This window comes from Heterodontus francisci, chromosome 11 (assembly GCF_036365525.1).
Source record: "Heterodontus francisci isolate sHetFra1 chromosome 11, sHetFra1.hap1, whole genome shotgun sequence".
In the NCBI taxonomy this organism is placed as follows: domain Eukaryota; kingdom Metazoa; phylum Chordata; class Chondrichthyes; order Heterodontiformes; family Heterodontidae; genus Heterodontus; species Heterodontus francisci.
In genome coordinates this window covers 86,892,037-87,036,215 of record NC_090381.1, presented here as the reverse complement: position 1 = coordinate 87,036,215, position 144,179 = coordinate 86,892,037, and the positions used below count along the sequence as shown (strand labels likewise).

Genomic DNA, 144,179 nt, shown 5'->3' with positions numbered 1-144,179 from the left:
TCCTCCTTAAGTTTACTCAATGTCCCAGCATCCACCACACTCTGAGGTAGTGAATTCCACAGACTCATGACCCTTTGAGAGAAGTAATTTCTCCTCATCTCTGTTTTAAATCTGCTACCCCTTATCCTAAAACTATGACCTCTTGTTCTAAATTTCCCCACAAGAGGAAATATCCTCTCTACATCTACTTTGTCAATCCCCTTAATCATCTTATATACCTCAATTAGATCTCCTTTCATTCTTCTAAACTCTAGAGAGTAAAGGCCTAAGCTGCTCAATCTCTCTTCATAAGACAAACGCCTCATCCCTGGAATCAATCTAGTGAACCTCCTCTGAACTGCCTCCAATGCAACTACATCCCTCCTCAAGTCAGGGGACCAAAACTGTGCGCAATACTCCAGGTGTGGTCTCACTAATGCCTTGTACAGTTGTAGCAACACTTCCCTACTTTTATATTCTATTCCTTTAGCAACAAATGCAAAAATTCCATTTGCTTTCCTTATTACCTGCTGTACCTGCATACTAGTTTTCTGCGATTCCTGCACAAGGACACCCAGATCCCTCTGCACTGAAACACTCTGAAGTTTCTCTCCATTTAAAGAATAATTTGCCTTTCTATTCTTCCGACGAAAGTGGATAACCTCACACATATCCACATTAAACTCCATCTGCTAAATTTTGGCCCATTCACCTAATCTATCTATATCCATTTGTAAATTTCTTATTTCTTTATTGCAACTTACTATCCCACCTATTTTAGTGTCATCTCCAGGCAGATAGTCACAGACATCTGTGCCCTCATCACTGAAAACCTCACACCTCGCCGCATTGGTCGCCATGTCCTGCCAGTAATGTCAACGTCACCGAGGCCTTGAACATCTTCACTTCTGGCTCATTCCGAGGGCCATCTGTGACCTTGATGACATCTTGCAAGCGGCTGCACACCACTGCATCTCGCAGGTCACTGATGCCCTCATTGCCAGGGCTGGACAGCACATTAATTTCACGATAGACACGGCCTCGCAGGGACAGAGGGCAGTGGGTTTTCCCCCCTCATCACTGGATTTTCCCAGGTGCAGGGCATCATTGATTGCACCCATATGGCCATCACTACACCCAGTGACCATCCAGTCAGATTCAATGTTCAACTGGTCTGTGACCACAACAAGAGCTTCCTCCATGTGTGCACTCACTTTCCTGGCAGCTGCCATGACTCCTTCATCCTCCGCCAGTCCAGGCTTCCTTTACACCTTCACTCCAACTCCCAAAGTGCATGGATGGATCCTAGGAGACAAGGGAAATCCCTTGAAGACATGGCTACTCACTCCTCTGTGGGAGCCCCAGACAAAGGCACAGAGGCAATACAAATAATGCCACCTGCTTAGTAGGACAACCATTAATCAGGCCATCCAGCTTCTGAAGATGCGATTCCAGTGATTGGACGGGTCAGGTGGCACCCTCCTGCAAGTGTCTCGGTCATTTTGGTGGTCTGCTGTACTTTCCATAACATGGCCGTCCAGAGAGGTGTGGACCTTGAGGATGCTGAGGCCCAGGAAGGAGACCGGTTCCACGAGGGAGAAGCAGGAGACGGAGGTAAGACAGGAGGTGGAAATGGAGGCAGAGGGAGATGACGCTGAACAGAGTTGTTCCCCTGTTACACGTCGAGGTGGCCGGGCACAGGTCAGGGTGTGAACAGTTCATGAGGATGCCATGAATGACAGGGATCTTGTGATTCAGGCAAGATTCAACTGAGCCCCTCTGACCCAGGTTGAGGGGCATGACATGGAAGGGAATCTGAGATTCCTGTGCTAATACATGCATGGAAGATACAGCCTGGAACATCTAATCATTTACTGTCAATGAAGGAAGCACATCTGCCCAAAGGCTTTTCCCTCAACATGGAGGATCCCGTTATCTCTTTCACCACCTCACACCACTTCTCCTGTCACGGCAGCAATAAAAGGAGTCCCAGACATGTGGTTTAGAGTGTCATCATTTGTACAGTGCAAAGAGAGGAAAACAGTGGACAGAGACAGTAAGAAGACACCCCATTGACCCACTTAGTGCTTTGCATGATGCGGTGGCCTCCTGCTACCACCTTCCAAGGAAAGAACCTCCCTTTTCTCCCTCATGGCCTCCAACATCAGATTCAGGTCAACATCAAAGAAGTGAGGGCAGCGCTGCCCTGGGTGCCAGACCTCCAGCTCTCCTGCGACATCTCGCTTGCCTCTGGTACTGTGGAAGGCTTTGTCAAAATCAGCAGATTTCTCTCTTGTGACAACCAGCAGCCTCAGTGATGGCTGCTGTGGGGAGTCTAAATCAATCCCACATTTCATGCCTCCATTCCTGTCCCCATTGGCTTTAATTGGACAGAAAACCAATCTCCATATCTATTAAGGGCTCACCCCTGTGTAAATCTTCACTTTAATCAGTTTCCCACTGCAAGCGGGTTTCTGACCTGAAAACATACACGGCTCCTGTTTCCTGCTTCTGTGGCGAAAATTCAGCCCTCTCTTTCCTGCACCCGGAGGGAAAATCCTGCGCCTCCCATGTCAGTATAATGCAGGTTAGATGCAAAATAAAACTCCATTACACTTTCAACAATGTGCCTTAACTTTAACCTCAGTGCAATTCACTGTATGGGTGTGATACTTTCATATCCCACACATGAAGCATCTTTACTTTGTTCCAGGGTGAGATTGCCAACTGTGACTTAATTACGATCAGATTTTGTGCTATGACTCTTGTTCTTTCAGACATAATACTCCCATCCCATTGGTCCAGCTTAGATTTGATTTCTTTTTGCAGAGCCAGCAGGATGATGTCCTAACTGCTCCAGTCTGTCTTCCTTTTTCCAAAATAAACTTTTTTTTAGAAAGAGTGGATTGTTTTAGATCTTCAGGAAAAGGATTATTGTTCATAGTCTGCTTTGTCATATCTGTTGGCATGTCTTTGCGGTGACAGTGTTGAGATTGGAATACTGAGGGCTGATACATTGCAGCCGTGGCCTAATCATCAAAAATCCAGCGAACTGTTTGCTCTTTCAGGTACCAGCACTTTATGTGTACTGACAAATACTCACTTTAATGATAACTGACTCCATCATTTCCATGAATATCGGTAGAGTGGAATTATCCTTTCGGCTACTGAGTATGTTGGAACTTAAATTCTCTCTAGGTTTGGGATCACTCCCCGGCCTCATATAGTCTAGGGATAAATAATACAAGACAAAATTTGAAAAAGCTAGGGATGATATATTGCAGGAAATGGTAACTCCCCATGATGGGCGGGAGAGGGTTTGGGTTGTTAAAATTGTAAAAATCTGAAATCTGGAACTAACCCACCTCAAATATGCCCACTTGGTTTTAATGGAGGTGGGCTGGGCAGGACGGACAACTAACCTGCCTTCGAGAGATGGTTGAGTTTTTTAAATGTCTTAATATCGACCCCCCAACCCACAATGTCCCCCTGACCCATGATCTCGCACCCCAGCCCATGATCACTTTCCAGCAATCTCTTCTCCCCTGTTCCTATCTCTCCTTCCCTCGCTCCCTCCTCTCCACTCCCATCTGTGGCCTTCCAGTGCAGGCATTCTTGCCCAGCAGCCGGTCAACCTCTCAATCTGGCTGGCTGCCAGTCAGGAAATGGTGAAAAAAAGTCCAAATGAGGTACTGCTCTTAAATTCAGCATGACCTCTGTATTCCCTACATTTCCAGGTTTCCCAGCCACTACAACTTGTACTATAAGGGCCTGGAAGGGTTAATGGTTGAAACAGTAAGAGTAACCCCTCCCACTGTAGTGATGACGTGGTAATAGTCACAAGAGCAATAGGCTTGAAAGGAGCTGGAAACACCATTAAAAGTGCTAGCTAATGATCCTCATGGAGAGTGTAAATAGAATGTAATGTAAATAAAGAGTTGTTGTTTACCCAGCCAGAGACTTTGAGACCTTTGTGAAGAATCTCATAATTATGCTACCAACGACATACAATATCATGCCCCCCGATGATCAGTGGCGGGTGCTGTAAAACTTGGTAAATGGTGAACACACCTAGAAGAGAAGCCTAACCTGATAAGAGAAGCGCCAAATGACTGCAGATCTCGGGAGAGGCTGCGAAGAGCTCCAGAACTGCTCCATAGATGACGACAGGCACAGAGGGTCAGTGAGTCAGCTGCACTGGCATTCAGGCTGCACCACAGAAGTGTGGTGGTCTGTGTGAACAAACCAGGTCCAGTGATCGGGCTGCGAGTCACAGAACGAAGCAACAGTCGGGGAAGGTGGGAGAAACCTTGTAGAAAGGTACATTATTTAAAACGGCACACTGAGCAGGCAAGAAGCGAAGACGTGAAAATGAGAAACAGTCAATCCCTGATTAGGCTGAGTCCAGAGTCGGCAGCCGTTACTCGAGTGCACCGAGGAGGGAAAGCGTGGGAAAAACCTGCAGAGCGTGGGAAACCTCGGAAAGTATGGGAACATCTAGAAAAGAGCAGGAAACCTCCAAATACTGCAAGTACATCTCCAGTAAGGAAAAGATAAAATAAAATAAGAAGGGAATACCCAAAAGAGTTTAACAGGATGGATTCAAACTATAAAATGCCAGAAAACTTCCAAAATGCAAAAGGGCCCAACCAGATTCAAAACTGGACAATCTGGAGAAAAAGATTTTTACGATTCAGAACAGTTTCACAATGACATACTAAATCTGAAGTGGAGCAAGTAAGTACTTTATTGTACTCCCTAGGTGAAATAGCTGATGATCTGATCATGAGACAAGGCTTCAATGAAGCTTTGGATAAATTTGAGGATGTGTTGCAAGCTTTTGATAATTATTTTCAATTAAGAAGCAATAAGATCCTAGAAAGGGCGAAGTTTAATAAAAGGATTCCGAAGTTAGATGAAGCTTTCATTAATGATTTGTATAGATTGTCTGAAGGATGTGAGTATGGAGCACTAAAGTCCAAATTGATTAGGAATCGTATAATAGTTGGAAAAGCTGACAAGTCTTAATCAGATCTCTTAACAGTCAAAGGAGGACCTCACGCTGGAGAAAGCGATTCAGATTGTGCAACAGGCAGAAGTCAGAAGACAAAATAGAACCATCCTGAGAGCTGAAGAGAAGCCTTGGAATGGAAAGACTCTGATCACGGTACGGTTCCTCAAGCCCAAGAAGGGAAAAAACACTGCAGAGAAGATGGTGCACTCAAGTGAGAGGGTACAAGACACCGGGAAACCCTGTCAGTGCTGTGGAGTCAGAAAGACCCACAGACGTGATCAGTGCCTTGCTGGTAAAGCAGAATGCAGGAAGTCAGGCCATTATGGGAAAATGTGCCAGAGCAAGACCTCTTCTCATGAAAGTGCCAAACAAAATGTTTTCACACATAGAGTTGTGAATGAGTTGCACCAATTGAAGAAAAATAGAAGACTTCCAAGGGGAAATTAATGACCCCATTCAGGTGTACTGGACAGCAGTACTATGTCAATGGGCATATTACGAATTTTAAATTGGACACAGGTGCAAATGTCACAGTTCTGTTAGACCAAAAGCCATGATTGACAAGACATTCCTTACAGCCAACAGGTACTCAGTAGCAAGGTCCTGGAGGGATACAATTGAAGGCCAAAGGAAAGCTGCCAGCCACACTTCAATATAAAGGAAGGCAGATTAAGGAAACCCTGTATGTTTGGACAAATCAAGAGTTTTCATTATTAAGCAGAAGACCATGCTTAGACCTACATCTACTTAAAAGAGTAGAAGAAATTAAATGGCCAGAGTTCAACAGTCGCTTTCAAGCAAACATTCCAAAACTGTTCTCGGGCCTAGGAAGACTGAAGACCGAGTATAGTATAATGCTGAAAGAAGATGCCAGACCGGTATGTAACTTTACGCCAAGGAAGGTACCACACCCATTAATGAATCAAGTTCAGCATCAGCTGGAAGAGATGAACAGGATGGGAGTCATTTCTCCAGTCACAAAGCCAACAGAGTGACGTTTGGCTATAGTTACAGTCCCAAAACCAAATGTTACTCTTTGTATCTGTGTGGACTTAACACAGCTTAACAAAGCTGTGGCGAGAGAAATTCATCCTATATCTTCGATGGATGAAAGCCTGGCAAAACTATCAAAAAGCATAATGTTCACAAAACTTGACACAAACAGTGGCTTTTGGCAACTTCCATTAGGCGAGAAGTCAAGATTGCTTACAGCATTCATCACGCCATTTAGAAGATTTTACCTCAATTGTTTACCATTCTGTATGACATCGGCATCAGAAATCTTCCAAAGGACCATATCCAATATTCTTCAAGGTTTAAAAGGGACGATTTGTCACATGGACGACATCCCGATCCATGGAGAATCAGTCAAAGAATATGACCAGAGAGTAAAAGCAGTCCTATATCAACTTCAAGAAGAATGGCTGACACTTACTGATTAAGTGTGAATTCTCAAAAATGTCTATTTGATTCTTAGGCCAACTTGTGAGAAGTATGCGCTTAATGGCAGATCCGCAAAAGATGAGAGCCATTAGTGAGTTCCCAATGCCAACTACAGTCCAACATCTCCAACGATTCCCAGGAATGGTGGATCAGTCGGCAAAATTTTTACCCAATTTGGCGCAGGTAACAGAATCATTAAGGCAACTTTTGAAGAAAGATCAAGTCTGGTGTTGGAACATGTATCAAGAGCAGGATTTTTGAAAAATTAAGGAGATGCTAGTTTCAACAGAGATATTAGCATGCTACAACCCTTTATTTTTGACTATAATTGCAGCAGATGTCTGATCTTCAGGGTTGGGGGCAGTCCTCTTTCAAGAACAGCCAGATGGATGTTGAAGACCAATCTATTATGCATCTAGAGCTTTGTCCACGACAGAGGTAAGGTATGCGATTGTTGAAAAAGAAGCACCTGCAGTCACAGACTATTGGCCTGAAAGTGATTATTGAGACAGACGACAAACCTTTGGTTTCCTTACTGGAGCTGAAGGAAATTGCAAGGATCTGTCTGAGAATTCAGAGAATCCAATTGAGGTTGATGAGATATACCGCCGAGAATGGTATATGTACAAGGGAAGATTAAAACTTCTGCAGATACACTGTCAAGAGCAACTGTTGACCATCTGACACAACAGGATGTTAATTATGTCGAAGAGATAGAATCATATTCACAATACACAGTGTCACAATGGCCGGCAAGTACACAGAAACTTCAGGAAATTCGTCACGCTCAAAAGCAAGATGAGGAATGTATACAAATATATTATTGATATATTATGAAAAAAGTTGGCCACAGGAACATCTTAGTGGGAAAGTAATGGAAATTTTCTCCTAATTCAGGAGACACTTCACAATCATCAATGATTTGTTGGTGTATAATGACAGACTCAAGTTCACTTTGATCAGATATCTTGGCAAGAATTCATCAAGGCCACATGGAAATTACAAAATGTACAGCATGTGCTCAATCATCGGTTTGGTGGCCAGGAATATCAAAAGAGATCGAGAGTATGATCTTGAATTGTCAGACATGTGCGGTACACAGACCAGAACACAGAGAACCTCTGATAACTACACAATTTCCAATCAGACCATGGGAACGTCGAGGAATGGATTTGTTTATGTACAAATGAAAATCTTATATGATAGTGATCGATTATTTTTCACGGTGGATAGAAATGAAAAAAATGCACTAAACAACAACAGAATCTGTTATTAGAGCTTCTCAGGAGATCTTTGCAATGCATGGTTTCCCTGACGATGTTCTGTCAGACAACAGACCACAGTTTGTAAATGAATACTTCACAAAATTTGCAAGGAAGTGGGCATTCGAACATCTCACAAGTTCCCCTCGATACCTTGAAGCAAACGGTGAAGCTGAGAGAGGAGTGCGAACTATTAAATTGTTGTTGAAAAAGAACAATGATCTTCAAACTGCATTATCGAATTATCAGTCTATTCCATTGTTATGGGGACTTTCACCTTCAGAGTTGTTGATGCACAGGAAGCTCAAAACTCAACTTCCCATGCTTCCCAAAAAATTACTTCCCGGAATTGAAGTACAAGACTAGAAACAGTCAAAGACAAACAGAAGTCTTATAGGAACCAACAAGCTCGCAATTATAACAAGCGATTTAGGACTAAAAACCTGCCAAGGTTAAAACATGGTGAGAAGATATGGATACGAGATCTAGAATGTGAAAGTAGAGTTGTCCAGAGAGATGAAATACATCCAAGATACAATGGGCAGCACAGTGGCGCAGCGGTTAGCACCGCAGCCTCACAGCTCCAGCGACCCGGGTTCAGTTCTGGGTACTGCCTGTGCGGAGTTTGCAAGTTCTCCCTGTGTCTGCGTGGGTTTTCACCAGGTGCTCCGGTTTCCTTCCACCTCCAAAGACTTGCAGGTTGATAAGTAAATTGGCCATTGTAAATTGCCCCTAGTGTAAGTAGGTCGTATGTGAATGGTGGGGATGTGGTAGAGAATATGGGGTTAATGTAGGATTAGTATAAATGGGTGGTTGTTGGTCGGCACAGACTCGGTGGGCTGAAGAGCCTGTTTCAGTGCTGTATCTATCAATAAATAAATAAAGATTGTAAGTCTCAAGCAAGACTTACAAGAAAGACTACTGATCTTCTGAAGCCGACAAGAACACAATCAGGAAGAGTTGTGAAGCCCCCTGACCACTTGAATTTGTGATGTCAGAGACTGGGGGGGAGATGGGGTAGTATGTAAAGGCAAAATGAATGTGTGTATACATATAAAAATGTATAAGGACAAAGACTTGGGGGAGATTTAGTATAAGGGTCTGAAAGGGTTAATGGTTGAAACAGTGAGAGTAACCCCTCCTACTGTGTTGATGATGTGGTAATAATCACATGAGCAGTTGGCTTGGAAGGAGCTGGAAGCACCAAATGAAGTGCTAGTTAGTGATCCTCATGGAGAGTGTAAATATAATTTATGTAAATAAAGAGTTGATGTTTAGCCAGGCAGAGACTCTGAGAACTTTGTGAAGAACCCTATAACCAAGTTACCAATAACATACAATATCATGCCCCGATATAAGAACATAGGAAATAGGAGCAGGAGTAGGCCATTCAGCCCCTCAAGCCTGTCCCGCCATTCAATAAGATCATGGCTGATCTGTCCCAGGCCTCAACTCCTCTATCGGGTTTGCTCCGCCTAACCCTCGACTCCCCGAGATTTCAAAAATCTATCTACCTCGTCCTTAAATACATTTAGTGAACTAGCCTCCACAACTCTCTGAGGCAGAGAATTCCAGAGATTCACCACCTTCTGAGAGAAGAAATTAGTTTGCATCTCAGTTTTAAATGTGTGCCCTCTTATTCTGTAACTATGTCCCCTAGTTTGAGATCCCCCACTGGTGGAAGCATCTTCTCAACATCTACCCTGTCAAGCCCCCTTAAAATCTTATATGTTTCTATAAGATCACCTCTCATTCTTCTAAACTCCAATGAATAAAGGCCTAACCTGTTTAGCCATTCTTGACTCCAGCTCCTCGAGAACCGCGTTAGGGAACTGGAGCTGGAGCTGGATGAACTTCGGATCATTCGGGAGGCGGAGGGGGTTATTGAGAGGAGTTATGGGGAGGTAGTCACACCTCAGGTAAAAGAAGTAGGTAGATGGGTTACCGTCAGGGGAAGGAGAGGGAACCAGCAGGCAGTGCAGGGATCCCCTGTGGCCGTTTCCCTCAACAACAGGTATACCGTTTTGGATACTGTTGCGGGGGACGACTTACCAGGGGTAAGCAATGGGGTACAGGTATCTGGCACAGAGTCTGTCCCTGTTGCTCAGAAGGGAAGGGGGAAGAGGAGCAGAGCATTAGTCATTGGGGACTCCATAGTTAGGGGAACAGATAGGAGGTTCTGTGGGAACGAGAGAGACTCACGGTTGGTATGTTGCCTCCCAGGTGCCAGGGTTCGTGATGTCTCGGATCGTGTTTTTGGGATCCTTAAGGGGGAGGGGGAGCAGCCCCAAGTCGTGGTCCACATAGGCACCAACGACATAGGTAGGAAGAGAGATGGGGATTTAAGACAGAAATTCAGGGAGCTAGGGTGGAAGCTTAGAGCGAGAACAAACAGAGTTGTTATCTCTGGGTTGTTGCCCGTGCCACGTGATAGCGAAGCGAGGAAGAGGGAGAGAGAGGAGTTGAACACGTGGCTGCAGGGATGGTGCAGGAGGGAGGGTTTTGGTTTCCTGGATAATTGGGGCTCTTTCTGGGGTAGGTGGGACCTCTACAAACAGGATGGTCTTCACCTGAACCAGAGGGGTACCAATATCCTGGGTGGGAGATTTGCTAGTGCTCTTTGGGGAGGTTTAAACTAATTCAGCAGGGGAATGGGAACCTAAATTGTAGTGCCAGTGTACAGGATGTTGAGAGTAGTGAGGTCAGGGATAAGGTTACAAGGACGCAAGAGGGCACTGGCAAGCAAGAACCTGGTTTAAAGTGTGTCTACTTCAACGCCAGGAGCATCCGGAATAAGGTGGGTGAGCTTGCAGCATGGGTTGGTACCTGGGATCTCGATGTAGTGGCCATTTCGGAGACATGGGTAGAGCAGGGGCAGGAATGGATGTTGCAGGTTCCGGGATTTAGATGTTTCAGTAAGAACAGAGAAGATGGTAAAAGAGGGGGGGGTGTGGCATTGTTAATCAAGGAGAATATTACAGCGACAGAAAGGACATTTGAGGACTCGTCTACTGAGGTAGTATGGGCCGAGGTTAGAAACAGGAGAGGTGAGGTCACCCTGTTGGGAGTCTTTTATAGACCTCCAAATAGTTCCAGAGATGCAGAGGAAAGGATAGCGAAGATGATTCTCGACAGGGGCGAGAGTAACAGGGTAATTGTTATGGGGGACTTTAACTTTCCAAATATCGACTGGAAATACTATAGTTCGAGTACTTTAGATGGGTCAGTTTTTGTCCAGTGTGTGCAGGAGGGTTTTCTGACACAGTATGTAGACAGGCCAACCAGGGGCGATGCCACATTGGATTTGGTACTGGGTAATGAACCCGGCCAGGTGTTAGATTTAGATGTAGGTGAGCACTTTGGTGATAGTGACCACAATTCGGTTAGGTTTACCTTAGCGATGGGCAGGGACAGGTATATACCGCAGGGCAAAGATTATAGCTGGGGGAAAGGAAATTATGATGCGATTAGGCAAGATTTAGGATGGGGAAGGAAACTGCAGGGGATGGGAACAATCGAAATGTGGAGCTTATTCAAGAAGCAGCTACTGCGTGTCCTTGATAAGTATGTACCTGTGAGGCAGGGAGGAAGTTGTCGAGCGAGGGAGCCGTGGTTTACTAAAGAAGTTGAAGCGCTTGTCAAGAGGAAGAAGAAGGCTTATGTTAGGATGAGACGTGAAGGCTCAGTTAGGGCGCTTGAGAGTTACAAGCTAGCCAGGAAGGATCTAAAGTGAGAGCTAAGAAGAGCAAGGAGAGGACACGAGAAGTCATTGGCGGATAGGATCAGGGAAAACCCTAAGGCTTTCTATAGGTATATCAGGAATAAAAGAATGACTAGAGTTAGATTAGGGCCAATCAAGGATAGTAGTGGGAAGTTGTGTGTGGAATCAGAGGAGGTAGGGGAAGTGTTAAATGAATATTTTGCGTCAGTATTTACAGTAGAGAAAGAAAATGTTGTCAAGGAGAATACTGAGATTCAGGCTACTAGGCTAGATGGGATTGAGGTTCACAAGGAGGAGGTGTTATCAATTTTGGAAAGTGTGAAAATAGATAAGTCCCCTGGGCCAGATGGGATTTATCCTAGGATTCTCTGGGAAGCGAGGGAGGAGATTGCAGAGCCTTTGTCCTTGATCTTTATGTCGTCATTGTCGACAGGAATAGTGCCGAAAGACTGGAGGATAGCAAATGTTGTCCCCTTGTTCAAGAAGGGGAGTAGAGACAGCCCTGGTAATTATAGACCTGTGAGCCTTACTTCGGTTGTGGGTAAAATGTTGGAAAAGGTTATAAGAGACAGGATTTATAATCATCTTGAAAAGAATAAGTTCATTAGCGATAGTCAGCACGGTTTTGTGACGGTAGGTCGTGCCTCACAAACCTTATTGAGTTTTTCGAGAAGGTGACCAAACAGGTGGATGAGGGTAAAGCAGTGGATGTGGTGTATATGGATTTCAGTAAGGCGTTTGATAAGGTTCCCCATGGTAGGCTATTGCAGAAAATACGGAAGTATGGGGTTGAAGGTGATTTAGAGCTTTGGATCAGAAATTGGCTAGCTGAAAGAAGACAGAGGGTGGTGGTTGATGGCAAATGTTCATCCTGGAGTTTAGTTACTAGTGGTGTACCGCAAGGATCTGTTTTGGGGCCACTGCTGTTTGTCATTTTTATAAATGACCTGGAAGAGGGTGTAGAAGGGTGGGTTAGTAAATTTGCGGATGACACTAAGGTCGGTGGAGTTGTGGATAGTGCCGAAGGATGTTGTAGGGTACAGAGGGACATAGATAGGCTGCAGAGCTGGGCTGAGAGTTGGCAAATGGAGTTTAATGCGGAAAAGTGCGAGGTGATTCACTTTGGAAGGAGTAACAGGAATGCAGAGTACTGGACTAATGGGAAGATTCTTGGTAGTGTAGATGAACAGAGAGATCTTGGTGTCCAGGTGCATAAATCCCTGAAGGTTGCTACCCAGGTTAATAGGGCTGTTAAGAAGGCATATGGTGTGTTAGCTTTTATTAGTAGGGGGATCGAGTTTCGGAGCCACGAGGTCATGCTGCAGCTGTACAAAACTCTGGTGAGACCGCACCTGGAGTATTGCGTGCAGTTCTGGTCACCGCATTATAGGAAGGATGTGGAAGCTATGGAAAGGGTGCAGAGGAGGTTTACTAGGATGTTGCCTGGTATGGAGGGAAGGTCTTACGAGGAAAGGCTGAGGGACTTGAGGTTGTTTTCATTGGAGAGAAGGAGGAGGAGAGGTGACTTAATAGAGACATATAAGATAATCAGAGGGTTGGATAGGGTGAATAGTGAGAGTCTTTTTCCTCGGATGGTGATGGCAAACACGAGGGGACATAGCTTTAAGTTGAGGGGTGATAGATATAGGACAGATGTCAGAGGTAGTTTCTTTACTCAGAGAGTAGTAGGGGCGTGGAACGCCCTGCCTGCAACAGTAGTAGACTCGCCAACTTTAAGGGCATTTAAGTGGTCATTGGATAGACATATGGATGGAAATGGAATAGTGTAGGTCAGATGGTTTCACAGGTCGGCGCAACATTGAGGGCCGAAGGGCCTGTACTGCGCTGTAAAGTTCTAATTCTAATTCTAATTCTTGATAAGACAACCCCTTCATCCCAGGAATCAGCCTAGTGAACCTTTTCTGAACTGCCTCCAATGCTAGTATATCTTTCTTTAAATACGGGGACCAAAATTGCACGCAGTACTCCAGGTGTGGTCTCACCAACACCCTGTACAGTTGTAACAAGACTTACCTATTTTTAAACTCTAACCCCCTAGCAATAAAGGCCAAAATTCCATTTGCCTTCCTAATTACTTGCTGCACCTGCATGCTAACCTTTTGTGTTTCATGTACAAGAACACACAGATCCCTCTGTACTGCAGTATTTTGTAGTCTTTCTCCATCTAAATAATAATCTGTCTTTTTATTCTTCCTACCAAAGTGGATTACCTCACACTTTCCCACATTGAACATCATCTGCCAAGTTTTTGCCCACTCACTTAACCTATCTATATCCCTTTGCAGATTCTTTGTGTCCTCATCACAACATGCCTTCCCACCTATTTTTGTGTCATCAGCAAATTTGGATACACTACACTCTGTCCCTTCCTCTAAGTCATTAATATAGATAGCAGATAGCTGAGGCCCTAGGACTGATCCTTGTGGCACCCCACTAGTTATGGCTTTCCAACCTGAAAAAGAGCCATTGATCCCGACTCTCTGCCTTCTGTGTGGTTAGCCAGTTCTCAATCCATGCCAACACATTACCCCCAATACCCTAAGCTCTTATTTTGTGCAATAACATTTTATGTGGCACCTTATCAAACGCATGCAACACAACCCTCCCAACCCACTCCTTCCCTGCCTTGCCGTAAATATCAGGGCCGTTATATTTGTATTTTCAATTTTGGTTAAGCAACTGGAATTTTTTTTGTAATCTTTCATGGTGTGGTTATCTAAAATATCGAAATCTCTGTTTCTTCAAATATCTCTTTTCAGTTTGTGCTCCTTCCTGAAGCTCTCAGATAGTAGAATAATTGAATAAAATGAAAAGGAACTTTTTGGGGATAGTGCTTTTCCTTTAAAATGCTCCTCTCCCTGAGAGACTTGAGAACAAAGTCATTGAAAATGATTCCTCCCTGTTAAGAGTTTCATTGGTTTCAAAGCAGCCTTGTGGAATACTGCCATTTTAGGTGTCCAGGCCAGAGACATAAGCATGTATGATAAGTATTAATACTCTTAAATACAATAGAGCACAAACCAATGTGTAATGTGTAACCATGCTAATTTTGAAGCTATCCTGCATTTGCTGAAACGTACTTGCATTTGATAGTGACCCTGAATCTGTGGCATTTTAATGTGGGGCTTGGATTTAAAGCGATCAAGTAGATATTTAGTTATGAAGTTAGTATTTGAATAACCTTTTACAGAGCTGTCTTTTTTGTTAATGGCAAATTCTGACTTTTACTTTTCATTGTTTTGATTTAGACTGTTTGAGTTTCCATAGCAACAATCAGTTGCTCTTCTCACTGTAAAAGAAGAGATAATAATTTACAAAGAGCTGCTAATCCACATATAAAGGAACAAATGTTCAGAGAAAGTCTAAGTGAAGCACATGTTTGAAAAAGGTTTTGAACTTTTATATTCTGGTACCAAAAATTAATTTCACACTCCTATAGTTGAAGCAAGTGGTTCTGGAAATTATATAGAGCCACTACTCTACCAATTAGTTCTTATTTGTAACTATTTGAAAGGATAATTCCATCTCAGTTAGTACTGTGACTGAGGAGAAGGTCATGTCCTGATTGTATTTGTTGTTGGCTGTGTGCTTGTGAACAAGCACTTGGTGTTTCTAAGTGATAAGTACTTCCCCCAGCCTATCAAATAATAAAGTGAAGATATTTCCCTTCTCATTTTCAGAGCTATACCTTTCAGTAACTCTTTTCTCCACTTACTTTCTCCTTCATATCCTTTGTGTTCCTGTTACGACCAGGTGAGAAAGGTGTCTAGGGATCCCTCTCAGCCTTCACCTGATCTTACTGTAACAGGGTTTAATTTTAAACATTCAGTGTTTTTAGCTCCCCCATGATGAATCCTTGTTCACCACTTTCCAATTATAAGGCAAAGAAAGCAGCACAAACAGGCTTCCTTAGGTTTAAAGAAGAAAAGTTGAAATTTAATAAACTTAAACTCTAATTCAGTTCATGCCTACGGATACACGACGCACCCACACTAGCCTGCATATGTGATACACACATGCAAGTAGAGACAGAAAAGAGCAGAAGAAAAATAAAGTGGAAAGGTTTGAGGCAATATCTGAAAAGTAGTTGTTACGGTTCTTTGAGCTCACTGTAGAATCCTTGATTGTAGGTAGATCTTGCTTTTCATTGGGGTCCAGTATTCTTCTTAAACCTCGTTCGCTGTAGGAGACTTTTCTCTGTTGGGGTTCATGTGTCTTCAGTGGATTCAAAGGTTTGTAAGAAACAGATGGGAGCAGACAGGAGAGAGATCTTCTCAGTCCAGGATCAAACAGAGTTTCTGCCCAAAAAACTCAGGTTGCTCAGAAGGCTAGTCATGTGACTAGCTGGTTTGACCATTTGTGTATTCAGCCATTTTAGCAGTCAACCTGAAATGCGAACTCCCCCACCTTCAATGTCTGGTGATCAAAAGTCCATTGTGGGTTAAATGTGTCAGGGAATGGCTGCTTTGTCCTTCCAAACACTGTCTGTTAATATGCAAATATCTTTCCAGCCACGGCTGATCCATTTAACTGGTTCTTTCTTCACTCCAGTAACAGTTTAAAATCAATGTTCATGACAAAATTCATGTGCCTCATTCTTTGCAGGTGGGGCCCTAGCATGACATTTCCCCACAACTGCTGTCTCCAATCATATTGTCTACATATTTTAAGAAGAGTAGATATTGTGGTGATACTTTGCATGCCCAAAAGACTGCTCTGCAGTCACCATCAGTGATGCTCCAAGATGATATGGCAGGAATGAGCTCCTGTTGTCTGGGACATCTGCCCATGTTTCATACTGTTCCATTACTCCCTCTGCCAGGGCCATGCCAGCCACCTGCATTTCCATATAGCAGGCAGTGGCTGATCGTCTTAGTGCGGTAGGAAAATCTCATTTCTTGCCCCCCATGTTCTGTCACAATCCTGCCAAATTCCAGGTGGGATCACAAAGGAAAATCCTGGCCTATATGTCTAATACAGGGAGATGTCCAGCCTCTTTGGGCAAAATTTTAATGCAGTTTATTTATTTGGTGCACAATACAGTAATCTCTGAGCTGAGATTAATTATGGGGGGATTTTTATGGAGGCAACAGGGGTCTCAGCTGCCAGCTAGAGAGCCAGCAAGAGTCATAGAGTCATAGAGTCATAGTCATAGAGAGATACAGCACCGAAACAGGCCCTTCGGCCCACCGAGTCTGCTCCGACCATCAACCACCCATTTATACTAATCCGACATTAACCCTATTTTTTTTCCCTCTCACATCCCCATCTTCCCTCAATTCTCCTACCACCTACCTACACTAGGGGCAATTTTTACAATGGCCAATTTACCTATCAACCCACAAGTCTTTGGCAAGAGCCCTGTGTTGCCTCCTTTGAGGAAGACCCGCCGTATGACAAGCCATTCACACACCTGAGAGGCCACCGGCGGGCCTTTCCCAGGATCACCCCAGCGGCGGGAAGTCCCGCCTGCCGAGACCTGCCGGTCAATCAAACCCCCTTCTCCGAGACCACAAACAACCCTGCACAGGTTTGCATGTCGTTCTCCCCATGTGGCGACAGGCCAGCCCACCACTGGGTTAATCGGGGTGGAGGCAGGAAGATGGCAGAGTCCCCACCTGCCACCATCCTGCCCAACTAAATGCCCTCCCCTCCTCCAAACTCACTCTGGGGGAGAGAATAAAATACCATCCTATATTCCAGTCCTCATTTATCGCAAGATAAATACATAACTCTCTCCAACTACAGTCATCATTTGAAGTGCATAGCTACTTTTGTTCTAATATATTTGTGATTAACGCAACAAAAGCATTGAACATGCTAGAATCAGGAAAGCATTAAACTCGATTATACAGCATAAATATTTTACTGGAATTAATTACCTCAGGTAATTATGTTCATAAACAATCTACTATTTTTGATTTAAAAAATAGTTGTGTGTTCAAATCATGGCTGAAGAGATGGTGTGAGGGGGAGGGTTTTAGATTCCTGGGACATTGGGACCGGTTCTGGGGGAGGTGGGACCAGTACAAACTGTACGGGTTACACCTGGGCAGGACCGGGACTGATGTCCTAGGGGGAGTATGTGCGTGAGTGGTTGGGGAGGGTTTAAACTAAAATGGCAGGGGGATGGGAAACTTGGCAAGGAGTCAGAGGAAGGGAGGATCAAAGACAAGAACAAACGACAGTAAGGCGAATAAGAAAAGTGATAGGCAGAGATATCAAGGGCTAGAATCCAACAGGGCCACAGTGAAAAATAGTGGGAAGGGGACAAGTAATGTTAAAAGGACAAGCCTTAAGGCTTTGTGCCTTAACACGTGGAGCATTCGCAATAAAGTGGATGAATTAATGGCGCAAATAGATGTAAACAGGTATGATATCATCAGAGACGTGGCTGCAAGGGGACCAGAGATGGGAAATGAACATCCAGGGGTATTTAGTATTTAAGAAGGACAGACAGAAAGCAAAAGGTGGTGGAGTTGCATTGCTGGTTAAAGAGGAAATTAACGCAATACTGAGAAAAGCTATTAGCTTTGACGATGTGGAATTTGTATGGGTAGAGCTGAGTAACACTAAGGGGCAAAAAACATCAGTGGGGGTTGTATACAGACCCCCAAACTGTAGTGGTGATGTTGGGAATGGCATTAAACAGGTAATTAGAGACGCATGCGATAAAGGAACATCTGTAATTATGGGTGACGTTCATCTGCATATAGATTGGGCAAATCAAATGAGTCACAATACCGTAGAGGAGGAATTCTTGGAGTGTATACGGGATGGTTTTCTGGAACAATACGTTGAGGAAGCAACTAGAGAACAGGCCATCCTAGACTGGGTATTGTGTAATGAGAGAAGAATAATTGACAATCTCATGGTGCGAGACTCCTTGGGGATGAGCGACCATAATATGATAGAATTCTTCATCAAGATGGAGAGTGATGTAGTTGATTCTGAGACTAGGGTCCTGAATCTTAGTAAAGGAAACTATGAAGGTATGAGGCGCGAGTTGGCCATGATGGATTGGGAAATATTACTTAAAGGGATGACGGTGGATAGGCAATGGCAGACATTTAAAGAGCGCATGGATGAACTGCAACAATTGTTTATTCCTGTCTGGCGCAAAGGTAAAATGGGAAAGGTAGCTAAACCATGGCTGACAAGGGAAATTAGAGATAGCATTAGATCCAAGGAAGAGGCATATAAATTTGCCAGAAAAAACAACAAACCTGAGGATTGGGAGCAGTTTAGAATTCAGTAAAGGAGGATCAAGGGATTGATTAAGAACGGGAAAATAGAATACAAGAGTAAGCTTGCGGGGAAGATAAAAACTGACTGTAAAAGTTTCCATAGGTATGTGAAGAGAAACAGATTGGTGAAGACAAATGTAGGTCCCTTACAGTCAGAAACAGGGGAATTTATTACGGGGAACAAAGATATGGCTGACCAACTAAATGCATACTTTGGTTCTGTCTTCACAAAGGAGGACACAAATATCATACCAGCAATGTTGGGGAACACAGGGCTTAGTGAGAGAGAGGAACTGAAGAAAATCAGTATTAGTAGAGAAATGGTGTTGGGGAAATTGATGGGATTGGAGGCCGATAAATCCCCAGGGCCTGATGTTATGCATCCCAGAGTACTTAAGGAAGTGGCCCGAGAAATAGTGGATGCATTGGTGGTCATCTTCCAAGATTCTATATTCTCTGGAACAGTTCCTACAGATTAGAGGGTAGCTAATGTAACCCCACTATTTAAAAAGGGAGGTAGAGAGAAAGCAGGGAATTATAGACCGGTCAGCCTGACGCCGGTAGTGGGGAAAATTCTCGAGTTCATTATCAAAGATTTTATATCCGAGCACTTCGAGAATAGTGGTAGAATCGGGCAGAGTCAGCATGGATGTACGAAAGGGAAATCATGCTTGACAAATCTAATAGAATTCTTTGAGGATGTAACTAGTAGAGTTGATGAGGCGGAGCAGTGGATATGGTTTATTTGGACTTTCAGATGGCTTTTGACAAAGTCCCATATAACAGATTAGCGTGTAAAATTAAAGCGCATGGGATTGGGGGTAGTGTATTGCGATGGATAGAAAATTGGTTGGCGGACAGGAAACAAAGAGTCGGGATAAATGGGTCTTTTTCCGAATGGCAGGCAGTGACTAGTGGGGTACCGCAGGGATCGGTGCCAGGACCCCAGCTATTCACAGTATATATTAATGATTTAGATGAGGGAACTAAATGTAATATCTCCAAATTTGCAGATGTCACAAAACTGGATGGGAGGGTGAATTGTGAGGAGGATGCAGAGAGGCTTCAGGGTGATTTGGACAAGTTGAGTGAGTGGGCTAATGCATGGCAGATGCAGTATAATGTGGATAAATGTGGAGGTTATCCACTTTGGTAGCAAAAACAGGAAGGCAGATTATCTGAATGGCTATATACAGAGAGGGGAATATGCAGCGAGACCTGGGTGTTCTCGTACACCAGTCGCTGAAGGTAAGCATGCAGGTCCAACAGGCAGTGAAAAAGGCAAATAGTATGTTGGCCTTCATAGCGAGAGGATTCGAGAACAGGAGCAGGGATGTCTTGCTGCAATTATACAGGGCCTTGGTGAGGCCACACCTGGAATACTGTGTGCAGTTCTGGTCTTCTTATCTGAGGAAGGATGTTCTTGCTATAGAGGGAGTGCAGCGAAGGTTTACCAGACTGATTCCTGGGATGGTGGGACTGACGTACGAGGAGAGATTGAGTCGGTTAGGATTATATTCGCTGGAGTTCAGAAGAGTGAGGGGGGATCTCATAGAAACCTATAAAATTCTAACAGGACAAAGAACAAAGAACAAAGAACAAAGAAAATTACAGCACAGGAACAGGCCCTTCGGCCCTCCAAGCCTGCGCCGATCTAGATCCTCTATCTAAACATGTCGCCTATTTTCTAAGGGTCTGTATCTCTTTGCTTCCTGCCCATTCATGTATCTGTCTAGATACATCTTAAAAGACGCTATCGTGCCCGCGTCTACCACCTCCGCTGGCAACGCATTCCAGGCACCCACCACCCTCTGCGTAAAGAACTTTCCACGCATATCCCCCCTAAACTTTTCCCCTCTCACTTTGAACTCGTGACCCCTAGTAATTGAATCCCCCACTCTGGGAAAAAGCTTCTTGCTATCCACGCTGTCTATACCTCTCATGATTTTGTACACCTCAATCAGGTCCCCCCTCAACCTCTGTCTTTCTAATGAAAATAATCCTAATTTACTCAACCTCTCTTCATAGCTAGCGCCCTCCATACCAGGCAACATCCTGGTGAACCTCCTCTGCACCCTCTCCAAAGCATCTACATCCTTTTGGTAATGTGGCGACCAGAACTGCACGCAGTATTCCAAATGTGGCCGAACCAAAGTCTTATACAACTGTAACATGACCTGCCAACCCTTGTACTCAATACCCCGTCCGATGAAGGAAAGCATGCCGTATGCCTTCTTGACCACTCTATTGACCTGCGTTGCCACCTTCAGGGAACAATGGATCTGAACACCCAAATCTCTCTGTACATCAATTTTCCCCAGGACTTTTCTATTTACTGTATAGTTCACTCTTGAATTGGATCTTCCAAAATGCATCACCTCGCATTTGCCCTGATTGAACTCCATCTGCCATTTCTCTGCCCAACTCTCCAATCTATCTATATTCTGCTGTATTCTCTGACAGTCCCCTTCACTATCTGCTACTCCACCAATCTTAGTGTCATCTGCAAACTTGCTAATCAGACCACCTATACTTTCCTCCAAATCATTTATGTATATCACAAACAACAGTGGTCCCAGCACGGATCCCTGTGGAACACCACTGGTCACACGTCTCCATTTTGAGAAACTCCCTTCCACTGCTACTCTCTGTCTCCTGTTGCCCAGCCAGTTCTTTATCCATCTAGCTAGTACACCCTGAACCCCATGCGACTTCACTTTCTCCATCAGCCTACCATGGGAAACCTTATCAAACGGCCTTACTGAAGTCCATGTATATGACATCTACAGCCCTTCCCTCATCAATCAACTTTGTCACTTCCTCAAAGAATTCTATTAAGTTGGTAAGACATGACCTTCCCTGCACAAAACCATGTTGCCTATCACTGATAAGCCCATTTTCTTCCAAATGGGAATAGATCCTATCCCTCAGTATCTTCTCCAGCAGCTTCCCTACCACTGACGTCAGGCTCACCGGTCTATAATTACCTGGATTATCCCTGCTACCCTTCTTAAACAAGGGGACAACATTAGCAATTCTCCAGTCCTCCGGGACCTCACCCGTGTTTAAGGATGCTGCAAAGATATCTGTTCAGGCCCCAGCTATTTCCTCTCACGCTTCCCTCAGTAACCTGGGATAGATCCAATCCAGACCTGGGGTCTTGTCCACCTTAATGCCTTTTAGAATACCCAACACTTCCTCCCTCCTTATGCCGACTTGACCTAGAGTAATCAAACATCTATCCCTAACCTTGACAGGGTAGATGCAGGAAGGATGTTCCCGATGGTGGGGGTGTCCAGAACCAGGGGTCATAGTCTAAGGATATGGGGTAAACCTTTCAGCACTGAGATGAGGAGAGATTTCTTCACCCAGAGAGTGGTGAGCCTGTGGAATTCAGTAGAAAGCAGCTGAGGCCAAAAGAAGAAGGAGTTAGATATAGCTCTTGGGTCGAAAGGGATCAAAGGGTATGGGGCGAAAGTGGGAACAGGTTACTGAGTTGCATGATCAGCCACGATCAAAATGAATAGTGAGCAGGCTCAAAGGGCCGAATGGCCTACTCTTGCTCCTATTTTCTATGTTTCTATGTCAGCATCAAGCAAATGAACAATTATATACAGATTATAATGAAAACAATTTTCCTCTTGTGTCATGCATAATCTCCTCAATTTCCATTATAGCATTCTGCATGAGTTATTCTTTGGTAACAATTTCATCTCGAGTTCCTTTGTTGTCTTTAATTTCATGGTACATACATTCTGCTGTGCACATTTATACAGAAATAGGCTGAGTAGAACAGAAGATGGTAAAATACCATTTATCAGTCCATGGGCTGGACCTGTGTTGAGAAATGGGGGTGAGCTTCATTGCCATAGGCTACAACTTTATGTTATCAACACTGGAACACAGAAGGCACAGTTCAGTATTTTGCTTGCAATATATTGCTACAATGCGGGGGTCGGTCAACTCAGTTGGCTGGACAGCTCGTGTATGATGCAGAAAGATGTCAACAGCGCAGATTCAATCCCCGTACCAGCTTTGGTAGCTCATGGAGGCCTGCCTCCTCACCTTGCCCTACGCTTGAGGAGTGGTGACCCTCAAGCTGTACCTCACCACTGTCTCTCTAATGGGGAGGGATGCCATTGGTCCTTTGGGACTATGGCTGGAGCACAGCATATTGCTACAATTTAGGTGGAATGCTTCACTCTCATATTTTGTCCACAATTAGCTTTATTATAAAGCTACTGGAAGCAGCCTAAATGTTACATTTTGTATTGTGATTGGGCACACAGCTGTTTTGGCAAGGTTCCCAAAGCCCACGCTGTGAGGATAAAGTGCTTTCTTGTAATGGATAGTCGTACTGCATATTTCAAAATCATTTATCATTAAAGCAATTGAAGTTAAAAATTATTTATTGATGGCAAGATATGCAAATTTCTATGGCTCATTGTGATAATTCACTTAAACACAGGCAGCGCAGTTTTGGTACAAATTGAAGCTGAGTGTTAAATGGGATTGCATGCAGTTAAAACCCCTGGGAAAATATGCTTCAGTTTATTACTACCATTGTATTAAGGTTTTTGAGTTTGGCATTACATTCTTTGTGGAAGAAAAGTAATTTATTGAAATTAGGTAACGAATTGGCAAGTGATAAAAATTGTTGCTCTCTCCATACATCACACCTGCTAGTGATGAATTCTTACGTTCAACTACTTTATCTTTACTGGAAATAGAGAAAGAAAGAAAAAAGAAACTGAGCCCAAAAAGCAAAATGGAGTGAAAAGCAAAAAATATACAAGCTGCATTGGTGGAAGTGACTCAAAGAGAATGTCGATCAGTCTGCATGACGGGTGCTTTGCCTGGGCCCTTCCTTTCAGGAATTGGATCTCAAACATTTCAGTCTTCTACTTAATGGCTTTGGTTTTGCCTAATTGACAACTTCAGGCTGTAGACAGTTAAATTGTTTACGGACACTATTTTCTTCCAAGTAATAGTGTGAGGAATAATCTGAGCTGATCACAGACTGAGTGATTCAGGGTTAGATCATGATACCTTCCTTCTTCTTCTTCTTTGGCCTCCTTGTCTCAAGAGACAAGGGGTAAGCGCCTGGAGGTGGTCAGTGATTTGTGAAGCAGCACCTGGAGTGGCTATAAAGGCCAATTCTAGAGTGACAGACTCTTCCACAGGCGCTGCAGATAAAGTTGGTTGTCGGGGCTGTTGCACAGTTGGCTCTCTCCTTGCGCGTCTGTCTTTTTTCCTGCCAGCTGCTAAGTCTCTTCGACTCGCCACTCTTTAGCCCTGCCTTTATGGCTGTCGGCCAGCTCTGGGGATCACTGGCAACTGACTACCACGACTTGTGGTCAATGTCACAGGACTTCATGTCACGTTTGCAGACGTCTTTAAAGCGGAGACATGGACGGCCGGTGGGTCTGATACCAGTGATGAGCTCGCTGTACAATGTGTCCTTGGGGATCCTGCCATCTTCCATGCGGCTCACATGGCCAAGCCATCTTATGTGCCGTTGGCTCAGTAGGGTGTATATGCTGGGGATGTTGGCCGCCTCGAGGACTTCTGTGTTGGAGATACGGACCTGCCACCTGATGTCAAGGATTCTCCGGAGGCAGCGAAGATGGAATGAGTTGAGACATCACTCTTGGCTGACATATGTTGTCCAGCCTTCGCTGCTGTAGAGCAAGGTACTGAGAACACAGGCTTGATACACTCGGACCTTTGTGTTCCATGTCAGTGCGCCATTTTCCCACACCCTCTTGGGCAGTCTGGACATAGCAGCGGACGCCTTTCCCATGCGCTTGCTGATTTCTGCATCAAGAGACAGGTTACTGGTGATAGTTGAGCCTAGGTAGGTGAACTCTTGAACCACTTCCAGAGCGTGGTCGCCGATATTGATGGATGGAGCATTTCTGACATCCTGTCCCATGATGTTCGTTTTCTTGAGGCTGATGGTTAAGCCAAATTTGTTGCAGGCAATTGCAATCCTGTCGATGAGTCTCTGAAGACACTCTTTTGTGTGGGATGTTAATGCAGCATCGTCAGCAAAGAGGAGTTCCCTGATGAGGACCTTCCGTACTTTGGTCTTCGCTCGAAGACGGGCAAGGTTGAACAACCTGCCATCTGATCTTGTGTGGAGGAAAATTCCTTCTTCTGAAGACTTGAACGCATGTGACAGCAGCAGTGAGAAGAAGATCCCAAACAGTGTAGGTGCGAGAACACAGCCCTGTTTCACGCCATTCAGGATAGGAAAGGGGTCTGATGAGGCACCGCTATGCTGAATTGTGCCTTTCATATTGTCATGGAATGAGGTGATGATACTTAGTAGCTTTGGTGGACATCTGATCTTTGCCAGTAGTCTGAAGAGACCATGTCTGCTGACGAGGTCAAAGGCTTTGCTGAGATCAATGAAAGTAACGTAGAGGGGCATCTGTTGTTCATGGCATTTCTCCTGTAGCTGGTGAAGGGAGAACAGCATGTCAATGGTGGATCTCTCTGCTCAAAAGCCACATTGTACCTCAGGGTAGACACGTTCAGCCGACTTCTGGAGTCTGTTTAAAACGACTTTCCCCACTATGCTGAGCAGGGAGATTCCACGGTAGTTGTTGCAGTCACCGCGGTCACCCTTGTTCTTATAGAGGGTGATGATATTGGCATCGCGCATGTCCTGAGGTACTGCTCCCTCATCCCAGCACAGGCAAAGCGGTTCATGGAATGCTGAGAGTATAGCAGGCTTGGCACTCTTGATTATTTCAGGGGTAATGCCGTCCTTTCCATGGGCTTTTCCACTAGATAGAGAATCAACGGCATCACTGAGTTCCGATTTTGTTGGCTGTATGCCCAGCCCATCCATGACTGGCAGAGACTGGGCTGCATTGAGGGCGGTATCAGTGACATTTTCCCTGGAGTACAGTTCTAGGTAGTGCTCCACCCAGCGGTCCATTTGCTTGCATTGGTCAGTGATCGTGTCCCCTGATTTAGACTTGAGGGGGGCGATCTTCTTGACTGACAGAATTTCTTATCCACAGTTGTTACATAGTTTCTAAATTCACTTGAAAAAGCCCTTCAAAACACTCCTGCAGGTGATGCAAAGACCAAGTGGGCCCACATCAGAGATGTCAGCTATGACTCAGCAGTGACCACCTTTGGCAAACATGAGAAGCAGAATGTAGACTGGTTTCAATCTCACATTGAAGAGCTGGAACCTGTTATAGCTGCTAAGCACATTGCACTGTTGAACTACAAGAAAGCCCCAGCGAGTTAACATCCGTAGCACTTAAAGTAGCCAGAAGCGCTGCACAAAGAACAGCCAGGCACTGTGCAAATGACTCCTGGCAACACCTATGCAGTTGTATTCAGCTGGCCTCCGTCACTGGAAACATCAGAGGAATGTCTGATGGCATTAAGAGAGCTTTTGGCCCAACCATGATACCTTGCAGTATAGCAACATCTCATAAGGTAATCACACTGGGGAAGGTGGAGGCTGGGCTGGGAGTCAGGGGAGCGGGGGTGGGGGGATGGTGGTGGCGGAAGGTAAAAATTTATTCTAGCCACAATGTGCAGCCACATGGTAAATAGACTGAAAAGAATTATCTGAGCAATTCTTCCCTCATGTTATGTATCTTGCATATCTGAGAATTTGCACAGGGATGTTATAAAATTATTTGCATTTAGTACAGATGATACTCATTGAGGTCTACAATTCCCCAGCTATGAAAATAGAGCAAAGTAGCCCTATGTAATCTAAAGAAAAATGTATCATGAATTCTGTCTTTTTTAGAGGGACTACTGGAATTGTAAAAGCCTGCGTATGATAAATCTGTCAGTGTGATGAGTGATACTGCTTTTACTGTAATTTATGAACGAATAATTCTTTATTTTGGCTCAAACCTAGTCTCTGAGAACTAGCATTAGATTCCAGTTGAAACCAGTTTTCTGAGGTAGGTTTGAGTTAACCCATATTTCATTCATTTCGTGAATACTGACAAAACTAGTAATTGTACAGTAATCCCTTGCTGTTAGTTGTAACTCAGGCTGTTGGAGACCGATCCTCTAATTCTGAGATAACTGATTCTGCACAGTGTGTCATATACCATTCAACAGGTCCACATAACAGGATAATGAATCATTTCATAAGAAATAATGTTGTAGTGACATTGAGCAATAATTTAAAAAATGTGGGATGCACTTGCGCTCAACTGAGTTGACCTCACCTGATAATGCAACGCCAACGCATTTAAATAATTTTGGGGCACTCCTGGCAATTGTGTATGATGCACTAGGAATGTCACAATGTTTGTGTTAGATGCCAGCAACTATGGAAATCTGTAGGCTGCCTTTAAAGCACAACCATTTTGTTTTAAATGTTTGATGCACAGCGACCATTTTGAAGAAGTGACTGCTGAAGGTCAATAAGATGAAGGGGCATAAAAGACTCTAGTGCAAGGAAAAGAATACAAGGGAGGACAAATGTTAATTTTTTTACATCTGGTGTCGTCTTCAGCAATTCTTATGTGCTCCAGTTAGACTGCAGGGAGGATCCCTAATGTAAGTAGCTCTCATGAGCATTTCCTGTATTGACCAGAACCTTTGATTTTCTATCCCTATGAGGAAGTGTCTCTGTCTTTTTTCTTCCTTCTCGGTTAAAATCAGTATCTCACCATTGTTATGGCCAGGGTGGTAAGGAGTGTGGGTGGTTCCCACTGTTTAACTCCCAACTGACTGCAGCAAGTGTTTTTGTTACTAGGGTTTTAACCCCTTTTGTGTTTTATTTGTCAAATAAACGGACAGTGACAGGTTTTCTTGTAGGTTTAAAGCAGAAGATTAAATATTTATTGAGCAATATTAATTCCCCAAATGGTCACAACTGCACCCACACATGCATTCACACACACACACACACACACACACAAAAGAGATGGATAGAGAGGAAAAGGGTAAGTGGTTTGAAGTGAGGTAGTTTTTCAGGGTTCATGGTAAACCTGTTGAATCTTCTCAGAGGTCAATTTCTCTTTTAACGTTGCAGGCCTAGGTTTTGTAGATTTCTCTGGTAACTGAGTCTTCAGTCTCATGACAGAGGAATCACCTTCGGTTCCCTGCTGCACAATTTGAAGTGTAGAATTCACAGCAGGGCACCTTCTTTGGCTTTTGCTGGGTTTGTCCCAGATCTCAGCTGGGCAGGCTTTTGTGATACTTGCTCCGGTTCTCTCCCACTTTCTCCAGAGAGCTACATTTAAGGTCAACATGATGCCTCTGTTGGGAGATGCAGATCTCCCTCTCTGTGGTGACCAGCAATGGACCAAGATGTGGCCACTTCACACCTTCTTTGTTTCAGAAGAACCCATTCAATTCAAAAATGTCTCTTGACGGGTTCAGGATTTCAGGATGGGTGTAATTGACACCTTTTAGCTTGTAATGTATCCTTTTGTCCTTACTAGACAGTAAGGCAGTTTGAATATACAATTTGACCTTCTTTTGCAGCACATTGTCCACTTTTTAAAGAAAAAGTCAATTCTTATAACTCTTCAGTTTGGATTCTATATTTCAATCGCTGCACGTCACGTGAGCGTAACACCATTTCAGTATCCTGCAGTGAAGCTGTGCCCCAACACAATGGAATAATGAACCATACAGTAACACTGTTTGCCACCACACTGCAATGATCAAAAAATGTAAGTGTTTAACACATGAGCGTGTCTCTTCTTAGCTGGTCTGAGTATCACTTCCACGGTTTGGATCACTTGATTGTGACCTTGTGGCTGGTTGTACAGGTATTCAGATTAATTGCCATTATGGAAGGAAAATATAGGAGTTTTTTGTTTGAAAAATTGGGCTTTGGGGTAAAACCCCTTACATTAAGCAGTGATAGGCTGCAATGCACAATAGTTACTAAACTGAAAGAAAGCTGAACATTTGAAGGATAAGATTAGCTTTCATTGTGGAAGATGATATGCATGTGGACCTTCTTTCCTTTTCAGAAGTTGAACTCCTGTGCTTGAGCAGGTAATCTCGGCTGACCTACTGCTGCATTTATTATGGGTCCTGTCCTTTAAGTAAAATGTTAAACCAAGATCCTGTTTGCCTCTTCTGCTGGGTTCATGTGAACATTAAAGCACTATTCAACATAGAGTAGAGAATTCTGCCGGAGTCCTGCCCATCATTTCTCCCGCAACCACCACATAAAATTGGGTTAACTGGTCATACACTTTATTACTGTTTGACAGATCAGAAAATTAAGAAAATTAAAAGGGTGGAGACTCATCCTTTAGATCATGAGAATATAAGAAATAGGAGCAGGAGTAGACCATTCAGCCCCTCGATCCTGCTCTGCCATTGAATAAGATCATGGCTGATCTGATTGTGGCCTTAACTCCACTTTCCGGCCTGCTCCCCATAACCCTTGACACTCTTGTAGATCAAAAATCTGTCTTCAATATATTCAATGACCCAGACTCCACAGCTCTCTGGAGAAGAGAATTCCAAAGAGTAACAAATTGTTGTTGGAGATTTAAAATGTCACATTTTTATTTTTGTGTTTTCTTACTTTTCCTTTCTGTCTCTCTTTTCCCCTCTCTCTTAATCCAATCATTCTGTCCATTAATTTTTCTGTCTGTACCTGATTTAACAATGAATTCACCCTATTTCTCACTCCTTCCTCTGTTTATTTCTCGATCCTTTAGTCTCATTGGTTTAGGAGATACATTTTTTATCCCATCATTCGCCGAAGTCCCAGATGCTCTGATGCTCTCACATGTCCAGCTGCTCTGTGGGGGAAAAAACTAAACGTTCACGAGCAAGTCTAACTAACAGAGACTGTTATGAGATGCCCACTCCAGCAAAATCTGGGCTATTATATTAGCTTCAATAATTAGCTCAAGGCGCTGAATTTAGTCGAGCTGATGAAGGTGAAGAGAACTCTGCCTTGGCCCTTCGGAGCCCTCCCAGCGCAATTCAACAGCTCTTGGGCAATTAACTAGTAGGCGCTGGGATCCCCATCCCTTTAAGGACAGGAATCCCACCTCCCAGAGCTGCCTCAGAGGGCAGTACCTCAGTAGTAACGGCAGTGTCACCAGGAGCAGTGGCCACTGCCGGTACTACACCAGGCCTCAGCCTAGGCCCAGCGCTGGAGCCCCAGACTCCAGGTAAGTGAGGTGGGGTCACTGGAACCAGTCTGGCAGGCCCCGGCGAGGTGGGCGGGAAGGAAGGCGTTAAGGACAAAGGGGTGTGTTCACAGAGGAGTGGCCTTTGCTGCCGGAGGCCCTCTGTAGGCCACAGTTTGCCCTGGAAGAGACCCCCCCCCACCTAACAGCCCGCAGAGAGGCCGCTTTGTTTCACTGGGCGATCTCCCCGCATGGCGGAGGTACCTCCCCCACTTCTGGAATTAAACCAATTAAACGGGGGGGGGGGGGGGGGTGTGGCGGGGTGGGGGGGGTAAGAGGTCCTTAAGTGGCTAGTGATTGGTCATTTAAGGGCCTGATTGACCTCTGGGCAAGAAGTTCGTCTTCGGCTTTTTCCACACCCGACCTAATTACAGTGCAATGAGAAGGTGACAGGCCCTGCGCCCCCCGCCTTCTGTTGCTATTGTATGGGAACCTGCCACCTTCCAGCCCGTCTCCCAGGGGGCCTGTTAAATTCCAGCCCAAGTATGCAATCTAAATCCCAAAAAGCAAATCATGTTTCTTCAGCACTTGACACTGTTTGAAATATAATGGTGCCCTCATATGGAAAACCCAGTAAGTACAGCTAGATAATATTGTACCACAATGTAAATGATTTACATTTATCAATATTTAAGTGGAAAACTCTTGAGAGATTGATTGAGAAACTGAATATGAAAAGTGGTTGAAAGTCTATCAATTAACTGAATGCTATGAATTAGCATTCCATCATCGATAGCTGCTCCTTCAGCATTTCAGCCCCTCGCTCTGGAACTGCCTTCCTAAGTCTCTCCACTTTCCTTTCCTCTTTTCTGACCCTTCTTAAAACCCCTGTAATTGACTAAGCTTTTGGTTTTCCCCAATGCTTTTTCCTTTAGCTTGGCTTATATGAGGTGCCTTGAGGTATTTTTCTGGATCCAAAATTTTAGAAAATGTCATTGCACCTACAAATACACCATACACCTGTTTGATTTACCCTGTCCGAGATTGATTTGCTTTGAGACAGTCAGCACCAGTGCTGCCTGTTCCCAGGGTAACCAAGCCTATAAATCGCCTGCTAGGCCCAATAAAGAAGGTCTGAATGTGGTGATGGGAGGAGCACTCCTGTTCCTTTGTCATCTCGCCTCCATATTGCTGCAACCCGACTGCAACCACCAGTCTCCCCCACTCCCATCACTCCCCCAGTTTTCCCTCCCATGATACCCCCCCCATCCCTGATCCCCACCGTTCTTCGACTGTTGATCCCCTGACCCCAGATCATTGGACCCTGAATATCATACACCCCCATCCTGGACTCCCCCTTGCCACATTCCACATTCCCCTGATTCCCAGCCTCATGTTCCTTGGCCCCTCCCCCAACCCAATCCATGACCCCACATTCCCTGGACACCCCAATACCTGGCCTTGCAATTCACTACTGGATCCTTGGCCCCAATCTGACCCCTGGACCCACTTACATGAGGGCTGCTGTGACACTGGCAGCATCCTGATTTTCCACTGCTCTTCATTGGTAGGCTCTGATGTCTCCAATATCTGGGGAGGCTCGGGCCTTACCCTGTTGTCACAGAGAATGCATCCTGCATCCCACCACCGCACCCGCACCCCCACCCCGCCCCCCCCACCCCCCCCCCCCCCGCCTCCCGAGCACCCAAAATGGCCTGCCCAAATTTGTGAAATGCGATCTCATAGAGGGTCATACAATTCCTTTTAAAAGGGATTTGAACAGGTACTCGAGGATGAGGAATTTGCAGGGTTATGGACAACAAGCGGCTTTGTGTGTCTAAGCACTACTGCTGTTTTAAAGATCCTGCATAGGCATGTCAAGTTGAATGGCCACCTTCTGTTTCTATGATTCTCTGGTCTAGTTGTGGACACTTGCCCATATGCTCAGTGAACAGTGTGCTCTCTAATGGTTCTGGCAGTCAGGAAGGGGTAGTAAATGTTTACCTTGGGCAGTTTAATGGCAAAGGATACATTTTCTTCCTTGGTGATCTAGAGGGGCAGATGTATCCTTGTTTGCTATTGTGGCTGTCGCTCAGTTGGTAGCACTCTTGCTACTCAGTCAGGAGGTTATTTGTTCAATTCCTGCTCTAGAGACCAGAGCACAAAAATCTCGGCCAGTACTTCAGTGCAGTACTGAGGGAGAGCTGCACTGTTGTCTTTCAGATGAGATGTTCAATTGAGACCCTGTTAGCTCTCTCATGTGGACATAAAAGATCCCACGGCACTATTTCAAAGAAGAGCAGGGAGTTCTCCCCAGTATCTTGGCCAACATTTATCCCTCAATTAACATCACAAAAAACAGATTATTTAGTCACTGTCATATTGCTGTTTTCTGTGTGCAAATTAGATGCAAATATTATTTGGAAGCCCTCAAAGTGATTGAGTCAGTAGACTTGAGGAATATAAAAGCAGAAAATGCTGGATATATTCAGCAGGTTCGGCAGTATCTGTGGAGTAATATGTTGGCTCTGCATTGCTCTTTGAGCAAGCAAATCAGAGCTCTGCATGTGAATTCTTGCACATATGCACAGAGTCGTGCTCATTAGCATCCATAAACTGATTACATTTGATAATAGCCAAAAGCCCAATGGGCTAGATCATATCATATATTAAACAGTTTAAAATAAAGTTTAAAAAGTCCCCAGATTGTTCCACCAAGCACCTGCAATCGTCATCATGTATACTTGGCACCAGTTATAGTTATGTTGCAGCTGCTGTGAAACTAACTCCTTCATCTGGTCTTGCATCGCTTATCATCATTTTATCTAGCTAATTTGACTCACAACTTGTACTTTGTTATCTGCACTTTGGAGGAATAAATTGCTTTGCATCAGTGCAAACTATGCAGCATCTCGGATTGGTTAAACTCCTATGAAACTTTGTGATTGGAATGCAACAACATAACTCAGACAAGTGAAGGCAAGAGTTTGGTTCATGACACCCAGTTGTAAACAATGCAATGTTCAGCTATTAAGCTGTTTTCTGGAGCAGCCACGAACATGTACACTGACTTTACATGATGAAGGAAGTAAGCGTTGGTAGATTTAAATGACTACTCTGGATTTTGAGTTGCCCGCACCCCCATGCTAAACCAGTATTTTACTTGCACATTTATTGTATCATCAGAGATTGCTATCATGACATCCGTTACGGCTGATTCTCTCTGAAATTATTTGAACTCTGTAACAATCACATTTTATTAGATACAGCGTTTTTTTTTAGTTGCCAGGCCTCCCTGAGAATGGAATGGGCCTAACTGTAGACATTTACACAGGTAGTGACGGAGCTACTCTGGGGTAATCTGGTACACAAGCTACAAGCTTCAAAGTCTTGGCATTCTTCAATGTCTTCAGAGCACTGAAGCATCGTCGATGGTGAGATTGTGAAACTGGTTAGAGGGCTCTGTTTGCTACTGGTTAAATTATCCCTAGCTGTCAAAAGCATTTGAACTTGAACCTGAGAATCAACTACTTTACTTTAATGGGGTACACACCTGTGATTCCATATTTACAGAATTCACACTAACGGGAAACTAGTAAGAAGGTTCAAAATTTATCTTTGTGTAAGTAACAAGCATTTGGTAAAGCTTCACAAGAAAAAAAAACTGCTGCATAAGCTTGCATCAGTGGGGATTGAAGTTTAAAACCTGGAAATGGAAAAGAAATTAGCTGAGGGAGTATGAAACAGGGGTAGGCATTGGAGGATTTTGGTCCCCCATCTGTTTCTGCTTTAAAGCAATGACTTGGATTCAATGTAAACTGGTTGTATCTACAGACAAAAACAAATTAACAGGGACAGGAGAATCTGAGGAAGCAAAATGAATTAAGCAAAGTGGCCGGGGTTTTCCACTTCTACATTTGCCAGCCCAAAATTAAAAGTAGAAGCAGAAAACACTGACCAGTATGGGATTTGGAAAAACTACCATAGAATCAAACAACACAGAAGGTAATTCAGCCCATTGTGTCTCTCTTTGAAAGAGCTATCCAATTTTTAAAAATTCATTTCATGGGATGTGGGCGTCGCTGGCAAGGCCAGCATTTGTTGCCCTTGAGAAGGTGGTGCTGAGCTGTTTTCCCCTTCCCACACTCTTTCCCCATGGTCCTGCCAATTTTTCCTTTTCCAGTATATATTCTCTTCCGAATATCACTATTGAATCTGCTTCCACCACCCTTTCAGTTCATAACAACTCGCTGCATAAAACAAATCCTCCTCAGCTCACCCCTGGTTCCTTTGCCAATTACCTTATACATGTGCAGTCTGGTTACTGATGCTCATGCCAGTGGAAACAGTTTCTCCCTATTTACTCTATCAAAATCCTTCAATGGTAGATAAAATTTTATAAAATCATAGAATGATTACAATGCAGAGGAGGCCGTTCAGCCCATCGTGTCTGTGCCAGCTCTCTGTGAGAGCAACTCTGCTAGTCCCACTCCCTGCCTTTTCTCCATGGCCCTGCAAATCTTTTCAGGTAATTATCCAATTCCCCTTTGAAAGCTAAGATTGAATCTGCCTCTACCACACTCACAGGTAGTGCATTCCAGATCCTAACCACCTACTGCATAAAGGAGTTTTTCCTCAGGTCGTCTTTGGTTTTTCTTCTAATCACTACATTTGTGTCCTCTGGTTCTCGAGCCTTCCACCAATGGGAACAGTTTATCTCTATCTACTCTGTCCAGACCCTTCATGATTTTGAACACCTTTAGCAAATCTCCTCTTAACCTTCTTTTCTCTAAGGAGAACAACTCCAGCTTCTCCAATCTATCTTTGTAACTGAAGTCTCTCATCCCGGAACCATTCTCGTAAATCCTTTCTGCACTCTCTCCAATGCCTTCACATCTTTCCCGAAATGTGGTGCCCAGAAGTGGACACAATACTCCAGTTGAGGCCAAACCAGTGTTTTATAAAGGTTCACCATAACGTCCTTACTTTTGTACTCTATGCCTCTGTTTATAAAGCCCAGGATCCCATATACCTTATGAAACGCTTTCTCAACCTGCCCTGCCACCTTCAGTGATTTATGCACACATACACCCAGGTCCCTCTGATCCTGCACTGCCTTTAGAATTGTATCCTTTATTTTATATGGTCTTTTCTTGTTCTTCCTACCAAAACGTATCACGTCACACTTCTCTGCATTAAATTTCATCTGCCCGCCCAGTCCACCAGCCTGTCTATGTCCTCTTGAAGTCTATCACTATCCTCCTCACAGTTCATAATTTTGTACAGACAAATGTAAATCACTATACATAGAAAGAGAAAATGGGTGATAAAAACACTCTGTTAATGCCACATTCTGGTTCCAGCTGCTGCACAAAAATAATCAGGAAAGCAAATAGAATCATGGATGATATAGCAAAATGGTAGAGCACAAATCAGCGGAAGTCATCTTTATGTTATAGAATGCTCAAGTACTGTACGCAGTCCTGGTCGCTCAGATGCAAGGGACACAATTCAAATAAATCCTGGTGGCAGTGTAGAATACACAGCCACAAGACTGATCTTCAGCATCAGATGACTCAGTTATAAGGAAAGATTGGAGAAACCTTTGTTTTAGCCTTGAAAGAAAACAATGGAGAAGTGGTCGAATAGTGCTTTAGAAAATGTAATAACTGCAGGAAAGATAAATCTGAAACAATACTTCAAATTAAACCGTGACAATTGGAAAAGAAGACACAAAGGTATAAATTTCTCCCAGTGGTAATGTAAAACGGGCAATGAAGACCTCAATGGAAAAGAAATTCAGACAGTTGTAAAGTGAGCTGCCCAGGTGCTATTGTCCATCAAATCCTAATTTCTACTATAAATCAGGTAAATATTTGATGGCAGCATTCTGTGTCATCTTTGTGGTTCATCTAAATTTGACCCCTTTCTCCTGAGGAAGGAGACTCATTCCGGGGTACAGTTCCAGTTAAGATAAACTAAGCAAGTACATACCTGAGATCAGGCCTGGGATCTTCTGACCCTGTAAGGTCCTACAAACATACGTAAGAACGTATGAATTAGGAACAGGAGTAGGCCATTCGTCCCGTTCGTGCCTGGTCCTGTTGTGAACTTGGTGATGAAGTTAATAACTAAGCCATACGTGGAGCTATTGCATATCTATATCACAGAGAAGCTTCAGGGTGTCATTCTATAATAATGACTCAGGTTTCAGTGATGTTGAAATAGTCTTGTTCATGTTTGGAATTTTCTACCACTGTCAAAATAAAAATTGCACAGGATTCCCCATTCACTCCATTGGTGAATATATTGCTCAATTTTGAACTGTGCTGCACCAAACCAAGATTAGGTTCAATGCCCAGTTTGTGTTGAGTTAGCTAATCTCAGCTGGGCTAGTAGTAGAGCTACTACAATTGTTCCTGGGCCAGGAAGTGGAAATCAGCCAGAGTTCTTGCCTTCGTCTAGTGACTCATTCTGAAAAAGGAATTTGTGAGGAGGCCACTGGGGAAATTTTCAAGTTGGGCTCAAAAGAGGCACGTTATTGGTGGCTGTCGATTTAACTGGGTTTAATAATGAGGGCAGGTTGCATAGAAAAGGCTTGTTTTCCCTTTAGAATAGAAGATTAAGGGGTGACCTAATTGAGCTGTTGAGATGATTAAAGGATATGGCAGTGTAGATAGAGAGAAACTATTTGCTCGGTGGGGGAGTCCAGAAGAAAGGGACATCCTTAAAATTAGAGCTAGGTCATTCAGGGTTGATGTCAGGAAGCACTTCTTCACAAAAAGGGCAGTGGAAATCTGGAACTTTTACTCCTAATAAGCTGTTGAGCATAGGTCAAATGAAAAATTTCAAAATTGAGGTTGATAGATTTTTGTCAGGCAAGGATATTAGGGGTTACCAAGCCAAAGTGAGTAGATGGAGTTAAGATACAGAACAGCCATAATCTAATTGAATGACAGAATAAGCTCAAGGGGCTGATTTGCCAACTCCTATTCCTAGTTTTTTCCGGCGGCACCTGCCCAAAGCCACAGTGAGGGGGACCTAAACTATTTTCAGCACCAGGTCTTATTTAAATTTTGCCGGTGAGCTGCAGGCATGAAGCAGGCTGTTTTGGTGCAGTAGAGAATTGACTGGCTGCTGCAGAGGCGGATAGCAGGAAGGGCCTGTTGTAGGGTGAGGGGTGGGGGTATGGGTCTCAAGGGAAACCACAAACAATTTTAGAAAAGCAAAAGATTACCTTTTCTACATGGCCTCAGTGGTCCCATTCAGGCTGTTTAGGCTGCTCATGCCTGTAAAAATATGGATCAATATGTCTGAGGCTAGTGCTTCTTCAAAGTAGCAATCCGACAAATGTAAGTTGTCACGGACTGTAATCCAAAAAAAAATTGGATGCAGCTTCTTGTCCCCATAGATGGAGGTCCACAAAGGGCATTAGGAAATGGGAATCACTGGGTAGTGATCACAGGTGAAAATTCTGGCTATGTTTATCCTCCCTCCTTATCCCAGCATTGCTGAGGCCAAATATATAGGCCCTACGGCTAAGATCAATTAGTTTAGTACAGATCAGGGTTTGAACCTGGGACCTTCTGTTCTGCACTGGTCACTGTCTTTTACCCATTGATACAACACATGCCCTTTTATCAGCTATTTATTACAAGTGATAACCTTGTACGAGAAAGGAGGGAAGTCTCTATGTCTCATTGATGACATCTGAGTCCTCTGTAAAAGGAGTACTGCCTATTGCATTCTGAAACCATATTTCAATTTGATTTCTCAGCACAAAATTTACTTCACTTTTCACAAGTGGAAAATCGAAGCAACCAGTACCTAACATCATTTTCTTTTGTTTTGTTCACGATTTTCTCTCAAATAATTCAGGAATTCTAATCATTTGTAAAGCCAAAGAACCAGAAAGCTGCCCAGACCTGCCCAGTTTACATTGATCAAACAGCAGCAGCCAAACACTACAGAGCAAACACAACCAGTTGAGTAAATCAGTAAAACAATACCTCCTTATATCTCAGGTCCTCACTTTCTTTCATACAGTGGATACGATTTAGCTTTCATGATACTCAAAAGTTACAGATGAAACTATTTTCCATTCTAGATTAAGCTGTACATTTCTTTTGTAAATCTTGGGGGAAAAGGAATAATGTAGCTGCCAGTGCTGTCAGAGAGACAGCGTTCAGATGAGATTTAATTATTAAATGTGACGCAGTATTGTGTTGAAATATTTTCGTCTTCCATGGAGCAGTAGCACAAATATTTTGTGCATTCCAAAGTAGAAAACAGTCAGACGCATGTAACCACGATAGAGGTTTTGAGGTGGGGGTGGAGTAATGTGATGAGAGAAACAGAAGTGATATGAAAATGTCCTTGTAAGTTGAACGTCTTTACTTATGGATCACAAGTTTTGAATAGTTCAAAATTTTAAGCATTGCTTTTGGTGTCCTCTAATGAAACGTGTGAATTCCAGAATCATTTTACACTGAACAACAAAATTGCTCTCATCACCACCCCTCAAAAAAACACAACCTCGAGCCCTCTATCTTGCAAAGCATTGTCTCAAATATCTCACTTTGCCTCATTGAGTAAAAGAAAATCTCATTCAGCCATACCAGGTGAGTTTGAATTACGCAATCAATGACAGGATTTAACCTGTACGTTCTAGTTGGATGTAGTTATGGTAGGTGATACACATATGAATTATTTAGTTCTTTTCACTGTTTGTGCAATAGAATTTAGCTGAGACAACTATGAAGTCATTACTCACACCTATAATAGAAGCTGTCATGGCTATCAATCTTGTCATCTGCTATCTCTTAAGTGCTTGAGTTCTTGTGCTAAAAGTCCCATGTTCGTTGTCTAAAGATGTTTTTCCGCATGTGTTTTCAGCTGAACTCCTCCTGCCTTCTAGTACCTGAATTAAATTACGTCCTCAGATGTGGACCTGATTAGCTCTTCTAATGAAGCTTGGCTACTGTGGCCAATAGATGGAAAACACTATATTTATTAAAGATAGATGGCATTTTCTTGAGAATAAAGCTGTCCACCTTTAGTATAGAAGTGAATTGAAAGTCTCTGATACAAGTTCTGAATGCCTAATTTCTACTGTCACCAAGATAATGATGTTTACTTGAAGTGCTACATGCTCAGACATCTTCACATTATACAATCTGTAAGATGGGCTAAAATGAAGAGAGCTCTATATCCATTCTTGGTATGACTAGTCCAGCTTTGTTTTACATTTGAATTAACTCTTGACATCTCAGATATTGGTCAATTTTGCTGGTAGCATGTCTCAGTGGGGAAGCTGAGGCTCAGTGAAATATTGACAGAGGAACAACAGTAGCCTTTGATTGACTTAGATCTCATTACCCTATGTGGACTATATGATTCTTCTCCAAAGCTGTATGGAACAGAATACTGGAGTGAGACCCTTTCAGACTTGGAATGTGAAGAAGACTCACCCATTTCCCTGGATATCTGCAAAAGCAATTAATAGATTATGATTTCTTTTGCATCTTATTTTATTATTATTTGTTTTACAAATTTGCTCCTCTCCTCTCCCCTCCCTCCATTCCCCTCCTCTCAGTGCACTCTTGCTGGTGTGGTTCCTTAAACACAAGCAACCCCCCCCAGTACTGCACCAAATAGCCATTCCTCTTATGTGAGCTTGGCCAGTGCACATCATTATGCTAAATGAGTATTGTGGAGGGGGTGGCAACAAGTAGTCTATTTGAATGTGGGCATATCACAAACAAACTTAATTCTGTCCCAGTGTATAAACATGTGGAATTTGCAAGAGGGATTCATTGGATGACAATTAGGTGGAGAAACATTTTTTGGTTCAGGCATAGGATAGCTAATTGCACCATTGCTATTGCTGTTCTGACTCATACTAGCTAACTAAGCATTAACTGCAACAAAAATGAAGCATTCTTATCTATGATTTATCAGATGCTGATTTTCCTTTACCATGCTCCCAAACAACCCCCCAAAAATGGGTGCAGGGCAGAAAAATAGGCATTAATCCTTTGTTATTCTGTTCCTGAATGGTACTGATCCCAAACTTACCTTACGTGGCTTCGTTGGCTTTGAAAAATTTTGATGGGGTTCTCGTGATCTCTCGCCAGAACTTCAACAGGATACAGGCAAAATCCCTGGTGAAATTAAATACACACCTGAAAATGATAATTTACACTAGGTATGTCCAATCTTTTTGCTTGAGGCGCCACTTTACAATTTTTGCCCTACATGGGGGCCAGTGAGCAAATTTTGGAAAGATAAAGGCATTAAAATTTTATCTCACTATTAATCAACACAAGAAAACTATGTACAGTTTTGTGAACAAGCTTTAAATGATAAGATAAATTTATTAACTTACTTTCTCGTCACTACGTTGAACACTGATTTAGTGATATACCTGTCATTGTTTTTGGTTGCACAAGTAGTCCATGTCTGCCTGCACACTTTATGTAGTGATGCAGAGTATTCCAGATAGATGTCCATCTGTCAGCAGTGATCTAATCTTATTTTGATGCTTTTCATTCTTGAGAAAAGCTGTTTGCAGCAATATGTGCTGCCAAACAATACAATGAATTGAAGGGCAGGTTTTGATAGATTTGGATAAGACATGGATGGGCAGCTGTGACCTTCTGCTTGCAATTCCTAGGTCATGTGGGCAGCTGGAATCACTGCAGAGCATCAGGGAGCAGGAGAGTTTCCTGGGTTGTGCTTTCCAGGAGAAGGTCACCCCCACAGGCAGTAGGAGTTCAGAATAGTAGGTGGGTGGCCATCCGGAAGAGTAGGAAGAGGCAGGAAATGCAAATGTCTTTGGGGTGTTTACCACTCTCAAAATGGTGCTGAGCTTTGAAGACTTCTGAGAATGATGACATCTTAAAGGAGTGCAGTCCAGACCATGGCACTAATGGGCATGGGACTGTACAGGAGGGAGCAGCAAAGTGCAAAAATGCAGTTGATAAAGGTGGTTCCATAGTCAGGAGGACAGATAGGCATTTCTGTAGTCGTTATCGTGAGTCCCACATGGTGTATTGCCTCCCTGGTGCCAGGATAAAGGACATCATGGAGAGGGTGCAGGCTATTCTGCAGGGGGAAGGGAGTCAGCCAGAAGTTGTGGTACACGTTGGTACCAATGACATAGCAAGGGCAGGTATTGAGGGCCTAGGGTCAGGTCTTCAATAGCTAGGGAAGAACTTAAAGAATAGGATCTCAAGGCTCGTAATCTCTAGATTACTCACAGTGCCACATGCTACCGAAAGTAGAAATAGGAAGATAAGGAGGATCAATGTGTGGCTTGAGGCATGGTGCAGGAGGGAGGGCTTCAGATTCTTGGGACATGGGGACCAGTTCTGGGGCAGAAGACACCTATTCAAAAGGGACAGGTTGTACCTCAACAGGACTGGGAACAATGCTTGCGGGGAGGTTCACTAGTGTGGTTGGGGAGGGTTTAAACTAAATTGGCAATGGGATGGGCACCAGCATATAGAAGTAGAAAAGAGGAATAAGGTGCATAAGGTGAGAGTGTTAGACACTACTACTGAAGGGAGTAGCTCTGTATTAGATGGGATCAGACCAAGAAAGGCTACAAGGAATGCAAAGACAGGATCACAATGCATGTATGTAAATACACAAAGTGTGGTGAATAAGGTTGGTGAGCTACAAGCACAAATAGCAGTATGGGAATATGATGTAGTGGCAATAACGGAAACGTGGCTTAAAAATGGCGAGGACTGGGCGCTTAATATACAAGGATATATAAAGTGTTCAGAAAAGATAGAAAAGGAAAAAGGGGAGTTGGGTGGCAGTATTGATTAGGGAAGTCATTACAGTGTTGAAAATGGAGGATATACTTGAAGGGGTAAGGACACAATCCATTTGGTTAGAGTTGAAAAGCAAAACAGGTATGCTAACTTTACTAGGGGTATTCTACGGGCCTCCAAATAGTGTGAGAGAGCAAGAGGAGCAAATATGCAGGGAAATCTCAGAGATTTGCAAGAACTGTAGAGTGGTAATATTGGGGGACATTAATTACCCAAATGTCAATTGGGATAATTCTAGAGTAAAGGGTAAGGAGGGGGAGGAATTTCTGAAATGTGTTCAGGAGAACTTTCTTGATCAGTATGTTCTCAGCCCAACTCGAAAGGAGGCATTGTTGGATCTGTGCTGGGAGATGAGGTGGACCAGTGTCTGTCGGGGACCACTTGGGTAAGAGTGATCATTGCATCATAAGGTTTAGACCCGTAATGCAGAAAAGCAAAGAACAAAGTAAGGTAGATTGGAAGAGGCCTAATTCAAATGCGATGAGAAGGGATCTAACCAGGGTAGAATGGAACCAAAGACTGATAGAAAGAGCTGCATTGGAACAATGGAAGAGATGCTTCAGGTACAGGCTAGGTACATTCCAATGAGGGCGAAAGGTAAGGGAACCAATAACAGGATTCCTTGGATGATGAGGGAGATAGAGATTATGATGAAATAAAAAAGAGGGTGTAAGATGCTTGTCAGGTGAATTCTTCAAGTGAGAATCAGGCCATATACAATAAGTTGACAGAGGAGGTGAAAAAGAAAATTAGACTGGCAAAGAGAGAACATGAGAATAAAATGGCAGTCAACATAAAAGGGAACCCAAAAATCTTTTATCAGCATGTAAATAGTAAGTGGGTAGTAAGAAGCGGAGTGGGGCCTTTTACAACTGGGTGAGTAAGGGGTCTCAGGCTGCCCTCTCACCCCTTTCCTGGTTTGGCCATAACAGGGTTTAACTTCTTAAATGCAATGTTTTTTAGATTAGATTAGAGATACAGCACTGAAACAGGCCCTTCGGCCCACCGAGTCTGTGCCGAACATCAACCACCCATTTATACTAATCCTACACTAATCCCATATTCCTACCAAACATCCCCACCTGTCCCTATATTTCCCTACCTATACTAGTGACAATTTATAATGGTCAATTTACCTATCAACCTGCAAGTCTTTTGGCTTGTGGGAGGAAACCGGAGCACCCGGAGAAAACCCACGCAGACACAGGGAGAACTTGCAAACTCCACACAGGCAGTACCCGGAATCGAACCCGGGTCCCTGGAGCTGTGAGGCTGCGGTGCTAACCACTGCGCCACTGTGCCGCCCCTTTTTAGCTTCACCTCAGTGAGTCCTTTTCTCACTGCTCTCTAATTGTAATTGTAAGTGAACCAACCAGATAGGTTTCCTTAGGTTTAAACAAGAAAAATGTAAATTTATTAACTTTATCACTCTTACTCAGTTAAACTTCCTAAAAATATGCAGTATGACCATCCTAGCATGCATATAAGATAAACACACACACAAATAGATACAGAGGAGGAGAAATAATAAAGGGGTGAGGGGTTTGGAGTAGTAAATGGAATTCGGTGACTGTCTTTAGTTTTGCTGTAAAGTCCTTGATTGACGTTGAAGTCTTGCTGTTCTCGTTGGGGCCCAGTGCACACTTTCAATCTTGTTTCTCTGGTACCAGAAGCCTGAAGAGGTCCTCCGTCTTGAGGCTTAAGCTGCTTCTGTGGGTCCCGAGGACTTTGCTTGAGAGAGAGACAGAGAGAGGGAGAGGGACCTTCCTTCTCTTTGGTCTTCGAATTGCAGTCTGCCCCAAACCTTTCTGTGAGGCACAATTCAACATTTCCCAGTCTGGCCATGTGACTAGCTCTTTGTTTGAAACAGCAACTTCTGGGGAGGATTGTTGATTCTTACTAGACACACTTGGTGGGGGTGTGGAGTGCTGTCCTTTACAAATTCAATGGCTCTCAATGTCCTTTGATCATCACTATTGACAAAACCCATCTTGCTAATTGAATCAGGAAGCACTCCCACTGTCACTCTATGCAACTGTCTCTCAGAATGCAAATGTGCAGCCATGTTTTAGCTGTTAAGCTCTGTGGTCCTTTTAAACAAGCTATATCCGATGTCCAGTAGAAAGTTCAAGTAGAGTTCCTTATGATGAAATTAATATGTTTCCATTTGGCCGGTGTGGTTTCCGTCACACCTCCACCTCTCACCGAATGAAATGCGACATAAGAGGAGCATTTCATTTATAAATTAGGAGGAAGAGCAAAACAGGAAAGTATACATGCATTTCTCTCATTCATTCTCATTCATCCAGAAATCTGAAGATTGTTACAGCCTGTCTTTCCTTTGTAGCAGTGCTGCTTTAAACTGCCCCTTTTCCCTTCAGGTGGGTCTGAGATTGTTATGTGTTGCCCAAAGGGTTTAAAGTTTCTTCACTATCAGCTTGCAATAATTTGGGACTAGGCGTCCCAATAAACATGTGATTATTGGGGGGGGTTTAGGTTTACACATTTCCATGATTGTCTCGGGTGCCTTTGTTCCTGTTGGGGTCTGCAGGGGGATGGTTAGATTTAATTAGCTCTGGATTAGAGCTCTGATCATGGGAGGCGGCAGTGGGTGGATCCACTCTGACCTCACGTTCAGTGCTCTGGTGAGTCATGCAAGTGCTGTTCACTTTGGTGGTTCCCTTTTCTCCTGACTGTGGGGTAGGATTCTTTGCTAATCTTCCCTTTGACCTGTGGGACAGTCCTGCTTGCAGGTATTTGTCCAGATTCTACTGCACTCCCCTGCAGCATTTTGACTAGGTGAGGCATCACCCTCACGGTTTCTCTGCCCTCTTGAGGACTTTCTTTCTCCCTGCAGGTTTCTGTAAATGCTGTTAGCAACCCTGGTGGGGTGCTTCGGGTGTCTGCATTTACACAGGAGGATGTGGGGTCTAATTTTTCCAACATTTCAGGGTTGGCTGACCGGACAGTAGAGGTTTTCATTTGGGAATCCTCCCAGACCTCCATTAACCTGTCCTCTTTGTCCCATTTTATTTCCCCTTTCCTCTCTAACTTTTTGCCAGCCCTGTGCCTGTCTGTCCCCTTTTGTTCTCGGCAGGTGTCCCTTACAATTCACCAGCCCTGCGCTGGAGGGTTTCCCAGAAGCCAATACAGGAATAATGGGTGCATTTTTCATTGCAGTTGGGGTTTCCCCTCAATCTGGCAACTTCTGCAGTACTCCATTACATCTTTGTGGAACTTTGGTCAGTCAAACTGCTGTCTTATGCGGACTTTGGTTTTTCATCTCACGCCATGTACAGCCATTGTAATCTCATGGGCTATTCTTAATATTTCCTACGGAACCTCTGCGGCACCACTAACTCTTTGCTCACAGGTCTGTGAGGAGAACTCCACTTCCTCATCAGTACCTCATTCTTTAAATAGTAGCAATCAGGGACTCCCTCTGCTTCAATTTCAGTCTTGGCAACCTGTGCTAACTCTTTCAATACATGGTCAACTCGCTGAGCCTCAGCTAGGGAAGATCCATTAATCCATTCCCTTGGTCCTCTAACTTTCCAAAGAAAGTTTCAGACAGACAGACAGCATGGTTTGGCATGGGATTGCTGCAGTGTTCCAGTGAACATCAACGCAAGCTCGAGGAACAGCATCTCATTTACCGATTAGGCACACTACAGCCTGCCGGACTGAACATTGAGTTCAATAATTTCAGAGCATGACAGCCCCCCATTTTACTTTCATTTTTAGTCATTTTTTCTTCCTTTTATTTTACATTCTTTTTTACATTTTTTACAATTTTTTTTTTGCATTTATTTCATTTCATCTTAGTCTGTTCAGTTTGCTTACCCACTGTTTTTTTCAGGTTTGCACTTGCTGCTGTTCAATATTCAGTATATTAACACCTAATCTGTACTAATGCTTTGTCTTTCAACACACCATTAACATATTGTTTGCCTTTGCTCCGTGACCTTTTGGTCAGCTATGTGGCCTGGTCCAATCTAGACCTCCTTTATTATCTCTTGCCCAACCCCCACCTCACTTGCTTATAACCTGTGACTTTTCTAATATTTGTCAGTTCCGAAGAAGGGTCACTGACCCGAAACGTTAACTCTGCTTCTCTTTTCACAGATGCTGCCAGACCTGCTGAGTGGTTCCAGCATTTCTTGTTTTTACTTCATAATCAATTGTTTCTGAATCAATTCTGACTTATGAATGAACGATTGGACATGCTCATACAATCTGTTGGCAAATTGATCCTTTCCTTGCAGTTTCACATTCAAGTTTGCGAGCTACTTGGTGATTCCAACAAGGAATGCCAAGTCATTCAACTATTCATCATCAACCATGAAGCTTACATTCTATCCTATGTTTGTCACAAAGGTTTTTATTTCTTCATGCAGTGACCAGAATCTGGTCAGTGTGGCTGCCCTCTTGAGCCAGCGAACATGGCTGAAGTAAACAACATCATTGTGGTCTGATCCTACCTCTGCAAGAAAGGCTTGGAACTGTCTGTGATTGAGCCCCTTGGACCTTGTGATATTGCCTGTAAAAACAACCTTTTCCATCACATGTTTCATCTCCAGGGTCTTTGCACACAGCTGTTCTTGGTGAATGATGCCGTGATGTGTGATGACTTCATGAGGTAATGATTTGAGCATTAGTCTGATGAGTGCATTGTGCTTGCCTATCATCGCAGGGGATTCATCAGTTGTTAGACCGCAAAGTTAGTCCTTTGGAAGATTGAATATCACCAAAACACATTTTACTTCATCGAAAATGTTTTGTCTTGTTGTGCCTTTCATTAGATATAGGTTGTGCAGTTCCTCAACAATTTTGAAAGTTTCGGTGACTCCTCGTACAAAGATTGCCAGTTGAGCTGCGTCACTCACATCTGTGCTTTCATCGAGCCCTAAACTGTAAAACTGACAGGCATTGAGTCTTTTGATCAGAGAGTTTTGAATCTCAGATGTTAGGTCATCTACTCCTCTCACAGTCTAATGTGAAAAGCTGGTTTTCTCGACCACCGACTTTTTGTTAGGACATGCCACAGATGTAAAAATGCCCTCTTTCACAAATTCCCCATCAGATAATGGTTTCCCTCTCTTGGCTATTGCTTTGGCTGTCAAAAAACTGCTCTTGGTCGCTGCCTTTGAACTCTGGTTTGCAGCTTTGAAGAAAGATTGTTGCCCAATCATATTTTGCTTCAGCGAGTTCACTCGATCGATTCTCACCTGACCCGTGAGGCTGTCAAATTTGCTAGAGTGTTCAGTAGAATAATGTTGCTTGATATTGTCTCCCTTGAAAACAGCTATCTTTGACATATCAGACACAATATGCCCCAGTTGTGTTTGATAACATAAAAAAAGCCCCAACCCTGAGCACCGTTCCCACCAATACCCACACCCCCCCACCCCCACCCTCAGGCCCGACAGCTATTGAATTTATTCACCTGGCCCTTTCCTTAGCCAGTAACAGCTGTACCACCGAGTCGGAATTCCCCCTCTTGCTGACCTTACCACTGTTCTATGCCACCTGGAATAAAAAAAGAAGCTAGCATGCTCCTCTTATTGCTGCATCATCAAGCTTCATATCAACTTCTTGTTTTCTCTGTTTCTCCACCCAACGCTTGGTGCCATGATGCTGTCCTCTTACCAGCTCCCCCCAAGCATGCTGCAAGGATATTTAGACAGCGGCATGCATGCTGCATTTTTAAAAATTCTTTCATGGGATGTGGGCGGCGCTAGCTAGGACAGCATTTATTGCTGCAGTGCATCTTGTAGATAGTACACACTGCTGCCACTGTACACCAGTGGTAGAGGGAGTGAATATTTGTGGATAGGGTACCAATCAAGTGGGCTGCTTTGTCCTGCATGGTGTCAAGCTTCTTGATTGTTGTTGGAGCTGCACCCATCCAGGCAAGTGAAGGGTGTTCCATCACACTCCTGACTTGTGCCTTGTAGATGGTGGACTTTGGAGTTTCAGGAGGTGAGTTACACATCACAGAATTCCCAGCCTCTGGCCTTGTCTCATAGTCATAGTACTTATATGGTTGGTCCAGTTCAGGTTCTGGTCAATGGTCACCCCCAGGATGTTGATAGTGGGGGATTCAGTGATGGTAATGCCATTGAATGTCATGGAGAGATGGTTGGATTCTCTCTTGTTGGAGATGGTCATTATCTGGCACTTTTGTGCCGCAAATGTAACTTGCCATTTATCAGACCAAGCCTGGATGTTGTCCAGGACTTGCTGCATTTGAACATGGGCTGCTTCAGTATCCGAGGAGTTGCGAATGGTGCTGAACATTGTGCAATCGTCAGTGATCAGCCCCACATCTGACCTTATGATGCAGGGAAAGTCATTGATGAAGCAGCTGAAGATGGTTGGGCCGAGGACAGTACCCTCAGGAACCCCTGCAGTGATGTCCTGGGACTGAGATGATTGAATTCCAACAACCACAACAATCTTTCTTTGTGTGAGGTATGACTCCAACCAGCGGAGAGTTTTCTCCCTGATTCCCATTGACTCCAGTTTTGCTTGGGCTCCTTGATGCCACACTCGGTCAAATGCTGCCTTGATGTCAAGGGCAGTTACTCTCACCTCACCTCTGGAGTTCAGCTCTTTTGTCCATGTTTGGACCAAGGCTGTAATGAGGTTAGGAGCTGAGTGGCCCTGGCAGAACCCAAACTGAGCATCACTGAGCAGGTTATTGCTGAGTAAGTGCCGCTTGATAACACTGTCGACGACACCTTCAATCACTTTGCTGATGATCAGCAACCCAACCAGTTATCCCAACCATGGCATATTACATACAATTATTCACTGGAGATGGTACCTTCAAATGGAAATCACAGCTTCTGTCATGCATACATCATTTTAAAAACTTACCTTTCTTCATCAGAAGGTGTCCATATAATAATCCTACCAATTATCTTGCAAATAACATAATCCTTCTGTGTCTACCATAAGGCTTTAGCTGATGGTGGTTTCTCTAAGGCCCAGATCTCCATTTCTTAAATGGCAGCAGCTTGTCCCTGATGCTCGTGAGGCCCATTCCCAGATACACAATTTGCTGTCTTAGAAGCCGCTTCCTCTTTCCTCCCTTGTCCCTGCTCCTGGTTTAGCTGAAGACTCCCTTTACTCTCTGTGTGCAGGAGATCGACTAGTTTTTTTTTAAAGAAAGAAAATTACAGCACAGGAACAGGCCCTTCGGCCCTCCAAGCCTGCGCCGATCCAGATCCTCTATCTAAACATGTCGCCTATTTTCTAAGGGTCTGTATCTCTTTGCTTCCTGCCCATTCATGTATCTGTCTAGATACATCTTAAAAGACGCTATCGTGCCCGCGTCTACCACCTCCGCTGGCAACGCATTCCAGGCACCCACCACCGTCTGCGTAAAGAACTTTCCACGCATATCCCCCCTAAACTTTTCCCCTCTCACTTTGAACTCGTGACCCCTAGTAATTGAATCCCCCACTCTGGGAAAAAGCTTCTTGCTATCCACCCTGTCTATACCTCTCATGATTTTGTACACCTCAAACAGGTCCCCCCTCAACCTCCGTCTTTCTAATGAAAATAATCCTAATCTACTCAACCTCTCTTTATAGCTAGCGCCCTCCATACCAGGCAACATCCTGGTGAACCTCCTCTGCACCCTCTCCAAAGCATCTACATCCTTTTGGTAATGTGGCGACCAGAACTGCACGCAGTATTCCAAATGTGGCCGAATCAAAGTCTTATACAACTGTAACATGACCTGCCAACTCATGTACTCAATACCCCATCCGATGAAGGAAAGCATGCCGTATGCCTTCTTGACCACTCTATTGACCTGCGTTGCCACCTTCAAGGAACAATGGACCTGAACACCCAAATCTCTCTGTACATCAATTTTCCCCAGGACTTTTCCATTTACTGTATAGTTCACTCTTGAATTGGATCTTTCAAAATGCATCACCTCGCATTTGCCCGGATTGAACTCCATCTGCCATTTCTCTGCCCAACTCTCCAATCTATCTATATTCTACTGTATTCTCTGACAGCCCCCTTCACTATCTGCTACTCCACCAATCTTAGTGTCATCTGCAAACTTGCTAATCAGACCACCTATACTTTCCTCCAAATCATTTATGTATATCACAAACAACAGTGGTCCCAACACGGATCCCTGTGGAACACCACTGGTCACACGTCTCCATTTTGAGAAACTCCCTTCCACTGCTACTCTCTGTCTCCTGTTGCCCAGCCAGTTCTTTATCCATCTAGCTAGTACACCCTGGACCCCATGCGACTTCACTTTCTCCATCAACCTACCATGGGGAACCTTATCAAATGCCTTACTGAAGTCTATGTATATGACATCTACAGCCCTTCCCTCATCAATCAACTTTGTCACTTCCTCAAAGAATTCTATTAAGTTGGTAAGACATGACCTTCCCTGCACAAAACCATGTTGCCAATCACTGATAAGCCCATTTTCTTCCAAATGGGAATAGATCCTATCCCTCAGTATCTTCTCCAGCAGCTTCCCTACCACTGACGTCAGGCTCACCGGTCTATAATTACCTGGATTATCCCTGCTACCCTTCTTAAACAAGGGGACAACATTAGCAATTCTCCAGTCCTCCGGGACCTCACCCGTGTTTAAGGATGCTGCAAAGATATCTGTTAAGGCCCCAGCTATTTCCTCTCTCGCTTCCCACAGTAACCTGGGATAGATCCCATCCGGACCTGGGGACTTGTCCACCTTAATGCCTTTTAGAATACCCAACACTTCCTCCCTCCTTATGCCGACTTGACCTAGAGTAATCAAACATCTATCCCTAACCTCAACATCCGTCATGTCCCTCTCCTCGGTGAATACCGATGCAAAGTACTCATTTAGAATCTCACCCATTTTCTCTGACTCCACGCATAAATTTCCTCCTTTGTCCTTGAGTGGGCCAATCCTTTCTCTAGTTACCCTCTTGCTCCTTATATATGAATAAAAGGCTTTGGGATTTTCCTTAACCCTGTTTGCTAAAGATATTTCATGACCCCTTTTAGTCCTCTTAATTCCTCGTTTCAGATTGGTCCTACATTCCCGATATTCTTCCAAAGCTTCATCTTTCTTCAGCCGCCTAGACCTTATGTATGCTTCCTTTTTCCTCTTAGCTAGTCTCACAATTTCACCTGTCATCCATGGTTCCCTAATCTTGCCATTTCTATCCCTCATTTTCACAGGAACATGTCTCTCCTGCACGCTAATCAACCTCCCTTTAAAAGCCTCCCACATATCAAATGTGGATTTATCTTCAAACAGCTGCTCCCAATCTACATTCCCCAGCTCCTGCCGAATTTTGGTATAGTTGGCCTTCCCCCAATTTAGCACTCTTCCTTTAGGACCACTCTCATCTTTGTCCATGAGTATTCTAAAACTTACGGAATTGTGATCACTATTCCCAAAGTAGTTATTTATGTAGACTTCTCACCAGTCACACTGCAGATGTCATACTTTGTTACAGGTCCAAAACAAGCTTTAATTTTTATAAAGAGAAGTTTGATTGCTGCAGCTGAGCTCTGGACCTGGTCAAGAAGAGGACCCATCAATCAGGGTTCTTGGTCCTTCCTGGCGTTTATTCAGTGACCTTGACTGCTCAGTACACATATGTGAATATTAGGTGAGAACAGGAGCAGACTTGGTTGTGACAGCCTCCATAATCAGCTGCCCTGCCAACACCTAATGTCTTAGCCCATAAACAAAGAATAGTCATGTGGGCAAATCAGTGAAATGCTACCAGCAAACATGCACTTCAGAAGAGAAGAGACTATTGGAGGGATCCCTGTTTTGTGTTGTTAGCTGACCCCTGTCGGTGATGACAAAGGGGCCATGTCTGTGAAAACGTTATCGGGTTTCTCCTCCTGATTACTATCCGGTGGCTCCTGCTAGGAATGCATTTATGTAGATGGTGACAGAAAACAGCATCAAATTTTGCTACACTGCTCTCTGGTGTTCGAGACAGTGAGGCCATCTGAAGAAGGGGCACTTTATAGTTCAAAAATATATCCATCTCAGCCCTGAATATATTCAAATACTCAGCCTCCACAGTTCTCAGTGGTAGAGAATTATAATGTTATCATTAAATATACCTCATGCAATGTCCTCACAGCATAGCTGCTAAAATTGATACATTACAGAAAACAATCATACAATGCAGTACATATTTCTGATCTAAGCTCCATATTACAGTAGGTCTTATCAGACTGAACTGAACCAAAATGGTCATCAATGAACCACTACTGTCTGACTTATCCTTCGAGTACTATCACCATCTGTACAGTCTTCCATATGAGAGTTTGATTTTGGTGTTGATTTGCATTTTCACAAAACAGCTTTCAGAGCACAACATATCAATCTATATCAATCTGTCAAAATAATGAGGCTTCCGATTGAATGTAAAAAAGAACATAATCAATTATGTTTGCAGATAAATCAAGCAAAACATCAAGAACCCCAAAATATTCCAAAATATCCCCAAGAAATTAGAAACAATTATTAGCACATACCGTCGTCTATACTGTCATGCACATTGGAATGTGATGATACAACATTCATGGAATACGAACTTGGTCTTTAAAAAAATGAACCTTTATTTTAAAAAGTGAAAAATGGCCCCGACGAGAAAAGAGGATTAGCCTTTTGTGTATCCGAATGGTCTGACAAAGACAATGGATAAATCTTCAAAGCCAAAAAATGTTAATGAAATCCATCTCGCACCATCCGAAAAAACATTCCAAAATTGAATGTCTTCTTCCAAAACAAAAGAGCTGTGAGGTAGCCACGTCCTGGGCCATTGTATCATCACCATGAGAAAGAAACCAGAGTGTCTCTTAACAGGAAGTAAGAGGTGACACAGTTTTACCTTAAAGCATTAGACAGCCTGAGAGAGAGAGAGAGACTGATCCAGAAGGTGAAGCTTCTTGTAACAGCTGGCATTCCAGCAAGCCAGAAAGCACCTGACCTGCTGAAAAAATCCAATGTCTACATGATACAGCAGAGAGAGAGCTGGAAGTGACCCACCATCTTCAACAGAACCTTCAATAAAGACAGAATTCTACAATCATCTCCGGGCTGCAGCTATCTAGCACTTGAGTCTCAAGAGAATTCAACAGGTTTATTGTAACCCTTCTCTCCCATAAAAACCCACCTACATCTTTCTCTCCACTATCTGTTTCTTCTTGTGAGTGTGTGGGCAAATGCCTGCATGAATGAGGTTGGAACAATGTCGGGATAAGGCATATTGATCAATAAGCAATTAACTTTCCGTTTTTAAAAAATCTACAAGAAAACCTGTCACTGTCTGTTTATTTGAAAATTAAATCACCAAGGGAATAAACTCTTAATGCAAAAACTGTGGTCAGGTGGGGAGTTGAACAGTGGGAACCACCCACACCCCTCACCACATGGCCGTGATAAATTTAGGACTCGAAGCCAGGATCTGAACCACCAGACAAATGAGAGATTTGGAAAATGGGAGGAAAATTGACCTCTAAAATTGTGGAAAAATAAACAAACAGGTTTTCTTGTATTCTTCTGTTGTTTTCTTTATGGTGGTAGAAACAAAAGAGTTGGCTACATTTAATGCTAAGGAGTTTGTAGAGCAGGGTGAGATATCCCATGATAAGTTAAACAAATTAAGTGTTGAAGATTTAAAAAGCTTAGCTACAGAGGTGGGAATCACTTTCAGACAAAAAGCAAAGCAACCCGAACTGGCAAAAGGTCTAGCCAACCATTTTAAACTTAATCCTGGACTAGAAGAAGAACGCCTTGAATCAGAGTCAGAAAAAATAATTCTAGCTAGAACCCAGTTGCAAATGAAAAAGGAAGAGAGTTTCAGCTTCAAAAAGAAAAGGAAGAAGGGGAGTTTCAGTCGAAAAGGGAAGAGATGCACTTTCAAAGGGAAAAAGAGGAAAGACAGATGCAAAGAGAGGAAGCGGCAAGAAGATTTGAGTTACAGAGACTGCAAGCCCAAAGTGGAAATGCTGCTAGTCACTCAAACCTTATCCCCAAGTCAGAGTAAAACTTTCATGTGCTGAGACACTCAAGACTAGTTCCAAAATTTAATGAGGAGGAGGTTGAATCATATTTTATCTCATTTGAGAAAATGGCTACCAGGTTAAAGTGGTTAAAAGAATTTTGGTTTCTCCTCTTACAAGGTGAGTTCATAGGTAGGGCTCATGAAGCTTTTTCCCTGTAATCAGAAGCAAGTTCCTTCCTTTAGGCCTCCTTGTCGCGAGAGACAATGGGTAAGTGCCAAGAGGTGGTCAGTGGTTTGTGGAGCAGCGCATGGAGTGGCTATAAAGGCCAATTCTAGAGAGACAGACTCTTCCACAGGTGCTGCAGGTAAAGTTGGTTGTTGGGGCTGTTACACAGTTGGCTCTCTCCTTACACTTCTGTCTCTTTTCCTGCCAACTGCTGAGTCTCTTCGACTTGCCACTCTTCAGCCCCGCTTTTATAGCTGTCCGCCAGCTCTGGCGATCGCTGGCAACTGGCTCCCACAACTTGTGGTCAATGTCGCAAGACTTCATGTCACGTTTGCAAACCTCCTTAAAGCGGAAACATGGACGGCCGGTGGATCTGATACCAGTGACAAGCTCGCTGTACAATACATCTTTGGGAATCCTGCCATCTTCCATGCGGCTCACATGGCCAAGCCATCTCAAGTGCCGCTGGCTCAGTAGGGTGTATATGCTGGGGATGTTGGCTGCCTCGAGGACTTCTGTGTTGGAGATACGGTCCTGCCACCTGATGCCAAGGATTCTCTGGAGACGGCGAAGATGGAATGCGTTGAGACGTCACTCTTGGTTGACATACGTTGTCCAGGCCTCACTGCCGTAGAGCAAGGTACTGAGGACACAGGCTTGAAACACTCGGACCTTTGTGTTCCATGTCAGTGCGCCATTTTCCCACACCCTCTTGGCCAGTCTGGACATAGCAGCAGACGCCTTTCCCATGCGCTTGCTGATTTCTGCATCGAGAGGCAGGTTACTGGTAATGGTTGAGCCTAGGTAGGTGAACTCTTGAACCACTTCCAGAGTGTGGTCACCGATATTGATGGATGGAGCATTTCTGACATCCTGTCCCATGGTGTTCCTTTTCTTGAAACTGATGGTTAAGCCAAATTCATTGCAGACAGCCGCAATCCCGTCAATGAGTCTCTGTAGATGCTTTTCTGTGTGGGATGTTAATGCAGCATCGTCAGCAAAGAGGAGTTCCCTGATGAGGACCTTCCGTACTTTGGTCTTCGTTCTAAGATGGGCAAGGTTGAACAACCTGCCATCTAATCTTGTGTGGAGGAAAATTCCTTCTTCTGAAGACTTAAACGCATGTGAGAGCAACGGTGAGAAGAAGATCCCAAACAGTGTAGGTGCGAGAACACAGCCCTGTTTCACGCCACTCAGGATAGGAAAGGGATCTGATGAGGTGCCGCTATGCTGAATTGTGCCTTTCATATTGTCATGGAATGAGGTGATGATGCTTAGTAGCTTTGGTGGACATCCGATCTTTGCTAGTAGTCTGAAGAGACCGCGTCTGCTGACGAGGTCAAAGGCTTTGGTGAGATCAATGAAAGCAACGTAGAGGGACATCCATTATTCACGGCATTTCTCCTGTAGCTGGCAAAGGGAGAACAGCATATCAATAATGGATCTCTCTGCTCAAAAGCCGCACTGTACCTCAGGGTAGACACGTTCAGCCAGCCAGCTTCTGGAGTCTGTTAAAAATGACTTGAGCGAAGGCTTTCCCCACTATGCTGAGCAGGGAGATTCCACGGTAGTTGTTGCAGTCATAGTGGTCACCTTTGTTCTTATGGAGGGTGATGATATTTGCATTGCTCATGTCCTGTGGTACTGCTGCCTCATCCCAGCACAGGCAAAGCAGTTCATGGAGTGCTGAGAGGATAGCAGGCTTGATTATTTCAGGGGTAATGCCGTCCTTTCCAGGGGCTTTTCTGCTGGCTAGAGAATCGATGGCATTACTGAGCTTCAATTTCGTTGGCTGTTCGTCCAGCTCATCCATGGCTGGCAGAGACTGGGCTGCATTGAGGACGGTCTCAATGACAACATTTTCCCTGGAATACAGTTCTAGGTAGTGCTGCACCCAGCAGTCCATTTGCTTGCTTGGGTCAGTGATCATTTCCCCTGATTTAGACTTGAGGGGGGTGATCTTCTTGATGGTTGGCCCAAAAGCTCTCTTAATGCCATCATACATTCCTCGGATGTTTCTGGTGTCGGAGGCCAGCTGAATACAACTACATAGGTGTTGCCAGTCAAAGTTCCTTTGATTATAAACAAACTAAAATTGCAATGCTAAATGCAAATAGGTATATAGACAGAGATTCCGACACACCCAGAAAAGACCCACACAGACTTACACTGAATTCAAAAGAATCAAACATATGGCTTTTGATCACTGGATACGATCTCTCAAGCTAGAACCCTCATATGAAAGTTTAAGAGAAGTGATGTTGGGGTAAGGGAAGCCTCAAAAATGGCCAACGACTATGAATATATACATAAATCCCTAACTCTGAATAAATTTGGATCTGTTTAGTCCTAGATGATGTGAGTGTTTTGAGTGTTGTTGGAGGTATACCCGTCCAGGCAAGTGGAGTGTATTCCATCACATTCCTGACTTGTGCCTTGTAGATGGCAGACAGGCTCTGGGGAGTCAAGAGCTGAGTTATTTTCCGCAGAATTCGTAACTCGTAACTTGTAAAAGCCAGTGAGAGATATCAGGGATGCAGAGGCAACAGAAATGGGCTCAAGGGAACAGGAGAGCAGGGAAGGAAAACACAACCAGTCTCCAACTTTTAAAAGAAAGAACCCAGGGGATAAACCAGTAGGCGTCCGCCCAACATGTTTCCAGTGTGGCAAATCTGGGCATGTCCAGGCCAATTGTTGATAAGTCAAAAAAACAGCAGATGTGCTGCAGTCAAGCCTATGTCTGTGGCTTTGAAAGTTATAAGCCTGTGTTCTAATATAATGCAAGAGCAGTGCATGGATCAGAACTTTTTGTACAAGGGAAAAATTACTCCTTTTGTGTCCCAGGCACCAAACAAGGAGATAACCATTCTCAGGAATTCTGGATGTTTTCAGACCCTACTGGCAGCCAAACTGACAGAAATGCCACTGGAAAGCAGATCAAATACCACAGTATTAGTGAAAAGGCGGGCAGTCATAAAGGCGGGGCTAAAGTGTGGCGAGTCGAAGAGACTTAGCAGTTGGCAGGAACAAAGACAAAAGCGCAAGGGGAGAGCCAACTGTGTAACAGCCCCGACAAACACATTTTTCTGCAGCACCTGTGGAAGAGCCTGTCACTCTAGAATTGGCCTTTATAGCCACTCCAGGCGCTGCTCCACACAGCACTGACCACCTCCAGGCGCTTACCCATTGTCTCTCGAGATAAGGAGGCCAAAGAAGAAGTGAAAAGGCTTACTTGGGATTATCATTGACCTGAACTTTAACTGGACCAGCCACATAAATACTGTGGTGACAAAAGCAGGTTAGAAGCTTGGAATTTTGCTGCAAGTAACTCACCTCCTGACTCCCCAGAGCCTGTCCGCCATCTACAAGGCACAAGTCAGGAGTGTGATGGAATACACTCCACTTGCCTGGATGGGTGCAACTCCAACAACACTCAGAAAACTCACACCATCTAGGACTAAACATCCCGATTGATCAGCACCCCATCTACCACTTTAAACATTCAGTCTCTCCATGATTGCTGCACAGTGGCAGTATCTATAATTCTGACATTACAACAGTGGCTACATTTCAAAGGTATTTAATTGGCTGTAAAGTGCTTTGAGACGTCCGGTGGTTGTGAAACATGCTATATAAATGCAAGTCTTTCTTTCTTTTTTACAAGATGCACTACAGCAAGTCACCAAGCCCCATTTGACAACGCCTTCCAAACCTGCAACCTCGACCACCTAAAAGGACAAGGGCAGCAGACACAAGGGAACACCACCACCTGCAGGTTCCCCTCCAAGTTCCCCTCCAAGTCACACACCATCCTGACTTGGAACTATATCACCATTCCTTCACTGTTGCTGGGTCAAAAACTTGGAACCCCTTCATAACAGCACTGTGGGTGTACCTACACCACATGGACTGCAGCGGTTCAAGAAGGCAGCTCACCACCACCTTCTCAAGGGCAATTAGGGATGGGCAATAAATGCTGGTCTGGCCACCAATGCTCACATCCCATAAATAAATAAAATAAAGCCATTAGATTTGTGAGCAAGTGTTTGTGTTGTAACTGACAGTAAATTATTGTCTTATTTATATCATGGAAAGTTAAAGGGTTGTCCTGGTGACCTTGGTTGTCATCTTGATGGCCAAAAGTAAACACAAGGTTTTGTACACAGAATCATTGACTACGGTGTATAAGTGTATGCAGGAGATGAAATAGATAAAAGCACAAATTTCAGACAAAGTAAACTGCATGAAAAATACAAGTCTACCCAAAGAAAATATACAGGTACTAGACTGCATGATAATAAAAATGTTTTCTTTGTACTTATATATTGTTAAAGAAATATATTGTTAAATTTCATCAGTTTTCTTTGTGCTTAGAAACCAGTGAAACTGCCTCACTCAATTATTGATGTATTTTTTGCTTCCTAACATTTGCTCATGGCTCTAGACAAACAAAAGCTGAGCCTAGTTGCCCAGCAAATGTTTCCCGGTTGTTTTATTTCCCATTACATATAAGCAAAAGGCTCTAAGTCATTTAGAGTGGCAGCAATGATCTTTGGCCTGTTAATAAATAGTTGCAGCATGTAAAGAGTTAGGAGCTGAATGCATTTATTTGTGTGATTGCTTCACTGCTGAAATCTAGATACAATGCAAAAATTAAAGTTTCCATTGTGAGCACTCTCACCCCTATAAATCAGACCAAATCTGCATAGTAAATTCCCATTGAGAAAAATAGAGATTCCTGAAATGCTTAAAAATAAGAAATTTAATGGTTAAATTTTAAGAATCAAACAGGACAGCCTACTCAGCTGTGACCAATGGGGACATGGCAAAAGCACACGCAATCCAATCAACCAAGCGAGGTCCACCTCATCCCCATCTGGGGATGTGTGACAAAATTAGGAGAAGTGTCCCACAGACTAGTCAAGCCTGACATAGTTATAGTCACATAATCATACCTACTATTCAACATCCCAGATTCCTCCATCACCATTCCTGGGTATGTCCTGTCCCATCAGCAAGACAGACCCACCAGAGCTGGTGGCACAGTGGTATGTGGTTAGGATGGCATGGCCCAGGGAGTCATCAACATTGACTCTGGACCCCATGAAGTCTCACGGCTTCAAATCAAACTTGGGCAAGGAAACCCTTTCTTTTTCCTATCTGTACCCTACCTCAGCTGATAAATAATTACTCTTCCATGTTAAATAAAGCTTGAAGGAAACACTGAAGGTCTCAAGGCACCGAAACGATGTCCATCACTATGAGTGGCTCTGTAATACCATTGCTGACTAAGTGAGCTGAGTCCTGAAGGACATAACTGTTAAACTGGGTTAACAGCAGGCAGTGAGAGAACCAACATGAGGGAAAAAGCTACTTGACCCTGTCCTCACCAATCTACTTGATGCAAATGCAAATGTCCGTGAAAGCATGGGTAAAAGTGACCACTGCACTGTCCTTTTGGAGCCCAAGTCTTGTCATCACAATTAGGCTACCCTCCATTATGTTATGTGGCACTACCACCATGCCCAGTGAGATAGATAAAGCACAGATTTAGCAACTCAAAGCTGGGCATCTATGAGGCCCTGTAAGTTATCATTGTTGTCGTATTGCTTTAAGTGTTGCAGTATTGCTTTAAGTGTTGCAGTATTGCTTTAAGTGTTGCACTATTGCTTTAAGTGTTGCAGTATTGCTTTAAGTGTTGCAGTATTGCTTTGAGGGGCATATCTGAAACGGTTGACCATCACCAGACAGAATGTAATGTACAGACCCATGTGATCTCCAAGCACTTGCTGGAAGCAGCCACAGGAACAAGACATGTAACATCACTTTCCTAATATTGCTGTATATAAGTTAGTATCTTCAATAAAAGAACCCACCTTTTAGATTCACCGATCATGTCAGTTTAATCCCAAAAACGCAACAATCAGCAGCAGCAGAATTGTATACCGACCCAAACTGTGACCTCTTGGCCTGTCACATCCCTCACTCCTCCATCTGCATCAAGCCATTTGACCAGCCCTAGTTCAATGTGGAGTGTAGAAGAGTATGCCAGGAACAACATCAGGCATACCTGGGGAAGCTCCTACACAAAACACTTTTCACAACCACAGGACATCCCAAAGCACTTTGCAGTCAATGAAGTACTTCTGAAGTGTAGTCACTGTTGTAGGAAACATGGCAGCTAAATTGCACAGCAAGCCCGCATAAATAGTTATGTGATAACCATAAGATAATCTGTTCATCTATACTGATGTTAATTGTAGAATAAATATTAGCCAGGACACCAGGGATAACTCCACTGCTGTTCTTTGCAATGATACCATGGGATCTTTTACATCCATCTGAGGGCAGACAGGGCCTCAGTTTAATGTGTCATCCAAAGGACATTACCCCTGCAGTACTCCCTCAGTACTGCATTGGAGTGTCAGCCTAGGGGTTTTGTGCTTAAGTCTCTGGAGTAAGGCTTAAACCCTCAACCTTGTGACACAGATGTGAGAGTGCTACCAACCGAGCCACAGCTGACACACATATTCTAGATATTAAAAGTAACATGTTCACATATTAAGATGTGCAAATGTCAATCGTTATGTGACTGGTCATTTATTTTTGGTTTCACGGCTGTTTTATTGCATTGCACCATCCATCAAATGCTGAACATTTCTTGTAAAAATTTACAGCACAATAGCATCATCTTGTGGCCAATGTGAAGATAGCAGGAATAAATACACACTCTTCATACACATGCACTACTTTGCTAATGGGTGGGATTTTGTGATGAGTAACAGTGAGGCCAATAATGTCACTCTTATAATGAAGGAAATCAGACAGCAACTTCTGGAGTAACATATGTGCAGTTAAATGTGTAAATCCAGAAGTTGCTATCAGAGATACCCTGCATCTCCACAGGCTGCGCTGTTGCAGTTCTCACCGCTAGACTCGGCACTGGAATGAATACAGCGGCGTGACCTTGCTCTACTTGCCGACAGGTTCCACACTAAAAATGGCTGACAAAGTTAGGGCTGGTGCATTCAGGAGTAAGTGGCTGCAAAATTTGACTCTTTAGCACCAGTAGTTGCAAAATGACCTCTGCATTGCTTCCGCCCACTTCCAGTGCAGCCCATGCTTGAATGGCATCTGGGTGAGGGCGTTAGAGAAGGCATTATGTCTGTGTGCCAGATATATGCAGATCATGACCTCAGTCAGCGTCTAAAGCTGATTTGATACCTGTGTTGCCATTTTGGACCTTGCCACTTTAGTTAATGCCCTCACTTCAACACGCAGAGTTGCATAGGGGACCACTCCCAAACAACGGTATTTGAAGGAATCATCATCAACTTGAGGGTTAGTTGGTTATTATGTTCTACTGGCTCTGTTTGAGTTTGTGGAAGTACCGAGTGTTCAGAAGAGTTACTTACAGTTGGTGAAGATTTCAAGAATGGTACTGCATCATGTGGGGAAGCTACTCCAAAGGCTGTGGCACCCCATCTGTGAAGATGAAGGCTACCAGTGAAGAGTGCCATAGTAGCAGTCCCCCTTGGACTGCAGCATGAGAGGGAGATGGCGTGGAGGTGGAAAAGAAAAAGAGAAACTGCTCGCAGAGGGAGGAGGAGGAGGAGAAAAGCGGAGCTGGCGGCCTTATTCACCCACAGGCTTCTGGAAGCACTTTTCCCACAGCCATGTAAGCCAGGAGCAGTAAGTGCATCATCTGTGAGTATGAAGGAGGTGCTCACAGAACTCTGCTAATCTCTTGGAACCAGGCCTGCAACCTCAGAGCCATGCGAGGATGGCACTGGCAGTGGCTGTGAAGGTGACCTTCACCCTCAACTTCTACTCATCAGAATCCTTCCAGGCTCCAACAGGCTACATGTGTAAAATCTCCCAGTTTGCCATCCATTGCTGCGTCAGAGAGGTGACAGAGACTCTCTATGTCAGGAAGGGAACTTCACTGCGTTCTCTCAATGGCTTTGCCAGGATAGCGGCTTCCCCACTGTGCAGGGGGCCATCAATTGCTCGCGTCTGGATTTGTGGGCGCGGCATCTCAATGCTGAGATGTACTGGAACTACAAAGGGTGACCACTTACTGAATGTGCAGTTGGTGTGTGACCATGCTCAGCACATCATGCTGGTGAATGCTCGCTATTCTGCCAGCAGTCATAATGCGTTCATTCTGCACCAGTTCACTGTTCCAGCAATCTCTCAACCATCATGTCAAACCAGGGGGTGGCTACTGGCTGCGAAGGACTATCGACTCTACAACTGGCTGATGACTCTGCAACTGGCTGATGACTCTGCTCCGCAACCCAACCACACGTGGCCAGTATGCATACAACGATAGCCATGCTGCCATGAGAAATATCATTGAGGAGACTATTAGGATGCTAAAGCTAGGGTTCCACTGCCTTGACTGCTCTGGAAGAGCCCTCCAATATTCGCTGGAGTGGGTGTCCCAATTTGTGGTAGTGTACTCAGAATCACAGAATTGATACAGTGCAGAAGGAGGCCATTCAGCCCATCGTGTCCACACCAGCTCTCTGAAAGAGCAATTCACTCAGTTCCAGTCCCCTGCCTTCTCTCTGTAACCCTGCACATTCTTCCTTTTCATATAACTGTCTATTTCCCTTTTGAATGCTTGATTTGAACCTGCCTCTACCACATTCTCAGGCAGAGCATTCCAGACCTTAACCACTCATTGTGTGAAAAAGTTTTTCCTCATGTCACTTTTGCTTCTCTTACCAAATACTTAAAACCTGTGCCCTCTCGTTCTCGATCCTTTCACGAGTCGGAACAGTTCCTCCCTATCTACTCTATCCAGACCCCTCATGATTTTGAATACCTTTACCACATCACCTCTCAGCCTTCTCTTCTCCAAGAAAAACAGTCCTAACTTCTCCAATCTATCTTCACAACTGAAGTTCCTCATCCCTGGAAGCATTCTTGTGAATCTTTTCTGTACTCTCTCCAATGCTCTCATGTCTTTCCTAAAGTGCGGCGCCCAGAACTGCACACAATACTCCAGCTGAGGCCGAACTAGTGTCTTATACAAGTTCAACTTAACTTCCTTGCTCTTGTACTGCATGCCCCTATTAATAAAGCCAGGATACTGTATGCTTTATTAACTGCTTTCTCAACCTGTCCTACCACCTTCAATGATTTATACACATATACACTCAGGTTCATCTGCTCCTGCACCCCCTGTAGAATTGTACCCTTTATTTTATATTGTCTCTCCATGTTCTTCCTACCAAAATGAATCACTTCACATTTCTCTGCATTGAACTTCATCTGCCACCTGTCTGCCCATTCCACCAACTTGTCTATGTAGTTTTGGAGTTCTACACTATCTACCTCACAGTTCAAAAATGCTTCCAAGTTTCAATCCATCTGCAAACTTTGAAATTGTGCCCTGTACACCAAGGTCTAGGTCATTAATGTATATCAGAAAAAGCAAGGGTCCCAACACTGACCCCTGGGGAACTCCACTACAAAACTTCCTACAACCCAAAAAACATTCATTAACCACTACTGTTTGTTTCCTGTCACTCAGCCAATACCATGTCCATGTTGCTACCGTCCCTTTTATTCCATGAGCTATAACATTGCTCACAAGTCTATTGTGTGGCACTGTATCAAACACCTTTTGAAAGTCAATGTACACCACATCAACAGCATTGCCTTCATAACCTTCTCTGTTACCTCCTCAAAAAACTCCAGCAAGTTAGTTAAACATAATTTTCCCTTAAGAAATCTATGCTGGCTTTCCTTAATTAACTCGCATTTGTCCATGTGACTATTGATTTTGCTCCAAATTATTTTTTCTGGAAGTTTCCCCACCACCAAAGTTAAACTGACTGGCCTGTATTGCTGGGCTTATCTTTACACCCTTTATTGAACAAGGGTATAACGTTTGCAATTCTCCAGTCCTCTGGCACCACCCCCGAATCTAAGGAAAGCTGAAAAATTATAGTCAGTGCCTCTGCGATTGCTACCCTCATTTCCCTCAGTATCCTTGGATGCATCTCATCCGGCCCTGGTGCTTTATCTACTTTAAGTACAGACAGTCTATCTAATAAGTCCACTATATCAATTTTAAACCCTTCTAGTGTCTGAATTACCTCCTGTTTCAACATTGCCTGGATTGTATTTTCTTCCTTGGTAAAAACAGATGTAAAGTATTCATTTAATATTTCAGCTATGCCTACTGCCTCCATGTGTAATTCCCCTTAATGGTCCCTAATCGGCCCCACATCTCCTTTTACCACCCCTTTTACTATTTATCTGTAGAAAATGTTGGGGTTTCTTTTAATGCTAGCTGCCAGTCTCTTTTCATGCTCTCTCTTTGCTTCTCTTATTTGCTTTTAAACTTCTCCGCTGCGCCTTCTATATTCAGCCTGGTTCTCAATCGTATTTTCTGCCTGGCATCTGTCATAAGCACACTTTTTCTTCTTTATCTTAATCTCTACCTCTTTTGTCATCCAGGGAGCTCTGGATTTGATTACCCTGCCTTTCCCCTTTGAGGGAACATACCTTGACTGTGCCTAAATTATCTCTTCTTTGAAGGTAGCCCATTGTTCAGCTACTGTTTCTCCTGCCAACTTTTGACTCCAATTTATTTGCCCCAGTTCCATTCTTACCCCAATGAAGTTGGCTTTCCTCAGTTAATTATTCTTAGTCTGGATTGTTCTTTGTCCTTTTCCATAGTCAGCCTAAACCTTATGATACAATGATCACTATCCCTTAAATGCTTTCCTGCAGATATTTGATCCACTTGGCCCACCTCATTCCTACGAACCAGGTCCAGCAGTGCCTCCTTTCTCCTTGGACTAGAAAGATACTGCTGTAGAAAATTTTCCTGAACACACTCTAGGAACTCTTGCCCCTCACTGCCCTTTAAACTACTACTATCCCAGTGTATGTTTGGATAATTAAAGTCCCCCATTATGACTGCCCTATAATATTTGCACCTCTCTGTAATTTCCTGCAAATTTGTTCCTCCACCATCTTCCCACTAGCTGGTGGCCTGTAGACACCACTGTAACTGCTCCTTTTTTGTTCCTTAGCTCTAGCCAAATTGATTCTGCCCTCGACCCCTCTGGGGTCAATACCACCACCCCTCCCACTTTTTTCCCTTTCTTATCTTTGCTGAACACCTTGTATCCAGGAACATTTAACACCCAGTCCTGCCCTTCTTTGAGCCAGGTCTCTGTTATAGCCACAACATCATATTTCCACATGGCAATCTGCGCCTGTACTTCACCAGTCTTATTAACCACACTCCATGCATTCACATACACGCACATTAACCCTAATTTAGACTTTATTAATTTCTCCCTTACTCTGACCCCAGCTGATAACCTACTATTCCCTACTCTCGTGCTATCTATGTCCCCCATTATTTCGTGCACTTTGGGATTCCTCTCTGATATTTTCTCCTGGTTCCCACACCCCTAACAAGTTACCAGTTTTGCTTCTCTCCAATCTGAGCTCCCTCTCAGGTTCCCTTCCTCCTGCTAATCTAGTGCTGCATTCTCCTCAACCTGGCAACCATGATGGAACAGCCTTTTTTTACCACGGATTGGGTGATAACCTCAGGAGGAAGAGGAGGAGGCAGCCAGTTCATCCACATTTTGGGCAGGCTGTCTGTGAGCACCTAATTTGACTCCAGTTCCCTGAATACAACCCCAGATCTGAATTGTCCAACAGTTTTATTAGCCAAATTCCTGAAATAAAAGCCACTACAAAACAACCATTCATACTAACTTTATGCAACAAAACATCCAATAACTCATATAGAATTCAACTAATCACTCTGTGCATTCCCTTGTGCCTGTCTTGCAGGTGCATTACCTCGCCCAGTGCTCCCTTGCAGCGATACCTGTAGCATGGCTGGTGGAAGGATGCTGACTCTCAGTGAAGGAGACTGCAGATGGCCTTGCAGGACACCCTCAGGCAACCCTGGACCTAGAAGTGAGAACAGAAAGTGCCGGAAATACTCAGCAGTTCGGGCAGCATCTGTGTAGAGAGAAACAGAGTTGACATTTGATCAGAAGGGTCACAGTCCTGAAACGTTAACTCTGTATCTCTCTACACAGATGCTGCCTCACCCGCTGAGTATTTCTGGCACTTTATGTTCTCATATCAGAGTTCCAGCATCCGCATTATTTTGCTCTTACCTGGACCTAGAAGGCCCGGCTTCGGACTGCACCACCTTGGCATGGGCAGCAGCAGCCTGGGCTGGCTGACTGGCAACAACAAGGGCACTAGCAGAGTAGCAGTGGTAGGAGCACGAATGCTGTCATCCTGAGAGAGGACAGTGGGTTCAGATTCCACAGAGTAACTGACACTCCCCGGGGCGGTGCCTCAGGAATCCTGGTAATCAGCTAGAGGACAGATTGGAGAACTTCTATGAGACCCTGAAGGCCCCTTTGACACTGGCATCCATAGCCAGGGTGGCAGCAGTCTGAACTAAAGTTTGCAAAAACCTAGTGAGCAGCTGTCAGCAAGGTGAACGGTGAGTGTCATTCCTTCACCAATGATCATGAAATCCGGCCAATGTCTCTATTGCCTGAGCCCTCCTTCATTTCCCCAGTGTTTGCACTTTCAGGAAGAAGTGGTCTACTTTATATTGACTGACCTTGTCTATGGCAGTGCTTTATCTTACTGTGGTATTTACAATGGATTCAAAGTAAGATAAAATGATTCATCTCAATGCAAGCAGTGACATGGTGTGCAATTTATTCTTAATTAGCATAATTATTTGTTGCTCATACCTTAACAATGATCTTTGGCAATTGGTACTGTATTTGGCAGATCACCAGTTAAATATGAAGATTGTAATTGAAATGATGCACAGCTTCAGCTTTGTTCCACCCCTCCTACTATTTGGCTGGAGTATACAGGGCATTCAAACACCCCCTGAAATTTCTACTTATTTTTTAAATCAGATCACACGTTCTTTTAAAAGAATGTGCCTTTGTAGAACATAGAAACAAGTGATCTTCTAAAACTGGCCGGGTTCGCAATTCAACCAGTGAAAGCTTGCACTTCTAAATGTTCACTGGGACATTTCAGTAAACAGGAGCAAAGTTATATCATGGTTTGCCCTCGCACAAGCCGCATCATGCCTCATTGTGTTAGGGAGTGGTAGCAAAAGAAACCAGTCAGGATCCCTATTCCTGCTATTCCAGTGAAGTTGCTGGAAGATGTATGTGTGTTGCTGTTAAGTGAGGAGAGGATGGGCTCAGCTGTGCTGGCCCATTTAGTCAAGTAGTCCACAATGCTCACTTAACTTCACACATGCAGGAAATAGCCTCAATTTTAACTTGGGCAGGAATCGTGGGGATGGGGTCTGAGGCAAATGACCCGGCTTTGATAGTACAAAGACCAGGAGATTTTAACTTCCAGGCTTCACCTGCATGACCTAGGCAGTTTCCCACCCATAACAGATGGGCAGCAGTTGCTGGCGAGAGCATAATGTCGGGTGGTAGGACACCACTGCTGGGAATCATAGGAATGGTCCTAGTACTGAGGAAAGTCGACCAGCACTTCTGCTGCTCCTCCTGGCCCCACAAGAAAAGCTTTTTAAAAAGTAAAACAATTGACCTTTTTAGGCCTCCTGGCCCCAATTCCTCTTTGTGCTAGGTGGACCTAGCTGGAAAGCCATAACTGCTTCCGTGTTTAGGTATACAATTAAAATAGCAGTTGATCTGCTTGTCAATTGTGTTTGACAAATTTGTTAGACATTTTTGAGGATGTAACTAGTGTTATGACTGACTGCTCCTGTCAAAGCCCCCAATCAAAATATACAATTCCGACTGTGGTGGGAGAAACGCACTGTTAATTCAATCCCGACCCTCCACAGATCGCCTAACATATCATTTTAAACTTTCCAAATTAAAGAAAGACCTAGCTAAATAGGGTGGACTCCTTGCAGAATTACACTCCTGCCAGATGTGGAACAGTCCAAGGTAGCTTGATGTCCTCACAGCCATCTGATGGGGGGTTAAAAAGGTTCTTCAACAGTTGAACAGTCTGTAGTCTAATTTAGAAGTTGAAATTGATGCTTTCCCTCTCCAGCAATGAATTTCAACGATTAACAACCTGCAAACACTTTTTTTTAATGAATCAATTTGGCTTTAGAATGTTTGAGGGATAAAAGATTGTCACAGTCTTACTTGCTTTCCTTCAGTTTAAATTATCAGAGATCTCTGTTTTGGCTTGACTTTTTAGAATTTTGATAGAGAATAATAAATAAACAGACTAAATTTTCTTCCTTCAGTTTAAATGGTCTGAGAGCCCTCCTTTCAGGTGCTAGCACACAGCTGTCTATCTGTTTCTCTGTTAGAACAGTCTGTTTCCACTATAAACTATGGGGCGGCACAGTGGCGCAGTGGTTAGCACCGCAGCCTCACAGCTCCAGGGACCCGGGTTCGATTCTGGGTACTGCCTGTGCGGAGTTTGCAAGTTCTCCCTGTGTCTGCATGGGTTTCCTCCGGGTGCTCCGGTTTCCTCCCACATGCCAAAGACTTGCAGGTTGATAGGTTAATTGGCCATTATAAATTGCCCCTAGTATAGGTAGGTGGTAGGGAAATATATAGGTGGGGATGTGGTAGGAATCTGGGATTAGTGTAGGAATAGTATAAATGGGTGGTTGATGGTCGGCACAGACTCGGTGGGCCGAAGGGCCTGTTTCAGTGCTGTATCTCTAAACTAAACTAAACCAGTTCAAAATCAAATTGTAGCAATGTATCTCTCGACCTCTGGTCCTGAATGGGTGTATCCCGGGCAACGAAAATGCATTCTTTGATTCAGTCTTTGGAGCTTGCTGCCTTAAAGCAGTACTGCTCCCTTTCCAGCCTTAAAGGCACACCGCATTCTTCCTGGAAAAAAAACTACAGGATCATAACACTAGTAGGGTAATAAAGGGGAATCAGTAGATGTAGTATAGTTGGATTACCAAAAGACACTCGATAAGGTGCCACTTGATTAGTACACAAGATAAGGTGTCATAGAGTTGGGGCTAATGGATAGTGGATTGTTAATGGACAGGAAGTAGGGATAAATGGGGCATTTTCAAGTTGGCAGGCTGTGACGAGTGGAGTGTTGCAAGGATCAGGCTAGGCCTCAGCTATTCACAATCTATATGAATGGCTTCGACAAAGAGACCAAGAGTAATGTATCTAAGTTTGCTGATGATACAAAGCTATGTTGGAATGTGAACTGAGAGGAGGCTGCAAAGCAATATCGACATATTAAGTGAGTGGGCAACAGATGGCAGATGGAGTATAATGTAGGGAAGTGGGAGGTTATTCACTTTGGTAGTAAGAATGCAAAAGCAGAATTTTTTTAAAAGGAGTGAAATTGTAAATGTTGATATTTAGGCGGACTTGGGTGTACTTGGGTATACGAGGAACATAGAAAATTAGCATGCAGGTACAGCAGGCAATTAGGAAGGCAAATTGCATGTTGGCATTTATTGCAAGGAGATTGGAGTACAAGAATAAGGGTTTTGGTGAGACCACACCAGGAGTACTGTGCACAGTTTTGGTCGCCATATCTCAGGAAGGATATACTTGCCTTGGAAGCAGTACAGCGAAGGTTCACTAGATTGGTTCCTGGAATGAGAGGGTTGACCTAAGATGAGAGGCTGAATAAAGTGGGTCTATACTCTCTGGAGTTTAGAAAAATGAGAGGTGATCATATTGAAACATTCAAGATTGTGAAAGGGATTGACAGGGTAGACATTGGGAGGTTGTTTTCCTGGCTGGAGAATATAGAACACGGGAGCACAGTCTCAGGATAAGGGCCAGATCATTTAGGGTTGAGATGAGGAGACATTTCTTCACACAAACATAGAAAACATAGAAAACATAGAAAATACAGCACAGAACAGGCCCTTCGGCCCACGATGTTGTGCCGATCCTTTGTCCTCTGTCAAGGACAATTTAATCTATACCCCATCATTCTCCTTTATCCATATACCTATCTAAAAGCCATTTGAAAGTCCCTAAAGTTTCTGACTCAACAACTTCCCCAGGCAAGGCATTCCATGCCCCGACCACTCTCTGGGTAAAGAACCTTCCCCTGACATCCCCCTTATATCTCCCACCCTTCACCTTAAATTTATGACCCCTTGTAACGCTTTGCTCCACCCGGGGAAAAAGTTTCTGACTGTCTACCCTATCTATTCCCCTGATCATCTTATAAACCTCTATCATGTCACCCCTCATCCTTCTCCGTTCTAATGAGAAGAGGCCTAGAATGTTCAGCCTTTCCTCGTAAGACTTATTCTCCATTCCAGGCAACATCCTGGTAAATCTCCTCTGCACCCTCTCCAAGGCTTCCACATCCTTCCTAAAATGAGGCGACCAGAACTGCACACAGTACTCCAAATGAGGCCTTACCAAGGTCCTGTACAGCTGCATCATCACCTCACGGCTCTTAAATTCAATCCCTCTGCTAATGAACGCTAACACCCCATATGCCTTCTTCACAGCCCTATCCACTTGAGTTGCAACTTTCAACGATCTATGCACATAGACCCCAAGGTCTCTCTGCTCCTCCACATGCCCAAGAACCCTACCGTTAACCCAGTATTTTGCATTCGTGTTTGTCCTTCCAAAATGGACGACCTCACACTTTTCAGGGTTAAACTCCATCTGCCACTTTTCAGCCCAGCACTGCAACCTATCCAAGTCCCTTTGCAGACGACAATAGCCCTCCTCGGTATCCACAACTCCACCAACCTTTGTATCATCTGCAAATTTACTGACCCACCCTTCGACTTCCTCATCCAAGTCGTTAATAAAAATCACAAACAGGAGAGGACCCAGAACTGATCCCTGTGGCACGCCACTGGTAACTGGGCTCCAGGCTGAGTATTTACCATCTAAGACCACTCTCTGCCTTCTATCAGTTAGCCAATTCTTAATCCAACTGGCCACATTCCCCACTATCCCATGCCTCCTGACTTTCTCCATAAGTCTACCATGGGGGACCTTATCAAATGCCTTACTAAAATCCATGTACACCACATCCACTGGTTTACCCTCATCCACTTGCTTGGTCACCTGCTCAAAGAATTCAATCAGGCTTGTGAGGCAAGACCTACCCCTCACAAAACCGTGCTGACTGTCCCGAATCAAGCAGTGTCTTTCCAGATGCTCAGAAATCCTATCCCTCAGCACCTTTTCCATCAACTTGCCTACCACCGAAGTAAGACTAACTGGCCTGTAATTCCCAGGGTTGTTCCTATTCCCTTTCTTGAACAGGGGCACAACATTTGCCACCCTCCAATCACCTGGTACCACCCCCGTCAACAGAGAAGATGAAAAGATCATTGCCAGCGGCTCTGCAATTTCATCCCTTGCTTCCCATAACATCCTTGGATATACCCCGTCAGGCCCGGGAGACTTGTCTATCTTCAAGTTATTCAAAAACCCCAACACATCTTCCCTCCTAACGAGCACTTCCTCGAGCTTACCAGTCTGTTTCACACCGTCCTCTTCAGTAATACACCCCTTCTCATTCGTAAATACCGAAGAGAAGTACTCATTCAAAACCTCACTTATCTCTTCCGGCTCAACACACAGTCTCCCGCTATTGTCCTTGACCGGACCTACGGTCCCCCTAGTCATCCTCATATTTCTGACATACGCGTAAAAGGCCTTGGGGTTTTCTTTTATCCTACCCGCCAAGCATTTTTCATGCCCTCTCTTAGCTCTCCTAATCCCTTTCTTCAGATCCTTCCTGGCCATCTTGTATCCCTCCAGAGCTATGCCTGTGCCCTTTTTCCTCAACCTTATATACGCATCCTTCTTCTTCCTAACAAGACTCTCAACCTCTCTTGTCAACCACGGTTCCCTCACATGACCATCCCTTCCCTGTCTGACAGGGACATGCTTATCAATGGCCCCTACTATCTGCTCCTTGAAAAAGTTCCACATTTCGACCGTGCCCTTCCCTGCCAGCATATGCTCCCAACTTATGCTCCTCAGTTCCTGCCTGACAGCATCATATCTACCCTTCCCCCAATTGTAAACCTTGCCCTGTTGCACATACCTATCCCTCTCCATTACCACAGTGAATGCTACAGAATTGTGATCACTATCTCCAAAGTGCTCGCCCACCAACAGCTCTATCACTTGCCCTGGTTCATTACCTAGTACCAAATCCAATATTGCCTCCCCTCTGGTCGGGCAGTCTACATACTGAGTCAGAAAAGCTTCCTGGACATACTGCACAAACACTACCCCATCCAAACTATTCGATCTAAAGAGTTGCCAATCAATATTTGGGAAGTTGAAATCCCCCATAATTACTACCCTGTGACTTCTGCTCCTTTCCAAAATCTGTTTCCCAATCTGCTCTTCCACCTCCCTGCTGCTATTCACAAAGGGTTGTGAATTTGGAATTCTCTACCCCAGAGGGTTGTGGACACTGCATTGTTGAATATATTTAAAGCTGAGATAAACAGATTTTCTGTCACCAAGGAATCAAGGGGTATGGCGAGCGGACGGGAAAATGGAGTTGAAGCCGAAGATCAGCCATGATAGTATTGAATGCTGGAACAGGCTCTAGGGGACGAATGGTCTACTCATGCTCCTATTTCTTATGTTCTTAGGATTCTTGATTCAGTCTTTGGAGCACAGTCTACATATTCTGATTTCCAGAATGTGCTCCTCTCATCCACTTGAAAGAGGTTAAATTCGTAGCCTGCGGGACTGGTGTGGGTCGCTGCTGGGGCACTTGTTTTTTCATGTCAGGGGACAGCACTAAAATCACCCATCAAGTTACAACCAATTGAGTGAGTTATTAAAGTTTCCCAGTACCCTTGGATCCATACTCGCACCTGAAACCAGTGTCATGGTCCTGTAGTTCTTTTCCGGAATATGCGGTTTGCCTTTAAGGCTTCCAAGGGATCAGTATTGCTTTAAGAGCCGGCAAGCCTCAGGAGTTATAGAAAGGTGCATTTTCGTCGCCTTAGGAACAGCCATTTGGAAACTGCGATTCAAAGGGTGCATTCTCGATACCATGGAAACAGCCACTGGGAGTGAGTCTCATGCGATACATTTGTTACAATTCAGTTCTAACAGAATTTAGACACAGGACACAGTTGTGATGACAACACCCGGAAAAAAGAGCTGTCAACCATTTAAACTGAAGGAATAGGATTTTAGTCTGTTTATTATTATGTCTCAAAATTCTAAAAGAAAGTCAAGCCCAAACAGAGATCTCTGGTAATTTAAATTGAAGAAAGGGAAGTTAGACTGTGGCAATCTTTTATCCCTCAAAAACTCTAGAGTCAGATTGATTCTATTGAATGTATTTGCAAGTCGTTAATTGTTGAAATTCGCTGGAGTAGGAAAGTAACATTCTGTGAGGACTTCAAGCAACATTGGACTGTAAATTTGCAAGAGCTCTAATTTTTTCTATTTTAAATGCTGCCTCATTCGGGGGGTTAATAGATGGTATAATTTGGCTGGGTCTTTCTTTAATTTGGAAAGTTTTAAATGATATGTTAGCCGATCTGTGGAGCAACAGGATTGAATTAACAGTGCCTTGGTCCCACAATCAGAATCGTATATTTTGATTGGGGGCTTTGACAGGAGGGTCGGTCATAATATATTTATTGGAGGTTTGTCCCGGGATTTGAATAACATGTTAATTGGAGGCTCACTCAAGATTTGAATCACATATTAATTGGGTTTCTGGATTTGAATCATATCTTAATTGGGGGCTCGCTCGCAGTTGAATCATATTTAATTCGGTGGCTCATGTCTGGGATCAGAATCAGACTAATCTGGAGGGCTCACATTTGGAATCAGAGTTAATTACTCGTCTCTGGGATAACATATTTAAATTGGGGTCTTGCGTTTGGCATCCGATTAATTGCTCTTGAATCTGGGATCATATCAATTGGAAGCTTGATTGTTGGGATCTAAATCTGACACCAATTACAAAGAAATTAAAAGAACCAGTTCTCTTGTATAATAAGGTACAGTCTATACCATTGTTATGACATTAGTGGTTGTAGCAGAGTTTTTGGGAAAGCAAAATGTTTCCCTGAGTGACTTGATAACTTTAACTAAGAACAAATTAAAAGAATTGGCAGCGAAATTGGGGTTGGAATTGAAATCAGGTGTCAAAAAAGCAGAGATAATTGATATAATAGCTGAACATCTGGCATTAGTAGAAGAAGATGATGATAAGTGTAATATAGATGAAGGGCAATACGAGGAACAAGAAAGTGAATACGAAAGACAAGATGGTAGTAGGTGCGAGAGTGATGCAGTGGAATTGGCTAGGATTCAGTTAGAAATGAAAAAACTGGAGCTTCAGCAGGAAAAAGAAACAAAAAAACTTGAGGCAGAAAAAGAATTAAGAAAACTTGAATTGGAAAAAGAGGAAAGGGAAAAAGAAAAAGCAATAGCAATAAGAAAACTTGAATTGGAGGAAAGGGAGAAAGAGAGAGAATTTCAAAGAGAAAGTGAAAGAGAAGAGAGGGAATTTAGGTTAAAAGAGATGGAACTAAGACAAAGGGGTAGTCTTTGGGAAAATTAGGGTCAGGAAGAATCTGAATTTAGATCAGGACCCAGCGAGAAGTTGTTTAAAGTTATACTGGCTCTTCCTCAGTTCGAGGAAAGGGACATAGAGGCATTTTTCATATCTTTTGAAAAAATAGCCAAACAGATGAAATGGCCGAAAGAAAGCTGGACATTGCTCATGCAGGGCAGGCTGGTAGGCAGAGCTCATGAAGCTTATCCCATGCTTTCTGAAGAGGCTTCTGCAGATTAAAGATGGCAAAAAAGGCTATTTTCACTGCATATGAGTTAGTCCCTGAAGCTTACTGTCAGAAGTTTAGGTACTTACGGAGATTGACTGGGCAGACATATTTAGAATTTGAGAGGGTGAAGTAAATGAATTTTGACCGTTGGATACGGGCGTTAAAGATAGAAACCACATATGAGAACCTTCAAGAATTAATTCTCTTAGGAGAGTTTAAAAACTCCATTCCTTCAGTAGTGAGAACTCATATAGATAACCTGAAAGTTTCGAAAGCTAGGCAAGAAGCAGAGATTGCTGATGATTTTGAGCTTGTGAATAAGCCAACCTATTTTGTCCGTCACCCCCATAAACCCGAGAAGGATAGAAAGTGGGAGAGTGAAAGGAAGGCAAGTAGCTGGGGACAAGAAGGAACAGCTGGGAATGCCCCAGGATCACCTCCTCAGGTCAGAAAGGAATTTGCTGAGGGTAGAAGTGCAGTTCGCAAGCCAAAGTGTTATCATTGCAACAAAACAGGTCATCTTCATTCAGAGTGCTGGAAATTGCGAGGTAAACCCATAGGACTTGTTGGGGTACACAAAGTTAGTGCGGAGGAAATGACTCTGACTTAGAGTATAGCAGACCAGGCTATAGCTTTAACGACAACTGTGAATGTGAAAACAGATACTAAAACTAAGAGGAGTGTAGAGGTTAAGAATAAAATACCTGAGAGTTATAATGATTTTCTGTCAAAGGGAAGACTAACTCCATATCTTTTAAGTGAGGCACGAAAACCTATCATTATACTCAGGGATACAGGAGCGACCCAAACACTCTTGCTGGGGAAAGATATGAGGTTTCCACCAGAGAGCACCTTGAATGCTCAAGTTTTTGTTAATGGAATTGGCGGGCTGTGTATATCCATACCTTTGTATAAAGTATGCCTAGAGAGTGACTTAATAACTGGGGTTTTTAGTTTCGTTTAGAGATACAGCACTGAAACAGGCCCTTCGGTCCACCGAGTCTGTGCCGACCATCAACCACCCATTTATACTAATCCTACACTAATCCCATATTCCTACCACATCCTCACCTGTCCCTATATTTCCCCACCACCTACCTACACTAGGGGCAATTTTATAATGGCCAATTAACCTATCAACCTGCAAGTCTTTGGCTTGTGGGAGGAAACCGGAGCACCCGGAGGAAACCCACGCAGACACAGGGAGAACTTGCAAACTCCACACAGGCAGTACCTAGAATTGAACCCGGGTCGCTGGAGCTGTGAGGCTGCGGTGCTAACCACTGCGCCACTGTGCGGGTAGTAACTGTAGGTGTTGTCCACAGTTTACCAGTAAAGGGAATTGATCTACTCCTAGGAAATGATTTGGCAGGATCAAAAATATCAGTTTCTGCTATGGTTATAGAGGAACCGAGTGAAATTAAGGAAACGGAGCAATTACAGGAGCATGTTCTGGGAATATTTCCTGCGTGTGTAGTTACCTGAGCAATGGCTAAACAGGATCCATTATCAGAGGTAAAAGGGGCACCACAAATAGATAATCAGGCATCTGACACCTTATTTGGGGATTTAGATAATCCAAATGAGATGTTTAACAGATCATTGCAGCACAGCAAGCTGATCCAGAGATCTACCAAATAGCACAGATGGCTCTGTCAGAAGCTGAGGTGAAAGGAGTTCCGGAAGGCTATTATATGGCAAACGTGGTTTTGAGGAGGAAATGGAGACCGCCTCATAGACCTGCTGACGAAGACTGGACAGTTGTTGAACAGATTGTGATACCGCCTAAATATTGACAAGGATTATTAAAGGTTAGCACACGACATTCCTTTTTCTGGACATAGAGGAATTCGGAAGAATCACACATAAGCAAACATTATTACTGGCCAGGTCTTACAAAAGATGTGAGACAATTTTGCAGGGCATGCCACACCTGTCAAACAGTGGGAAAATCACAACCTACCATAAAACCAGGGGATGAGGTATTAGTGTTGTTACTGTCACAGGGAGAACCAGTGAAAGCACAGTTCAGTGGCTCATATAGAGTGATCAAAAGAGTGGGTCAGGTAGATTACTTGATTGACACTCCTGATGGCCAGAAGAAGAACCGGTTGTGTCACATTAATATGCTCAAACCATATTACCGCAGGGAGGAGGATAGGCCAGCACAGGTATGTCAGGTATTCGGGACTGTGGAGAAGGAAAAGGATAGTAAGGATGAGGCAGAAGTAAGCCTAGGAAATTCTCAGATTGAACCTCTAACTATCCAATTAGCGAATACAGAATGGTTAGGAAAATTAAACAATAAGCTTTTACACTTAGAGGCAAAACAGCGTGAAGTCCTAACCAGAGTTTTCACAACGTTTCAAAAGGTTTGTAGGGATAAGCCAGGATGTACAACCTTAGCCACACATGATGTAGGCATAGGGGGAACCATTCCTTTAAAACAACATCCTTGTCGCTTAGGTCCAGACAGACAGGCCCAAGTGGAAGCAGAGGTACAATGCATGCTGAAGGGCAGCTTAGTTGAATCTAGTCAGGACAGCTGGAATTCGAAGATGGTTTTGATGGCTAAACCTGGTGGGACGGCTCAAACTTGCATAGACTCTGTGGTGAAGAAGGCAGACTCCTACCCAAACTCTCATTTAAAGGACTGTATGGACAGAGTGGGCAACACAATGTGTCTTAAAGAGTCAGATGTGTTGGAAGGATACTGTCAAATTCCTTTGACACCCCAGGGTAAGAAAAAATCAGCTTCTGTTACACCAGACAGAGTTTTCCAGTGTCAAGTGATGCTACTGAGAAACTTCTCAGACCCAGTAGTGGTCAGTGCTCCTAGCTGTGCAGTTCACCTGGCTGAGGTGATGGACAATAGGGACATTTGGAAGGAAAACAGAAAACAATTGGAAGACTATGCTTGGAGATTTAAAATGGGTTAATTGTAACAACCTTTTGAAAATTTAAAGGTGAAATCTTCTGGTGGAACTTGTTTCTGTAGTCTCAACATTTTTTTTTAGAAATGTGTATATCTGTAAATGCATGACAAAAAAAGTTAGCTTTTTTTTCAATTTGTATTTTTTTTTACCCGTTGTAATGAAAAGCATTTCAGGAATGGCATTTCATTCCACTAGGGGCAAAGGTGTCATGGTCCTGTAGTTCTTTTTCGGAATATGCGGTTTGCCTTTAAAGCTTCCATGGGATCAGTATTGCTTTAAGAACCGGCAAGCCTCAGGAGTCATAGAAAGGTGCATTTTCGTTGCCTTAGAAAAAGCCATTTGGAGATTGCGATTCAAAGGGTGCATTCTTGATACCATGGGAACAGCCACTGGGAGTGAATCTCATGCGATACATTTGTTACAATTCAGTTTTTGAACTGGCTTTTTAGTTGAAGACAGTTTGTTCTAACAGAACCCAGACACTGGAAACTGTTGTGATCACAACACCTGGAAAAAAGAGCTCTCAACCATTTTAACTGAAGGAATAGGATTTTAGTCTGTTTATTATTATCTCTCAAAATTCTTAAAAAGTTAAGCCAAAACAGAGATCTCTGGTAATTTAAATTGAAAATAGGGAAGTTAGACTGTAACAATCTTTTATTGATTCTATTGAAAGTATTTGCTTGAAATTCGTTGAAATTCGCTGGAGAAGGAAAGCAACATTCTGTGAGGACTTTGAGCAACATTGGACTGTAAATTTGCAAGGATTCTAATTTTTTCTATTTTAAATGTTGCTTATATCTTCATAGTGTTTAAGAATTTAGTTCTTCTAATTAAAGAGTTAATTTATTGATTTAAAGGCACCTGGTTTGGTTAGCCTCCTTCAGGGGGTTAACAGATGGTACAATTTAGCTGGGTCTTTCTTTGATTTGGAAAGTTTTAAATGATATGTTAGCCGATCTGTGGAGTGACAGGATTGAATTAACAAGGCCTTGGTCCCACCACAATCAGAATCGTATAATTTGATTGAGCACTTTGACAGGAGCAGTTGGTTGTAACACCAGTCAGAGGAGAATTAAAGGAAAGCAATTAGAAAACCTCCTGATGTACTTCTCTTACCGTGCCACTGCTCCCTCCCATTTAAAATTATGCTGCATATAAAGCATTAAATTAATATTTGTTTAAACATATGTTCATTAACATGCATAAATGCAGCCAGCAACAATAATAGTAAAAAGGTGTGTGGATACTTAGTGGAGCAGAGCACCAATGGAAATAGGGCAGAACAGCAATCTGCAAAGAAAGTAAAGTTTTACTATAAAATCATTTTCTTCAGCCTGAAAAATTCCACATAAATGATGCAGATAATCATTATATAGATAGAAGGGAAGCCTTTCTATGGTGTCTATCGATAGTCATGCACCTCTATGTTATTGGATGACAGTGGGCATTTTGCCTTGACTGTGGGTTTTGTTGGCATATCTCCATGGTTCTGATTTTGGCAAATTGCCTTGGTGGTGGGTAACTGTGACACATTGTCTTAGTGTTACATGATTGTGACACAACAACATAGTATTGGATGATTGTGGTACTTGCATGGTTAAGGGCCACCATTATGGTAATGGGCAGATGTCTTACATTTCTATAGTAACATTAATTACCAAGAGGAAAAGTGTTCAGCTGTCTTGACCCTATCTCTGGAAATCCCTTCCTAAACCTCTTCACCTTTCCACTTCTCTCCACAGTCAGAAGCTTTCTTAAAATCTATCTTTTGACTGAACTATCTCTTGAGCAAAAGAGCCACTATCTCTTGGTGACTGCAACAGACCTCTGCAGTGATGGTGATTGTGTTAATTTATTTTTGGTTACCTCTCCTAATTCTTCCATTGCTGCTTGGAGTCTGTTTCCACTTCTGCAAAGCATCTTGTGTCATTTTCTACATGTTTTTATTAATTTGTTTAATGTGAGCATTGCTGACTAGGCCAGCATTTATTGCCTATCTCTAATTTTCCTTGAGAAGGTGGTGGTGACCCACCTTCTTGAACCGCTACAGACCATGGGGTGTAGGTACACCCACAGTGCTGATAGGAAGGGAGTTCCAGGATTTTGACCCAGTGACAGTGAAGGAACGGTGATATAGATTGCAGAAACTGGGCCTGTATTCCATACAGTTTTAAAGAATGAGAGGTGATCTCATTGAAACTTACAAAATTCTTACAGGATGTGACAGGGTAGATGTGGACAGGATGTTTCCGCTGGCTGATGAGTCGAGAGCCAGGGGAGACAGTCTCAGAATAAGGGGGAAGCCATTTAAGACTGAGATGATGAGGAATTTCTTTACTCAGAGGGTGGTTAATCTGTGGAATTCTCTACGCCAGAGGGCTGTGGAAGCTCAAACACTGAGCATGTTCAAGACAGAAATCGATAGATTTCTGGATACTAATGACATCAAGGGATCTGGGGATAGTGGGGGAAAATAGCATAGAGGTAGTTGATCAGTCATGATCTGTTTGAATGGCAGAGCAGGCTCGTCGGGCCAAATGGCCTCCTCCTGCTCCTATTTCTTACGATCCTATGGTGGTGTTCCTATGTGTCTGCTGCCCTTGCCCTTCTAGGTGGTAGAGATCATGGGTTTGGAAGATGCTGTCGAAGGAGCCTTGACTAGTTTCTTCCGTCCATCACGTAGATGGTACGCACTGCTGCTACAGTGCACTAATGATGGAGGGCGTGAATATTTAAGCTGATGGATGAGGAGCCGATGAAGCGGGCAGTTTTGTCCTGGATGGTATCAAGCTTCTTGAGTATTGTAGGAGCTGTACTCATCCAGTCAAGTGGAGAGTATTCCATCACACTGCTGACTTGTGCCTTGTAGATGGTGGACAGTCTTTGGGGAGTCAGGAGGTGGGTTACTCACCACAGAATTCCCAGCCTCTGACCTGTTTTTGTAGCCACGGTATTTATATGGCTAGTCCACTTTAGTTTCTGGTTAATGGTGACCCCCAGGATGTCGATGGTGGGAGATTCAGTGATGGTAATGCCGTTAAATGTCATGAGGAGATGGTTGGATTCTCTCTTGCTGGAGATGGTCATTGCCTGGCACTTGTGTGGCGTGAATGTTATTTGCCACTTATTAGCCCAAGCCTGAATGTTGTCCAGGTCTTGCTGCATGCGGGCACGGACTGCTTCAGTAAATTCAAGTTGTTATGGTTGATTGTAATGAACTCAGTGATAGATCTCAATGAAAATGAGGCATTGTGACACTTTTTCAATAAGCTATTGTGACACACCTCTGCAGTAACGATGCTTGTGATGATCTCTTTGGTACTGGCGATTGTGATGTAGTCGTGGTGTGCTGCATGAATCCCTGTGGATTCTATTTCTCTGAGCCTATGTAGGGGAAGAACAGAAATATCCTTCCTACCAATCCATGGCCTCAAAACCAGTGTATTTATTAGTAATGGAAAATGGATGACGAAAAATGGTGGAGAAGCTCCTGCTACAAGAGCCTGATGGTGTGTTTTACCACCTGTATGATCCTGGGAGGAAGCAGCTTGTTTTTCACTTTCCCGTAAGAAACCCTATAAGCAGAGATGAATTTTACCATGTCGTTAGAATTAATCCTGAAATGCCTTTACAGTCTGTTATAATTTTGTAAATTAGTCCCATAAAACTTAATTTTAAAATATTAGAATTGAACAAAGTTTCGAATCTATTTTCACTGTTGAAGCATGTTAGATGGTGTTAAGAAAAAAACATAAGAAATAGGAGCTGGAGTGGGCCATACGTTTCCTCAAGCTTGCTCCACCATGGCTGATCTTCTACATCACATATGCTTTCCTGCCATATCCCCATACCCCTTGATTCCCATAATGCCCAACAATCTATCAATCTCAGTCTTGAATAAGCTCATTAACTGAGCATCCACAGCCTTCTGGGGTAGAGAATTTCAAAGATTCACAACGATCTGAGTGAAGAAATTTCTCCTCATCTCAGTCCTAATTCGCTGACCCTTAATCCAGAGTCTATGACCCCCTATGCCACTGACACAAAATAGTGAGCTAGAAACTAGACCTATTGCTCCCATTTTATGGGCATGCAATGGGCATAATGAGAGCCAGTTTTTCTGGACCAACATCTAGCACCCCAAGTATACCTGAAAAGACATCTGACCCGATTTTGGATGGGGTCATTTTTCCAGCATCTGTGCCTACCACTTAAAAAAGGCATTAGGCCACTTATATATGTAAAGGCTGTGTTTACTGACAACACAACCAGGTGGCGCAGTACTAGCACATGCGCATTTGCAGCCTCTTCCACTGAAGCGTCAGTGTCTGCGACGTTCAGGCAGCTGCCAGGATTAAAGATGGCGTTGCTCAACTTGTCACAGAAAAACAACTTCAACCCGAATATCCCCTCAATGGCTGCCATCGCTGCCTCCATCCCACCCCCAACAGTCCCCCGCTCCCTCCTGCCATTGTGCTTCCATCTATTGGTCCGTCTTGCACCCGTCTTCTCTATGCAGGCTTCCCGCTGCCTTCCCTTAAGCACTCACTACAGCCTCGCTGTTCCCCCCCACAGCCGCTTGATCCAGACCTCACCACTGCTCCCCCCCACTTCCCCTCCCCTCAGCCAATTGTTCCCCGCTCCTCGCTTCCCACCCCTGCCGCTCCCCACCCCCCCGCCACCCCGCTCTCCGGCCACGCTCCCTGCTTCCCCCTCCCCCCCACCCCCACCTCCAGCCGCTGCTTCAGGCCGTGCCACTTCCCTCTTCTCGGCCACTCACTCCCACGTTTGATCGTTCTCCATGCACTGCCCAAAGAAGCAAGGCAGGCTGCGAGGGGTGACGGGGCAACGTAGGAGCGAGTGGCTGAGAGGAGGGAAGCGGCGTAGCCTAGAGCTAGTGGCTGTAGTGGTGGGGAGAAGCGGGGAGCGAGTGGCGGGTGGGGGGCTGTGGGAAGCGAGTAGCAGGATACAATCGGCTAAGGGGAGTGGGGGGGAGCAGTGGTGAGGTCTAGAGTGAGCGGCTGAGGGGGAGAAGTGGCCAGTGGGAAGCAGGGGGGAGGAGGAGAAAGCATCGAGGCTCGGAGCGAGTGGCCAAGGGTGGAGGAGGTGAGCGGCCAGTGGGGCAGGAGAGAGTAGCTGAGTGGGGGGAAGCGGGTGGGGGAAGCGAGTTGCGGGGATCACGCTCCAGCCTCAAAGTGCCCCATTCAGCCGCTTGATGACGTTGACATTACGCAATGGCGTTTTCCCATACATGCGCCAAGTGGCCCTGGCAAGACGTAGGCTGCACATGTGCAGCATCTCACTGAGAGTGGAAGACCGTTTGTGCATGTGTGCAGCTTGGAGCATTCTGATGACGTCGGCGGGCCGCTGCATTGTCAGCAGTCACTTTGATATTTAAATAAGAGGCCAGATGCCTGTTTTAGGTTGGCATGCAGAAATCAATTGCAAAAAGTGGCACAACTGCTGGGTCGCTCCATTCCACTGCTGCCAGCAATAGACATTCATCTATTTAAAGTGACCAATAGGTGCCAACAGCTCGCCTAATAATGTAAACGAGACCCGAAGCCCAATTTCAGGCCAATCTTGAGAATCTAAATTCATGCCAGCACTAACGGCATGCTGAACTGATGTTTACCCCAGTGAGTGTATTTTTTTTATTCATTCATGCGATGTGATCGTTGCTGGCTAGGCCAGCATTCACTCTCCATCACTAATTGCCCTCGGGAAGGTGGTGGTGAGACACTTTCTTGAACTACTGCCGTCCTTGGGGTGTAGGTACACCCACAGTGCTGTTAGGAAGGGAGTTCCAGGATTTTTACCCAGTGATAATGAAGGAACGGCGATATAGTTCCAAGTCAGGATGGTGTGTGGCTTTGAGGGGAAGTTGCAGGTGGTGGTGCTCCCTTGCATCTGCTGTTCCTGTTCTTCCAGGTGGTAGAGGCCATGGGTTTGACAGGTCCTGTCAAAGGAACCTTGGCGAGTTGCTGCAGTGCATCTTATAGATGGTACACACTGCTGCCACTGTGTGCCTGTGGTGGAGGGAGTAAATGTTTAAGGTGGTAGATGGGGCGCCAATCAAATGGATTGCTTTTGTCCCGCATGTTGTCAAGTTTCTTGTGTTGGAGCTGCACTCATCTAAGTGAGTGGACAGTATTCCATCACACTCCTGACTTCTGCCTTGTAGATGGTGGAATGGCTTTGGGGAGTCAGGAGGTGAGTTACTCACCGCAGAATTCCCAGCCTCTGAACTGCTCGTGTAGCCACAGTATTTATATGGCTCTTCCAGTTAAGTTTCCGGTCAATGGTGACCCTCAGGAAGTTGATGGTTGAGGATTCACTGATGGTAATGCTGTTGAACATCAAGAAGAGATGGGTAGATTCTCTCTTGTTGGATATGGTCATTGCCTGGCACTTTTGTGGCACAAATGTTAATTGTCATTTATCAGCCCAAGACTAAATATTATGCAGGTCTTGCTGCAAATGGGCACAGACTGCTTCAGTATCTGAGGAGTTGTGAATCGTGCTGAACACTGTGCAATCATCAGCAAACAACCCCACTTCTGACTTTATGTTGGAGGGAAGGTCACTGATGAAGCATCTGAAGATGGTTGTGCCTAGGACACCACCCTGAGGAACTCCTGCAACAACGTCCTGGGGCTAAGATGATTGTCCTCCACACCTATTCCAGGAACATATCTCGTACATGAGAAACATAAAAACAACCACAACCATCTTCCTTTGTGCTCGGTATGACTCCAACCCTCCAACAAGTGGAGAGTTTTTCCCCCATTCCCATTGATTTCAGTTTTGTTAAGGCTCCTTGATGCCACACACAATCAAATGCTGCCCTGATGCCAAGGGCAATCACTCCCACCTTACCTCCATATGGAACTAGTCGACCCACTGTGACATTGTACCAGGAGGATCACGACCAAGTACAAACTCTAAGTGAGCTAAGGTTGGATGATGATGGGATAATTGGACCGTAGGACATTGAAATAACTTTAATAAGATATCTGGATATATCATATTAAACTGGTGGATTTCCAGTAGGAATGTTCATGGAAAGTCAGGGCAAGGTGAATTCCCCTCAGAGTGTTATATAACATATTATGCTTTGATCTTGTTATAAAAATACTAAGTTTAAATATAAATATAAAACTGTAGGCCAGCATTCATCCAGGTGATAGTTTAACCTAAGTAATAAATATTGGTATGGTATGACATGGTGCAGTCTGATCTGACAACATCATTTGAAGATGCCAGTTTTTCCAATGCAGGTTATGTATTGATGCACCACATCAGCCCTTTCTTTGATTGAGTGCAGTAGCCCTGTAAGAATCTTTGTCCTCCACACCTATTCCAGGAACATATCTCCAAAGCAAGGAACATAAAAACGGACAGTAAAAGTTTCTATAAGTATGTAAAAAGGAAAAGATTAGCAAAAACAAACATGGGTCTTTTACAATCGGAGTCAGGAGAATTTATAATGGGGAATAGGGAAATGGCAGAGAAGTGGAGGAAAATAATAAAAACCTCCCAGAAATAATGGAGAACCAAAGGACTAGTGTAAACAAGGAAGTGCAAGGTATTAATATTAGTTTTAAAAAATGGTGCTGGTGAAATTAATGGGACTTAAAGTAGATAAATCCCCTGGACCTGATGATCTACATCCCAGAGTATTGAAAGAGGTGGCTGTAGGGAGAGTGGTCATCTTTCAAAATTCTAAAGACCCTGGAATAGTTCCTGCAGATTGGAAGGTGGCAAAGAAAGGAGGGAGAGAGAAAACAGGGAACTACAGACCTGTTAGCCTAACATCAGTCATAGGGAAAATGCTATAATCTAGATTAAAGGGTGTGATAACAGGACACTTGGAAAATAATGGTAGGATTGGGCCGAGTCAATATGGATTTATGAAAGGGAAGTCATGTTCAACAAATCTGTTGGAGTCTTTCGAGGATGTAACTAGCAGAATAGATAAAGGGGATCTGATGGATGTGGTATATTGAGATTTTCAGGAAACTTTTGATAAGGTCCCACACAAGAGGTTAGTAAACAAAATTAGAGCACATGGGATTGGGGGGAACATACTGGTATGGATTGAGAAATGGTTAATGGACAGAAAACAGAGAGTAGGAATAAATGGGCCATTTTTGGATTGGCAGGCTGTGATTAGCAGGGTACCATAAGAATCAGTGCTTGGGCCCCAGCTATTCACAATCTATATCAATGATTTGGATGTGGGGATTAAATGTAATATTTCCAAGTTTTCAGATGACACAAAACTAAGTGTAAGTGTGATTTGTGAGGAGGATGCAAAGATGCTTCAAGGAGATTTGGAGATTTGGCAAAATTTGGCAGATGGAATACAATGTGGAGAAATGTGAGGTTATCCACTTTGGTAGAAAAAACAGAAATACAGAGTATTACTTAAATGGTGAGAGGCTGGGAAGTGTTGAATTTCAAAGGGACCATGGTGTCCTTGTTTATGAGTCACTGAAAGCTAACATGCAGGTACAGCAAGCAATTAAGAAGGCAAATGGTATGTTGGCCTTTATTGCAACAGGATTTGAGCATTGGAGTAAAGATGCCTTACTGCAATTATATAGAGTCTTGGTGAGACCGCACCTGGAGTATTGTGTACAGTTTTGGACTCCTCACCTAAGGAAAGATATACTTGCCATAGAGGGAGTGCAACAAAAGTTCATCAAACTAATTACTGGGATGGAGGGATTGTCCTATGAGGAAAGAGTAAATGGACTGGGCCTTTATTCTCTGGAGTTCAGAAGAATGAGAGGTGATCTCATTCAAAATTCTTATAGGGCTCGACAGGGTAGATGCAGGAAGGATGTATTCCCTGGCTGGGGAGTCGAGAACCAGGGGACACAGTCTCAGAATAAGGGGCAGGCCATTTAGGAGATGAGGAGGAATTTCTTCACTCAGAGGGTGCTGAATCTTTGGAATTCTCTGCCCCAGAAGGCTGTTGAGGCTCAGTCGTTGAGTGTGTTCAAGACTAAGATCAATAGATTTCTACATATTAAAAACATCAAGGGTTACAAGGATAGTGCAGGAAAATGGTGTTGAAGTAGAAGATCAGCCATGATCTCACTGAATGGCAGAGTGGGCTTGAAGGGCTGAATGGCCTACTCCTGCTCCTATTTCTTGCGTTCTTGTGTACAAATGCAACTATATGGATCTAAACAATAAAACTTCACACATCGGGCTGAATTTTATCCAGCCAGCAGGAACGGGATTGGAGGCACGGGTGGGGGGGGGGGGAAATTTGGAGTGTACACGCTCACCCAGAAACCTGACATCATAGCGTCAGTTCCGAAGTTTTCAACAGTGAGAAAAGTCCAAGGCAGCATTGCAGCTATTATGCGATGGGACTGCAATTACAATTGCTGAACAGCAACAGCTATTTACCATGTACATGCATTGCCCTGACTCTGATTATGGGGGTTTTCCAATTTAGTGAATGGCAAACGGGAATCATATGCTTTCAGAGCCCTGGTCATTGAAAGGTGTTGGCACCGAGGCAAGGCCTCAGTGTTGCCACGGCATGGCAGCCATGGGCAGTGTTGGATAAATGCAGGAAGGGGAACAGGGGGTGCAGTGACGATTGCCCGACAGCGGTGCAGCCCTCGAGGCAAGCATGGGCTCCATCTCTGGTGGTAGGCACTCTGCAAGGGTGGGCGCTGAGGGGCATTAGCCTGTGTTCAGAGGGGAGTGGCAAGGGGAAGTTTCCAAAAACAAGGTTATCTGTCCAGGTACAGCCAACAGGAGGTGGAGTGACCAGTTGGCCTGGGTCTTTGTACTCATACCAAGTACCACAAGAATCAGTGCTTGGGCCCCAGCTATTCACACCAAGTGGTATTCATACCAAGTCTTTGTAGATCCCTGCAGTGTGCAGAGGGAGGTAGGACAGGCAGTGGCTGGTCAAGCTGGGGAAGATCGACAAGAGGAGCCATAGCAGCCACTGCACCAAGAAGGACCTGCGGCAGAGAATGTTACAGACTCACCTCAGCTACCTCCAGCTGTCTGAGTGGCAGTGTCAGCAAAGACTGCAGCTCTTCAGGGAGGCCGTCACCAACTTATGCTCTATTCTGCAGGATGAGCTGTGACCCATGGGCTTTGGTGGTATCCAATGCTCGTGGGCCTGAAGCTCACTGTGGCATTCAAATTTTACGCCGCCATTGGGGACAAGTTTGTGGTGTCCCAGGCAGCAGCCCACCGATGCATCAAGGAGTTAACCAATGCGCAGTTCAAGTGGGCCAGCAACTATATGCGGTACCAGACCGATCTTAACAGTTAGGTGGACAGAGCCATCAGATTCAGAACCATTGCTGGATTCCCCCAGGTGCAAGGTGTCATCAATTGCACGCATGTGGTCATCAAGGCTCCCACAGAGCAGCCAACGGCTTTCATCAACAGGAAGGGTTTCCTGAAGGACCCTGGCTAAGGCTTCCTGCACTGGAACCTGTTGCGCAACTCATGCTGCATTGAGCTCATGGCCAAGGCGAGGGTATGCAGGTCTGCCCACATCTCTGGGATCTTGCTCTGCAGGAGGGTCAGCAACCTCTCGATGGAGGAAACCATGCACTCACACTCCTGAAACTTGTTCTGGTGGTGGCCCTTTGGCCGTTGATAGGGGCTCCTGAATGCCTTCTCCTTATGACCACTCTCAAGGGATGTACAGGGGGCAAGGTGAACAGAAGGTCGGCTGTCTTGGAGATGCAGCCATGCATCTGACATGATCTGCTGTTGCCTCAGCCCTATGTCACCCACTTTGCAGCCACTCCATGATCATGTCACGCTCTCTCCCACATGGCCACATGCAAGCCCCAAAAATGAGATGGGTATGGAGGACTCACCTTGGCGGAGTGAAGGAGGTCATTCACCCTCTTGTGGCACTGGACCCAGTTTCAGAGGGTGACACCATGGCTGCTGACCTCCTCAGCGATCTCCCTCCAGGCTTGCTTAATCAGGCGGGAGGAGCTCTTCCTGCTGTCCTTGGGAAGAGGACGCCCCGCCTTTCCCTTACAGCCTGGAGAAGAATATAATGATGGCCAGTGATGCTACAGCTCCAGGTTTCTTGCTTTAATATTCCAAATATACCCTGATAACTTAGACTGAGATTTATGTTACAGTAGCTGTCAGGATCAGATGGGGTTTTTGAAACAGAAAAGTCCGGAGCGTCTGGCTAATAATTTCTGCTGCTGGGAAATGCTTTCTGCAGCAACTTCTTTGCTGTTCTACCTATGTACACCTAGACTTGCTTCTCACTGCTCTGACAAAGTCAGCTATTGGCAGATTCGCCATAGCAGCAGCTATGGACCTAACTACCATACTCAACTCCTCTGGCGCAGGTTTAGTTCAGGTGACCACCAGCAATCTCTGTAATATATTAGCCAGGCTGTTGCATGAGGATGCATTTGTCAAGTCACTGATGCCCTTTACAGGAGAGCTGGTCAATTCATCACCTTTAGCATCACAGCAAGGTAACCATGAGATAGGACCATTTACTGCTACAACGTGTCTGGCTTCCTCAAGTTCCAGGGTGCAGGAAATGACACTTATGTTGCTTTGCAGGCTCTCACATAAACCTCCCTCAACTACCTCAATGTACATATTGTAATTGTACAGATCCAGAGCTTCCTATGTATCAATACCCCATATGGAAGTTGTTATGATGTCTTCATTGTTCACACTTCACCCCTCCCCTAACTCCAGCCATTTTTGTACCTCTTCATTCAGAGTGCAATTGATAGCCTTGGCCCTGTTCTCTGGAGCTTCTTTCCTAAACCTCTCCATCTTTCCCTCTACTTCTCAAAACTAATCTCTTCCACCAAGCTTATGGTCACCCCTTCTAACCTTCCCTTTCCGGGCTTGGTTTCCATTTAATCTGTGTACAGTTAGGAAGCACCTTGGTATGATTCGTATGTCAAAGGATCTATACAAATGCAATTTTTAAATTTGTTATTGGGATAGGGTTGACATTGCAAGGATGCGGTCATTGCCCATCCCTAGTTGCCCTGAGAAGTTAGTGATTGGCCCTTTCTTTGAAGCATTGCAGCTTTTGTACTGAAGATGCTCCCAAGTGTTAGCATGGGATATTGATATTGATCCATATTGAAGGAATGGTAGTACATATTCAAGCCTAGATGGTGTGTAACTTGGAGGTGATCCCACAACATTGTTGCTCTTGGCTTTCTTGGTGGTAGCGGTCACAGGGGAGGGAGATGCTGTTGAATTAACCTCAGCCGCAGTGCAGCATTGGTGGATATTGAGTCCAGCGACAAGGTATGCCAATCTGGTTAATTGCTCTATCCTGGATGATGTTGAGCTTCTTGCATGTTATTGTTCTGCACTCACCCAAGTGAATTTTGAGAATTCTATCACACTCCTAAATACAAGTTGATGTTGTTGCTGATTTGGGCTTTGTATACAGTGGTGAAGCTTTGTGGGATCATGAGGCGAGCCATTCATGGCAGTGTCCCCAGTGTGTGCCCTACCCTCTTAGCTATTAGTTTATATAGCCGGCCCAGTTAAACTACTGGTCAATGATGATCCACAGGATGCTGAGGGTGGGGGAAACTTGATAGCGGTGGTACCATTAAGAGTTAGGGGGAGATGACCGTCTCCAATTAAAAAAAGCCCAATTATTATTTGGCACTTATGTGGCATGAATGTTACCTGCTGCTGTCTAAGCCTGAATGTTGTCTAACGCCTGTTATAGACAGCTTCATTATCAGAGGAATTGTGGATGTAGCTGAACACTGTCAGTAAAAAGCCCCACTCCTGACCTTATGATGGATGGAAAGTCATTGATGGAGCAGCTGAAGATGAGTTGAGCCAAAGACACTTCCGAGAAGAACTCCTGCAGTGATGTCCTGAAGCTGTGATGATTGGATTCGAGGAAGCATCTTCCTTTGTATTAAGTATGATAGCAACCACTGGACGGCTTTTTTCTTTTTCCACCCCATTGACTTCAAATATATGAGGGCTCCCTGACACCACACCTGGTCAAATGCTATCTTTATTGTCAAGAGTGACGACTCACCTCTCCACTGGCATTCAGCTCTTGGCATCCATTGTTAATCAGAGTGTGATGAGGACTGGAGCTGAGTGATTCAACAAAAACTCAAATTGAGCATCACTGAGTAGGTTATTCGTGAGTAGGTGTCATTTGATGGCATTATTATTACTTCCTTCCATCATTTTACTGGTAATTGAGAGGGGGTTTATAGGGCAATAATTGTCATGAATAGATAACTTAGACAGTTCACTCAGTCACATCTTACTATCAGTTGAAGTAAAATGAATTGGCTAGATATTGGCATCTATCATAGGGTGGCACAGTGGTGCAATGGTTAGCACTGCATCCTCACAGCTCCAGCAACCTGGGTTCGGTTCTGGGTACTACCTGTGTGGAGTTTGCAAGTTCTCCCTGTGACTGCATGGGTTTCACCGGGTGCTCTGGTTTCCTCAAACAGCCAAAGACTTGCAGGTTGATAGGTAAATTGGCCATTGTAAATTGCCCCTACTGTAGGTAGGTGGTAGGAGAATTGAGGAAGGTGGGGATGTGGTAGGGAATATGGGATTAATGTAGGATTAGTATAAATGGGTGGTTGATGGTTGGCACAGACTCGGTGGGCCGAAGGGCCTGTTTCAGTGCTGTATCTCTCTATGACTCTATCATGGTGTGGACCTCAGGGGAGACCAAGCAGGATCATCCACTTGACACTTCTGGCAGAAGTTACTTGAATGGGAAGTTCATAAAATAATTTAATGTGATACAGAAGCAGTTTATGCCCCTAAAATGCAAGAACCCTACTTGTCAAAAAACTGCCTTAGAGTTATACAGCACAGAATTGTGTCTGTGCTGGCCATTAAGTACTTAACTATTCTAGTCCCATTTTCCAGCACTTGGCCCATAGACTTGTATGCTATGGCGTTTCAAGTGCTCATCTAAATACTTCTTAAATGTTGTGAGGGTTCCTGCCTCTATCACCCCTTCAGGCAGTGGCAATTCCAGATTCCAACCATCCTCTGGGTGAAAATTTTTTTCCTCAAATCCCCTCTAAACCTTCTGCCCCTTACCTTAAATCTATGCCCCCTGGTTATTGATCCCTCCACGCAGGGAAAATGTTTCTTCCTATCTAACCTATCTATGCCCCTCATAATTTTGTATACCTCAATCATGTCCCCCCTCATTCCTTCTCTGTTCTAAGGAAAACAACCCTAGCCTTTTCAATCTCTCTTCATAGCTGAAATGCTCCAGCCCAGGGAACATCCTGGTGAATCTCCTCTGCACCCTCTCCAGTGCAATCCCATCCTTCCTATAGTGTGGTGCCCAGAACTGTACACAGTACTCCAGCTGTGGCCTAACTAGCGTTTTATACAGCTCCATCATAACCTCCCTGCTCTTATATTCCATGCCTTGGCTAATAAAGGCCAATATCTCATATGCCTTCCTAACCACCTTATCTACCTGTGCTGCTGTCTTTAGTGATCTATGGACAAGTATACCAAGGTCCCTCTGACCCTCTGCACTTCCTAGGGTCCTACCATCCATTGTATATTCCCTTGCCTTGTTAGTCCTCCCAAAATGCATCACCTCACATTTCTCAGGATTAAATTCCATTTCCTACAGCTCTGCCCATCTTACCAGCCCATCTATATTGTCCTGTAATCTAAGGCTTTCCTCCTCACTATTTACGACACCACCAATTTTCGTGTCATCTACGAACTTACTTATCATACCTCCTATGTTCACGTCTAAATCGTTAATGTACACTACAATCAGCAAGGGTCACCTCTGAAATAAAAACAAGAAATGCTGGAACCACTCAGCAGGTCTGGCAGCGTCTGTGGAAAGAGAAGCAGAGTTAACATTTCGGGTCAGTGACCCTTCTTGACCCGAAACGTTAACTCTGCTTCTCTTTCCACAGATGCTGCCAGACCTGCTGAGTGGTTCCAGCATTTCTTGTTTTTATTTCAGATTTCCAGCATCCGCAGTATTTTGCTTTTATTTAAGGGTCACCTCTGGTTTCCTGGCTTACCCTAATATTCAGTGCTCTCTTCTCCTGTAAGGACAGAGAAAAAGAGTCCTATGAATAAGAGCTAAGGAATGTGTTGAATGGAATGCATGGAGAGCATATGTTGAGGGCAACTCTAAGGGAGAGGCATGATTTTCTATAAGGATTGGGAGGTCAGCATTGGACAGACAGATGGGTATGTGAGGAAGTTGCACAGACAGAGAGGGATGGGTGTGCCTGCAGGGTAAATTGTTGTGACGAGTGATATGCTGGAGAAGACTTGAGAAGGCAAAGCGAAGGGGTTGGGGTGATACGCACATCAGGATGTAGATAAAATGAACCATTGCTCTCACCTTTCCTGCCCTACTTAGATCATTGAAACACTTCTTACATTGCTTGCAGGAGCCCTGTACCATGCTCCTGCTGTCGCCCTCTTCCACTACCTCTAACCAAACTTTCTTGGTGTCCCAAGTCAGCTCCTTCCTCCCATCACGATAAAACAGAATATCCCTCAGGCTCCTCACAGTCCCCACCAGCACATTCAGGGAGGCATCGTTGATCCGAGACACCGATTGCCATTCTTTTCTTTGGCTCCAACCCTTCAACTTGCATTTTTTCAGTGTCTCTTTAAATACTGAAGTTGAAATCGCGTCATGCAACTCGTCATATGTCCAGCGACAGTAATTGGTCGGAAATTATATAGCAATGTAGTGGCTGGGTTTATTTATTTATTTTATTTATTTAGAGATACAGCACTGAAACAGGCCCTTCGGCCCACCGAGTCTGTGCCGACCAGCAACCACCCATTTATACTAACCCTATAGTAATCCCATATTCCCTATCATCTCCCTGCACTAGGGGCAATTTACAACGACCAATTTACCTATCACCTGAAAGTCTTTTAAAAGCCACTGGCAGACATGCTGCACAGAATTCTGGGTTACTGGCATACAAAACAGAACAATGATCATAGTCATCTTCACTGGTTAATATAGCAGGATGACCCCACCCCGTGTCACGATCTTAAAATCCAACTCACTGTGTCAAAAGACTAGGGTTCACCGGGGGAGGTGGTGCAGGAAGTTTGTAAAGGGTAGCATGTGGAATTGGAACCAAGGTGGAGGGCTGATATCTATTTGTCTGTCATGATGAAGGTGCCTTGAATTTCTTTGACTCATTGAGGCTCTGGGGGCCATACCTACAAGAACAGTCAGTTGCAGTCCACGGGTGCATTCAACAAATACATTGTCTGCCAGAGCTGGGGAATTCAATGCCAACACCACGAATCCCAAGAATTATCAGGCATGTGCATTTGGATTCTTTCAAATGGCCATCTTTTCAAATGTTCAGGGAGTCACTGATTGTGTACACACAGGCATTCGTAGTCCACTGCAGAGCCGTACCATTTACACAAACAGGAAGAACATCTACTCTGTCAACAAGCAGCTTGTGCATAACCACCAGTTTAATATTACATGTCAGTGCTAAATTTCCTGCCAGTGCACACAACACTTATTCTCATGCAGTAACCCAGAGAAGAGTTGGTTCCTGGATGACGAAAGAGGTAAGGAATATAAAACTAAAAGAAAAAGCATTCAAAAATGAAAAAAACCACAGATCCTGACAAATGGGAAAGATACTGAGAACAGCAAAGCGTGACAAAACACATAGTGAGTGCTACAAAAATGGAACATGAAAGAAAACTTGCAAGAGGATCAAAATCAACATAAAAGATGTTACAGTTATTTTAGCAAAAAGAAGATGGTCATTAATATGAGCTCTTTGAAAACTAATAATGGTGATGTTGTCAATGAAAATAAAGAAATGGCAGACATGTTGAATAATTACCTTGCATCAGTATTTACAGTAGAGGAAGAGGTCAGCATGACAGACACCCCCAGAAAACTGATATTGGCCAGAAATTTACCACCCCCCCCCCCCAACCCCCGCAGCAACGGGCTGAGCCGGGGTGGTTGTAAAATTGAGTGGGAGGCAACGGGGGCTGTTGCCGGCACCTTCCTGCCCCATTGCAATTTTACGAGGGGTGTCGTCAGTAAGAAATGGCCCACCACCCCAGGCCAATCAAGGCCTTTAAGTGGCCAATTAACTGCCACTTGAGGAGCTCCTCCCACCGCCCCTGGTATTTTACCATCAGCGGGAGGGCTGCTCAGGCTCTCCAGGAGGTCATCAAGTAAAAACTGGTGGTCTCCTTGTAAGCTGGAAGGGGCCCTCCTGATCAGGCATCCTGTGCGCCACAGAGGGCCCCCCCCCATGGCCCAATTGTCCCCACTGCACAACACTCCCCCATTCACCCCCCCCCCAACTGACTCCCCCTTGCCTCACCAGGGTCCAGCCAATTGTCCCCGGCGAGGCCCCAAAGACCTACCTTTTTATCGGGCCAGAGTCCATGATCCTGCTGTGGCTGGGTGCAGTCCCAGCAGTGGCCATCGTTCCCAGTGGTACTGCTGGGACTGAGAGCTGCCAGCCTGCTAATTGACCGGCAGCTCCATTAGGCGGGACTTCCTGCCTCAGAGGGCTGGAAATCCTACCCAAGGCCAATTAAGGGCCTGGGGAGTGTAAAATCCTGGCATGGCTCCCCAGGCTTGGTGGAGGCGGGCTTTCCCCCTGACTTTTTGGCCAGTGGGTAGGGCTTCCCACCCAATGTAAAATTCTAGCCATTGAATCAGGAACTCATCCAAATTAATGTGAAAAAAATAACAGAAATGAAAAAAATAATAGCACTGAAGAGTGACAAATCCCCAGGGATAGATAGTTTCCTTTCCAGGCTTGTAAAGAAAGTAGGTGAGAGTGTTGCAGATACACAAACAATAATCATCCAAATTTCTCTTGATTTGGGAACCATACCTATAGATTGGAAAATTGTGCATGTCATTTCACTATTTAAGGAAGGCGAGAGAGGGAAACCAGGGAATTATAGACCAGTTATATAGTCATAGAGAGATACAGCACTAAAACAGGCCCTTTGGCCCACCGAGTCTGTGCTGACCATCAACCACCCATTTATACTAATCCTACATTAACCCCATATTTCCTACCACATCCCCACAATGCTCCTACCACCTACCTACACTAGGGGCAATTTACAATGGCTAATTTACTTATCAACCTGCAAGTCTTTGGCTGTGGGAGGAAACCAGAGCACCCGGCAGAAACCCACGTGGTCACAGGGAGAACTTGCAAACTCTACATAGGCAAGACCCAGAACTGAACCTGGGTCACTGGAGCTATGAGGCTGCAGTGCTAACCACTGCGCCACAGTGCCACCTTAACATCTTTGGTCAGCAAATTACTCGAGCCTATAATTAAGGATAGGGTGACTGAACTTGAAATTTTCAGCTGAACAGAGAGAGCTAGCATGGATTTGTAAAGGGTAGATCATGCCTCATAAACTTGATTGAATTTTTGAAGAGGTGACTAAAATAGTGGACAGGGAAATGTGGTCTTTAGATGTTATTTATATGGAGCTCCAAAAGGTATTTGATGAAGTCCATCGTAAAAGACTGTTACCTAAAGTTGAAGTTCTGGAATTGAAAGTTAATTATTGACCTGGTTAGGAAATTGGCTGAACGACAAAAGACAGAGAGTAAGGATGATGGGCAGGTACTTTTATTATCAGAGCATGACTAATGATGTCCTACAAGGATCTGAGTTGGAGCCTGAACTATTCACTGTATTTATTAACAACTTAGATGATGGGATAGAAAGTCATACATTCAAACAATGCAGATAGAAGCATAAAATCACAAAAAAAATTCAAAGATTAAATGACTGGGCAAAACTGTATCAAATGGATTGTAATGCAGGCAAATGTGAGGTCATCCACTTTGGACCTAAAAAGGACAGAACAGAGTACTTTCTAAATGGTGAAAAGCTAGAAACAGTGGAGGTCCAAAGAGACTTGGCAGTCCAGGTACATAGATCATTAAAATGTTATGAACAGGTACAGAAAATAATCAAAAAGGCTAATGGAATGCTAGCCTTCATATCTAGAGGGCTGGAATAAAATGGGTAGAACTCATGCAAAGGTTATAAAGCCTGGGTTAGACCACACCTGAAATACCGTGCTCAGTTCTGGCACCACCTTACAAAGCATTTATTGGCCATGATCTCATTGAATGACAGAACAGGCTTGAAGGGCTAAATGGCCTGTTCTTATGAAAACAAAAAGAAAGACAAAAAGATAGGTAGAACTAGACAGTAGAAGTTGACTGTTGTGCAACAGTAACAGGAAGACAGAGTGAGAGAGAATTGTCTTGTCAGTGAGCAGTATCTTTGGAAGTTAACTTTTTTTTTAAAAATGGCAACAGAGATCTAGAAACTGCATCTCTGGGTTGTCATACATATATACACCTACTGTTTTGTTAACTCCAGATTATCAAGTACATTTTTCCTAAAGGTTGCCTCTCTTTTTCAGTTGTGCTTTCTTGGCTGCTAAAGTTTCCCTGGCATTCCCAATCGCTGCTGGAATCTTGTTCATTCTATGTTTTATAAGTTTCATTATCACCAGCTTCATGGACCCTGGAATTCTACAACAAGGTAAAACGATTTAATTTCTCACTGAAATGGACAAACCTGTCAAGTCTTGTTAATTTGGAGTGAGACTCACTCACTTTGAAACCTATTTTAACAAATCTCATTCTTCAAAATAAATGATTCGCCATGGGCTAGAAATCGGGCCATATAGTGCATGTTTTTCAGGCACTATGAGGCCACCTTAGGACCCAAAATGGTAGAAACGCTGCAGGCACACACTTCCAAGCAAAATTGCATCGCTGCCATTTTGGTACAGGCAGTAGTACTCGAATTATAATCACATGCTGCCAGCATTTAATGTCAAAAATAATTTATTCAGATAAGGGTTATCTCCTGCATGCAAGTCAAACACACATTTAGACCACCACGTGTTGATTTTGTTCAGTATAATGGAACGCAAACTGGCACGAAGGCCCATTTGTTAGCTATATTTAAGGGGATCAAACAATACTTACAGGTTAACTGCTGGCTCGCTAATTCTAGCTACTGTTTCACTTCTAGGCTTTTTTGGCTGTGCTGTCAGTGTCAGCCTCACAGATAGTCTGCCTGAAAAAATAGGTGGTCTGGTAGGACTGCCTTTGGGTACAGGGCAATTTCGGAGCACCGTAGAAGACACCACCAAGCAGAACAAGCTGCCAGAAGAGGGAGCAGGAGGAAGGGAAGGAAAGCACTCAATAGGAGACCACATCCACAGAGGGTCTTCAGGCAGCAATTCTTCTACCTCAGCTTCACTGACAAGCAATGTATGAGGTGTCTTTTCTTCACCTAGGAGCTTGTTACTGATCCAGATGAGCTGCTGTAGCCAGAGCTGCAGCCTCAAACCAAGCCATGGATAGCACTGCAGGTGGCTTCAGAGTTATTGTCACACTCAGTTTTTATGCCACAGGTAGTAACAGGTGACATCAGCTACATCTCACAATTCGTAGTGCATTAATGTAGTCATGGAGGTCACCGAGGTTCTCTACACCAAGAGATACAGAGAGAAGCAGGATGAGAGAGCATAAGATTTTGCCCATATGTCAGACTTCCTCAAGGTGTAATGTGCCATTGGCTGCACACATGTTGCCTTGTATGCTCCCCATTAGCACCCTGGAATATTTGTGAACCACTTGGGATTCCATTCCCTCAACATACAACTGCTTCATGACCACAAGCTGCCCATCATGCAGCCCTGTATCTGTTATCCTGTTAGCTGGCACCACTCTTTCATTCTGCACTAGTCTTACTGTGCTGCCTTTATTTGAACAGGGTGGTTGTTGGTTAACAAAGGTTGTCCCCTACAGACAAAGCTCCTGACTCCAGTTAGGAACCCTTGCAGGCCTACAATAAGACCTAAACTGACACAAGAAAAATCATTGAGAAAACAATTGGGGTACTTGGGCAAGACTTCTGTCCCTGCACCATTCCACAGGAGCTTTGCAGTACACCTGTAAGCCCAGGTACCTTCCCCCAAATATTGTGGAATCGTGCCTTATTCTTGATATCAATGGCACATAACAGGGACATATAAAGTAAATAAAAACAAGAAATGCTGGAAATACTCAGCAGATCTGGCCGCGTCTGTGGACAGAGAAGCAGAGTTAACGTTTCAGGTCAGTGACCTTTCATCAGAACTGGCAAATATTAGAAATGTAACAGGTTTTAAGCAAATAACGCGGGGCTGGGACAAGAGATAACAAAAGAGAAGGTATTGATAGGACCAGGTCACAGACAATAACTGACCAGAAGGTCATGGAGCAAAGGCAAACGATATGTTAATGGTGTGGTGAAAGACAAAGCGTTAGTGCAGAGAGGGTGTTAATTGACAGAAAAATGAACAGCCTGGCCCAAGCACAAACATGAAAAAAGTGGGTAGACACAGTAGAAACAAACTAAACAAATCAAAAAGAAAAAAGAAAAAGTAACTAAAAATGAGCGGCACAGTGGCGCAGTGGTTAGCACTGCAGCCTCACAGCTCCATCGACCCAGGTTCAGTTCTGGGTACTGCCTGTGCAGAGTTTGCATGTTCTCCCTGTGACTGCGTGGGTTTCCACTGGGTGCTCCGGTTTCCTTCCACAGCTAAAGACTTGCAGGTTGATAGGTAAATTGGCCATTGTAAATTGCCCCTAGTGCAGGTAGGTGGTAGGAGAATTGAGGGATGTGGTAGGGAATATGGGATTAATGTAGTATTAGTATAAATGGGTGGTTGTTGGTCGGCACAGACTTGGTGGGCCCAAGGGCCTGTTTCAGTGCTGTATCTCTAAATAAAAAAGGGGGGCCCGTTATGCTCTGAAATTATTGAACTCAATGTTCAGTCCGGGAGGCTGTAGCATGCCTAATCAGTAAATGACATGCTGTTCCTTGAGCTTGTGTTGATATTCACTGGAACACTGCAGAGATGTGGGCATGAGAGCGGGGGTGGGTGTTGAAATGGCCAGCAAACGGAAGCTAGGGGTCATGCTTTCAGACTGAGCGGAGGTGTTCTGCAAAGTGGTCACCCAATCTGCGTTTGGTCTCCCCAATGTAGAGGAGACCACATTATGAGCAGCGAGTACAGTATACTAAATTGAAAGAAGTACAAGAAAATCGTTGCTTCACCTGAAAGGAGTGTTTGGGGCCTTGGATAGAGAGGAGGTAAATGGGCAGGTATTAAACCTCCTGCAATTGCATGGGGAGATGATGGGCGTAATGGAGGAGTGGACCATGGTGTCGCGAAGAGAACAATCCCTTTGGAATGCTGACAGGGAAGGAGAAGATGCGTTTGGTAGTGGCATCATGCTGGACATGGCAGAGGATGATCCTTTGGATGTGAAGGCTGGTGGGGTGGAAAGTGAGGACAAGGGGAACCCTGTCGCGGTTCTGGGAAGGGGTGAGGGTAGAGGTGCTGGAAATGGGCCGGACCACGGTTGAGGGCCTTGTCAACTACAGTGGGGGGGAGGGAATCCTCGGTTGAGGAAAAAGGAAGACATATCAGAAGCGCTGTCATGGAAGGTTGCATCATCAGAGCAGATGCGTCAGAGATGGGGAAACTGGGAGAATGGAATTGAGTCCTTACAGGAAGCAGGGTGTGAAGAAGTGTCGTCGAGGTAGCTGTAGGAGTCGGTGGGCTTATAATGAATATTAGTAGACAGCCTATCCCCAGAGATGGAGACATAGAAGTCGAGGAAGGGAAGAGAAGTATCAGTGATGGTCCATGTAAAGGTGAGAGAAGGTGGAAATTAGAAGCACAGTTGATAAAGTTTTCCAGTTCGGGACAGAAACAGGAAACAGCGCCGATACAGTCATCAATGTACCGGAAAAAGAGTTGGGGGAGGGGCCTGAGTAGGTTTGGAACAAGGAATGTTCGACATATCCCACAATATGTTCCCACAAACTACTTTATTTACCTTCTGCCCAAACTACAGATGTACTCACTGTACTAGTAGTTGGTAACCCTGTGTGCAAGAGTTCGTCCCCGAGTGGTCAGTCTGTCGAACGAGTTCTCTTCACGTCTTCAGTGAGTGACCAGGTCACTCTTCCTGACTACTGCAACAATGTTCTTGTGGGCTGTGGCTTTATACCCATTCTGACCTGGTCCCTTGACCTAGAAGGTAATATCTTGAATTGGGTCATTCGATTAGGTTTCAGTGCTTTATCATTCCATTATGGCTATGCAAGACCACCTGCATGTGGTCATATCCTGCTCTCAGCAGGGGGATCTTAGGTGCAAACCAGCAATGGATGTGATATCTTCTTCTTGCAAACACAGGAGGACAGCCACTCACATATACTTCGAGAGGCCATTGTCTATAAGAGCTGCTGTAGACAGAATGTCTGATGTTGTAATAGTTTGGGGCTACCACCTTAGTGGCATGTCCTGACTCATCTGTATGTTTGTGTGTGTGTGTGTGTGTTGGTCTGTGTGTGTGTGGGTCCTTGTTCAGTTAAACTGTCTTTATTATCAAAAAGTCCAATTTGAGCCCCAGCAATGAGATCTTCGGTCAGAATTCTTCTCCCTCCGTACCGACGTCCTCTGCACTCCATGTTTATTTATTTATTTAGAGATGCAGCACTGAAACAGGCCCTTCGGCCCACCGAGTCTGTGCCGACCGTCAACCACCCATTTGTACTAATCCTACATTAATCCCATTACCCTCTCACATCCCTACCTTCCCTCACCACCTACCTCTACTAGGGGCAATTTATAATGGCCAATTTACCTATTAACCTGCAAGTCTTTGGCTGTGGGAGGAAACCAGAGCACCCGGCGAAAACAGGGAGAACTTGCAAACTCCACACAGGCAGTACCCAGAATTGAACCTGGGTCGCTGGAGCTGTGAGGCTGCGGTGCTAACCACTGCGCCACTGTTCTCACCACCCTTTGTCAAACGCTGCACACTAAATTACCAAGTCCCAGTTTACGTCCGAAACAAACACATTTTGCAATTTGACAGAGCGGTAAAACATAAGCTGAAATCCAGCAACAACTGCTACAAGCAAATAGCTGAATAAAACATTGCATAAAAAATGTTAATTACACACCCCTGAGCGGGTATCCAGATCTGTGGTCATCTGCTGCATGATGCACAATTCGATCACCATGAGGGAGCAGCCCTTGCCACCAGTTTCAACCCACCATATTCAGGAGGAGGAGCAGAAGAGCAGGAGGATAGGTAAGGACCAAGAGAGCCCCAAAATGCCCCAGTTATCAGAGACTAGCTCACTGAGGTGCCCTTCAACTAAGCCAGATCTGCTATTCCCCATTCACCAACAGTCCTGCAATCATTCTCTCTTCCATATGAACATACGAATTAGGAGCAGATGTAGGCCATTCTGCCCCTCGAGCCTGCTCCGCCATTCAATAAGATCATGCCTGATCTGTTTGTGTCTCTAATTCCACACTTCCATTTACTTCTGATAACCTATGATTCCCTTGCCTAACAAGAATCTATCTACCCCTGCCTTAAAATTATTCAATGACCCCACCTCCACCACCACCTGAGGCAGAGAATTCCAAAGTCACACAACCCTCCGAGGAAACATTTCTCCTCATCTCTAAAAGGGCAACCCCTAATTTTAAAACAGTGCCCCCTAGTTCTGAACTCCCCCACAAGAGGAAACATCCTTTCCACATCCACCTTGTCAAGACCATTCAAGATCTTATAAACTTCAATCAAGTCTCCCCTCACTCTTCTGTCCAACCTTTCCTCATAAGACAACCTGCTCATTCCAGGTATCAATCTAGTCAATCTTCTTCCGGCATCATAATATTGCCTTCCATCACTCCGCACTTGTTGGTCTCACCCTCACTTCAGTAAAAACGCAAATACCAGCTCATAACCCAAATCTAAAACCAGGCTTATCAAATAAAGGATGTTATTTACAGAAGATATGACTATTTAACCTTGTGCATATCTTTGATGCCTATCTTTAATGTTACTTGGCCTACCCTAGTGCCTGGCTACAGCTTGGGAGGTGGAAGGTAGCTGAGATTTCAATGAGAACACCCCAGGCAACTCCGAGCAGCTTTGGACCTAGAGTCTGGCCGACCTGGCTGAAGGGCACCAACAAGGGCACTTGCAGAGTGGCTGGTTGCGGAGCAGGCATACTGTCATCCAGAGAGAGGACAGCAGGTTCCTCTTGAATGGAGCAACACCTCAGCCCTCCTACTATAGTGTAGTACTGTAGTGATGTAATGCCTTGGAAGCCTGTTTCAAGAGTGATACCCAGAGCCAAGGAGGCAGCCATTTAGGCTTCTGCAGCAGTAGTTTATGCTGCAATGGAAGCCAACAAATTTGTCATGAGACGCTTCATATGGTGGGTTGCACTGTGCTGTTGATGGGCCTGGTCACTCGTTCTACATTGGAAAGAATGGGCTTCATGCTCTGCACAAATTCTTGTGCCAAGTGGTAGTGAACTCTGCAACATTGTACGCAAAATATCCAGCAGACTGCCCAGCGCACCAAGCAGTTCCTGGTGTTTGCCCATTAGCCTTCTTTGATAGCCTTGCTCATCAATGTCTGCATCTGGGACACTGCAGATAACTAGTATGCATCTTCACGCTCCAGCGTGTTGGCAATTGTGGTGGCCTATCTCTCTACCTTAGCTCGTGTTCATGTGCCCGGTGAGATCCCGCATCTAACCCAAGCTCTAAGTGTCTTACTGCATGCGGTCAATATCAGAGCTGACAGCTGCGAGAGTTAGATCAAGTCAATCTTCATGATCAGTCTTGTCCTTTTCCTCCTCTGACAACAGGCTTCACATTCTGAGGAGCTGAAATGAGAAAGTGGCATGGATTACTTCATAATCCGAGGGATGAGATAATGCACTATGTAAATGCAAATTTTTCTTTCTTAACTTGAATGGTTCAGAACAAGAACTTGGTGCTAATATAAAAACAAGAAATGCTGGAAATACTCAGCAGGTCTGACAGCATCTGTGGAGAGAGAAGCAGAAGAACTTGGTACTGTATTGTGTACTGCATTGTGAACGTGCCTCTCAGCAGCTGAATAATTCATCTCTAGCTTCTCTTCTCCCTCAATGGAATTCTCCAACACAGCCAAGGACTGCAAGTGGGCCTGTGCATGCATCTGTGAATCTCACTGGGAGCACCACCCCCCCACCCCCCCCACCACCATTGTATGCTATAGCTACCAAGTAGGTACCTCCTGATTACTTTTTGCTGTTCAAATTTCAAAACTGGGTGTAATTCTAAACATTTACTCTTTCTAATGGCAGGCTCACATGTATCGATACACGAGAATCTTGACCCTAAAGTTGTGAAGGTCAACGGCAAGATATTTTGTTTGAAATGGTGCAGAGTGTGTCAGTTTTATCGCCCTCCCCGCTGTTCACACTGCAGACTCTGCAACGTCTGTGTGGAGGTGAGCAGCTCGAAAGTAGACAGACTGCACGTGGGCAGATGGTATGAAATAGAACCATAGAAAATACATAGAGTAAACATTTTTTATCTTTGATCTTTTCATTTTAATTCTTTCTTTTGCTCAACTCCTCGTTTCTCATTTTTGCATCGCTTTCTCCTTCATTTAGAAAAAAATGTATTCTGCCCTTAACTGAGAAATCAGCTGAAATATTCATCTATGGTCATGCATGTGATGAGTTTGCTTGATTAACTCGAGGGAAGAAACGGTGCCAAAACCTAGATTAAATGGGTTGATGATAGGGTAGATTATTTCTGCTTTCTCATGTTCTAATGTTCTTGACAATAATGTAACCTGCAGACCACAGACCATGACACGTGATAAACATTTATAGCACACTGTGTATGCTATGAATAATTGATGTTTGTTGTTAATGTGTTACCTAATGTTTTACAGGGCTGTTGAAAGTGGGAATTTTGAAATGTATCAGCAATTTAGCTGCTAAAACATTGCCGATTTTGGGTGACTTGTTAAATCATCAGGGCTGTTTCTCATTCCTGATTGCTACCCGGTGGCATGCACTAGAAGTGCGAGTGTAGATGTTAATCCAGATGTGCAAATATCAGCACGTGTACATATCAGCTATATGAGCTACACTCCTTTAGCTAATGTGGCAATTCTTCTGTATATGATGCTCCATTCTATAAACAATTTTAACCTCACTTACCTGGCAACAAACTTAGGGAGTCAGGTAGGCTGCCATTTTACAGCCCACCCAATTTGACTTTCCATTTGGATAGGATGAGGTGTAATACTGGAGACTAACAGATAAACTAATTAATGCATAATGAAAGAACACATAGGGCCTATTGCGTGGTTCAGCTGTGTAAACACCTTGGAAAAATGTCTCCCATTGCACTAATGTCACAAACACTATTCCTACAATAATAATCAGTTTCTTGTTCCATGACATGGAATAAATAGGGATTATCAGTGTTCAAATTACAGGCTAGGTACCCAGATCTTTATTGAAATTGATCTTCAATCCAAAAGTATCAACACATTGAAATATATGAGAATTTAATATCAGTGATTTAGCAACTTCCAGTACTTACACTCCAGAAGGCTTTGCATGTTCTCTAATAATATATTCAAAAATAATCATAACATTTAAATATTCCTAATGTATTGAATTAAACAGAATTAATAAAAACTTTAAATTATTTTGAATGAACATAAATTTAAGTTATTTTGGAGTGGCTATTTTTTTTCCTGTTTTTGATTGCAAATGTTCAGCTTTACTCGTCCCCTTAAGGTGTTCAATCCTTATTGGGTTACAGTTTTATCCCATCCCGTACCTCACCCATGCGGCTATTATTTATGTGTAAGCCTTAACAGTGACTGTTGACTACTAAGAGCATTAGCTGAATCTGATTCTATCCTCACTTGACATCCGCACAGATGCACCTCCAGCAAGGATCATTGAATAACAATCAAGAGCAGGAATCCTGGAAGATTTTTCCCTCCCTAAACCTTAAGCTAATGAAGCCCTTCTGTTGGCAAGCTGCAATGAATTAACGCAACTTAGATCAGGGATCATACCTGAAGCCTTTCTGAATCGTTGAACTACTAATTGAATAATTGGATTCTTGTAGACTGCCATCAGTTGGAGCCTTCTATTTTAATAAGATATAAAAAATGTATAATATTAATAATTGAAAACTGCTTTTTCTTGTTCCAGGATTTTGACCACCATTGTAAATGGGTGAATAACTGTGTTGGGAGAAGGAATTACCGCTTCTTTTTCCTCTTTGTCTTCTTTCTTGCCCTTTACATGCTGACTATTTTGGGGTCCTGCATCACGTACCTTATTCTCAGCCACCATGAGCCAATGACAGCAGAGAAGGGCACTACGTATCCTTTCATTCTGATTTGGAGCTGTAGACAGAATCTCTGGGACTGGAGTTCCCAAACTAGCACAATTTGATAGTGGGTGGGAGGTGAGAAGAGCTTGCTTGGAATCCTCAAGCGCAGTATTGCCACTGCTGGAAGATCAGTACTGCTGAGGATATCTTAAAACTCTTGCTTTCAGAACTGTTACAGGGAATCCTGTCAGACACTTAAATCAAATCGCAGATTTTCCATTTGCCACCCAAGCATAAAACTGACATTATGTATCGGCTGCTCATTATAGAAAACGCCTGATTTTCACTCTCATTGATTTAAATAGAGATGAAAATTGAGCTGTTTCTCTAGTAGGTGGTCAATCCGCAATGCTCGTAATACGCCTGGACAGACATATAACAACCTACCCCACACACTCACTATTTGTATAGGAGTACCTTCAAATTTCTTAGTCTCAAGCCAGTGAGAACAATATTGCCAAGTGCTGAGGGAATACCTTGGAATGCCAGTTCATGGCTTTACAGCAGGCTTCAGACTTTTGCTGTCCAACACTCCAGTCCATCAGCCATATATAGTTTTAAGACTGGTCCATGAGTTTTCCTTAATAATAACTCTCAGTTATGCTGTCATTATTCCGATTGCTTTTTTCCTCTTTCCAGTTCTTTTCTTGTTCGGAGCTCATATTGAACTTATTGTGTTGGGAGAAACCATGTCTGAAGAGGTAAGACATAAAAGTGTCAAGAGGCAGTGTAAACGAAATAATTTCACCAAATATGACAACTGCTGATGATATAGTAACTTTTTCTGTTTTATTCTCTGAACCTTTTGTCCAAACTCCTTCACTGGTACCAATTTAATCAAGGGTTCTGCCAAACTCCCAGTAAAATACTAAAGGAAACCACTAGGAAGGGGCACTGACCCAGTTAGGCGTGGTCTCTGCTGAGTCAGTATTCCATCTGCCTATTACAAGGCCAATGACACTGAGGAGTTGGAGCTGCAGATGGGCTCTTCTTACTTCAGGAGTTTCTGTTTCCCCACCTCAGTAGCATCCAGAGTATTATTGGAGGCTCATATACCCCTCCACAGGGAATTGAATTGGGGTCATCAACCATTGCTAGAGAGGGAAGCCTTCATCTCCAAACAGTCAACTAGACACCTGCCTTTCCACTCCAAACATTGCTGATATTGTAGACTGCCTTTAAATTTAAAAAAAATTCATGACAAAGCCAAGATTTAATAGAGCTTATAAAGTTCTGAAGTGTATTGATTGAATGAATGGGAAAGATTAGTCTTTCCAGTTGGGTGGTTGGTGATAAGCAGTCATCAATTTAAAATTATCACGAAGAATGAGGACAGAGATTAGAAAAAAATTGTTTTCACAGAGGATTGTAGGAATATGGAATGAGTGGTATCAAATTGGCTGCCTGTTAAACACTGCGTGGCTTCCCTCTACATTGCCTTCAATGGTCGAATCGATATTGGCCATTTTGTACCCCCACCAGCTTGAAAGTTCTGTCGAATGTTTTTCCACAAGGAGTGGTTGAGGCAGAGACTATTGCTTCTTTTAATGGAATGTTGGATAAATATTTGAAGCCAAGAAAGATACAAGGATCTTGTGTGGCTATAAGATGCAAGGAGAGTTTGGGACAGAGGGGTTAGTTTTGGGTTTCTCTCGCAAAGAGCCGGCACTCAAGATATTTCTGTACTGTAAACTTTTATGTTTCTAAGCATCTATGGTTCAATTACAATATCCTATTAATGATATTTCAATTCAGTTCTGCCTATTGGCAGCTATCTAGATGCTAAATGCATCTTATCTGCAGGCATTTTTAGCAATGGACAGTTGTCAGTGGAGGAAAGCATCAGGCAGTAATTGCGACTGTTTATGGCCACCAACATCACTTCTAGATGAAAATGGTATACTAGGGAAGAGAATTTGGCACAATGCCTTATCAACCAATCTTATTCTTCTGCCATCATCACCCCCCACCAATGCCCCACCCCCACTCCTCCACCCACTGCAGCCCATCCAAAAGTGGGCAAGAAACCTGAACATTGGTGTCTCACCAAACTATAGCATTTGTTAAGTTTTATTGCAATGACTTCTGCTGCATAAAGCAATGATCTCTTTTTCCCTATGACAGTACAATGAGGAGGGGGATAGGAAAAACCCCTTCACACATGGATGGAAAAAAAACTTTTTCAACATGCTGTGTGGTCGCATTGTGCCAAGGTGAGTTTATCACTGTGGAAACTAAAGAATGGTCACTCTCTTTTATATTGACAATCCACAATGCCATTTCTATACAAAAAAATCTTTGTGTCATAAAATTTATTAGTGTATGCATTGATATATTTGCTTGCAAATATAGAGGTAAAACATTGTGGACATAGCTGTTCCATCAACTCCCTCAAAAGCTGTCCAAACGTGTTTCTGGAGTAAATCAGTTACTGTATTTTACAAGGGTTTACAAAAAAATGGATGTTACTTTTTACTTATGCAGTGGTTGAGGGAACATATATTGGTACAATGGAGATGAACTTCCACAAGGATTCTCCTGCTAATCCTCTGTAAAAGAGGCAAAACTCAGACTTGCAGACCAAACATCCCACATCCCACAGGGCGGCACAGTGGCGCAGTGGTTAGCACTGCAGCCTCACAGCTCCAGCGACCCGGGTTCAATTCTGGGTACTGCCTGTGTGGAGTTTGCAAGTTCTCCCTGTGTCTGCGTGGGTTTCCTCCGGGTGCTCTGGTTTCCTCCCACATGCCAAAGACTTGCAGGTTGATAGGTAAATTGGCCATTAGCAATTGTCCCTAGTATAGGTAGGTGGTAGGGAAATATAGGGACAGGTGGGGATGTGGTAGGAATATGGAATTAGTGTAGGATTAGTATAAATGGATGGTTGATGGTCGGCACAGACTCGGTGGGCCGAAGGGCCTGTTTCAGTGCTGTATCTCTAAACTAAACTAAACTAAACATCCCATACAAATTCTATAAATCTCAAACTTCCTGACAAACAAATCTTTCATAAATAAAAACAAGAAATGCTGGAAATACTCGCTTGTTTTTATTTCAGATTTCCAGCATCTGCAGTATTTTGCTTTTACAACAAATCTTTCAGTCAGTCTTGCTTCTATGAACCTTCTGCTGTGTTTAACTAGGAATTGCAAGTAATCATTGTGATTTCATAAGCATGCTACAAGCTAATGACATACAGACAGGCAATGAAGTGGATCAAAGATTAACGCTCGATCTTCTCTTACTAATTAAAGTATTTGCAGCTGGTGTTCTTCAGTGCAACTGTTTATCCCTCTCTTTTCCCTAAAGGTACTGGCTCTTGCTGGACTATGTGTTCCAGTCACTGTCCAGTATCACTCAAATCTTATTTTTTATGTGTGAAATTAGACAATGACTCCAGCAGTATATTTAATCACAATAAACAATACCATTGAAGTGATGCTGGTTCTTAACCATGTGCATATGATACAAATCTTTGAGCAGGAGTCACTGGATAATAATTAGGAGTTGATTTTATCCTACGAGCAACCCTAAGTCTTTGAGGATTACCAAGCATTAATTCAGAACTTTCTGTGATTTGACTAAATATGGAGGGAAAATGTGTGTGTGGTCTATGAAAGGAAATTGTCTGGTTGCTATTTGATGATTTCTCATGTTCTTAAGATGTATTTTGAGTTAGGAACCTATATATGATCCCTTGGAGTGTGGGGGTGCAAGTTTGGTTCCCCTTTTCCATCATTGCACTGGATCCCTGATCTCATATATGCTTGTGTTAAGATAAGAAATAATATAATGCCCCCCTGTCCCCGCTCTGCTCTGTATTACGTTTCTAAGTTTACATTCCCATTACTGTAGGATTAGTGACCTTGAAATTGCTCAGGACATGAAAGTACTGGCAGCCAGCTGATCCATGCCCAGAGAACCTCCCCCACCATCCTTCTCAGAATCAGACACTTTCCCCTCAATCCCTGAGCAAAAGTTATGATGTGGAAACATGTTTTTAAACTTTCCCCTCTTCTGGGCTCTAGAATACATTTTTGGCCTAGACCCCACAGGTGTGATTCAGATATACTCTTCTGAAGGCTGCTGTGTTTCCACTTAGCATTCCAGCCTCCACAGATACCCAGGGTCCCCATGCAGCCAAAGACACAAAAACACATGGCTTAGGAAGTCCCCGACATTCACTTCACCTCCAGCTGTTCATTTAAGTGGCTTTCACAGATTGCTGGAAATGGCAGACAGCCCATGCAACAAAGTCTCTGCTGTTTTCCTGCTGCTTCCACTAGGCTCCTGCCAGAATTAACAGTGGCGAAACTCCCATGGAATTGCTGGGCCAGTATTATGTCACAGGGCCTGTGCGATCTGACACTAGTCAGTGTTTTGCAATAAACACTGAACTCCTGGAGCCGGATTTTCAAATGCTGGCGGGGTCAGGAACCCACATAGATGCAATTTAAAAAGTGAGGTCTCGGATGATGTCTCTGGATCCTGATGCCCCTGGGATAGACTTCAATTTTTAAAGTGAAGGCGGGGAGGAGGGAAAGGGGAACCCACTCACGACGAATTAACGGCCCATTAAGTGCCTAAATGAACTTGTTAATTGGCTGGAGAGGTTGGAACTGCCATTTTCAATTTGAATTTTGGCAAACCCAAACAGTCTGGTACATATAAGTGCACAGCTGTCGGGTTCACGTTGGGGAGAAGAGAAACTATTTTTTGTAACATTATAAATTATGGAGTCCTGGGGGATCTTGTGATGGATCATGGCCATTGCCTTAGATTTGGATCTTTCAACACTGTCTTCCTCTTTAATGCTGCTGGCCCTCATGCTGCCTTCTGTCTTTGCTGCCTGTGCTCTGAGTCCGCCTCCTGCCCAATTAGGGCATTAACATATCAATATAGAGTTGACAGGTCTCGGGGCCGGCACCCAGAAATTATCCCGACCCCATTTTGAAAATTCAGCCCCTGATTTCACTCGCACTGAGAGGCAAACACTGTTTACAGTGCAGGGATCTCCTAGAAGGGAAAGTGAAGCAGATAGGATGCCTTCATTGACTGCTCTGGTTTGCATTTTCGCAGCTGACCAATGTCAGTATTGCCAGTGGTCATGAGATCACCAATCATGAGTTCTCCCCTGCAACTTAGTTGGAATGGTGGAAGGGTAGTGGGGGTTGGTGTGGGAGGTGGGGGGGGGGGGTGGTGGTGGCAGTAGGGAGACACTTGCAAGGGGAGAGTTAGGTGTGAAAAGAAAGGGACTATGAAATTCCCAAAAATGGAAAGAAAAGCAAATAAAAGAATTATATTTATACATATTATGCTGCGTTGGAGTCTCTCCATTTATTGAATCCACTGAAGGTAGTGATTAACAATAGGTAAAACAGAAAAATGCTCTAAAGTTTTGCTTCAATAAACCTGAAAGCAAGGAAGCAAAATCTCTAGTGAAGGGGTGTAACTAACAATCTAACATTATTCAATCCAGATCACTTTTATTCCACAGATGAAATGTTATAGTGCCAAAAGAACAAGAATTATAAATGGCGATTTTAACCCCATCTGCTCAATGGAAACTGGGTGGGCAGAGAGTTAAAATTGCCCATGAGACTCATCTGCTGACATCCCACCTGTTGTTGTCCCACACCAATCAGACAGGATGCAATTTTAACCTTTCTCTTCTAAACAGGCAAAGGAGTCACCTGCTGGTTTCCAGCAGGTTCCTTCTTTAAATATGCAAATTGGGCTCCACTACATAATCCGGCCCCAACTGTTACCTTAACTGGAGGATTGTGCAGGGAAGCTGGGACAGTATAGTGGGGAGAGTATCCAGGAACAGAAGAGGCACAAATAGCTTAAGTCCTTTTACTTCTTTTGGCTCTCCTTGTGGGGCCCGAAGAGCAGAAGTGCAATCTGGGCCCCACCAGAAAAGTTTTGTCCAGGCTTTCCCCGTCCCCCCAATCGTGAATCCCCTCTCGGTGACTTATCTGAATGTCTGGGACTGTTCCTTCAGTCCACAGTGGCAGGGTAGGCTGCTTCCTGCTGGTTTTGGGTGGGAGACAGGCTCTGCGGATAAGGCCCTGGAGTTAAAATCTTCCCGACCTCACGCTGCTGAGATTGGGATGGTTTGATGTCCAGCTTGTTCTGAGCTAAAATCAGAGCTATAATGTTTTGAAGAATATTTGATCATCTGTGTGCAAATTTATTCCTATAACCTTGAACTAAATTCTTAGCCGTAAATGTATATATTGCATATTGTCAGAAATACTAACCATATGTTCACATATGATAGTAATAAAGGTATTTCTATGTCTGAGGAGCTATTAGTGTGTTTTCCAGCATCACAGTGCATCAGCTTTTTTCTTATTCATTCATGGGATGTGGGCGTCGTTGGCTAGGACAGCATTTATTACCCATTCCTACTTGCCCTAGAGAAGGTGGTGGTGAGCTGCCTTCTTGAACCGCTGCAGTCCATGTGGGGTAGGTATACCCACAGTGCTGTTAGGAAGGAAGTTCCAGGATTATGACCCAGCAACAGTGAAGGAACAGCGATATAGTTCCAAGTCACGATGGTGTGTGGCTTGGACGGGAACTTGCAAGTGGTGGTGTTCCATGCATCTGCTGTTCCCTTGTCTTTCTAGGTGGCAGAGACTGTGGGTTTGGAAAATGCTGTCTAAGGAGCCTTGGTGCATTACTGCAGTGCATCTTGTAGATGGTACACACTGCTGCCACTGTGCATCGGTGCTGGAGGGAGTGAATGTTTGTGAATGGGCTGCCAATCAAGCTGTACAAATCAGTAGACTTGGAGGAACAGGAATTTCCCTGGGTGCTGGTATTCAAAGGATTAAAGAGGTTGAATAGAGTCATACAGTCATTTACGGCACAGAAGGAGGCCATTTGGCCCATCGAGTCCATGTCAGCTCTCCATGGACCAATCCAGTGAGTCCCACTCCTCTGCTCGATCCCCATGGCTCTGCAAGTTTATTTTTAATTTGTACAAGTTTTGGAGCACTGTGGAACACATTGGAAGATACTGTAGACTGGCCTAACCTGGAGCAGCTGTCATTTACTTGGTTACTCAGTGATCTAATCCTTCAGGTACCTTGGATCGCTTGAGAAACTGGAAACAAAAAGGACATCAAGGAAGAGAGATGCACAGCAGGTTAGTAAAACCTCATACACACATTCTACAGTATATAACATTCACACACATTTCTACACATAACATACAAAGACATTTATAAAAGAATATGAGTATAATGGCCTCTGTACTTGCCTATTATTGGGATGGAAATGAAGAAGATAACAAACAAGTTGATAGGCTGTTTAGACATTGGATGATAATGGATGTTCCCAATGATGTTTTTATGGTGTATATAGCGATACCACTATTCCCAGCTGGAATGGAGATGATTGAGTAATACCCCCATCAATCAGGCCTGGAGACCACACTGCTGTAAGTGACTGGAATTGATGTTATGCGCATTATTTGAATTATCTAACTATCCTCCACTTACTGCATTTTGTTGTAGACATTACTGTGCTTTTATCAGGAGATGTTATTGTAGTTTCAGTCATGCATGAGTTTTGTTTGTTGCAGTTCATATTGTGTCTTTTTAAATCAACTCTGTCAATAGCTATGAATGAAATGAAATGATATGTTATGAACTGCATTTGTTTCTGTTGTTTGTAGTTAAATATACTTGTTTGCTGTAAATCCTGCCTTGCCTCCAACTCATTGGCCGATACAGTGTTGTCAATAACCACACTGATTTTTTTTACTGGGTAACATAAAAAAGGAATTTCCCTGAGATCAAAGAGGATGGGAGCATTCTCCTGTGGAGAAGAAGTACAGTGGATGCCTGGTAGCATAAACACAATACTACCAGCCTGGAATTGATACTCGGGCTCAGCTCAATAGCTACTGTATAAATGCAAAATCTATGTCAAAATATTCCACAATTCATTTTTATGATAGCCAGCTGACTCTAAAAATGGTGAAGTTCTGGGGCAGAAGACCCAGATCCTAACTCACTCCTCTCCCCGGCTCTGGAACATATAAATTACTTGGATATTGGAATACAGATTAAAATGTCAAAATTTGCTGATGATACCAAACTTGGAGGTGTGGCAGACACTGAGGATGATACCGATCGACTGCAACAGGACATAGATAGGCTAGCAGAATAGGCAGACAAGTGGTAGATGGTATTTAAGACAAAGTGTGAGGTGATGCATTTTGGCAGAAGGGATAGGGAGAGGCAAAATGGAATTAATGACACAGTTCTAAAGAGTGTGCCAGAACAGAGGGACCTGGGGGTTCATGTGTCATCTTTGAAGGTGGCAGAATGTATTGAAAGAGTAGTTAGCAAAGAATATGGGATCTTGGGCTTCATAAATAGAAATATTGTGTATAAAAGCAGGGAAGTTATGCCAAACCATTATAAAGCTCTGGTTAGGCCACAACCAGAATACTGTGTCCAGTTCTGTTTACCACACTTTAGGAAGGAATGATGTGAGGATCTTTGAGAGGGTGCAGAGGAGATTTCCCAGAATGGTTGCAGGTGTCATGGGTTTCGTTGTGTCATTTTAAGCAACACAATGAGGTGCGTGGTTTCCAGTTTGTTGAATATTTTTGGTAGGTTTATTAACCACTAAACGAGTATATACAATACAGAGCAAACTCGGGTGTTACAGTTGCTGAGTGACTATGGCTTCTAGTCACATGACTGCATCCTGGTACTTAGCTCATTAGCATAATGAGTTCTTAAAGGAACATCACTCTAAAGACAATCACAGAACACCAGGGGTGAGGGAATTAGCTACAAGGTTAGGTTGGAGAAGCAGGGGCTGCTGTCCTTGGAGCAGAGGAGATTGAGGGTAGATTTTCTAGAGGCGTACAAGATTATGACACGTTTAGGTAAGGTAGACAAAGAAAAGCTGTTCTCATTAGTTGAACCTACAAGGACTAGGGGGCACAGGTTAAGGGTCTTGTGCAGGAGATGTAGGGAGATGTGAGGAAGAATTTTTTATGCAGCGAGTGGTAATGACCTGGAACCTTCCAACGAGGGTGGTGGAAGCAGAGACAATCAATGATTTCAAAAGGAAATTGGATGGGAACTTGGGCAAAATAAATCTGTAGGGCGAAAGGTATAAAGCAGGAAAATGAGACTGATTTGATTGCTCAACAGAGAACCGGCATGGATTCAATGGGACAAATGGCTTCATTCTGTGCCTTAATGTCTTTATGACTATATAAAAAATGGGCCTGCAGAAGCTCTTCATGAAATAATTATAGAAAGTCAAAGAGCGGAATTTTAACATGGCGATGTACCGGAAGTGGAGGGGACTCAGTAGTGTGTGGGGAACCTGGAAGTAAGTGCAACACGTCGGTCAGTAGCCTTTTAACCCAGCCACTGTATTTGCATCTGACCTCTGTGTTTCCTGACCAATTCGTGTGAGCGGGCTTGATGATGACTTGCATGAGTCAATTTCAACTGAAATATTTAAAGGGACGCTGGAAAGATGACAGTTGTTGGATCTGGAGATGGGGGAACAGAGGAAATAAGTGTCATTATGGGGTACCAACATGGCAAGCCTGTGCTTTGCTTCACAGATGCCTCCTTAGAACTGATGAGTATAAGGGCCCACAGGGAGATACTATTCCCTGCCATGGAAGAAAGAAGCCTGCCTCTAAGAGAAGAAGGCGTGGCTGGAGATTGCTCAAGAGGTTATCAGCAAGACTGTGGTGCCACACTTCTGGATAAAGTACCAGAAGCGGTTTAATGGCCTAATCAGAGCAGGAAAGGTGACTACAATGGCACATTCAACTATATCCTGATGTGCGTATCACCCCAATCCCCTCACTCTGCCTTTTCAAGCCTACTTCAGCACATCACTCCTCACACTAACTTACCTTGCTGGTGCCCCCATCCCTCTCTGTCTAATCACTTCCTCACATCCTCATCTGTCCATCTATCACTGACACTCACCCTTATCTTTATGTAATGTCATACCTATCCCTCATAATCACTTTCAATACATGTTGTCCATCTAATCATGCAATACATTCCCCATTACTGTCAGTTATAGGTCTCTTCATCCCTCCTTGCAGGGATACAGAGACAGAGAAGCAGATGTGGCCATCCAGCTATCTCCATATTAACAGCTGCAGAGGAGGATGTGCTGGAGATTAGCTGAGTCTTGACATGCATGGCCATTGGAGATGGAGAGATGGGGGCCTCCCAGCTACCTGGTGATGGAATTGAATATCACACAGTCACATGGCATACAGCACTCACTCATGTTCCCTTGGTGCCAGCAGTCAATGAAGCGTTGTTGGAATTTAATGTTGAGGTGGTGGCCCTGCCCACCTTCTGAAAGGTCGGGGCAGAGCCCGCCTCCGCCGGGCCTGGAAGCCACGCTGCTATTTTGCCTGGCCCAGGCCCTTAATTGGTTTCATTAAGGACTTTCGCTCCTCCGAGGCAGAAAGTCCCACCTCCAGTAGCTACCGGCCAATCAGAGGGCTGGCAGCTCTTCAGTCCCAGCAGCGCCACTCGGAGTGATGACCACTGCTGGGATTGCACCCAGCAAGAAGAGGAATGATGGACGCTGCCCTTCAAAGAGGTAAGTGGAGGTTGGGCATCGCTGGGGACAATCGACTTGGTCCCGGGGAGCATGGTGGTGGGTTGGAGAGCAGGGCGGGGGGTGTGGGGGGTGGGGGGCGGTGGTAGTTTTCACGGTGGAGCCCGTGCTGCCAGGGTGGCCCTCCATGGGGCATATGGTGCCCAATCAGGTGGGCCCCCCACCCCCAGTCCACAAGGAGGCTGTCAGATTTACTGGATGGCCTCCTCAGGTGCTGAGGTGCCCATCACCACTGGTAAAATACCAACAGCGAAGGGAAGAGGGCTGTAAGTTGCAATTAATTGGCTACTTAAGGGCCTCAATTGGTCTGAGGGGATGGGCCATTTAACACCTCCCCTATCTCTGGTAAAATAGCAGCAGGGGCGGGTAAGCAACAGGCATGGCATCCCCCACCTCCCACACACTTTTACCCCCCGCCCTGCCTTCTAGCCCACTTGTGGGGGGAGTGGGGGCATGGGAGGATGTTAAATTCAGGCCATGATCATGTGCATAGCTTTGGCTTCAAACATTCTTACTGTGACAGTTCTAATTCATGTCTTTAAACTCCCACAGACCCATCAAGCATCCTGCAGGAGGTAGAACAGGAGGTCAATGACAACCCCTCAGAGTGGGTCACTCTATCTAAGAGTGCACTGTCACAGGACTCACTCAGACCATGCACCAGCTCAGATATTCACTCTTCAGTAGGACCGGTAAGGAAGGTAGTTGTGTTTTCACCTGCTGTCTCACACACCACTAGTGAGCAAGAGCAGATGGTGGAGATGGGAACAGCAGTGCAGAATCAATGTTAGTGAGCGCAGGACACTCCAAACTCTGCTCTGATGAATGCAGATGCTGAATCTTGGTGGGCATCGACAAAGAGGATAATTCTGGAGCAGCAGCAAAGAATGTGCGAGTTACTGTCAGGCTTTCCGGCCACACTCTGCCCACGTGCAGAGAGATTGGAGGAGTCCATCTCAATATGGGTGCCAAGATGTCGCAGTCCTTTAGGCTGATATCTTAGTCCATGGAAAGAGTGGCCTCCTGCATGAAGCATCAAACACGACAATCAAACGAGTGCATGCAGGCCCTCACTAATGGTTTGCAGACCCTGAATTCCACCTTAAGTAGGATTAATGAAACCCCCACCTTGGCTGTTAATCGCCCCAGTGATCTGCAGCAAAGTGCTGCCCAGCTCATTGCAAATAGGGAAGTGTGAGTGGGCCTGAGAAGGAAGATGGTGAAAGGGAACAGGGAAGTGGAGACACTGTTCAAAGTGCTGCCACTTCTCACCTGTTGCCTCCCCACTAGCCACCCTCAGTCAGTACCCCACGCTGCCTTGTGTCCTGATCGTTGAGTCTGCCCATGCACAGGTGCAGGTGGGGCAGTCTTTGGCAGGGTCCTCATGGGCTTCAAAACCCAGAGGACATCAGCCAAGAACATCTGAGCAGTCAGAGCAGGGATCTGAGCAGTCTGCCTGCAGCTCTGCTGAAGCCACAGGAGTTGCACCATGTAGAAGCAGAAGAAAAAGGAAGCAAAAGCTTTGTAGTTGCGCAAGAGTATGCACATGCCGGAATAAGGAAATGTACTGTTGTGAAGTTTCTGTTGTTTAGGTCAATCGCATAAATTTTATTCTTTTGCACCACTTTCCCATTTTGTCCATTTTCTTCCTGTCAAGTGACCATCTCACTTGTGATGAATGGTAAAATAAGATTTGCAGCTGAACAGGTGGCTGTGAAAGGGATGCTTGATTAATTCTCAGACTGGCTTGTGCTGGGGCAGGTGGGGGAAGTGGATTTAGCATGTGACTGCTATGTGTGCCATAGGTGTGCAATGTGTGCCACTACTGGTGCTCTGGCTGCATCACATTCCTCCTCCTCCTGAGGGGTTCTACGTTCTGTACCATGCTCCTCCTGAAGGTTCTATCTTCACTGTTGTGCAATGCTGTGCAAAGCGCCACACACCACGATTGTTCTTGAGACCTTAGCTGGTGTGTATTGAAGGGGGCCTCCAGGACTGTCTAGATACCTCAAGGTATAGATGAGAGTAAAGCACTTGATGTAGTCTACATGGACTTCTGTAACGCTTTTGATAAGGGCCTGCATGGGTTATTGGTCAAGAAGCTAAGAGCCCTTGGAATACAGGGCAATTTGGCAAATTGAATCCAAAATTGGCTTAGTGGCAGGATGCAGAGGGTGATGGTGGAGGGTTGTTTTTATAAGTGGAAGCCTGTGACCAGTGGTGCACTGCAGAGATCGGTGCCGGGATCCTTGCTGTTTGTAATGTATATTAATTATGTAAATGTGAATACAGGAGGTATGATCAGTAAGTTCGCAGATGACACAAAAATTGGTGGTGTCGTAAATAGTGAGGAGGAAAGCCTTAGATTAAAGGACGCTATAGATGGGCCAGTAAGATAGGCAGAGCAATGGCAAATGGAATTTAATCCTGAGAAGTTTGAGGTGATGCACTTTGGGAGAAATAACAAGGCAAGGGAATATACAATGGATGGTAGAACCATAGGAAGTACAGAGGGTCAGAGGGACCTTGGTATACTTGTCCATATATCACTGAAGGCAGCAGCACAGGTAGATTAGGTGGTTAGGAAGGCATATGGGATACTTGCCTTTATTAGCCGAGGCATAGAATATCAGAGCAGGGAGGTTATGATGGAGCGGTATAAAATTCTAGTTTGGCCAGAGCTGGAGTACTGCGTACAGTTCTGGGCACCACACTATAGGAAGGATGTGATTGCACTGGAGAGGGTGCAGAGGAGATTCACCAGGATGTTGTCTGTGCTGGAGCATTTCAGCTATGAAGACAGACTGAATAGGCTAGGATTGTTTTCCTTAAAGCAGAGAAGGCTGAGGGGGGACCCGATTGAGGTATACAAAATTATGAGGGGCATAGATAGGGTAGATAGGAAGAAACTTTTTCCCTTAGTGGAGGTGTCAGTAACCAGGGGGCATAGGTTTAAGGTAAGGAGGTTTAGAGGGGATTTGAAGGGAAAAAATTTCACCCAGAGGGTGGTTGGAATCTGGAACACACTGCCTGAAGGGGTGGTAGAGGCAGGAACCCTCACAACATTTAAGAAGTATTTAGATGAGCACTTGAAACACCATAGCATACAAGGCTACTGGCCAAGTGCTGGAAAATGGGATTAGAATACTTAGGTGCTTGATGGCCGGCATGAACATGATGGGCGGAAGGGCCTGTTTCTGTACTGTATGACTCTATGACTCTTGCAGGTGCTTCTGGTGGTGCTCCTGCAGCTGCTTGTGGTGGTGCTCCTGCTGCTGCTGGTGGTGGTGCTCCTGCTGGTGCTGCTGGTGGTGCTCCTGCTGGTGATGCTCCTGCTGCTGCTGCTGGTGGTGCTCCTGGTGGTGTTCCTGCTGGTACTGCTGATGCTGCTGGTGGTGCTCCTGCTGGTACTGTTGATGCTGCTGGTGGTGTTCCTGCTGGTACTGCTGATGCTGCTGGTGGTGCTCCTGCAGCTGCTGTTGGTGGTGTTCCTGCTGGTGGTGATGCTCCTGCTGGTGGTGTTTCTACAGCTCCTGCTGCTGGTGCTCCTGCAGCTGCTTGTGGTGGTGCTCCTGCTGCTGCTGGTGGTGATGCTCCTGCTGCTGCTGCTGGTGGTGCTCCTGCTGCCAATGCTGCATTTTTAAAAATTTATTCTTCCATGGGATGTGGACGTTGCTGGCTGGGCCAACATTTGTTGTCCACCCCTAATTGTCCTTGAGAAGTTGATGGTGAGCTGACTTCTTGAACTGCTGCAGTCCATGTGGTGTAGGTACATGGTAGGGAGGGAATTCCAGGATTGAAGGTCCAAGCTAAAGCAACATAAATTGTATCCATGCTGGTCTGATATATCACAGATGCAAAGTGGAAATCAGATGCACAAACCTCCCAAGTAGTGAAAATCACCTCCCACGTTGTAGTAACCTGCCCCAGGAAACCCGGGTAGGCCTTTGTAGAGCTGCTGGAAGAAGCAATATGCATATGAATTGTGTGCCCTGGGGATTTTACGCAGACTTACTTTATTTTTCATGGTATGTTGAAGTTCCAAATTACTTTTGAAGCTCATCATCAACCCCATTTTATTTTTTTAACTTTCAGAAGATAAATTTAATGCAGGACTTCTAAAATAGTATGGGTAAAAAGAACTTGTAGATTTATGATTGATGTCAATAAATGTTTCCAGTATTAGCTACATTTCACATTAATTAGGGCTTACAATGCTTTTTTAGATGAACGCAATCATTTTCACAGTACAGATTGATGGATTTGGTTGAGTTACAGGTTTTAACAGATGCTTCCTGAAATAAGGGTTTTTATATGAGGAACCAAGGTGAAGCACCAAGTTGTACAGCGTGGACACCACCAAAGTTGAAAAGAATAGAATGAGAAGTTGAGACCCAATTAAGAATTAGTGGTTTGGTGACGCCACACACTAAGGTTCCAAAATTATGAGATTTAGGCTGGTAAGAACTTCTGTTATTCTGAGGTCTGTGAAAAGGATAAATTACAGATCAATCAGGGACCACAGCATGGATTTTCTCCTTGGTTATACTCAATTTCTGACTGTAGGTCTGGCAAATTCAAGAAACCATGAGGCCTTAATCATAGAATCATAGTATGGTTACAGCACAGAAGGAGGCCTTTCAGCTGGTCATGTCCATGTCGGCTCTCTGCAAGAGTAACTCAGCCAGGCCCATTCCCCTGCCCTTTTCTTGAAGCCCTGCAAATGTTTTCTCTTCAGTTACTTATCCAATTCCCTTCTGAAAACCATAATTGAATCTGCCTCCACCACACTCAGTGCATTCCAGATCCCAATCACTGGCTGTGTAAAAAAGGTTTTCCTTCATGTTACCATTGGTTCTTTTGCCAATCATCTTAAATTGGTGTCCTCTGGTACTCGACCCTTCTGCCAATAGGAACAGTTCCTCTCTATCTTCTCTGTTTAGACCGCTCATGATTTCGAATGCACAGTGGCGCAGTGGTTAGCACCACAGCCTCACAGCTCCAGCAACCTGCGTTCAATTCTGGGTGCTGCCTGTGTGGAGTTTGCAAGTTCTCCCTGTGTCTGCGTGGGTTTCCTCCGGGTGCTCCAGTTTCCTCTCACATGCCAAAGACTTGCAGGTTGAGAGGTAAATTGGCCATTAGCAATTGCCCCTAGTATAGGTAGGTGGTAGGGAAATATAGGGACATGTGGGGATGTGGTAGGAATATGGAATTAGTGTAGGATTAGTATAAATGGGTGGTTAATGGTCGGCACAGACTCGATGGGCCGAAGGGCCTGTTTCAGTGCTGTATCTCTAAACTAAACTATCAAATCTCCTCTCAACTTTCTCTTTTCTAAGGAGAACAACCCCAGCTTCTCGAATCTATCTACATAACTGAAGTCACTTATTCCTGGAATGATTCTTGTAATTCTTTTCTGCACCCACTCTAAATCTTTCACATCCTTCCTAAAGTGTCTAATATTCTAATGGAGGCCAAGCCAAAGTTTTATAAAGGTTCATCATAATTTCCTTGCGTTTGTACTCTATACCTCCATTTATAAAGCCCAGAATTCCATATGCCTTTTTAAACACTTTCTCAACCTGCCTTGCCACCTTCAATGATTTATGCACATATACCTTAAGGTCTCTCTGTTCCTGTGCTCCTTTTAGAATTGTACTCTTTAGTTTATATTGTCGCTCCTCATTCTTCTAACCAAAATATATGACTTCACACTTCTCTGTATTCAATTTCATCTGCCATTCCACCAGCCTGTCTATGTTCTCTTGAAGTCTATCACGATCATCAAAATTCACAATATTTCCAAGTTTTATGTCATCTAAAAATTTTGAGATTGTGCCCTGTACATCCAAGTCTTGGTCATTAATAGATATCATGAAAAGCAGTGGTCCTAGCAGCGAGCCTCGGGAACCCCACTGTTACCCTCCTCCAAAAAACAACCCTGCACCACTACTCTCTGTTTCCTGTCATTCAGCCAATTTCATATCTATGCTGCCACAGTCCCTTTTATTTCATGGGTTTCAACTTTACTAGCAAGCCTATTATGTGGCACTTTATCAAACACCTTTCAGAAGTCTATATAGACAACATCAATGCACATTACCCTTATCAACCCTCTCCATTACCTCAGCAACTCATTCAAGTTGGTTAAACATGATTTGCCTTTAGCAAATCAGTGCTGGTTTCCCTTAATTAATCTACAGTTGTCCAAGTAACTGTTAATTTTGTCCTGGATTATCAATTCTAAAAGCTTTCCCACCATCCAGGTTAAATTGACTGGCCTGTAGATGCTGGGTTTATACTGTCACACACCTACCTCTGTTCCGGGGTTCCACCGCTGGGCCTGGGTCTGAGGCCTCTGCAGTACCAGTGGTGCTGCCAATATTGCTGAGCTGCTGGCCCTCTAATTAGCTGACAGCTCTTGGAGGCAGGGTCCCCATCCCGTCTTTAAAGGGACAGGGATCCCGCCTCCTAAAAGTTTGATTCAAAAAGTTGGGAGGATCATTCCGGGGTGGGGTGGGTGGGTGGGGAGCATGAAAGGCAGAGGCGGGGTGCCCCCTGCCTTTTCAGCCCAGAGCCGGGTTCCCCCATCTCCAACATACAATCCAGCCCTGCAAACCCAAAATGAAAATGCTGCTGGTCATTCAAACCTTATCCTCAATTCAGAACAAAACTTTGATGTGCTGAGATACTCAAGACTAGTGCCAAAATTTAAAGAGGAGGAGGTTGAGTCATATTTGATCTCATTTCAGAAAATAGCTTCCAGGCTAATATGACCAAAATAATTCTGGACTCTCTTACAGGGTGAGTTCATGGGTAGGGCTCGTGAAGCTTTTATCCTGTTATCAGAAGAAAGTTCCTCTGATTATGAACAAACAAAAACTGCAATTCTTAATGCATATGAGCTGGTAGCCGGAAGCATATATACGGAAATTCCGATACACCAGGAAAAGACCCACACAAACTTAGATTGAATTTGAAAGAATCAAACATATAGCTGGATATGATCTCTCAAGCTGGAACCGTCATGTGAAAACTTGAGGGAAGTGTTGTTGCTGGAAGAGTTTAAAAATAGCATCTCAAGTAACATAAGAACCTACATAAAAGAACAAGGAGTCACAAGAGTAAGGGAAGCAGAAAAAATGGGGATTAACATTGACCGGAAACTGAACTGGACCAGTCACATAAATACTGTGGCTACAAGAGCAGGTCAGAGGCTTGGAATTCTGTGGTGAGTAACTCACCTCCTGTCACCTCAATGCCTGTCTACCATCTACAAGGCACAAGTGTACACTGGCGTAATGCTAAACTTTTGTACTGTTTCTTTTTTCCTTCTTTCTAAATCAGAAAAAGAAACAACTTAAAAATGAAATCCAAGGAATTTCATTTTTTCCCTTTTGTGGGAGGTGTCACAGACACGATGGGCGATGATACAACAATCATGGACTAACTCTGAAGAATTATGAAAAATGGACCTTGTCTTTAAAAAATGAATCTTTATTTTTAAAAGTGGACAATGTTCTAAAATGGCCACTGAAGAAAAGGGGACTGGTCTTTTGTGTATTCAAACAGTCTGACAAAGACAAAGGACAAATCTTCAAAGCCAAAAGATGCCAATGAAACCCATCTTACACCTATACTAAAACATTTCAGAATTGAATGTCTTCTTCTGAAACAAAGGAAGTGTGAAGTGCCATGTCCTAGACCATTGTGCAATTGCCATGGGGAGGAGAGGAGAATGTCTCCTACCAGGAGGTGAGAGGTGACACAGTTTTACCTTAAAAAAGACAGCCCAAGAGAGAGAGAGACTCACCTAGGACAGAAGCAACATCTAACAGCTTGAGTTCCAGCCAAGCCAGGAAGCACACACCCTGCTGAAAAATCCACCATCTACAATATACAGCAGTGAGAGCTAGAAATAGCCCACTGTCTTCAGTTGAAACTTCAATCAAGAAAGAAATCAACACTCATATCAGGCCTGCATCCATCTAGAATTTGATTTCAAACAGAATTCAACAAGCTTATCTTAGCCTTTCTCCCCCCACTAAAAAAAACACCTTCCTTCTCCCTTTCTCTGTTTGTTTCTTGTGTGTGTGCGTGCTAGCGAATACGTGAGTGGAGGCGGTTGTGACAGTTTTGAGAGAAGTTGTATTGATCAATCAACAATTGATTTTCTGCTTTTTTTTTAAAACCTACAAGAAAACATGTCGTTGTCTGTTTACTTGAAAAATACAACACCAAGAGGCTAAACTCCAATGCAAATACACTTGCTGCGGTCAGGTGGGGAGTTGAACAGTGGGAACCACCCACATCACACTACGTGGCCATAAAAGTACTTACACTCTTTTTTGAATAAGGGTGTAACATTTTATTAGAGTAGTACAGTCATTGTTTGTGCTATCCTTATTGGTGTGCATTAGGCGGATGGAGCAGCCCCATATCCCTTTAAATTTATTCAATTTTTGCTCCTGTCGCTCCTATACTCCTTGTACATACCTAAATCTGTACCTGTACCTAAATCTGTAATAATGCATATTATAATGAGATGACCACATTCACACCTGTTTCTAACCATTTGGGATGAAATTACACCATAATATTGTAACACCAATAAAATAGATAAAAAGGAAGTTTGCAAACAAAAAAATGCTGAATGCGAGAGCAGAGAGAAGGATCATCTATGAGATGACAAAGGTTTTCTTGTGCACTGCTTAGGAATGAGAGAGATATTCATAGAGCCTCCCCAGATGTTAAAGCAATATTCATGTCCTAGGGAGATGTGAACTTTATAAAGAGGTAAAAGTGGTTGAAGGGAACAGAAAAGTTTGGTGCTAAAGAGGAAAGTGAGATTTTTGGAGCCAGTTTTAGGAGCAAGGGAGATATGGAACTTCCATTTGAGATCAAAGGAAATATGGGTCCAAGATTGTCAATAGTTGAAGAACAAACATTGATACCATTAAGGATAGAGGTGATATCGATTGTTTGGATTCAGAAACGATGTCAAGAAATGGGCTTTGAAGACTTGAAGGAAACCATATAATGGGTAGATCGTAATCATCTTCATTGCATTTACAGGCTGACATAGAAGCTGAAAATCTAGTTACAAGTAAAAAGGCAATGAAAAAGGAAACTGCCACAAAGGCGACACGAGGTACAGTAGCTTTATTTTACACATATTGATAACGATGCTACGAATCTACTGTATTACTCTTTATTCCTTTTTACCCTTCAGGTCACAATGACCGATAAAGTTGCAACACTTCACAATATTTTTGAGGCAGAAATTAAAAGCAATGACCAAAATGAATAGTTCCAGCAATATAAAAGCTCATGATTTAAATCCATTTTTATCTTTCTAGGTATTAAAGCAGAAAGTTGGCTACACTGAATTGAAAGTGATCACTTTGTATTTCTATACTGCTTACATTCTACTTGTCCCTCTTCACCATGATGTCACTATCTGAAAGAACATCTGCCATTTTGTGTTTATCTTAGTACAGGTCATGAGTTTGAGATTTCTGTTGTGAATTCTCAGAGTGCGATTCCGTGACAATGGCAGGAAGATCAGTTTTGAAGAATAAAAACAAATTGCTGTCGCAAATGAACCTTAAACCTTTCTTTCTATAAAGGTTTAAAATAATGGGGAAAGAGTATGTTTTACTTTCATGAAAATCCAAAGTTTATCTTCCTAGTGATTAATATTTCAGAATAAATCCACTGATGTATTTTGTGGAAAAAGGCAAACTGTATTTTTTTAGGATATAATCTTCATAGTAGTTTGTGAAAAGTGACTGTTATCACGTATCAACAAGTTTGCAAGAGGAGGCCTCTTGGATTAACACATGGGCCTAGTGGGCCTGTGCCCAAAGGCCCCAGTCAAAAATGGAGCCCCTGGTCAAACTCACCATAATGCAGAAAAACTGTACACAACCACTAGATCAAAATATTCTGGCATTTAATATTGTGATTATGATTTGCTTTCTTAATAATCCTGTGTGTCAACATTCTAAAGGCTTATTTCTGCATGCCTTTTATTACACATTTGTGTTTTAATGGCCTGTCAAGGGTTGTGTCCCGCCCCGGGGGGAGGTGCACAGGTGCTCTGAATGTTATTTCTGCCCAGGGCCCTAAAATTTTGCCACATTTAACCAATTTCATCATCTCATCCACCCCTCCCAAGCCATCCCCATCCCGTTCTTACCATCCCATCCCTCCCACCAATCCCATCTCATCCGTCATGGACACAATCCCACCAGCCAGTGTAGCTTTGTTGTTGGGCTCCCCTTAACTTCTGCTGTTTTCATTCTTCACCAAGCCCCCCATCCTGCAACCACCACCGCCAACCGTTGGCAGCCACACCTGTCACACATGCCAGTCCTCTGTGCAGCCCATGTGCCTCCGCATGCGCCAGGCACCACCCACCAAATGAACACACCAATAGATGTGCTCCTTAAACTGGCCAATCGAAACAGTCCGGACAGGCAAAAAACAACTATTACTATAGATGAGTTAATGATCCACAAAGTGAGAAATTTTAGATAAAGACATTAAAAGTATACTAACATCCCATTGTATAATTCAAGGCTTTGCTGTTTTTGTTTTAAATGGGTCTCTGTAAAATGCCCCATCAAAAATCCTTCAAATTCCATTAAATGGCCCTTTTAAGCTTTTTAGATATTTTTGGGGTATTTCCTTTTGAGTATCTAATTTTTCAATTTTAGTTAATAGTTTTTTAAAGTTGTATTGTGGTTTTAGCAATAGAAGAAAGCAATTATGGGACCATGATGCACAATGAAACTTTTCTGGGAAGTTTCCATTTTGCAACTCAGAATCTCGAATGCATGTGGAATTCCCAATTATAGAGTCAGAGAGATACAGCACTGAAACAGGCCCTTCGGCCCACCAAGTCTGTGCAGACCAACAACCACCCATTTATACTAATCCTACATTAATCCCCATATTACCTACCACATCCCCACCATCTACCTACACTAGGGGCAATTTACAATGGCCAATTTACCTATCAACCTGCAAGTCTTTGGCTGTGGGAGGAAACCGGAGCACCCGACGAAAACCCACGCAGTCACAGGGAGAACTTGCAAACTCCACACAGATAATACCCAGAACCGAACCCGGGTCGCTAGAGCTGTGAGGCTGCGGTACTAACCACTGCGCCACTGAACCAAAGTTTTCTGGTGCCCTGAAACTGGATTGCACTGAGGAGGTCTTTAGAATGAAAATGCCAGGAGAATGTCAGGATAAAATTAGAGAACATTTAGAACTGCATGAGTTAATCAAAAACAACTAGCATGGATTTATTAAAGGTAAATCTGATTTATTTTAAGAAATCACTGATTAGATGGATAACAGGAATACAGTAGATGTAGTATATATGGATTGTTAGAAAGTGCTTGATAAAGTGTCCCACAAGAAGCTTTTAGAAAAAATGGAGTTGTATGGTAGAAGAGGAAGCATATCAGTGTGGATAGAAGTTGAGGTTGACAGACAGGAAATTAAGAGTTGGGCAAACAGTGTTGCTCAGATTGGAGAAGTTGATAGTGGCATGTCCCATGAATCACTGCTGAGTCCATTATTGCTCTTGGTGTACATAGATAATTTGGACTTGGTTATCGGCAATACAATCTCAAAATTTACTTACGACACAAAAGTAGAAGGTTTTGCTAACCATGAGACGGTCGATGAAAGCCTTCAGTTGGTGGCATGGATTGGTGGGTGGCAAATGTGACTTAATGTAAGTTAGCTTGAAGTAATAAATTTTGGGACAAAGAACAAGGAATGGGGGTACACCCTCAATGGAAAGACATGGAAGGGTCTAGATGAACAAAAAGGTTCAAATAACATTTCTCTGAAAGTACGAGTACAGGTAAATAAAACTCTAAAAGAAGTCAAAAGAATTTGGGGTTTTACAAGTAAAAGCATAGAGACGAAAGTAAATGTCACAGCTACAGTAGTGTGTAGAGTCCAGGGAAGCCCATCAATAAAGCCATACAGGCTATATAGTGTGATGATGCCACAATAGTTATGAGGAGAGATTTGAAATAAGGGACTCTTTCCAATGGGGCAGAGATAGTTAGGAGGAGATTCAGTAGAAGATTTTAAAGTTAAGAATTTTGATCGAGTGATTTGGGGAAGACTATTTTCTCTAGTTAGTGAGTCAATGATAAGAGATTTTAAACTTAAAATTATCATTGAGAGAGTGAGGAGAGAGTTTAGGAAAAGTTTTACATGAAGGATTGTTGGAGCATGGAACAGGGAATGGTTGAGGCGTTATTTCAGTTAAGGGAAGCGTGGATAAATATTTGAAGCAGAGAATGGATTCAAGGTTAAGTCAAGAAAACTGGACTGTGTGATTACTTTTGGATAGCTCCAGTAAAGAATGGGCACAGATGTGATGGGTCGATTGACTGTCAACATGTGTGAAAGGTCTAGCAGCATTGTTGTACATGCAAAGGCTTCTGTCAGCCTCTACATTCAGTGTTTCCATTACCAACAGCAATTAAATGAATAGGAAATGAAGTATTTTTATGAAACTGTCAGAAATCCCCTTGGTTGTCACTTGTGCAGTGGTCACATATTTCACGTTGCCTTCTTTAATAGCAACAATATAACACAACAACATTGTCACTTTTATAATGGCACAATATTGTTTCCATAATCTGCCCATGTCCTCCGGGAGTTCTGATGAAGGGTCACTGACCTAAAACGTTAACTCTGCTTCTCTCTCCACAGATGCTGCCAGACCTGCTGTGTATTTCCAGCATTTCTTGTTTTTATTTCAGATTTCTAGCATCTGCAGTATTTTGCTTTTATCCTCTGGGACACTACTGCTCTCAGCCGGTTGTCCAACTTTCACTGCACACCCCTGTGGCACAATATTGAGTAACCTGAAATTTCATACTATTATTACTACTGAGGCGGGAGGAGTGCACAGTTTATTCTAGTTCCACTTCTCCACGGGTCACAACATAGTGTCCAATCTTCCTAGCAATTCAGTATTAGCTAACTGGACTTTAGCAGGTTCAATTTGAGAAAAGTCTAGGCCTCCTTCTGCGTCATCCTCACTATCCCTTTCATCCTTCACTGTCTCTACTACCTGACATACCTGTGCCTGCTTAACTCCTCCCAGCAATAATATTGTTTCAACATATTGATATGACACAGCCAATTCTTTTTCCGGCGATCTTGGATGTCAATCAAATAATTTACCTTACCAATTCTCTTGACCACTTTATAAGGACCATTGAATCGTGCTTTCAACGGTTCACCCTGTAAAAGGTAGTGATACTGATACCTCATCCCCTGGTTGAAATGTTCAGGTTTGGCTTGTTTGTCTGCCCATTTTTTCATAGTTGTTTGGGAAGCTTTAAGGTGTTCCTGAGCCACTTTGCAAGCTCTCGTGAGCCATTCCCGGAACACGGATACATAATCTAGCACAGAAGATTTGTCCCTCTGTTCTAAAAACCTTTCTTTAATTAGTTTTAGAGGACCTCTTATCTCATGTCCATAAACTAATTCAAAAGGACTAAAACCGGTAGATTTATTAGGGTGAATCCCAAGCAGCAAACAAAAGAAATTTTATCCCTTTATCCCAATCATGGGGATATTTATGACAGTATGCCCTGATCATCGTTTTGAGGGTCTGATGGTACCTTTCTAAAGCTCATTGTGTCTGTGGGTGACTTTAACTGTGTGTTATACCCAAATTACTCATAACTTCCTGGAAATTTTTCGACATGAAATTGGAACCTTGAACCAACTGAATCTCAATTGGTAATCCATATCTAGTGAAGAAGTATATTAACTTCTCTAACACTAGTTTAGCAGAAATTGTTCTCAAGGGAATGATCTCTGGGAGCCGAGTAGCCATATCCATGACAGTGAGTATATATTGATGTACCGCTTTTGTTTTCAGTAAAGATCCTACACAGTCTACCAATAACTGGTATGGGAATTAGAGGTGCAGTTTTATGGCAGGTTCACAATCTGGCACATATGGCATGCTTTACAAAACTCCACCATGTCCTTGGAAAGACCTGGCCGGTAAAAATGTCGACTTATACATTGTTTGGTCTTCCGAATCCTCACATATCCAGCTATAGGAATTTGATGCGCTATCCTGAATATTTCCTGGCGATACTTTGGCGGTAGCACTATCTGATGAACTACCGTCCATTCTTCATCTGCAGGTCTTTGAAAATGTCTCCACTTCCTCATCAGAATCCCATTTTTAATATAATAGCCTTCTGGAACTCCATTTGCCTCAGCTTCTGTTAGAGCTGATTGTACCACTTTACTTAGCTCTGGATCAGCTTGCTGAGCCGTAATCAGAGAAGACTTATTAAACATTTCCTTCGGATTATCCAAATCCCCATAGAACGTTTCAGATATTCAGCTATCTGTCGTGCCAATTTTACTTCCAACAATGGAACTTGTTTAGCTATTGCTCGGGTTACTACACATGAAGGAAACATTCCTGGAACCTTTTCCTGTAACTGTTCTAACTCTTTAACTTCACTTAGTTTATCTGTGACCACTGGAGAAGCTATTACTTTCGGTCCGGCCACATCATTCCCCAGGATTAGGTCAACTCTGTCTACTGGCAAACTATGGACAACTCTTACATTCCAGACATTAGATCACACTCTAGGTGCACCCAACACAAAGGCACGGGTATATACTCCCCGCCAATACCCTTCACTAAAACTTTGGCATTCAGTGTGCTCTCTGATGGAAATGTTATGCCTTTCCCCAACAAAAGAGTTTGGGTGGCTCCTGTATGCCTAGGTAAAACTATAGGTTTGTCTGCCCCACTTGAGGGATAAGGAGTTACTTTTCCTTTTGACAAGAATTCCCTATAACTCTCAGGTATCTTACTCACAACCCCTGCACTCACATTGTTTTTTTTATTTGTCCTTACAGCGGCAGTCATAGCTACAGCCTGATCTGTCGTACTTTCGGTCAGGGCCCCTTTCTCTACACTGACTTTGTGTACCCCAATAAGTCCTATGGGTTTACCCCGCAACTTTCAGCATTCTGCACCAAGGTGTCCCACCTTGTGACAATGATAACACTTAGTCTTGCGGATCTCACTTCCACCTTCCTTTCTGGCCTAAAGAGGAGATCCTGGGGCATTCCCATCTGTCCCTTCTTGTCCCCAGCTACTTGCCTTCCTTTCACCCTCCTACCTTCTATCCTTTTCAGGTTTGTGGGGATGATAGACAAAGGCTTATACACAAGCTCATAATCATCAGCAATTTCCGCTGCCTGTGTGGCCATTGAAACCTTCTGGTTCCCTACATAGGTTCTTACTAATGTAGGGGGTGAATTTTTAAATTCTTCCAGGAGAATTAGTTCCCTAAGATTCTCATACATGGCTTCTATCTTTAGTGCCCGTATCCAACAATCAAAATTAATTTGCTTTACCCTCTCACATTCTATAAGGCTGTACACTTCAGGGACTAATTCATACACAGTGATAATAGCCTTTTTTGCCATCTCATAATCTGCAGAAGCCTCCTCAGAAAGCATGGCATAAACTCCATGAGCTCTGCCTATCAACCTGCTTTGCATAAGCAGTGCCCAGCTTTCCTTTGGCCATTTCATCTGTATGGCTATCTTTTCAAAAGAAATGAAAAATGCCTCTACGTCCCTTTCCTCAAACCTAGGGAGGACTTGTACAAATTTAAACAGCTGTCCACTGGGTCCTGGGTTGGAGTCAGATCTTTCCTCCACCTGAACTTTCCTTGGAGCCAAGGCCACTCTTTTGTCTTAGTTCCATCTATTTAAATTTAAATTTCTTTCCTTCTCTTTCTCTTTCTCATTCCCTTTCCTTTTCCTCAAGTTCTTCATTGTCAATTCCCTTTCAAGTTCAAGTTTTTTCAATTGTTTTTCCTCCTTTTTCTATTCAAGCTCAAGCTGCTTCATGTGTAATTCTAGCTAATTCAATGGCACTGCCCTCTGATTTGCTTTCTTCTTCTTCCAATTGCAAAAGTGTGCTATCACTTTGAATATAGAATGGATGGTAGGACTCTAGGAAGTACAGGAGGTCAGAGGGACCTTGGTGTACTTGTCTATAGATCACTGAAGGCAGCAGCACAGGTAGATAAGGTGGTTAGAAAGGCATATGGGATAGTTGCCTTTATCAGCCGAGGCATAGAATATAAGAGCAGGGAGCTTATGATGGAGCTGTATAAAACGCTAGGTAGGCCACAGCTGGAGTACTGTGTACAGTTCTGGTGGCCAAACTATAGGAAGGATGTGATTGCACTGGAGAGGGTGCAGAGGAAATTTACCAGGATGTTCCCTGGGCTGGAGCATTTCAGCTATGAAGAGAGACTGAAAAGGTTAGGTTTGTTTTCCTTAGAGCAGAGAAGGCTGAGGTATACAAAATTATGAGGAGCATTGATAGGTTAGATAGGAAGAAACTTTTTCCCTTAGCGGAGGGGTCAATAACCAGGGTCCATAGATTTAAGGTAAGGGGCAGGAGGTTTAGAGGGGATTTGAGGAAAGATTTTTTCGCCCAGAGGGTGGTTGGAATCTGGAATGCACTGCCTGAAGAGGTGGTAGAGGCAGGAACCCGCACAACATTTAAGAAGTATTTCGATGAGCACTTGAAATAGCATACAAAGCTATGGGCCAAGTGCTGGAAAATGAGATTAGAATAGTTAGGTGCTTGATGGCCAGCATGGACACGATGGGCTGAAGGGCCTGTTTTTGTGCTGTCTAACTCTATGACTCTATGACTTCAATTATGTCTGCTTTCTTAGATCCTGGTTTTAACGCTAACGCCAATTTTGCTGCCTATGCTATTAGCTTAATGCTGATTAAATTCCTCAAATCATTCAGGGATACATCCTCCATCCCCAGAAAAGTCACAGCAACTGTTAGAGACATTCCAGTGGTGTAGACTTTACTCTATTACACGAGGAACCTTTTTCTTTATATTTCCTTTTTCAATTATTATTACCCCACTTACAAGTGTACGCCATTGGCCTTGGGTTTATCCTGCAGAGAGCCCCCAGTTATATGCTACGACTGTGACGGGAGGACTGCACTGTTTATTGTAGTTGCACTTCTCCATGGGTCACAACAGATATTTAAATTTTTCCCACTTACCGAAATAATCAATCATAGACTCTATTTTTATCCCAGACTAAAACACACCAACCAGGTTTCTTTAATAAACAACAAAATTATCAGTTTATTATAAAACAAGTCTTAACCAATAATGAAGTAAAGCATAAACACACAGATTGAAATATTAAAGTTCCCTTTTTACCTTAGTCCCTCACATTCACACACACACATACACCAGTGTTAACCAGAAAAATAAAGGGATTTTTGTTTTCAGAGCTCTATTACAGTCAAAAAACTCTTGGGCTGAATTGCTTATTCTTGAAGAAAGAGCAGATGAGATCTGTTGTATTGCAAAACTGACATACAGTCTGGCCACCCAGCCTACGTATACGGGTCTCTGGGATCTTTCAGAACAGTTCTTTTCAGGCAGAATTGAGAACTAATTTAGCAGGCTTTTCTTCAAAGGCAGATGAGATGAGTTGACGGAGCGGAATTCTCAGGGTCTTTTAGAGAGATGCTGAAAAGCTGAGCTGGATTGTGGTCTTCTCTCCTTTCTTGGGAATTCTTCTCTCCTTGGAGGTTCTCTTCTCTCCTTGGAAGTTCTCTCCTTTTTTTATACAGTTCAACTCTAACACAAAACAATTTAAAAGCGAAACCGCCAACAGGAGGTTAAGCTTTTGACTTCCATCAATCTTGACCTGTCACTTCTTTGTAAACAACTTCTCCAAGTGTCCAAAGTTCTCTGTTGTTTATTGATCTGGAAGTCAGGTGGTTTCCCAGAAAGGCTTGTTTTCCACACAAGGCCTCTCAGTGCCCCTTTTAAAAAACATTTCAAAGGTCTGTTTTTCAAAGTCAAGTGGCCTTTATATGACCCCCTTAGAAAACCACAAAGTTTAACATTTCTTCAATCTTTCAAAAATGAATCCTCAAAAAATATATTCAACAAAACACAGAGGCACTTTCGTAACACAATCTAAACACTCCTGACAACATTGTCCCTTTTTGAGCACATCATTTTGAGGAAAACAGCATATTTAATATCAAATGATCCTGGATTTCTCTCGTGAGCAGACATCAAGGACTTACCACAATTAACTTCGCTAGCACAGGTATTTTTGCACTTCCAATGGGAAGCATTCTCGGCAGTTTTAATGAAATGGTAAATGCTGCCTTGTTTCCCTTAATCATCACTGCTTCCAAAAATGCCAGACAAGATGAGGATCATAATTGGGGCAGAGGCAGAAGTATCATCAAAAAGAAAATCCAGTGCACAATCTTTCTCGAATGATAATGCAAGACACTGTACAAAATATACCACAGTAAATGGTAACATATTGAAGCACTCTATTCAGAGCAAACTTTAAACTTGCAGAGCATACAAGCATGGGAGGAAAATACTACAGCCTGGATTTTAACCTGGAGGCAAATTCTGTGTTCGGGGGTGGGAGACAGGGCTATTGTGAGGTCAAGAAACCCGGAAGAATGAGTTTCCCGAATGTTCTACGGCATTTAACTGTAGGACTCCTTTAAATTGACAGGCTGGAGGCCTTTCAGGTGGGAAACCTGTTTCACAAGGTCAAAGCTTACAAAAGCAGGTAGGTGTATTGGGCGGAGTGATCATTGGGAGAGGGTTTCCGGATCATGGGGGGAGTCCCAATTCGGTGGAGGAAGTCCGGTTTATGGGAAGTAGTCCCGATTGCTGGATGGGTCAATGTCTGGATTGCAAGGAGAGGTCCCAATTGCGGGAGGGGGCACCAATGGTGGTCAGGGAGGGGTCCTGATTGCCAGGGTTGTTTGTGTTGGTCAGGGATGGGGTTGCGATGGTGGTTGGGGGGGAACAGATGGTAGTTAGAGAGCTTCAATGGTGGCCATGGGGGAGCAGACAGATCGCAGGGGCAGGGGCGAGGGTTGCTTACTAGGCAGCAGTTTGGGCCTGAAGGAAGTATTCCTGCTCCTTCTGTCCCACAAGCAATGCTGTGAAGGCACTTACCTCATGGATGCAGCCCTTTTGCCTTCTTTCAGCTCCTGAATTTCCCAAAGCTTGGGAAACGGGGCCAACTGTGTTTAAAAATAGAATGGCTCTTAAAATGAAGGCAGGTAGCCCCATTTATAATCTTTAAATGACCAACTCACTTCCCCCGAGCAGATTGGTCACCTGCCCTTCCTTTAAAACTGCAAGTGGGTGGGTTCAAGGTGGGCTCAGTTCCTCTTCCAGGTCTTTTGCATTTTAACCTTTGATATGGCTGCAACCCATCCATTTTTGGGAGATAAGATTCAGTGCTAACAGTGTTCTTTAAGGATTAATAATCAATTTGTTTATCCCACCTTGGAATAAAGAAGCACTGCAGCCCCTTGTCTTTTACAGATATACAGAAGGTCGATCCCAATATATTCATGGAGAACGGCAAGTGGACTTTCAAGATGAATGAAAACAAGTTAACTCCAGCCATCAGTTACATCCTTAATGAGAGTTGTGTTTAAATAAGCCAGGTTTCAGTGAGCCTCCAATCCTTACTTTTATTAACTGTTTTACTCAGCAAATATATAATATCCATTTTACTATTCAGAAAACTGGGCTAGAAGCCAACTACTGGAACACTCTATTACCAAGTATTTACTCCTAACTAATCACCCTCTTACTGATTTTAGTCCTGTTTTTCAACAGTGCTTCAAAAGCTTGAATTTCGATCACACCTCAAACTCACAGTGAGATTTTTCTGACAACGTTGCAAATGAAATACTTTTTCCCATGTCCTTTTTAAGTCCCCTTATTCAACGCACTATTTCCTGAGCATGGGACCCAATTTTTTCAAACAGCTGGCACCAGGAGGTGTGAGAGAGAATCCCAGGTGACATACTATTCCATTTCTCCTGCCCCACGCCTTGCATTTTGGGAATTTGTCTAACTGTAACTCGATGTCAATCCATGACTACAAAGCCAACAACAAGATATGTTCCTTCTGTCCTGTATGCTTCTATGATATCTCCCTGTTGAGAATCACATAGGCAAATGCACATCCTGCCAGTCACTCTGCCAGTCTGCTGTTTTCATTACGTGTTGCTGCACTGATATGCGAGTCGCCATGTTAACACAGTCATGTCCAAAGAATATGAAAGTGATGTCACCAGTTAGCAATGTATTCACCATTAGCATTCTCCACCATCTGGGGTCAGCAGCAATCACCTGTGCCAAAAAAGATTTTAAAGTATTTTACTTTCCAAAATTAGTCCCAGACAAATTGAGAGAGGTCAAAAGGTTTTCTAAACAATGTGAAATTTGGACTGATATCACGGAACTAATTTCAGTTGCTCACAGGGATTAATTTGATTGCTTGCGTGGCTTCAAAATAGAGCGATTTGGTTTACCTCAACCCTCCTTCATATGTCAACCCTCAAAAAACGAAAAAGTTACAAATAGCAATTCTGGTTTAGCTGGAACAGTAACAGTATTACAAAGCACTTTTGCAACAAAAAAATGTAAAATGCAAACAACTTGTGACTCGGCATCTGATTTCATAAAGGTCCAATTAGTGTGTACAGAAATTACTGCAAGTTGTGATTGGTACAGGATACAAAATCAAAACTAGAAGGCTTACAGTTGCATGATCGCAAGATGGCCATATTTGGCCATTTAAAAAATCCAGATGTTTCCTCTAAGCATCCTATTTGTTTTCTTTATGTAAAGTGTATATAATTGAGTATCTGTAAAGCTGTTCAGTTAGACAAGCCCTTCCATCTCTGGAAAATTGCTATGAATTATGACTTGCACTCCTGTTGAGTGTAGATTAATCAATCAATAAAATGAATAAATGAGTTTTTCAAAACATTTTGCAACCATTTTGCTATCATTTTTGTTGGGAAGGTAACTGATGAGGCATTAATTGAAGACAAAAAAACTACGTCCTACCTATTAAGATTTCCTGTGCATTGACTGTTAATGTATTGCTAAAAAAAATTACATCTTCTAAAACCCTATTTCTTGATTCAGATTTTTTCCTTCACTGGTGAAAAAGAAAAAGTTAATTCCTTCCCATATAACACATACGTAATTCTTCTATTACCATTTATAATTATGAAATTTAAAAATCATATATGAATTATTATTAATTTATTATTTGCTATTCTTCATTTGACATAGAAATCCCATTAATTATATCTCTGAGACTTTCAAAGCAGTTTGCATTTCTTCTTGGTGAATGGCTCATTTTTATATTACTTTTCAATAGCTTCTAGTTTTCCCTGTTGGGTTCTGAGTAGCTATGTATGCAATATATTAAGGAGTGAAATTTACCAGCCCTTCGACGTCAGGGGTCGTGGCGGTGGGCCTCGGAAAATTCTTCCAGGAGAGGCCCACCACAACCCCTGATGCTGGGAAGGCCCCACCGCGTTTTACCGGTGGCGGCAAGGCCTCGATGCGGCATCCCGCCACCACCACCCACCTGCCCCCTGCCACTCGGCAGCAGAGCCTTCATCTGAATAAGCTAATCATATTTAATCTATTAAAAGTAATGAATAAACACTTACCTCATAACGACGGCCATCCCACGCTGATATTCCAGCTGCTGGCTGGAACTCCCATGCCATCGGATCTCCGCTGAGGCGTGACACAAGTGGAGATGGGGAAGGAGTGAGATTTACAGGGTGGGGGATGGGGTAGCAGGGAAAACATTTTCTCATGGCTGAGGGGATGGTGGAACGAAATTGAAGGGCAAAGGTAATGAAGTTTGAGGGGGAAAGTTCAGGTTGGGGATAAAGTTTTATTTTGGTGGAATAGGCCCAAAAGCAAACATTGGGTAGGGGTGGGAGAGGGGATTCCAGCTTTTTTAAATTTTTCACACACAATGTAAAATTAATGTTTCTTTAAAAATTCAAATGTTACTGAAGGGCTTGAAGCCCTTTAAAAACGGTGCCGGCGCTGGTGCCTGCGCGGTGACGCTGGTGCCTGCGTGGTGACACCGATGCCTGCACAGTGACGCCGGACGCCGTTGTCAGGGATGGAGCGGCCACCCCCTCTATGTCATTGGGGGCGGCCGTTCTCACCCTACATTTAAATGAAATATCGCGGGGTTCAGCGGTGCACAAGTCTTGTGTACGTGCGCCTTCTTTCAGACGAAATCCTACTCGTGAGAGAAAACATCCACCATATTGAAATGATTATGTTAGGAAGTGAACTATTGTCAGTTGGTGAACAAATCTTTCATCTCATTGTATATGACTGAGTGCATTGTTAAATTGATAGAAAAGTTAGAATATCTAATAGTGTAACTGGTGAAGTTGAATGTTCAAGTTATGCTTAAGTTTATTGTTCACACTTTTGGAAACAAACCGATGAAACACGCTATGCCTCTCATTTACTAAGAAGGGAAGGGATGTATTGTATGGAGAATTGCATTGTGCATTTTGTCCACTTAAAGCTACCATACACACATTTACCAGCATAGGAGGCTGGAAGAGAATAAAAGCACCTGTAGCAGTTCTGTTTCTTACTGACTCTGTCTGAATCTTACTGTTTCTTCCCAAGAACATTGCACTACTGCATCACCTGATCATCTATTTTTCTTATGTTCTAATATACCGGTGAATCAATTCATTTAAGAAGTAAAAATTCATAACTGTAACATCTAAGAATTTACTACTGGGTGTTCCACTGACCTCTGAAATTTATTGGGCAGGATTTTCCCCAGGGGCTTCGGGACCCCAATGTCAGGGTCAAATGGGGGTCAGAAGCACAGACTGTGTATGGAACTGTCATCCAGCTGTGATTTTCCCTGAATTCACCAATTAATGGTCAGAGAGTGGGCTCGCCATTCAATTAAGGATGGTGGGCGGGCTCTCAAAGCTGGAGGACCAATAGGACGCCTTCCAGCACTGAAGAAACAGCCGGCTGCCTTTTCAGGTAAGTGACAGATAGGGTGTCCCAAGATGGAGGCACCCTTTCTCTCACATTTTTTATGTTAGCATAAAAAATATCTTCAGCAGCTGGGCCGCCATTGTGGTGGGGGTTCCCCATCACATAGTTACCTGTGGCTGCAGCTGGAGCTAGGTGGGCAGGAAGCACCTCTAAGCCTGCCTGGAGTGCTTTCCCCCCTTGTTTGCCGCCGGGAGGCTGCCTCCAGGCAGCTGCACTGTTCCCTGATGCCTCCGGAACCTGAGGTCTAACTGGAAAATTATGCCATGAAGCTATCATCGATTGTTGGAAAAACCCATCTGGTTCACTAATGTCCTTCTGGGGAAGGAACTATGCCATCCACACCTGGTCTGGCCTACTTGTGACTCCAGACCCACAGCAATGTGGTTGACTCTTAATTGCCCTTGAAATGGCCTAGCCAGCCACTTAGGTGTCAAGGGCAATAAGGGATGGGCAACAAATACTGGCCTTGCCAGCAACGCCCTTATCCCATGAAAAAAAAAATTAAAAATAGGATGTGCAAAGATGAGCCTTGCTGGTGGTTTTCCAGCAGAAGAAAGCGATACAACTCTTACTTCCACTACTTGCTCTCAGTTGCAGCTGTGTTAATTCTCTATCAATTGTTTAATTATATCCTGGTGCAGGGTGTTAACTGGGGTCTTACTTGAGCACTTATGAGGACACTCTTCCTAAGACTGGTGGAAGTTTTGAGTGAGGAGCTACGTGTTTGTAATCCTTTTACTCTGCACACTAAATGTGAAACTGAGTAAAGACAGGCTCCAACCTCATACTGCCACAACAAGCTTTCTGGAATTTAACAGCTGTGTGTATCACTTTTTTCAAGGTACGCATAAATCTCTTGACTTCTCCATTAGCTCTGGGCCAACAGGGTGTGATTTTTCAATGAGTGAAATTCACAAATTTACTGAACACATTGTTGTTGAATAGGGGTCCATTGTCACTTCTTATTGTTTGAGAGATTCCAAACAAGGCGAAAATCTGGTCAAGCTTTGGGATAACTATTTCATTGAAGTTGACATAACTAATTCCTTCTGCTGAAGTTGTCAATGATAACAATCAGGTGTTCACCAATGGGCAAATCTGCAAAATCAACGCTAACTTTAATCCATGGTCCTGGAGGTAGTTCGGACATCTTCAGAGGATCACGAGCATTTGACATTGTGGTTGCTTGACATGGCAAACACTGATTTCTTTTGTGCTCTACCATGTGGTAATTTTTTTGTTTTGTTCGTTCATGTGATGTGGGTATTGCTGGCTAGGAGAGCATTTATTGCCCATCCCTATTACCTGTTGAGAAGGTGGTGGTGAGCTGCCTTTTTGAACCGCTGCAGTCCGTGTGGAGTAGGTACACACACAGTGCTGTTAGGGAGGGACCCAGCGACAATGAAGGAACGGCGATATAGTTCTAAGTCAGGATGGTGTGTGTCTTGGAGGGGAACTTGCAGGTGGTGGTGTTCCATGCATCTGCTGCCCTTGTCCTTCTAGATGGTAGAGATTGTGGGTTTGGAAGGTGCTGTCAAAGGAGCCTTGGTGCGTTGCTGCAGTACATCTTCTAGATGGTACACACTGCTGCCACTGTGCATCGGTGGTGGAGGGAGTGAATGTTTTTGGATGAAGTGCCAATCAAGCGGGCTGCTTTGTCCTGGATGGTGTCGAGCTTCTTGAGTGTTGTTGGAGCTGCACCCATCCAGGCAAGTGGAGAGTATTCCATCACACTCCTGACTTGTGCCTTGTAGATGGTGAGTTACTTGCCGTAGGATTCCTAGCCTCTTACCTGTTCTTGTAGACATGGTACTTATATGGCTAGAACAGTTCAGTTTCTGGTCAATGGTAACCCCCAGGAAGTTGATATTGGAGGAATCAACGATCGTAATGCCGTTGAATGTCAAGGGGAGATGGTTAAATTCTCTCTTGTTGGAGATAGTCATTGCCTGGCACTTGTGTGGTGTGAATGTTGCTTGCCACTTATCAACTCAAGCCTGGATATTGTCCAGGTATTGCTGCATTTCTACACGGACTGCTTCAGTATCTGAGGAGTCACGAATGGTGCTGAACATTGAGCAATCATCAGCGAACATCCCCACTTCTGGCCTTGTGATTGAAGGAATGTCATTGATGAAACAGCTGAGTATGGTTGTGCTGAGGATACTACCCTGAGGAACTCCTGCAGTGATGTCCTGGAGCTCAGATGATTGACCTCCAACAACCACAACCATCTTCCTTTGCAATAGGTATGACTCCAACCAGCAGAGAGTTTTTCCCCTGATTCCCAGTGACTCCAGTTTTGCTCGGACTCCTTGATGCCATACTTGGTCAAATGCTGCCTTGATGTCAAGGGCAGTCACTCACCTCACCTCTTGAGTTCAGCTCTTTTGTCCATGTTTGAGCCAAGGCTGTAATGAGGTCAGGAGCTAAGTGGCCCTGGCAGTACCCAAACTGAGCGTCACTGAGAAGGTTATTGCTGTGCAAGTGCCACTTAATAGCACTGTTGATGACACCTTCCATCACTTTACTGATGATAGAGAGTAGACTGATGGGGCGGTAATTGCCCGGGTTGGATTTATCCTGCTTTTTGTGTACAGGACATACCTGGGCAATTTTCCACATTGCCAGCTCGATGCCAGTGTTGTAGCTGTACTGGAACAGCTTGGCTAGGGGGGCGGCAAGTTCTGGAGCACAGGTCTTCAGTACTATCACCGGAATGTTGTCAGGGCCCATAGCTTTTGCAGTATCCAGTGCCTTCAGTTGTTTCTTGATATCACGCGGAGTGAATTGAATTGGCTGAAGTCTGGCATCTGTGATGCTGGGGACTTCAGGAGGAGGCCAAGATGGAACATCAACTCGGCACTATTGGCTGAAGATTGCTGCAAATGCTTCAGCCTTATCTTTTGCACTGATGTGCTGGGCTACCCCATCATTGAGGATGTTTGTGGAGCCACCTCCTCCAGTTAGTTGTTTAATTGTCCACCACCATTCATGACTGGATGTGGCAGGATTGCAGTGCTTAGATCTGACCCTTTGGTTGTGGGATCACTTAGCTCTATCGCATGCTGCTTATGCTGTTGGCACACATGTAGTCCTGGATTGTAGCTTCACCAGGTTAACACCTCATTTTGAGGTATGCCTGGTGCTGCTCCTGGCATGCCCTCCTGCACTCTTCATTGAACCAGGGTTGATACCCCAGCTTGATGGTAATGGTAGAGTGGGTGATATGCTGGGCCATGAGGTTACAGATAGCAGTTGAGTACAATTGTGCTGCTGCTGATGACCCACAGCATCTCATGGATGTCCAGTTTTATGTTGCTAGATCTGTTCGAAATCTATCCTATTTAGCACGGTTGTAGTGATACTTGGCATCAGGTGGCAGGACCGTATCTCCAACACAGAAGTCCTCGTGGTGGCCAACATCCCCAGCTTATACACACTACTGAGTCAGCGGCACTTGAGATGGCTTGGCCATGTGAGCCGCATGGAAGATGGCAGGATCCCCAAAGACACATTGTACAGCGAGCTCGCCACTGGTATCAGACCCATCGGCCGTCCATGTCTCTGCTTTAAAGACGTCTGCAAACGCGACATGAAATCCTGTGACATTGATCACAAGTCGTGGGAGTCAGTTGCCAGCGTTCGCCAGAGCTGGCGGACAGCCATAAAGGCGGGGCTAAAGTGTGGCGAGTCGAAGAGACTTAGCAGTTGGCAGGAAAAAAGACAGAGGCGCAAGGGGAGAGCCAACTGTGTAACAGCCCCGACAATCAAATTTTTCTGCAGCACCTGGGGAAGAGTCTGTCACTCTAGAATTGGCCTTTACAGCCACTCCAGGCGCTGCTCCACACACCACTGACCACCTCCAGGCGCTTACCCATTGTCTCTCGAGATAAGGAGGCCAAAAGAAAATGAAAAAAAGAAAAAGTGCCACACAACACGATGTAGGGTCTCCTCAGAGTGAAGATGGGACTTCGTCTCCACAAGGACTGTGTGGTGGTCACTCCTACCAATAAAGTCATGGACAGATGCATCAGGAGGATTGGTGAGGATGAGGTCAAGTATGTTTTTCCCTCACCACCTGCCACAGACCCAGTCGAGCAGCTATGTCCTTTAGGACTTGGCCAGCAATGCTGCTACTGAGCCATTTTTGGTGATGGACATTGAAGTCCTCCACCAAGAATACATTCTGCACCCTTGCCACCCTCAATGCTTCCTCCAAGTGGTGTTCGACATGGAGGAGCACTGACTCATCAGCTGAGGGGCGGCGGTAGGTGGTAATGAGCTGGAGGTTTCCTTGCCTATGTTTGACCTGATGCCATGACACTTCATGGGGTCTGGAGTTGATGTTGAGGACTCCCAGGGCAATTCCCTCCCACCTGTATACCACTGTGCCACCACCTCTGCTGGGTCTGTTCTGCCAGTGGGACAGGACATACCTGGGGATGGTGATGGTATCTGGGACATTGTCTGTAAGGTATGATTCCATGAGTATGATTATATCAGGCTGCTGCTTGACTAGTCTGTAAGACAGCTCTCCCAACTTTGGCACAAGCCCCCAAATGTTAGTAAGAAGATCTTTTC

General features: G+C 43.9%; 1 protein-coding gene across 2 annotated transcripts; it reads left to right on the top strand.

Annotated features, from left to right (window-relative positions):
• Positions 1 to 26,067: 26,067 nt before the first annotated feature.
• LOC137374916 (palmitoyltransferase ZDHHC5-B-like) lies at positions 26,068 to 137,377 on the top strand. Of its 2 annotated transcripts, XM_068041502.1 has the most exons (9): positions 26,068 to 26,151; positions 97,070 to 97,191; positions 103,885 to 104,030; positions 105,769 to 105,941; positions 106,551 to 106,653; positions 108,077 to 108,165; positions 113,042 to 113,105; positions 125,663 to 125,738; positions 136,050 to 137,377. In XM_068041502.1, the coding sequence occupies exons 2-9, from the start codon at positions 97,167 to 97,169 to the stop codon at positions 136,163 to 136,165; spliced, it is 792 nt and encodes a 263-aa protein (XP_067897603.1). In that variant the 5' UTR covers positions 26,068 to 26,151; positions 97,070 to 97,166; the 3' UTR covers positions 136,166 to 137,377. The 2 variants fall into 2 exon arrangements, with proteins under 2 accessions (XP_067897603.1, XP_067897604.1); XM_068041503.1 differs by lacking the exons at positions 26,068 to 26,151; positions 97,070 to 97,191 and having other exon boundaries at positions 103,894 to 104,071.
• Positions 137,378 to 144,179: the final 6,802 nt, after the last annotated feature.

Excerpts from the sequence above, each read along its gene's own strand:
- LOC137374916 (XM_068041502.1), top strand. The coding sequence starts at position 97,167 with ATGGACCCTGGAATTCTACAACAAG. Across the intron at positions 97,192-103,884 it reads CCCTGGAATTCTACAACAAG|GCTCACATGTATCGATACAC; the intron begins GTAAAACGATTT and ends TTCTAATGGCAG. Across the intron at positions 106,654-108,076 it reads GAGAAACCATGTCTGAAGAG|TACAATGAGGAGGGGGATAG; the intron begins GTAAGACATAAA and ends TCCCTATGACAG.